The sequence below is a fragment of the Carassius auratus genome, chromosome 23 (assembly GCF_003368295.1).
Source record: "Carassius auratus strain Wakin chromosome 23, ASM336829v1, whole genome shotgun sequence".
In the NCBI taxonomy this organism is placed as follows: domain Eukaryota; kingdom Metazoa; phylum Chordata; class Actinopteri; order Cypriniformes; family Cyprinidae; genus Carassius; species Carassius auratus.
The window spans coordinates 17,121,112-17,265,290 of NC_039265.1; the positions used below are offsets into that span (position 1 = coordinate 17,121,112).

The window sequence follows — 144,179 nt, forward strand, 5'->3', positions numbered from 1 at the left end:
ACAAAACTAAGCAAACATAGTATGTAATCCGATATGTGTCTCTGGAGCACAAAACCAGTCAGAAGTAACCAATCTAGCCTATATAATAGCTAAAAATATGTTGCATGAGTCAAAATTTTTCTTTTATGCCAAAAATACGGTGGCCGAGAGAGCTCAACGTGCTGCAATTTAAGAAAACACATGAAAATTGAAAAAAAAAACATCTTCATCAATTTGACAACAGAAGTGTTGCAAATCATCACAAAACATGCATATAACCAAACGCGCTGCAAAATCTCACAACACGTGCATATAACGAAACGTGCTGCAAATCATCACAACACATGCATATAACGAAACGCGCTGCAATTCCATCACAACACATGCATATAACGAACCGTGCTGCAAATCATCAAAACACATGCATATAACGAAACGTGCTGCAAATCCTCACAGCACATGCTTATAACGAAACGCGCTGTAAATCATCACAACACATGCATATAACGAAACGCACTGCAAAATCTCACAACACATATATATAACAAAACGCGCTGCAAATCATCACAACACATGCATATAACAAAATGCGCTGCAAATCATCACAACACATGCATATAACGAAATGCGCTGCAAATCCTTCACAACACATGCATATAACGAAATGCGCTGCAAATCCTTCACAACACATGCATATAACGAAATGCGCTGCAAATCCTTCACAACACATGCATATAACGAAACGTGCTGCAAATCCTCACAACACAAGCAAATAATGAAACGCGCTGCAAATCATCACAACACATGCATTTAAAGAAACGCGCTGCAAATCCTCACAACACATGCATATAACGAAACGTGCTGCAAATCCTTCACAACACATGCATATAACGAAACGTGCTGCAAATCCTTCACAACAAATGCATGTAATGAAACGCGCTGCAAATCCTTCACAACACATGCAAATTAAGAAACACTGCAAATCCTGCTGCAAATAGCACTGACCACAATGGAAATGTTTCAAGAGCCCATTTCACACTGCCATTCCAGCAAATACACAGGTAAAGAGTTCCGGCAATTGTTCCCGGGTCGCTAGATTTTGCACTTTCACACTGCCAGTGATTACCCGGATATGTGCTTGCTTTCACACACAAGCTGTAAAGGTCTCATAATGACACATGACATCAGGGCGTGACGTGTAATGTACGAGTCAAAAACGTTAGGCACATTATACTTTCACTGAAGCAAGCGAACAGTCTCGGCGTCAGCGCGGAAAGTGAGGAACTAATTGATCTCTGCTTCATTACAGTTTGCACATATTTTTTCGTCGCGAACCTTGATCTTCCTTCAAAACAGCCGGTAAAAGAGTTGCGCGATAACGCGCGTCATCACTTCGACACGGCATTAGATCTGGCTTTTGTGCACACAGTGCTCGTCCCGGGTTGCTTTCACACAGAAGGCGACCCGGCAATGTTCCTGGCTGGGATTTGCTTATCGTGCAGTGGCTACTGGTCAGTGGAGTTGTTGATGAACTGAAAGGTGAATTTTTTTATAAACACCCTGAATGCATGATTCCTTTATCTTTTGGATATTATTAGCCTAAATAAGCTGAATAATTACATGATTAAATGTAAAACGTTACTTAAGATGGCTAACTTTAATATCCTCAGCTAAATATAATTTCAAGGTTAATGAAAATAAATTTGCAATGCTTCATTAATTGTTTCATAATGTGCATGTGCTGTGAGGATTTGCAGCGCGTTTCCTTATATGCATATGTTGTGATGATTTGCAGAGCGTTTCGTTATATACATGTGTTGTGATGATTTGCAACACTTGTGTTGTCAAACTAATGCAGATGTTTTCTTCAATTGCTGGTGTTTTTTCAGTTTGCATGTGTTTTCTTAAGTTGCAGCGTGTTGAGCGCTCTCGGCCACCGTACAAAAATAATTAAGATATTAAGTAAAGATCATGTTCCATGAAGATATATTGTAAATTTCCTACCATAAATATATAAATTTTCTTAATTTTTTATTAGTAATATGCATTGCTATTGCAATTTTCTCAGTATTTAGGATTTATTTTTATTCAGCTTTCAGATTTTAAAATAGTTGTATATCAGCCAAATATTGTCCTCTTCTAACAAAGAGTCCAGGATCACATTACATTTATGACAATTATCACTCATTAGCTGAACTGCTTATTTATGCATATTTGAAACCAATTCCATATTCAGATACTAATAACTAAATGGCTAATAAAAAAGTTTACAGACATTTTCTTTAACCCTAACACACAGCACAATACAACAAATAATTTAAAATATTAAAATTTTTCATTTGTAAAAAATCTATACAGAAAGTTTGTTCATATTAACATTAAATTGTGCACAATTTTTATGGAAATGTCTTAGAGTTTACAAAACAATTGACATGAATTCTTTAAAAAAAGGTTCCGAAATTGCTGTGTTGCCATTAAAATAATTATTTTGGTTTCCACAAAGAACCTTTCAGTGAGCAATTCTTAAAAGAACCTTTTTTTTTTTTGGAACAGTTCTAAATATCCCTTTTCCTCTATAAAGAAAGTATTGTGAAGAGGAAAGTGTCCATGGATGTTAAAGGTTCTTCATGGAGCCATCAGTGCCAATAAAGACTACTCTAAGTGGGCATGATTTCAGATGGAAAAATTCTGTATAAAAGCAGAATAACAGGAAATAAGGAGAGTGAAGCAGGTGAAAGTGAAATGTAGTGTGGAAAACTGAAAGACAAAGTCAGAAAGTGACAGACGGGGTACACAGGTAGTGTGGGAGAACGAGAGGAGCGAGAGAGGAAGAGAGAGAGATAGCAGTCTGATCTATCTTCATTATCCTCCACTCTGCAGTCTCCCAACACAGAGATCATAAATCTCAACCTCCAACACACTTCACTGACAATGAAACACAAACACTGCTAACCTCTGACCTCCCTCCTGCTACTGACACATACTCGCTCAGACACACATGGAGAATGACAGCACATACTGTAATGTTGTTTGAAACTTGGTAAACTAGATGCTCTGATGAAAATGTAAGATACTAAGTATTTTGAAATGATTTGATAGGGAGACTCCTAAAGCACTGAATCTAAAAATAAAATAAAAATAGACCCAAATTTCCTCATATACTGATCACATTCTAAATTAGTAGTTACCTTCTTTTGACAGACAGTTAATATGTTAACAGAATGATGGATAAAGCTGTGTAGGGTAGGTTTGTGTGGCAATGCAAACCACTTCCTGTTGACTTGTGCATTGAGACCCAATGCCAGCCCTGCTAAAGTGTCCTACTGCTACACTTCAGCTGAGCTCAGTTTGTAAACGCTTTTATCTTAGCAATGAAAAATCTGAATGCTGAAAATGTTTTAAAACGTTATTTGACAGGAAGTTTATAGCGCAGTACAAACTAAAAGGAACCTTAGTACACGAAGTTGTTTCATGCCCAACTCAAAACATCAGAATATGATAATTTATAAATGCATTCCACATTTTTTGTGTAGCTAATAATTCAGTTTAAAATAAAAACAAGTGTTCCATTTGATTTATTTGCATGAATTACCGTCAGACCCACGGCTGAACCTGACATGCCACTTCCTTGATCTTGAGATGGCACTGTCAAAAAGAAGCCAGTTAAGGTGTGTCTTCACAGTGAGGTTTCTGGGGGTTTATTTTAACCAAAACCAGTACAGAATGGCAGCTTTAGAAAGAGCCCAGGCAAACGCCCAGAACCACATACAAGACATACAAACACAAACTGTACACTGTACTCATATAAAACACATATAGAGTGGCATATAGCCAGAAACACCCTCGGCACCATGAAATTTGGAGCTCCCCATATTTACAGTCTCCCATCATCAAAAAGATGCTATATTCTTGTGGACTTTTGTAGCAAATAAATTATTAATACTGATGACAACCCTGACATGATTCATCAGTGGATGTTATTGGTTTGTTTTATGCTTTTCCACTTGTCGGTCCAGCATTATTTGACATGTTTTCCGTTTTCATATTTATCACACGAATAGCATGATTGAGGATTTCCATGCTTTCAAGCTGTTTGAAGCATGTTATTGCATTCTTTTTTCCAACCCCCCTCAATTGGAATAACATGCAGCAATGAATCGTTCACAGTCAGACCAGGATATCGGTTAAGTAAGACGAATGTTGATTTCATGTCATCTTGAAAACAAACTGTATCCAGCATTTTAGCTACGAGCTTCTCGCTGGCATTCCTTCATCATGTGCTACTCAGTGCATGTCACTTGTGAATACACAGAGTTCATGGAGTGAGAAAAAAAGAAAGAAAAGAGAGGCAGAGAATTAAAAACAGAAATTTAAGCTTGCCTCTGTTTCTTCCCTCTAGGCACTTTGCGGCTTGTGTAAAATGTGCTGTATATTTGAAGGGTGGAGTCACGTGACCCAGACAGGGTTCATGAATCAGAGCGCATAATTATTTCTAAGAGAGACGAAAAGAAGAGAAAGAGGGAGGGAAAGAGAGTGAGAGAGGCAGAGAAAAGGAAGAAGAGAGAAAGAAACGACCGTGTAGTGTGAAAAGGGACTCGGAGGCGCGCTTCTTGTCTTCACCTCGCGGATTTCAGTCACAGTGGGTGAGTCTAACTTCCACAGAACTGATTAAACGATGTTTTTATTAGTTTAGGTACTCTCGTGTGTCTGTCACTTACGATACTTACAACAAGGGGGAACCTGTGGTGATTTAAAACGAAACTTGGGTTAGAGACACCAGAAGCGCGAGAGAGCGATGAAAGAATCGCAACTTTTTGTTCGTTCGTTTTGCTCGAGCGACTCCGTGCTCTTGTATTCGTCTAATTGTAGCGCGTGCGCTGTGCGTGTGTGTGTGTGTGTGTCTGTGTGTGTGCTTTCATTTATTTATTTTCGTGCGGCGTTGATGCTTGGCGTGCGAGTGTTTTCTGGAACCGCGGTGCGTTTACGTTTACGCATACCTTACCTTTACCTGGTGAGTTGACCCTTGACATATGTAAACCATCTCTTTGACAGGTATCGTTTTCCTTTTAGCCTTAAGTGTTAATGTTGCAGCCCTGTGGCTTACGAATTTTAAGTAGGCTATGTGTGTAAATATGAGATAAGCTTACGCGAAACAAAGTATTTTGTACAGCTTGTGGTTAAGGGAAAGGTATTTTGAAAAGCATCTCATGCAGTGTTGTTTTATTAATAAAACTCAAATGTGGTAGCAATCACAATACAGTTTTTTTTTTAAGTTAAAAAGAATGGGTTCTCCATACAATGACAATGAATGGTGTTAACCCTCAAAATGGATGCAAAATCCCAGTATACAATCCACACAACTCATACACTATATTCAAAGTCTTTTGGAGCCAAAGGTTTGTGGTAATGCAAGGGGCCAAATAAAATTTGCATTTTTATCCACTCATAATTTTGACATCTGCCCTAGCTCCGCATAAGAGAATTGGTCATCCATAAACAAGTTAGATCTTTTTAATAATATGATTGCTCCAATTTACCAAAACTGAGCTGAATGGTTTATTCAGGTTCTTGGGTTGACTCAGTAGTACAGACGCTGGAACGTTGTCAGTTAATTTGGGTTTGTTTGACACATAAACCCATCGGATGGCTTCTGAAGACTTGGGATGTAGCATATGAGATGTGTGGACTGTACTAAAGTATCACTTTGAGGTAACATCTACATACTGGCTTTGTAAGTGCTGCATTTCTTCTGTTGTAAGAAGTGACAAAATGCATAAAAATGCACACATCCGTGGCTTTTTGTTGGCTCACTTTTTCCCTTATATTACCTGATAGATGAACTTCAGTACTGCGAAGCTCCGTTGCATTGACTGTAGCACCTGTTCTTTGTTGGTTTGGATCAGTCTTTGCTTTTCAACATGTTGTGTGTGAAATTTTCACGAGCTGAAAAGTTTTTTTTATTTTTTTTTGTAAGTTTATGCCAGCAGTGTTTAATAGTGTCAGAGCCAGTCATGATTTATGATGTCTTCTTTTAACATGTGATAGAATGTTCACATCCAAACACACACATCTGGGGCAGAGGAGCTGTCTGAGTGCGTTACAACATTAAAAACAACAGACTTACTCAGCACATGCACGAACAAATGTATACAAGGCTCTTTTTTAAATGAGAAAGGAATGGGCCAGCCCTTTTCTGTCTTCAGCTGTTTATGTCTCACAGATCAGCAACATGAGTTTACATGAACTCAGACAAAAGAAGCAGAGACAAGGAAAAACAAACTATTGTCAAACCAGATATTCACGTTCCACCAAAACTAAAACTCCCACTCTGACTCCGGCGGGACTGTGGAGTCTGATCTCAGCTGTACAGTAACTGTAATGGAATACAGGAGTGTCTTAATGTGTTTGTGTGTTTGGGTAAACTGCTGTCATTATATTCTTGAGTGTATTTTCCTTTTTGAGTGACAGGGAGATGTGTCTTTTCTTAAGCACAGTATTAGATTTACAGCATCACTTCCTGAATATTTGATAGCTTATTCTTATGATTGTTTTTATAATACTGTAGGTACACTGCACTGTACACTACAGTACTTTCACACTTCTCTTTTGTGTATAACAATAATAATAAAAATAAAAGGTAGCTTTTTTGTAGTTTTTTATCTTACTATTTGAATTTTTTTCACAATTCTGAAACTGAGAATTCAGAGAAACAAGTCATATTTGTGAGGTGTATACTTAGAATTTATATATAAAAACTCGTAACTCTGACTTTCTCACAATTCCGAGGTTACATGTTGCTTTAAAAAACCAAAAAGTAAATTGCGACTTTTTATATCACAATTCTGACTTTTTTCCTCTCAATTGTAAGTTTATATCTCAAAATCCAGATTTTTCTTCTCATAATAAAATGTTGGTAACACTTTAGATTAGGGAACACATTCACAATTAACAAAGAGTTTTCCCACAATAAACTCCTAATTACCTTCTTATTAATAGTTAGTAAGGTAGTTGTAAAATTTTGGTATAGGGTAGGATTAAGGGATCTATATTTTCACGCAGAATAAAGCATTAATATGTACTTTATAAGTAGTAATAAACAGCCAATATGCCAGTAGCATGCCTGTTAATGAGCAACTAGCTAATAGTAAATAATGTTCCCTAACCTAAAGTGTTATCAAAAAGTTTATAGCTCACAGTTTTGACTTTTTGTCACAATTCTAATGAAAAGAGAAAAAAGTCGCGATTATGTTTTATTGTTGTTCTGTAGCTTAAATCAAGCATCCATTGTTCCATTGTTCCAACTTTTTTTTTTTTTCAGTCAGTGTAAAACTCCCTTTTTTTTTGCATGCATGTTAAGTAAGTTTGACTGGTTGCTTGGACTATGTGTGTTTTTGCATATAGGAGATGTTTTCATGAAGACATGCATGCTTAGACCATCCCACTGTCTGTCTATCTGTCTAGATCCCATTTTTTACTTCAGTCTTCAGCTCATCTGTCTGCTTTTTGGCTTGTAATCATAAATCCAGGAGTTTATCCATGACTCTCTCAGGAATTTTGGGGGGCAATAGAATGTAAGTGGCAGGGAGGGGCTGAACAGGTGGTTTATGGGGGATCAGAGAAGGTGGGGGGGGGGGGAACTTTGTTCTGTACTCTGTAATTATGAAGGAAACCATCAGATCACTGCTTCCCCTGTATATTTTTGCAGGTGTGCAGGGACGTATCCCTTTGACTGCGTGTGTATATAAGACTTTATGTGTCAGCCTGTGTGTCTGTGAAAGCCAGAGTGTGTCCGACATCTGCTTATAAAAGTTCCTGTGTGTGTCAGGGCTTTTATTAATGTGTCTGTGTTAGTGTGTGTGTTTATACCCATGAGTGCGAATGCTCCCCATGCCAGTGCTACTGTAATGAGCACCATCTATTACCTTCTATTGCTCTGATTAAATAAACTGTGTTCATCTGAAATGGCTAGTTTAGCTCAGCGGCCATGTCATTTGTTTTTATAAATCTGATTTCTTGTCTGATTACGCTATGTAATAAACCACAACTACAATCTAGGAACGATCATGTTAATGCTCTGATCCTTAACCAATTATTTAACCTCATTTCCCACAAAGAAATACTGCAAGCCACAGAGGAATACTGCAATAAATAAGCTCACTGGTCGTGTTTGTTTTCTCTCTGTTCAGACATTTTATGGGTCTATAAACAATGTCTCTTTTTTTTGTTGTTTATCTGTTTTTGCAACGTGCCTGTGCTCACCTTGTTCATATCACATTGCGGAACAGGACTGTCTTTCGTCCACTCCTTTTATCCCATCACTCTTTCCATTGTTCCCTCTCCTTCTTCTATGTGTCATAAACCCATCCAAACCTAGGAAGTTTGGTTATTTGTTTATTTATAAAAAAGAGAGGACTCTTCAGAGAACTCTAATTTAGTTTTGTAAAAAAAATATTTATGTTAACTTGATGTTTTTATTTAATAATATTAACATTTTGAATTATATATATAATAGGACTGCAACAAACGATTATTTTGATAATCGATTAATCTAACAATTATTATAATGCTTAATCGACAAATCATCGATTATTTTTGCTGATTAATCAGTACACATTTATTGATTATTCAGCTTTTGCAATTATTTAAAATATTGAGTTATCCATATTCTTACAAAATAAAGGTTAAGTGATAACATGTTTAATTATTTTGATAAACTAATATTCGCAATATAATCTCTCTTAAAATACCTCATAGGGTTATGATAATCAAAACAGTTAGATCAAGCTTTGATCTCTGCAAACCAAACTATATCTTTAATTAAATGTTTTAATTATTTAAATAAATGTTTTCCCCACTAATGAAAAAGATTTTATCATTAGCTAGCTCTACACTGGATAGCTGCTTTATAACAGAAAATCAAGTTGTAATTCTAACAAAGTGACACTGACTCTGCTTTTTCATGTTTAATACTGTAAAACTGCTTGATTCAAGGCCATCTATTGCATAAAGTGCTATATAAATAAATGTGACATGACTTGGATTTTACTGGAGGACTGAACTACAGAGCTCGTGCAAACATACACATCTCTGTAATCAGATGCATTTTAAACTGCTGCCTTCTCTGGTGTCAGTTTTTGATGTGTTTATTTTGTTATTGAGAGGAAAGTACGCAGTATATTTTTACATACTCATCCAAAGGCCTCTCAGCAGCCTCAGCTTTGGCTGCCTTCACTCTGAAGCGCTGCCGCTGCATCTTCTTCTCTTGAATTGCATCAAGAGAACTGATTTACAGTCTCGTGCTAGATTGCCATACTGGTCAAACCGCATTATTTATAAGGCTCTTACATTAGGTCATATGACATAAACAACTACTCGACAACAAAAATATATTGTCAATAATATCAACTAATCGTTTTAGCCCTAATATATAATTGTTCATTATTTAAAAAAAAGAACAACAATCATAATAATAATTAAAATGTATATATACATGTATTTGGAATCTGTCTATCTATCTCTATCTCCAACTCTAAACAATATATATATATATATATATATATATATATATATATATATATATATATATATATATATATAGCTTATGAAAGTCAAAAATCCAGTATCTCAAAGTATATATATATATATATATATATATATAGCTTATGAAAGTCAAAAATCCAGTATCTCAAAGTATTAGAATATTTATATTTGAGTGAAAAAAAATTTATGTCGTTAAATGACCATCCCTACAATACAAATTCCAGGTATCTCATGTTCTTTGAAACCACAATAATGGGGAAGACTGCTGACTTTGCAGTGGTCTAGAAGACAATCATTGACACCCTCCATAAAGAGGGTAAGTCACAGAAGGTCATTACTGAAAGGGCTGGCTGTTCACAGAGTGCTGTATCAAAGGATATTAAATGCAAAGTTGACTTGAAGGAAGAATTTTGGTAGGAAACGGTGCACAAGATACAGGGATGACCATAAATTTGAGAATGCTGTCAAACAAAGTCAATTCAAACACTTGGTAGAGCTTCACAAAGACTGGACTAAAGCTGGAGTCAGTGAATCAAGAGTCATCACGCTCAGACGTCTTCAGGAAAAGAGCTATCAAACCACTTCTTAAACAGAAGCTTTTACCTGAGCTAAGGAGAAAAATCATTTCCCTGTTGCTCAGTGGTCCAAAGTCCTCTTTTCAGATAAAAGTCAATGGAGTCTAGAGGAAGACTGGAGAGGGACAGAATCCAAGCTGCTTGAAGTCCAGTGTGAAGTTTCCGAAGTCAGTGATGATTTTGGGGTGTTGTGACGTTTGCTGATGATAGTCCTGGTGTTTTAACAAGTCCCAAGTCAATGCAACCATCTAACAGGAGATTTATGAGCACTTGATGCTTCCATCTGCTGACAACCTTTATGGAGATGCTGATTTCCTTTTCCAGCAGGACTTAGCACCTGCCCACAGTGCCAAAACCACTTCCAAGCCAACATGCCTGACCTGAACCCCACATTGAATTTATGGGATATTTTCAAGAGAAAGATGAGAAAGAGTCAATCCAACAAAACAGATAAGCTAAAGGGCACTATTAAAGGGATAGTTCATCCAGAAATTAAAATGTGATGTTTATCTGCTTAACCCCTGAGCATCCAAGATGTAGGTGACTTTGTTTCTATCAGTCTTATACTTGATGTGAATGGGAATCACGGCAAAAACATACAATAATAATAATAAAAAAAAATTACAAATTAAACTTTTCAAATAATGTTTTTTTTTTTTTTATTGTATGTTTAAGCCTTGATTCCCATTGACCTCCATTATAAGACTGACTGACTGCAATGGTTTGTTTTAGAAACCTTGGTTTGTGTTCTACTGAAGAAACAAAGTCACCTAAATCTTGGATGCCCTGGGGGTAAGCAGATAAACATCATAGTTTACTTTTTGCGAGAACTATCCCTTTAAAGAAACCTGTGCTTCAATGGTTCCTCAGCAGTGCCACAGACTGATCGCTTCCATGCCACAGCGCACTGATGCTGGAGTTTGTGGTTACCAAGTATTAAGTGCATATATGAACACACTTTAAAGAACTTGAGCTTTTCTGTCTTACCAATCCTTTTTTATTTATTTATTTATTTTATTCTACTATTTTGAGCTACAGGATTTTTGACTTTCTTGTGCTGTAAGCTTTAATCATCAAAATGAATAAAAAAAAAAAAATGTTTTAATTGTTTTACCTTATATGTAATGTATCTGGAAAATATGATATTTTCACTTTTTGATATAAGTAAAAAAAAATTAACTTTATATATATATATATATATATATATATATATATGTGTGTGTGTGTGTGTGTGTGTGTGTGTGTGTGTGTGTGTGGGTGTAGAGATATATAGATGAATATATAGATAGATACATAGATGTACTATTTTATTTTCACTTACAGTATTAATTATTTTAGTTTAGTAGTGGAAAATGTTAATGACAGTGTTAAATGAAATCAAGTGTAATATGAGGTAAGAACACACATGGTTTATTGTGAATGACGGGGTGTTTGGGCCTTACAGCTGGGTCTGTGAGAGTATATAATACACTCTTTTAAATTATTACTTGAGGGACAAGTTATACCCAAGTGCTGTGAGAGATATTATGGCATTGTCAGTGTTGTACAGTGATTGGGTGTGAAAAATGTTTGTTGGGTGCCAGGAAAGTGTTCAGTGTCAGACTGGTTTTAATTGATGGGATATGTGTCTCTGAAGCAGAAGATCCTCTATCACTCTTAATGTTTTGCTACCATTTGCCCTGCAGAAGGCAGAGGAATTGGAACGTGTCAGTTTTATGTCCCACAATAAAAAGGTTTATGAAGGGCTTTCTCGGAAATGACTGCCTGATGACAATGATACGCTTTGTTTAATTTTGCAGTGGACCAATTCTCCGAGGCTATATTTTATTATTGTTTATTAATGCCGTAACCACTGTCCCCTGCTGTGATGCCGGGATAGGGGATTTAGTAGGAGAAAATACAAAACAACAAATTAATCATTAAAAAGTTATCTTTCTGCATTAATGTGTGTTTGTATGTGCGTGTTAATGATGTCTGGCCTTTGAACCTTCAGCACTTAGTTCTGACCCTCCTTATGACCATGTGACCTCCACAGCGCCTGGAGGTTCCTCAGCTGCAGACTTTCCACACAATGCGTCTCGTCTCCAAACATCTTTCTTCAATCGATTCCACACAGATTTCATTCAAGGTTACAGCACACAGTGCTGTGTCTTATTGCAATGTCTCCTGTGCATAACAAGCAGACATCCAGTTTTATCCATCAAAGTTTGCTGTAAACATCCCTCAGACACATATGCTTATGTTTTATGCAGGATGTGACAATTATTTTTCAGCAGAAAATATGCAAACTACAAGCAGATCTCTTCTTTTTATGTTCAGATGTGGTTAGTGTTTTCTGGTTTATGTTTTCCATGTTCAAAATATAGTGTGCCTGGGAAATGTGAGGCGTTTTGTGAAGCATTTAAAACTTTTATTGTGCATCCAATTTAGAAATCTGGGCATCAATAAACAGACACTTTTACAAATTAAAGGTTCTTTATTGGCAATTATGAAACACTTTTAATATCCCTGAAAACTTTAAAAATGCACAAAATATTCTTTAGATTATGAAAATGTTTTTTTGTATTATGAAAAAAATAAAAAAAAGAAGTAATTTAAGAAATGATGGCTGAATGGTTTTCTAAAGCCCCTTAAACACTGCACGTCGGACCTGCAATATTTCCGGAACATTGCCGGGTCGCCTTCTGTGTGAAAGCAACCACGTCCCGGAATTGATTACCGAATTGAACTCGGGTCGAGGACCTAGTAACATTGGGGGATTCGATCCGGGACGAGCGCTGTGTGAACAAAAGCCAGATCTAATTCCGTGTCGAAGTGATGACGCGCGTTATCGCGAGACTCTTTTACCGGCTGTTTTGAAGGAAGATCAAAATGTGCAAACTGTAATGAAGCAGAGATCAGTTAGTTCCTCACTTTCCGCGCTGACGCCGAAACCGTTTGCTTGCTTCAGTGAAAGTATAACGTGCCTAGCGTTGTCGACTCGTACATTACACGTCACGCCCTGATGTCATGTGTCGTTACGGGATCTTCAAGGGTTGTGTGTGAAAGCTCGCACATATACCGGGTCATCACTGGCAGTGTGAAAGTGCCAAATCTAGCGACCAGGGACCAATTGCAGGAACACTTTACCCCTGTATTTGCCGGAATGGCAGTGTGAAAGGGGAAAATGTATGTTGGCAGTGTGTGTACACAACCACCTTATAATGATAAAGATACACCAAGTGTTTTTTTTTTTAATCTCATTAAATCATTTTCCCCTTCTCAAATCGAGCTGATCTCAGATGCCTGTCTGTGTGACGTCACACAAACAGGCCCCTCCCATAATAATTTGATTGACAGTGGTGTTTCAGCACAATCTGGACTGGTGTCTGACTTAAGTCCCGCCCTGAGTGAACTGTCATCAGTCTGCCATTGCTTTACCACCAGAGCAGATGTAGACAAGAATGTCTCCAAAGCAACTGAGGTGTTTTGTTCTTGGATCCTTTGTTGGATCATGTTTGTGCGAATCATTTGTGATCAATCACCTCCAGAAGAAATTGCCTTTCCTAATAATGTGCCAATTAGTGAGTTGAATGCGGCTAAAGTAAACAGTCTCTCAGAGAGCGGCATGGAAGACAGGGGCGGGGTCAGCAGAGCTCATTTGCATCTAAAGAAACATGCAATAAAAAGGCTTGCTGTAGACAGAGCTGTTTTTGACAGGGTAAAAACGGTGTTGTTTTACGCTACCATTGAGAAATTTTAACCAAACTTTGTTACAGACTTTCATTAAGATCCTGAAGAATCATATTAACTTGTGGAAGTTGACCCCTGTAAAAACTGTTCAATGAAAGTTTCTTAGGGGAACCATTATCATGGCATTTCTGAGAAATTCCCCTTTTGGAACTTTAATTTTGAGCTACGTATTGGTTGGGTTTCATTACACTTGGTCAGATTAGATGAAGTGGTTTTCTCTCCTTTTCCTTTGTGTTTTTACTAACTTTTTAGGAATGGTTTATATTTGCTCTTTAAGTGAGCTTGATACCTCTTGCAGAAGTTTCCAGAGCCCTGGTCTGCAAGACCTTTGATCTGAATCCATACATGCTCATGTGGCTTCCGCTATATGGTGCCTCTGCCTGTCTGGGGGTATTTAAGAGAATACAGTTAGATGTGTCAATCCGTCTTAGCACTGATCGACAGCGGGAAGGCTAATGTGGAAAGTTAAAGGAGGTTTTAAAGTAGAGCGCCATGAGCTTAGGAACGAAGGAGTGGAAATATTCAGAGTGTAGACAGGAAATGAACCCAAACCGCTGTACCATCCCAAATCCGTCACAGCTTTGGAGGAAGAATGGATTGCGGTTTTAGCCAGGCAGAGGGAGGAAAAAAATAACTCACCATCGGCTCCAGTGGTTAATGCCTCCTATGACGCCTTGGGTTTTTATAATACTGCGTACCAGTTAGGAATGATTTTAGTGATGGCTCAAAAGCTACACAACAGGTCAGACTTTTGGAATAATAATAATAAATGCTGAATTGGTGTTCAAGAAATATTTCTTATGAATACCAATGCTGAAAACAGGTGTGCTGCTTAATATTATTGTGGAACAGCAAATAAACATATAAGAATGATTTCTGAGGGATCATGTGACACTAAAGACTGGAGTAATGATGCTGAAAATACAGTTTTGCATAACAGGAATAAATTACATTTGAACATAAATGCAAAATAGTATTTCACAACGTTACTGTTTTTTTTGTTGCGTTTTTGATAACATAAAGGCAGCTTTGGTGAGCAAACCAAACTTCTTAAATATATATATATATATATATATATATATATTATTCCAAACTTCTGACCATTAGTGTAGGTCTCAAATTGCCATTTTCCAAGCAAGAACGCGATACCTTCACAAGCAGAGACACTTGATCCGCGAGAGGCAATTCTCTCGTTGAAATGGATACCTTTTCTTCCTCTAAACACAACCTGCTTACCCTTTTCACAGTGGCAGACTGCAGTACTTCAGAGGAGAGTAGACGTCAGCAGCCCGGCTGGGCCCAGCCCCGAGGAGCCATGAATCACATAGAGCTGATTCTGTCAGAGATACACAGCGCATCACCCAACCATGCCAGGAGCATTTTCTCTCTCTCTCCGTCTCGCTCAATCTTTCTTTCTTTCTCTGTGGCTAATAGGCCTCAGCATGCTCTGCTAATGATGTGTTTGTTCTGTGAGGAGCAATGTAGAAACGGTGGTGAAATCAGGCTTTTGGAAAGTCCCAGCCTGTTCTTGTAATCCCTGTAAACTTTGGGTCTGAGGTGGGTGCCCGCCGTTGCCCCCCTCTCGGCCCAGAGCGGGCTAGAGGAGTTTAAATGAGCATGTGTGTAAGGGTCAGCCAGAGAATAGCAGTAATGAGAGAACATGTGTGTATGTACTTATACATGTGTGTGTATTTGCGCCCCGGGGGCCCGTGCCAGAGAGAGCGAGGGCGAGGGCCCTAGAATGAGCTCACTTTCTGCACAGCCCGCCTGCCATAAAAGCAGAACATACTCTGTAAAACTCTTTGCCGATGTGACTCATGAAAATACGTAGGCGCCAAGTGTTTTATTAATTCATTATTGTGTTTGGGAAAATTCTAGGAACACACAGATCCCTTTTCAATCAGTTCCCCTCTTTTGAAATGGCTGCATGAGATTTGGATTTTCCCCGGCTCCCTTTTTTTCCTCCTCCTTTTCCACTATTTTTCTGCTTTCTTTTTCTCTCCCTGTAAAAGCTTTTTTGGGCGTGATTTTGATGTTTTTCTCTGTTTTCTCTCTGTCTCCCGCAGTTCGCCTTGTTTCTGTTGTTCTGCTTTTTATTTTATTCCCAACGTTCTCCTTATTTTGTTTCTTGATGTTCTTACTACTAGTAAGAGTCAAAAGTTCAGAAGACTTAGAGTTAATGCAAGCCCTAAAATATCATAGTGAGAGCCAGAGTGAAATTGTATTTTCAGCAGACCATTTGTTTAGACCATTTTTATTGTATACTGGATATAGTAGTCATTTTTGTGCTGTATTTAGTCCAGTTTCTAATTTTTAATCCTGTGATCAGTAATTTATCAAATTTATTAATGCAGAATAAAAGTAAATAAAATATTTAAACAGCCAAAAAAATAATTAAACATATTAAAATAAAAATATATAAAAATAAGAATACAATAAATTAATTAATTTATTGAATCAATACAATAAGAATACAATAAGTAAATTTAAAAAACAAGTAAATATTCAAATGTATATTCATTAATTAAAAAAATAATATTATCTTAATTTGAGAAAATAATACAGTTCTTGTCTTATCTTGAAATAAATAAATAAAAATAATAAATAAATGTATTTGAATAAATAATTACATTAAAATTACATTTAAAAAGAAATACATTTAAATAATTAAATACATAAAAAGTGAATGTATTAAATACATATAAATAAATAATTACATTAATTAATCCGAGAATTAATCTAAGAAAATATACAATATTTTAAAGTTTTATCTTATCTAATTTAATCTTATCTTAATTGACTCTTTTAGCATACTGTATAATGATATCTGACATATTTCATGCCTTGCATATGACAGTAGAAACTAAGCATTTCATTTGAAATAGAAGTCTGGTAACATTCCCAGTGGATATATAAAAAATATTTCCCAACCTTGACTGATATTTGTGGAAAACATAATTATGCTATCATTTTAGTTCACAGTAACGCTTTCAGTTCAGCAAATAGCACATTTGGCCTGTGAGCGAGCAGCTCCACTCCACTTCAATTGCGAAGAATTTATCCTATGCTGCCTCGGTCTCCAGAGTAAACACGTTGACTTCGGCAATGTGTGGTTTTGAATGGTGATCTCTAAATGATATCTGTTACATATGGAACAGTTCTGAGGGGTCACGGGCAGAGCTGCAGCTGGAGTGGGAGGGGGTTTAGGGAAGGGGGGTAATGTGGGCAGGCATGGGTTCGAGGGCACACAGTCGCAGATGAAAACCAGACCTGGAGAAAAAGAGAGAGCGAAGGAGGAGGGGGAGAGATGGCAAGGCCCTGTTGTGGCTGGCTATGGGCGTGTGCCTATCTGCAGAGCTCCTTCCTTAGACGTGGCCACCCTAGCTTGGATGCACATGTGGAAGAGTTTACTGTAATGGAACTCTAAATTAGTGGTGGTTTGAAGCTGCCTGCAGCAGTAGGCTGTAATTAACTGGCTCTGCTGAAAGAAACAGAACCAGAGAGGCTGGAGGCAGTGTGTGTGTGTGTGTGTGTGTGTGTGTGTGTGTGTGTCGGGCAGATGTGTATACTGGAGCCACGAAAGAAAATGGCACACTGAGGGAGAAAATATTTGTTTTAGCGTGTATTAATGAATGTTTTTGCAATACATTCTTACAAAAGATTATGTCCTACTTTGTTTCTTTGTGTACTATTATTTACCAGGGTTTTTTTATTTTTTTATTTTTTTTGTATTTCAACTTGTTTTCCTTTTTGTTGTATGAAGGTCTTAGAAACTTTAAAAACATGCTTGCATCATTTATTTTTTTGCTTTTCTAATACATTTTATGTAAATAATCCATCATAACAGTAGGAGTATAAATAATTGAATTATGTTTGTGTGAAAATGATTTATATTAACTAAAAAATGACTTTACCTCAGTTGTACATCATTTGCACAATTTGTGAAAAATTATATAAAAAATAAATAGTGCACTTGGTCACAGTGTCATTAATTGTTTAAAAAAACTCTATAAATAAAACTAGTGTATGAAAGTAAAGAGCTTGAGATGAAATGAAGAAAAAACTCAAATCTGTCAATAAATATTACAGAAGCCAAATTGTCAAATTATAAAAGTGTGAAAATATTATTCAATAGTGTGTATTTATTGGATGAATAAAATAGTAACATAAAATTTTGCCTTAGTAAGACAACAAACAGAGTCAGCTTTTTTTTTTTTTTTTTTTTCAATATGTTAAAAATATCACTTCCTTCACAGAATGCTGTTAAACAAAATCTGTAACTTGATATGTAAAGTGATATCATGAAAAAATGTATAAGAACACTTTTGCTTAGTCCCGTGATGTCTGCATATCCACTGTTGGACATTGTTAGTAGACAAATTCAACTAATAATAGTTTAAGAGTGTAAAAGCGCCCAAGAAAAACCCTTGAGGTATGTGTGTGTTACACTTGGAAAGATGTTTCTTAGGGCTTCATTGTGTGAATTACAGTAGAGCTGTGTGCATCTGTTATGGAAAGGGAGCTCAGTATTTCTCTCAAAGACTATGTGTTCAGGTGCAAGTGTTTTTTATGCGACAGTGAGAAAGAGACTGTATGAATGTGTGTTTTGGAAAGCCCAGGCTTCTTTCCTGGCCAGAGTGCCCCCCAGTGCCCGGACTCCGTCACTGAATCTGTCTCCTTTTTCTTTCTTTCTTTCTTTCTTTCTGTCTTTCTCTCAGCTCAGTGTATGTTTACGACGAATTCATGAGCACGGTTTTTCCCTTGCTTTTAGCCCTGATTCACAAACCACAGCATTTCCAAAAAGCGCTGAATTCTTTGGCACAGCTCGTTTTTCAAAAACCACATTTAAACAACAAGCCGCCAGCACCACCCACTCATAAAAATCACTCATGGGAAAAGGAACAAAAAATGGACAGGGACAACCCAGCATTCACTAGTGCGGTGATGAAGATAGGTTTTGTCTTCTTGAAAAGTGTGCGTAAGAGAAACACAGAGCGAGATGCCAAAAAATCGTGCAAATATCTAAACATCCTTAAAAAAACATAAATGTTTTTGTGAAGCAAAACTGCTTAATAAATCAGAATTTAGTGATGTTTCTGGTTTCATTTTTTAAATGGAAGCGAAGCGATTTGGACAAACAAGCTGTCACTCCTTCTCTTCTAGTTCCTCATCTTCTCCACTGGAGCCCATGTTGGGGCCTCGGGTCTGTGAGAGGCCGTCTGTAGTCGTGCAGGGCTGAGAGACTGGCAGCACAAACAGAGGAGCTCTTTCTTGGGGAGTTTGGGTGATTTAAATCATATGGAATAGCCTGGAAACACCACAGACGTCTGGACACCTTTCAAAACGGAGCAGACAAGAGCGCTCTCTTTCTCCCTCCCTCTGTTTCTCTTCTCCTGCCTCAACCGAACTTTTTCCTAACCGCTGTATTATTTTCCTCCCTCCCCTTCGTTTCTTTTTTTGCTCTCTTTCGTTTTTACATATCACCCCATCGTTTTCCCTCAGACTCCACCCTCCTTCTCAAACACACAAGCGCTCTTATGCACCGGCTGCTGGGTTGCTGTTAAACTGATGTGAGAAACTCGCAGATTGCTGTTTGTGAGACGTTAGGGGTTCTTAAAAGATTAGTTCATCCGGAGATTAGCATTCTGTTATCATTTATTCATGCTCATGCCGTTCCACACCTTCCTTTTTATTTCGAACAATGTGCCAGTCACATTTTCTGTGCAGTTTGAATGAATGGGACTGGAGCAAAAGTTTTATTTCGTGCAGTATATTTCAGATCTTTTGAAGCCGTATGATAGCTTTGTGTGAGGAACAGACCGATAATTTATTCTTTAAAAGCCTTGACATCTGCTTCATGTCCTTGATGAATTAACGAGGTAACTAAGTGAACAAATCATTCTATTCAATGAATCGGTTGACCTGATTCACAAAACCAGTCTGAATGATTCATTCTTGAATTGGTCTGGTCCATATAACCCAGTGAGTCAGTGATCCAGTCGCAAGTTTTTTTCATATTTACTTGAGTGGAAGATTATGAGTGAATAACGATGAATGAAAGTAATTTGTCTTTGGAATGGCTTGAGAGTGAGTAAATGTGCGGTTTGCACAGGAGTTTGGACTCACTGAACTGTTTTACTACTGTTTCGAATTCTTTGTACAAATGCTTAACTCATCGTATGTGTTTCCTCCTGAAGGTACGTCCTGTCGTATGAGTGAAAGCCGAGCCGTGACACCGATCTGAGAAGTTTGCCAACATTGTCACACAGGCCGTTGAAGCGCACGACAGGCCCAACCAGCCTTTGGCAGTCAACCGTCACCATGGCAACCAATAGGGAACGGCAGGTGGGTCACATGACCGGCTTTCCACCTGCTGTCTACCCCTTCGCCTTCAATTCCATGCGGAGCCACTCCCCCTTCGATCTGCTGACCAATAGTAGCCTGTTTGGACGGTTTGGGGCGGACCTTCCCAAAGAGATGGCAGCGTTGTGTGAGTATTGAACCTGCTCCGTATTCGTTTATTAACAGAATTAGTATTCGATTCTTACAAAAGATTGTGTTTTGGGGTGTTTCTTCAGCCACTTTTTTTGTGTGTCTTTATTTTTTATTTTTTTTGTATAGTGTTTTTTTTTTTATAGTATAGTGTATCTTTTTTTTATATAATATATGTAAAATAAAATGCAATTTGCATTGAAAAGCTTTTATAATAGTGTGCTAAATTACCTGTAATTAGATTTATGGTTAATATTTCATCCAGTTCAATCAGACTATAATTGTGGTATATGTGTAGTATACACTGTTGGATGCCGCACATTTTGGTAAAAGTAGTAGGCCATACATGCAGTGCATAAAGTATACATAGTATGAGGATAATTATATTAAAGAATCTAGCTTGTTTTGCTGTTAATTTGTTGGAGGAGAAAGAAAACTCTGATTTGTTTACTGTAATGTTCTTGAGTCTTTCAAGTGTTTGCTAGCCCTCTAGTCTTGTTCCCTGGAAAAAGGGCATTTCTTACAGGTGTTTGACATCAGAGAGAGGGAAAAAGTAAAAAAAAAAAGCGTTTTCGCTTTAGTGTCACAGGGGGCGCTGTTTTACATCTGACAGCAGAAGGAAAGTGTATGTGAGACGGGATAGAGAAACAACAGATGGCTGAAAGAGAGCAAAAGAGCCATTTAAAAGACATTCTATTCTGCAGAAATACTTTTTGCCGGTTTAATATATCAAGGTTTTACATTTTATAGCATTCCAGAAAAATAGTGGGTCTCTCGAACCAGCTGTCACAGCTGTTTTTTTTTTTTTTTATAGCTGAGGTGTATAGTACATTCACTGGCTCTTTAGATTCAGAATGTGTTGCAAGAATGCGAGCCGTCTGTGGATTTTTCTTATTCAGACACTAGCTTAGGGGAAAACACAAGCTACGGACATCTCAAATCTCATCTCGAGTCCTGAGGGGAGAATCTGTGATGGGTTTGGATGGCAACAACAAAGCAGAAGACTATGCGTTCCCCCTCCTCAAAACACACACGCACAGATATACACTACTCGCCGTCTCCTGCTGTGCCGCTTTTACTCTTCTACAAGTCTGAACAACACCCCAGCCTTTTAGATGTCAATCAGTACCCACCCCCCTACATCTGCCCACCTAATCCAATAGGTATTTACTGAGAGAGGCAGAAAGAGAGAGTGAGGGAGGGGTGATGGAAGCACCTGGGGATGACGTCCTGGTGCGGTGGAATCCAAGAACACACCCTGCTGAGAAAACACACTGATGGATACACAATAAACAAGTCTCCTCTGTCTCCTGGTCCTGAAAATCAGAAACATATTTCACCTCGCATATGTAGTCGCCCTGAATATGAAATTGCCTTTGCGGAAAACGTGTTGTAAAAGTAACATGAATGTTTGAAAATCTGGGAAATGATCGGAGGAGCTTGACGAGGCAGATGTTGATTAGCATTGTCAGCTGTGGCTCTAACTTTAACATCATTTTGAAGTCAGCGTGAAATTAGAATTCATCTTGTTTACATTTTTTGTTTCGTAAAAAACGTTTTTAGTCAAAATGATAAAACATGCTTTTCCTCTGAAACTCTTTTCCGTTCCGAACAATCTGGCTCTATTACGATTTACAATACTGTTCCAAGGTTTGGGGTCAGAAAGATATTTTGAAAACTGTATTCAACACGGATGTATAGAATTAATCAAAAGTGACATTAAAGACATTTTTAGGAAACATTTATATTTTAAACAAATGCTTTTCTTTTTTTAACTTTCTATTTATCAGATTATCCTGAAAAATATGTAGCACGGTTTTCACAAAAATATTAAGCAGCAACTTTTTCAGTATAGATGATAATCAGAAATGTTTCTTGAGTAGCAAATCAGCGTATCAGAAAGATTTCTGAAGGAACACGTTACACTGAAGGCTAGAGTAATTATGCTTAAATATAAATGACATTTTAACATATATTAAAATAGAAAACAGTTATTTTAAATGGTAAAAATATATCACAATATTACAGTTTTTTTTCTGGTGCACTCAGTTACCACCCTTAAAAAAAAGAATTCGTCCTGTTTCACATTGAAATGGGTAAAATGAATTCCAAATGGTAATTCATGTTGACTTTTAAAAGTCAAATGTAGTTCATTTTTTAAACTGGAAACAATTTCTGCCTCACTCTGGCTGTTTGCATATCCAAAAGCACTTCGGCCCCTAAGCAATGCCAGGAATTGGGTGAGAGTCGAGACCACAGAGGCCCTAATTTGCTTTTGGGGACGCTGTTTGAAATTCTTTTTAGACAGGCATGTCACAAGTTGTTTTACTGAGCCATTCTCATCCCTGGCTCTGAGACGAGGGGAAACAAAGGCAGACGAGCAACCGGCCCGGTGCTGTTTTTGCTTTTTTGCGAGAGTTGGTTTAACAGGCCTCTTCATTGTTGTCAAAGATGTCTGTCGGCTGCGACAATTCCCAGCTCATAAAGGCACAAAATACCAAAGGCCCTGTCTTTAAGTGTGTCTGTGTTGTTAGTCCTGCATTCTACCTTTGACTGGTGTGTGAGAAGACAGTCACGTTTTGGCCTACTTCACATAGGTGTGTTCAAGCAGATATAGGCTGACAGGTTCAATCACCTTCCAGAGACCTGCAACTGGCACAGAGCTCTTCAAAATATTGATTTCACACACTGACAGCTGACACCATCACTATTTTTAAAAAAAGCCTCTTTTCACAATTTTGATAAAATCCTGTTGCAGTGTTTGCAGTAACACTGTGATAAAGTGAGTGATGTATGTACATTTAGATTTATGCATTTGACAGATGCTTTTATACAAAGTTAACTCATGGCCTCAGCATTGTTATTGTCATGTTCTACTGTAAGAGCTACAGTAATATAGACAAAATCAGAGAACTTTCCTGGGATCGGTCTCGTATTCTTAAACATATTCTTAAAGCAGACATGTTTATTTATACCAGCAGTACTCAGCTGCTCTAACAGAGCTGTGGCCCGCAGGGAAAACAACGCTAAAGGCAAATAATAAAAGTGGCACACTCATAATGTTTTTTTTTTTTTTTTGTGACAGCATTATTATTTGTATTTCATTGTATTGCACTGCATCCGTTTGATATTAGTATAATTGAAATATTATTAAATTTTTATTAATATTTTGAATATTTCTTTAATTTATTTTGCATTTGTAATCTTTCCCATTTTAGTAATTTTGTTGTGCATTTTGTATTTTTTTTATATCATGTATATAATTGTTTAATTGTTCTTTTAGTTTTAGTTGACTATAATATTCTTGCATTGCTTTGCAGAATATATATATATATATATATATATATATATATATATATATATATATATATATATTTTTTTTTTTTTTTTTTTCCTTTTCAGTCTTTGTCATGTTAATAATTATGTGTCTTGCTGGGCCTGTTCAGGGTCAGGGTCAGGTATCCGGTTGGTGTCAGGTGAAACCAGTCTAATTACAAAGGGCTTCCTTAAGATTGATTAGTTGGCTAGTCATTCAGAAACACACCGACTTGTTGCTTTAAATAAAAAAATGGTGTTTGTTTCATCCCTACACCACTAAGCTTTCCTGGTCCAGCATGGAAATTCATGTTATCTCTCGCTGTTGTTTTTTAGCATGCTGTTTTTTTTTTTTTGCATGCTTTTTTTTTTTTAGCATGTAACACAGAGGTTCCTCTGTTCTATTCGAGGCTTTTGCGTGGTAAAACGTTCATCTGTGGAGCTCCGCTGTTGTTTTGACACTGAGTATGTAAAGCAGCTGTGCACGTGGGCCCACTGTGTGTGAGGCTCCGTGTGGGGGTCTTACGTGCAGAAGCCGTTATCAGTTGATCCCTGTCATTATCGGAGCTCTTCAAACAAACAGTTGGAAGCCCATTACCAGCACTTACTGTGTGATAGCATCTCAACTGAGCCCTCAAATGCTCCTGAAACCTTTTACCAATCAGGGGAGGAGGCCTCACTCCAAGCCGCCAAGAGGGAAGTTTTGAAAGGCTGCTTGGTCATTTCCTTTAACCAGACGGAGACCGTGTGGTGCTAATCTAATAGTCCTGCTAGGGCCGTGCACGGTCCAGCTGTCTCTCTCACGCTCTCACTGCACATATCAATGATATTAGTTCCCTTTTGGCTTGCAAGCTCGAGTTTTTATTGTTGTGACTGGGGCCAAGCTGTTGTGTGAAGGCATTTGTGTTGTCTAAAACAGAACAGCGTGCTTGTTCCAGCTTGTCATCGAGAGAAAGGCAAACATTTTGTTGTTCGCTGCCCCCACAGGAATGAATCAGTACAGTCACACACTTTCACACAGTAAATGGGTAAATATCTGCAGCCTACTTGCTGCAGTCTAAAAGTGCTTTTGTGCAGGGTTATATAATTGAGACCATCAGGTGACGTATTTGCGTAATGCAAACAGATTTAAAAGCTCTGGGAGATGTTAGATTTAAACATCATATGACGAAGACTGATTTTAGGGCTGCGCAATGAATCAAATAATTAATTGAGATTATGATTCTGACTGCAGTAATTAATTATGTGATGATTGCAGCATTCCATTAATTTTTTTTTTTTTTTTTTTTTGTGACCTGATTTTGCAGAGTTGGAGAATTTTAAACAGTTACAGACACATTGAGCAATTGAATGCAGAGACATTGAATTTAATATATGAGCCTTTCAAGTAATGGTTTTGATTAACCATTTTTTTAAATCTGATTAACAAATTAATGTTTTATGTTTTACCTTTTTTTGTTTTAGTGTCTAAGTGAGTTGCATCGGATTTTGTTCAACTCACTTGCAACGTACAGGAGTCAGCATTTGAAGTGGATCAAAAAAGTTCATCAAAGTTGTCCTAAGACAAGAACGCATTTTGAATTTTGATTAAAGGTTTTGATTCAATTAAAATGTGATGCCTACTGTAGATGGAATAACAACCAATACACACTGCAATAAAACAAATTGTGGATACAGTGTAAATTAGAGGTTTATTTTACAGTAGCTTTGTTTATTATCACACTGCTGGCTTTTTGTGTTTTGATTTTTGCTAAGAGGATTTTGATTTAGTATAAAACAGCAAAAGATAAAAAAAGAGTACTTATTTTTAAAAGATAATTAATATATTAATTAATTTGTAAATATTTTTTAAATAAGTTGCTTTCAACTAATTATATTGTATGTGTAATTGTCAGTAAATGAATATGTTGATAAATTAATAAATGATTATAATCCCTAGTGTAACAGAAATATATTTAAAATAATTTATTTCATACTAAGTATAGTTTAATCTATATTTACTGATATTTTGCTCGAGAATTACTGATACTGATTACTTTAAACTTTATTTGAAGTAATACAACTTTTTAAATTAAGCCTAAAATGTGTTTTAACATCATTATTGATGAGGATAGTTTGATCTTTGAATAATATCCGTCTTTAAAAGCAAGATTTAAAGTATACTTATAGTTTCACTTTAGCTGGACTTTTGTTGTACTTTAGCACCACTTCCACACAATTAAAGTGCATTAAGTACAAAATTAGTTGTTCCAATTTAGAAGACTTTAATGATACCAGTTTAGTATACTAAAAGTACAATTGCAGGGTGTTTTTATTAAATACATATGCAAAAAATAAAATATTATTTTTCGCTAGAGATGTCATGGGAATTATCTAAAAATTATGGTGTGTACAAAGTGATCAAACATAGAATAAAGGATCACTGAAAGGGAAATATGTTTTTAAAAGAGGAAAATAACAGGTCTGTGTCATTAAGAGGCCGAGGCACAAGTACTATATTATTTCAGATTATTTATTTACAGAAACATTTTCCCGTCAAAGTGTTGGCTTTCCTTCACAGCTGGCATGAGTTTGTGCACAAGATGGATCAAATTGAAATAAGAGCAATGCATGTGTCTGAACACTTCTCCATTTCCTCAGAGATTCCACCATCTTTCATCTCCACCTCTGCTTTCCTGCCAGGTTCCTCTCCGTTCTGTCACTCATCACCAGCAGCACTTACTTTCTGAGACCTTCTGGTGGATGAATCAGTTATCTACGGATCTTAATATTCTTATTGTGCAATCTGTTGTTTGATGGTTTGAATCTAAAGCCAGGAAGCAGTTTGGCTGAAAGCAGATGAACTTGGCCAGTGATCAACATCAAATGCTATTCGAGAACACATTATGCTTTCTTAATATGGCATACTTCCTGATTGAAACAAAATATTCAAAGTGGAAAAAATGTAGGCCAGGACTTGATTTTATCCAGTGGGAACTGATTGGATCATGAACAGTGGGCGTTTTGTACCAGAATGGAGCCAGAAGTGAATACAAGTTTGGAGTTAATTTTGTACAGTTTCTCCCCTTCTTAAACACAAATGACACACTCACGTTTGAGAAAGGTCAAGGGTCAACCACAAGAGCATCACAATGTAACCCAGTTGTTCAAATCTAGGCTTTGTTTTTTTTGTTATAATTAACTGTACTAAAAAAAATATTATTTATGAGTATTTTTGTCTTGTTTTCCAATGTAAAAATAATTAAAATATGTAATAAAATATAAAAAGACTTGTTTTCACAGATTTTATCTTGAACATAAGTGTATTTTGACTTACTGATCTGGCACTTGTGTTAATACACGTTTTTAACCTTTTTTATATCTTAAAACCTGCCAGTTCAGTAAGACAAAATTTACCTTTAAATTAAAGATTTATTTTCTAAAAACAAGTCTTAATATTTTATACAGTGTTAAAAAAACTAAATTAATTTAAGAAGGATTTTTTTATTACATTAAAAGTAACTTGCCTTGTTTTAAAAATTAAGTGAAAAAGCACTGGTGAACAAACAATTATCATTCTAATATGCTGATTTATTATCAGTTTTGAAATTGTTGTGCTGTTTAGTATTTTTTGAAACTTTTGATTCTTTAAAGGAAAAAAAGTTCAAAAGAACAGCATTTATTCAAAATAGAAATCTTTTTATTCAAAATAGTCTTTACTATCAATTTTTTCCTTTTATCACATCCTTGCTGAATAAAAGTATTAATTTCTTTCAAATAAAAAAGAAAGAAAGAATTTACTGACCCCAAATTCTTGAATAGTAGTGTATATTGTAATACAAAATTGCTATTTTGAATAAACACTGTTCTTTCTACTTTTTACTTATCGAAGAATCCTGAAAAAAAGTATCAGATTTAGAGAACCTAAAAATATTTAACTGTTCCCAACACTGATTTTAAATCAGCCTATCAGAATGATTTCAGTCACTGAACTGAATGATGCTGAAAATTCAGTTTTGCTTTATAGGAATAAATTATATTTTAAAGTATAATCAAATAGAAAACTGTAATTTTAAATTGCAATAATATTGCACAAAAACATTGTTTGCTGTATTTTTAAACATACGGATACAGCCTCTATGAGCATGAGAAACTTCTTTAAAAAACAAAAAATCTTACTGATCCCAAATGTTTGAACAGCAGTGTATATATGACGATTAACACTGATGCATTGTTCGCAATTAGACCGGAACGTGCATTGAGGAAGTAAATAGAGTCAGTTTTCATTTCATGTTTACAGAGCGCTCCAGTGCTTTGCTGGCCATCATTGATAGAGGATTGTTCTGCTTTTAATTCTCTAGTATGCAACGCTGGGCTCTTTGTGTATGAGGGAATTCATAAAGTCTTTGTTAATATTTTGGCCACAAGCGACTGCCACACTTGTCTGTTTTTCAGAGAGTTGGCCTAACTGCAGTCGGAGTGGGAGACGGAGTCACGAATTGCCAGGTCATTAAGAGCTCAGTTTGGGAATTTTGCAAATTGTTCACAAATGGAATCTCAGCTCGACTGACTCTATCCCTAAAATCCGGTGGATTACTTCCCTCCCCTCTGTTACCTTCTGTACTCCTCCACTCCTATGTGGATTTCCTTCCCTGATCCCACTGTTTTCAGGCAGACAGACTATAACGGAGGTGAGAGACAGTGTGTCAGGATGAGGTAGAGCGTGTGAGCGAGCACTGAAAGGTAAAGAGTGCACTGGTGTGTTAGCATGATGACAGATGAAGATAAAGAGCGTTGAGAGGGGGCGGAGCTTCACTGTTTGCAACAGGCAAGAATGGGCACGTGCAGTAAGAGAATTCTGCCATGGCGACTGGGAATGGGAGGGGCTTCCTAGTGGATGTCAAAATGGGTGTGGCCTCAAAGTTAAGGGGAGGAGTGGGTAACTTTTTGCCAGTCAAGTTCATAACTACAAAACATGTAGTTTCCAGTTTTGAATACCTCATGTCAAAAGTCATGAGAATACTAAAGAAGCATGAATACTGGCATGCCGAGAGAGAGAATGAAACGGCGGGGGGTGAGAGAGAGAACAGGCACAGAGATAGAGCAAAGGCTTGTCTGAGAGATGGCCAAGTATGATAAGTCGGTGAAAAGTTTTACTGTTTCTTTTTTATGCGGTGCAGAACACGAGGAGGCCGAGTGAGGACTGGAACAGCCCGTCTTCTAGCTCTGTTTTCCCCTCTGGTCTAGTCATCAAGTGACACTTCCAGACTCTCGGGGAGATGTATTGTGTGTACGAGTAAGATGTCAGGATAAGATTACATGTCTCCTCAGAGCCAAACATGTGTACGATGTTGCTCGAGGTGGACGCCATGATGAATGTCCGAGCGATGGCGCTGGGATGGGAGTTTTGGAACTGATGCAGTGTTGTGGTGAAGATTCTTTAAACCACAAGTGGCTTATGATTTTAAAAGTATAGTTACATTTCAAATCAAAGCATCATGTTTTGAAGCCATTCATTTACAGGAAATGTGAATAAACTAGCTTATTAGAAATCACGTTTGAAAACTGTGATTAATCCTTGTGAATATTACCTTATCTATGTATATATGTTTATGTACATGTCCAATAATTTTAGTCGTTTGTGTATATTATTTACAATTTGTACAATTATTTTAATTGTAGTATTTAAAAAAAAAATAGAAATTATATTTGATTTAATAGTTATTTTAATAGTTTTGAAAGTATTATTCATTTGTATGTAATGTATTTATTTTTAAAAACTTTTTAGATTTTGTATATATTTTTATTTTATTTATGTATTTATCTAATTATTTTACTAAACACACATTTTATTTGATTTAACAGTTATTTGAATAGTTTTGGAACTTGTGTTTTATTTAATTTATGTGTTTATTATTAATTATCATTAATTATTATAAAAAAAATTAAACAAAATGATAGACAAAATGTATTTATTTAATATATATATTTTTTATATTTTGATGTATTTGTTTTATTTTATTTATGTTTTTTTAATTATTTTACAAAATAACAAATTGTATTTGATTAAATTTTTATTTTAATCAAATTGATTCTATTATTTATTTTCATTTAATAAATATATTTATTTTTAACAACAAATTTAGTTTGGAACTTTTGTTTTATTTATTTATTTTTAACAAAATCTAAAACTATTATTTATTTATTTATTTATATGTTATTTATTATATGTTTTTTACAAATATTTTTCAAAATTACAAATTTTATTTAGAAAATTTTGGAAGTAGTATTTATTTTCATTAATTTATTAATTGTAAACAAAATTATTTCGTGTGTTTTTTTTATTATTATTATAATTATTGTTCCTGTTGATTATTTATGAATTTTAAAGCTATTATCCCATTACTGACAATGTAGTTATGTTAGTACCTCGGCTAATTTTACCTACCGTAATTGTTTCTCTGAACTGTCGGGAATTCTGGAATGTGTCATTGGGTTTAAACATGCATACTTTTGGGTAGGATGTGCTGTTGAGTTCGAACATTGTGGATTGTTTAGTGTGTGCTGAAGGTGTGTTTCATGACTCAAAATGTGTGTTTGAATAGTATGTATATGTGTGTCAACATCTGAGTGTTCCCTCAGGGAGCTACAAGGACTAGTTGTGGTAATCTGAGGCATGTGCACACAGACGGAGCTGAAATGAAGTGGTGTTCTGTGTCTCTGTCATCACCGGCAATCTGTCTGGACATATCCACGCACACAGAAACACATGACTCTCTGTTGCTTACACTCCGCACAGACTTCCTGAGCTGTATAACATGGTGCACAGATCTAAAAACTAGCAGAATATGCAATGCATGCTCAATCAATCCTTCCTATAAACATTTCAGGCCCCAGGGGAAATGTTCTTGTTCAGCGGTTGCTCTTTCATAGCTCAGGAGACATAATGGAGTTTCATTTAAAAGGCAGTTCAGCCAAAAATGAATATTCTGTCATCATTTACTTATTCCAAACCTATTTGAGTTCTTCTGTGAAACACACACACAAAATTTAATTGGTTGAAAAGGCATTTAACATTCAGTAATATGACTATTTAGACTGCACCGACACTAATAAAACATGAACTGAACTCAGTAGGCCTATTCTGTAGAGCTGCTTAGTTGAACTGAACTGAAATAAAATTAAGTGGTGAAATAATTTTCACTCAGAAATTGCTAGTAAATTCCACCAATAATTAGAAAGACATGGCAAAAAAAAACAACAACAAAAAAAAACCGTGAATCAAATGTGACATTTTAAAGACTAAGATAAAGAGAAGATAAAATTGTATTAATCTTTATTTTACTGTGTGAGTTTGTTTCATAACTAATGAACACTGCATCATTCACACTGCTAATAAACAATACTGAATCAAACGAGAACTAAATTGAGTTTAAAAATTACGTTACTGTCTTTTTAGAGTTTATTTAAAGCTGAAATTGTATTTGTTTCATAATTTAAGAAATCTGCAACATTAATACTGTAATTTTCTTGTATATTACTGGGAAGCTGCTTTGAAACAGTCTGTATTTTATTAAGCGCTATATAAATACATCTAACTTGATTTGAAAGTCATTAGCATCCAAAACACATAAGACCACATTTACTTCCATTGTTTGGAAAAAAATATTTTTTTTTAATACATTTTCTTTTATTTCCGTCATTTTTCACATAATAAATGTTTGGAATGACATCAGGGGGAGTAAATGTTGACAGATGAGCTATCCCTGTTCCAGATGTCCTACTTTAGAAATACAACGTTTTGAAAAAACTGTTTCTCAGAATAAAAATCTTAGAAGATGATGGCTTAGAAAAAAATGGTCTTCATTAGCATCCATTTACTCTCATCGCTGTCTAGGAGAAGCAGTTGAGATATTAAAGAGATCTTCTTTGTGATTTTTCTCATTCCTTTGAGACCACACACAGGCAAACCAGTCCTGGCTAATATCTCTAATGCACCGTGTCTGCTATCTGCATGCGGCAGATAAACCTGATTCTGAGGCTCGGCTCGGTGACTGGACGCCTGACATCATCAGCTCATCTGGTGCGGCTCGTCTGGCCTGGAAAGCAGAGACGACAGACAGCCAGCTAAGTGAGATGGATTTCCAGCAGTTCTGAGTCTGTTTGTCATCTGAGTTTTGTCACATGACAGGAAGTAGGGAATAGTGAGAGAGCAAATTCAACGAACGAGAGAGAGAGAGAGAGAGAACTATGGAAGACAAAGCGAAAACAAAACTGTCTTTAAAGATTTTCCTCTGGGTTGTTTAAAAACTATTGCAGGGTTAGACGAGTATAAGTTTGAAAACAGAAGAAAAAGGAGGGAGTGAAGCAGAGGTGGTGGAGAGTGATGGAGAAAAGCTTGAGCTCCAGAGAGAGAGAAGGAGCGCAGGATAAGTTGGGGGAAAGTTAGTGGCCCAGTGGGGATTTCTTCTGGAGTTCAACCTCCTTGGCTGGGGAAGGGAGAGAGGGAGGGAGGGGAGGAACTTGGGTCAGCACTATGAAGTTGGATTAAATGTCCAAGTCACCTTTTTTTCCACCCTCAGACTACACGAAACAGTTTCTAACAAAAGATTTTCAGTGGGAGAGAAGAAATTGCAGAGTTAGAGCAGTGTCTGACAAAATGAATGACAAAATGTAGGCACTGAAGGAAAAAACAGTCAATTAATCACACGGGAGCCAACCATATTAACAGTGCCACAATATCACATTTCAACAGTATGAGTGTAGCTGGGGAAAAGTTGAGAATGGAGATTACAGAGAGTGAAAGAAAAGTCTTTTGGTCATCAGGATATACATATACATAAACCTATCTGTTTTTGATAAATTCTTTATGCATTAAATTCCTTTTGAAAATAAAGACTCATCACCAGTATTTTTTTATTTTTGTTGAAATACAAAAGATGTAAACATCCTTAAAACAAGATTAGTTCACTTGAGAAGCAACACTATCAATATTAATATTTATTTTTAGAAATGACACCTTAAGTTATTTTTAATATTTATTTAATATTCAATATTCAAAACATTTTTTTTAATAAAAAATATTTAGTTTTATTTAGAAAAAAATTACCACTTTTATTCAGCAAGGACACATTGCATTGATCAAAGGTAACAGTAAAAAGACATTTATAGTGTGACAAAAGTTCTTTTGAACTTTCTTTACATCAAAGAATCCAGAAAAAATGCATCGCAATTTCCACAAAAATAATAAGCAGCACAAATGTTTTCAACATTGATAATAATAAAAAAACATTGTTTCTTGGGCGCAAAATCAGAATATTAGAATGATTTCTGAATAATCCTGTAACTTTTAAGAAAGAAGTAATGGCTGCTGGTAATTCAACTTTGCCATCACAGGAATAAATTACATAAAAAAAAAAAAATAAGGTAATGTTAATGATGTAAAAAAAAAAAGTATTTAGATATTTTACTCTAAGTTTTGCTCCTTCTTAAAAGGACTCCGGTTTTATTAGAATTCATAGCTTCCTCCTTCCACCATTGTATACTTTTTGATCAGTTTCTTTGTTTGTTCTTTTGTCACCCTCAGACTTTATGACACAACAATTACATGAAAAACCTCAGTGTTACAATTGATGTACTTTACTGTCTGCTCAAACAAAAGGGCCATTAAAGTGTCCTACTCTCTCTCTCTCTCTCTCTCTCTCTCTCTCTCTCTCTCTCTCTCTCCCCCACTCATATTCTCCTCTGTCTCTCCCCTGCTCTCTCTCTCACTCTTTCTTCCTGTCTCTGTCTATGAGGGTCGCCTAAAGAAAATAAATGAGAACCATAACAAAGTCAAGAGCCACAAGATCAATAAACAGCCTAATGAATACCATTCTCAGCGCATGCCCCGACGTGCTCGGAAAAGGACTCTTTGTTTCTTTGTAAGTGTGAAAAAGCAAAGGGGGTTTGGGAAAATGAAGGGCAGAATGCCGCAGAGTGGGAGATTGTGAGTGTATTTGGAAGGAAGGGCAGTATGTGTTTATGGAGAGCCCGAGCAGCAGTGCAGATTGACAGGAAATGGTGTCTTTTCTTAGGCGGCCGGGCCGTACCATTACCAGTGGGGCGATAGGGGTCGGGAGGGGGGTGAAGATGGACGTAGGCACCTCTGTTGCTTCTGGCCTTGTGTTCAGCTGTTTGCTTGACTTGAACCCTGGTGGCTCCATCCACTCTCCAGCTGTTCACTTATTGAAAGCCATTGGCACCGAAAATGGCAGAGCTATTTATTTCATTGTGTTTAAAAAAAAAAAATTGTGTGAGTTGGGGGTAGGGGGGGGGGTGTCATGATTGTCTGTGTGTGGCGGAGGTATATGTGGCTTATTAGGGGTAACTAAGGTTATGAGGGTTACTGGCAAGATCTTGTTGAATCGACTGGTTGTCTCTGAGCTACTTGTTACTTGGTCTAGTACTTGTAAAAACCAAACACAGTGGTCATGGTTTTGTAAACCTGAAAAAATACTGAGAATGTTCATTTCCGGGCCTGGAAAAGTTTTGGAAATGGTTAAAACCATAAAAGGGAAAATACATGTTTCTTGTTGTGCTCTGCTCTGAGGTTTTGTCTCAGCTGGATATTGTCACAAATCACCATAAAACATTAGTTTCTCTTATTAGCGAACAAATGGCATCAGTATGTATAATCGCTTACTTTTATTGATGCCGAATCTTGGTATTTGACACACAAATGGAAATCTATTGCAGCAATCTCTATGAGATGATTTTGATCAGCCTGAAAGGTCATGCAAAAAAGGTCATTAATCAAAATTGTTTTGGAGCCCTCAATAGTCCACGTAGATGCCATATGCAATTTTACATGAATGAAAACAAGGCTGTGATGAACAGAAGTACATTTATTCTTATATATTATATATTTGATTAATTCTATTAGTTTTAAATTCTACATTTATTTATTTATTTTCTTATTTGTTTGTTTATTCATTAATTAATTAATTTCTATTTATCAAGAGGCTGTAAGGAATAGAAATACACTTTATTTGATAGACTTTACTGTGACACATCTAAATGTATTTTTAATTCCAAAAAAAATAAAAAATAAAAAATAAATATATATATATATATATATATATATATATATATATATATATATATATATATATATTTATTTATTTATTTAACTGTATTTTGAGGCCGACACAGAAATCAGTTAGGGTTGTTTGGCAAAAAATTCATACAGTCGTCTGTTTATCTCTAAATGTGCTGCTAAACCAGTATACCATTGTCAGGGTAGACGTCATATTTCATTATTCACAAATGATAATGAGGCTGTCAGAGATAGATGTACAGTCCATTCAAGGTCCTAGGTGAAATCCAGGCACGCTGAGAAGAACTCTGTAGAGAGCTCATTAGAATTACTCATTAGAATTACCAATTAGAATCATAATAAATATTTGATTAATTTGTTAATGCTGTCAAGTCCATAGACTCCCTCTGGGCCTGGTCATGTCTAATTTCCACAACCATGTTTCCCAGTTTTTTTTTTACTCTCTTAATATATATTAAATAGTACACATTTTTGTACTTGGTCAGCTAAGCATGCGTTTTCAGCGTACACATTAATCTTACATTTAACCGTCTGTATGCTTCTACCCCTCACAGCCTAATTTTCACGCACGTCAAATGAAATATGCCATCCACTAACTGTAGCCCATGGGAAAGGACTCAGATTCATCATGTCTTGGTTGCAAGTGTGAAGACAAGCCTGACATTCCTTCCCAAGTTCATCTTCCTGTTGGTCTCCTGCTTGGCGTCCTCTAGCGCATGGATTCTCCCCACGCAACTGAATAAAGTTCCTCTTTTAAAAGCTTCTATGAGGGCCAGAGGGGGCTTTGAATATTCGCCACATACTTAATGAGCTAGAGACATCAGCGGCCATCAGTCATTTACTCTGTTTTTGTGGAGACAAAGGCGAGAATTTTGCCCTGGCATCTGCTGCTTGCACAATGCTCTCCCTCTTTCTCTTTTTCACTCGCTCGCTCTGGACTTTAATGTGGTTATGATTAGAGATGGGGCTGAGGGACGGGTTCCGGGGGTGGGTGGTGGTGGGGGGGGGGTGTCTCATATGTACTGCAAGGGAAAAAGGGGGAGGTGCGCAAAGCAAGAGAGCGTGTTTGTGTGCGGTGCGTGCTGAAATATGAATCACAAAAGAGACAAAAAGAGGCCAGAGAGAATCAAATAAAAGTTTGTCCTCTAACCAGATTAGAGCTGGCAATACAAACACACACTGTGGCCCCTCCCTGTGGCCCTCTCTCTCTCTCTCTCTCTCTCTCTCTCTCTTGCTTAACCCTCGCTCTCTCACCCCCACCCCCCTCTCTCCACCCCCCTCTATGTGCGCAGGACTGAGGCAGTTGGTTCGCTCCAGTGTGTCTGAGAGCCCCGAGTGCTATGTGGGGCTGTTATTTAGGTCTGTTACAACACGCTAGGAGCAGCTCACCCCGAGCAACCAGTACCGCAGATCAGCCAGAGAGGGAAAGAGAAACAAGCAGCGTGACAGAGAGAGAGAGAGGAAACGCTTACAAGAGCAAAACCAGCAGGATCAGGCAGCACGTATATATCCTGACTAGAGGAATTCCAGCAGGGGATTTAGCGCTGTTGTAGCTGCTGGTGTTGTTATTGTTTTTTTTTTTGGTGACGCGAGGCGGGTGGGCAACGGGGACTCAGCATGTTCGACTGTATGGAGGCTCTGGGCATGGGTCCCCGCCAACTCTACGATGTCACCAACCGGGGTGCATGCATGCTTCGGAAGGCGAGCCCCTTCTATGCAGGACTGGACCCTTTTGCTTGGACGGGGACGGCCAGCGTACGCTGTAAGTGCCTTTTCTTATTCTTTTAAAGGGGCCTCACATTGACCACAGGACGATCGGTGCCAAACAAACTACTCCAGCTGCATTCGTCAAGCTGCGTCTGTGTGTTTTATAGACTGTTCGAGTCGATCTGTTTCCTAAATTGTCACGAGCAGAGTCTGGTTTCACCGATGGTGTGGGTAACCTGATTTTTGACCTTGTTGGTTGATGAAAAGTTAAACAGAAAGGAAGTAATGCGAGAGGGAGAGATGAAAGAGAGAGTGTTTGAGAAAGAGAGGGAGAGAGAGAGAAGTGGGTGGGGGGGAACCTGACACTTTGCTATAATTTCAGTCATGCAGATTGCATTTGTCTTCTTCACTTCACAATTGCGCCTGACAGCTCTGGTATCCCAGCATGCCTGACCATGGCTCGGCCCACACAACAGCATCAAACAAGCGTAAAAGTGAAAAAACGAGAGGGACATTACTCAAGTATGTGTCACTGATGAAACTGGAATTGGAAAACGGATTGTGTGATTAGACTCTGACAGGAAGCCAAATTGCAAATGGCATTAAATAAATAGTAAGGAACTGGCGTAAATACACTAAGTGGAAAGTTCACTAAGAGCTAGAAGAATTGGACCGCTCTTCGATTTTCTCCCTTTTTCATTTTCTGTATCTGTTTCAACCGTTTTATTTTTCCTCCCTCTGTTCCAGACCTTAAACAGCCTTTGGCTTTAAAAACAATCATGCTTTATCATAAACAAAACTCAGGTTCATTTTCTTAAGGGATCAGTCTGAACTTGATGAGAGAACTGAGAAAAAAACTCTAATGTCCAGTTCAGTAAACATCCCTGTTACCCTTTTCCCAAAATGCACGGCGCTCTTGCTGATTTCCATTTGTATTTGTTGAAGCTTCTGCTTTTTGTTCCTCCTTTTCGGCCTCTGAGGGCGACTCATCTGTCTTCATTAATCGTGAAAGACACCAACGTTTCAGTGGCTGTCAGCCACACTGGGTTCTCTTTAATGAAGACAGATGCCCTGTCTGAGCTCGACCCGGAGGGGAGGGGAGGGTGGGAGGTCCATAATGCCTCTTCTCCTTGGCCAGGGCCCTGATGATAACAAGATGAAATCTGTTTATTTAATCAGTCATGTCTCACCAACGCTACACAAGCACACGATCAGGGCCCATGTTGGAAAAAGAGTCCTATGACTGCACTGCCGCTGCTTCTCGAATTCTGTTTCTTCCTGGTTCCAGGAAATAGCAGAGATCGAGAGGCAATCGGACAGATCCCACTGCCCTCAGGGAAGAACAGGAGCGGTGTACTGTTACAAGCCACCATGCCCGGTAACCTCTGTAAACAAGACCGGCCTATCCAACCACAGGATACACACAGTTGTTGATCTTCATTGTCCTCTTAGACCAGTTTAATCAGTGTTTAGGCCAGTGTTTCATTAGGGGCAGGACAGCCGCAGTGCATTGTGGGTAAACTTCTCTAAGAGTTCAATTTGTCTCACTGTCTCTTAAAGTTTCAGCTTTTTGTGTCTTTATTTGATTAGAGAGCAGCAGAGAGGGGGTAGGGACACATAGCAGGCCAAGCCTCGAACCTGCGTCAGCAACATTAACACCATGACTTAACGTATCTGGGAGATTTTGGCAATTTTTATTTAGGAATCTGTCGTGAGGAAGTTTCCTTCTCTTAAAAATAGTTTTTCTACATCTGGTACTTTTTGTTGAATTCTAGACCATAAGTGCCTTTCCTTGGCTTTAGTCAAAGTGATGTCTGTTTCTGCCTGGTGTCATCATAAACTCTAAATATTCTGGATTGTGCTGGTCATGTGACTCTACACCGATGTTAAAAAGTTTAGGGCCAAATATATAAATATATACATGGATGCATTAAACTGAACAAAAGTTTCCTTTAAAAAAAATTTTTACATTTCAAAAATTTGTATAATAAATGTTTTTCTTATGAACTTTATATTCAGCAAGAATCCTGAAAAAAAGTAATCACAGCTTCCATACAAATATTAAGCAGCATAACTGATTTGAAAAATTATTTTTTTTTTGAGCACCAAATGATTTCTAAAGGCTGATGTGACACTTAAGACTGGAGTAATGGCTGTTGGGCTGTTCCGCTTTCCATCACAGGAATAAATTGCATTAAAAAAAATATATAAAATATATATACATAGTTGTTTTACATTGCAATAACATTTCACAATATTACTTTGTTGAATGTTTGAACGCCTTGTGTGTTTTTGACGTGCTAAATCTACATTTTTGGATTACACTTAGATGTTTTGCTTTTATTTTCCTCACCTGATTAAAATGCACCAGTTTTTTGGTTTGTAACAGCTTGCCCTACACCATTCATAAAAGCCCCTGCTGCCTGTTAGAGGTGGAGAGCTAGAGAATCCCATCTCACTGTTAGTGTGGCCAGTCTTTCCTGCTTTTATGTGCAGCAGTTCAAGACCTTTGCAGTTTTTTTAAATTCAATGTCAGAGGTTATGGAGAGGCTTTGCACGGGCCAATGTCAGCTCTCGTGACAATGTGAGCTGCTCTTGTTCCATCCCTGAAAGGGAAGAGAGCTGAAAGAGCTTTTTATTGAGCAATCCTTGAAGCACCAGGGCCCTATTGAGCCATATGTCTAAAAAAAGGAAGCATGCAGGTGATTTAGTAATCAGTTCATAAGAAAGATATCTTCACGTTTGTCTGGTGTTCTTAATTTCCCTTTTTATTTCCTAAGATGTTGCTAATGATGTGTAACACTAAAATTTCATAGCTTTGTAAGACTGTGAGAAAGTTTTGTGTACATTTTTAATCATTAAATGATGTGTTTTTGCTTCATTAAAATAAGGACTAGAATCCGGGATCGTCTTCCTGACCTGATCATTCGGGCTCATACACACACGCCATTGTTTTCTGCTAAGTGTGCTGTCCACATCAGAGTCTGATAAGCTCTCTGAAACAGAGCTCTCCGTGAAAGACAGGGAAATGAGGGCTTCCTGTGTCCGCTGTCACACACAGGCCGATCTCATTTTTTGTTTTAATGGAAGTCCTCAATAATTTCGTTATAATTACAAAAAGATTCAATTAAAAGATTAGAGTGCCCGACAAGGCAGGGGAATAAAAAACGATACTTGATTGATTCGATGCTTTAGAGAGTGTGTGTTTGTGTCTCTCAGCATGTGTGTATGTTGTAGGAAAAAGGGAAAAGTGGTTGGCCATGAGAGATTCACACTGATTGCCTCCCAGTCCAACAATAGAGATATACTCTGTTTAAGTTAAAGAAGCTGTGAATATTTTTACTTCTTAAAACTTGTGCTCTTCAATCTTGCACTTCATTTCAAGCACATTCTAGCCCAGTGTGGGTTGTCAGCCTTATAAATTAAGGATGCACTGATAGTAAAATTTCTAACTGATAAGCCTATAATTATTTTCATGTTATAGCCGATAAATGGCTGATATTTAAATATCATTATATTTTGCCCAAATAGATTAAATATGTTACACTAAAATCAGTCGTTTTGGATGCTGCAAGTTCAATTTAGGCATCAAAACATCATAATGTATAGTATAAAATTAATATTTTTTCTAAAGCATTATTAGTGCTTTTAAAGATGAACTAATTAAGGATTAGATGATGGCAAAGTTTATCTAAATTTAAAAAGGAGAATCCACAGTTACATATCCAATGCATCCCTAAAAGGTAAGCTTATTAAATGTCGAATTTCATAAGAAATGTGTCTTTGCTGTATTTATATGTTTGTAGCTTGTGCGTATGCATCTGTGAAGTATGCATAAGGTGTCTCAATGCATTTTGCTGATTTAAAGGTGGTGCAGTAGCTGTTTATGGATGGCCGTTGAACTCGAAGAGAGGGAGACAAAGGCAAACCCAAAAGAGGAGGCCTGACGTGGCTGCGGAGATTCCCCAGTCTGCCGCTGAAATCCATTTGCTGCCATTTGGGCAGTTTATAATATCCTGGCAGGGTCAAGGAACCCTAAATAAGAAAGATCCACCTCTCATGGAACAGCAAAATTTACTGTTTTGCATTGCTTGAAGGAGGGGCGAATTTTAGACTGACTGTGAAATGATCAGACGGTGCAGTTGATAGAACCAAAACATGCACATGGTTCTGTTTGGTTTAGACTATTAGGCGAGTTCTTTGCACCTTGTTGTAGATTTCAGAACCGTCCCAATGGGCAAGCTGAAAGACTCATTGGACAGTCCACATTTGTCTCACATCTATTCAGGAAGCATTGCTAATTAGCTAATCTTTCCACTTCAGTTTCATGGGTCTCTGAAAGACACAAACAAGGCCAGGCATCATGGGATTGAAAACTCTGGGTGAGGCTCAATGGCTGTCATAGTTTGGCCATCACCTCCCTTTTGTCCGATGACTTAGTGGATGTTTACTGAGAGCTCCAGTGCCTGGTTGGCAGTTTCTCTCTGGGGGCGAGGCGTTGGCAGGATCTTTGTCAGTCTGAAACCATGTGTGAGCTCAGTGTGAGGGGAGAAGTTCTGTTACCAGCGTGTTGTTGACTGACGGCTTGGCTCCGTCGTTACTAGCGCTCACTGTTATGTGAAAATGTGAGGCGAAATATAGCTCAAACCCCCACTATGTTTGTCTGCAGCTGGGCAGCAGGAACTCCCCGTCAGTCGATCGCTGGTTTTATCTAAAATGAGAATCAGGTTGAGGGGTTGCAGCACTGTTGATGAGACGATGCATCTAAGAAGACATTGATTCTGGTATCGTGTTGTAATGCTAGCGCTGAGATCTAATGCATATTTCAGTGTTTAACGTAACCTCCATGCTTTTTGGTTGTTTAGAAATCTGCATATTATTGCTGTGAAACCTACAAGGATGAAACAATACTTTCAGACTGATTATATCAGTGGTTTTATGTCACCTTATGTCACGAGCTGATAATCTTGCAGCTCTTGTCACGAAAAACATCCTGTTGTACGAAGGGGAGGGATGGTCAGCAAGTCATCCACCAACCAACTAGTTGATGTAGTTTTTCTTATTTTCTCTCTGGTATTTTTAGTGGTATTGATTTAAAGGGGAATTAATATTTCTCTGAGATTTTCAAGTGCTGAGTGTGAGCTGTGCTGGGTGTGAGATGTGGTTTAGCATGGTCAGTGCGGTAAAACTCCCAGAAAGAAGTTGCGCCTATATATTTGTCCCCTTTAAAGCACTGTCATTATTGCCATGAAAGCACCACTTGAATAACAAATACACTGCCTTTGAGCATAAATGTTAAAAATATTTCTATATGGCATAAATTGACTTTTCTCTCTGATATTTTAAGACAACACGTCAATATCTAAACCATAAAAATGGTGTGTTAAAATGCATAGTTGTCTCCATGTATATATATATATATATATATATGTGTGTATTTTTCAATTTGTACAATTATTATAGAGAGAAACGCATTTTCTTTATTTTTCAAATAATAGTATAAGAAAAAGTATATGAAAAAGTACATATATTTTACATTTTGTGTGTGTAGATGGAGGTGAGAGGGCATCCTAAATCAGGCATAAAAGATGAATGGATACAAGAGCCCAAGCATGCTTGTTAGGGAAGACCATCTGTACTTTACCCCCACACATCCATCTTTTTAAACGATCATCTGCTGTCTAAAGACTCATCACAGGGTTCAGAATGAACAGGAACAACACCGTCTGTCTGGTGGATGGAGTCTATGGCGCGGCTGATCTACGCTCCATTTAGAAAAGCTGTGTTGGCTCTAAATAAAAAGAGTATTGTGGTTTAGTCAATACGATGGGGTTGGATTTGTCTCTCAAGGTGACTTCCTAAAGGGCTGAGCTCTGTCTATTGCTCTCTGGGTGTTACGAGAGTACATCAAACCGCACGCAGTATTGTTTTGAAACTTTGCAAATGCCAGTTTCCACGAAATATGCCCATCCACACCCTTGGGGAGTTGCTGAAGGCGTGATGCCACACTAAAGTGAAAAATTCCACTCGCGTAAGCACATCTTATTGTAATTTCCCCTATAGTCAAAGCAGAAGTTTCTCACAGACTCGCCCTTGTGCCATTAGAAAGAACAGAACTGTGCCAGGCTGTTGAACTGATAATGAAAGAACGAGTATTTATACACAAGAGACCCACAGCTACTATAAACATCAACCACGAATCACACAAACAGCAGGAAGCCACAACTCTGTTGGGTCCTCGCCTTATGCAAAGCAAAATTTTGTTTGAGCTCATGCAGTTTCTAAATAACAACAATTAGATGAGATCGAAGCAGGTCAAACAGACCTGTACTTTATTTTTACAGAATTAAGGTGTCCGCTTTCAAAATTCGGCTGCTTCTTCTTTTGTGGTTTCTATTGTTTGGGGAAGGAAGCAATTAGGTCCCGAGTCCCGCCCCAGTCCCAAGCCAAAAGAGACACTTCAGGCTGTAAGTTGCCTGTCTTAAAGCAGGTGAGCGCAGACAGATGGTGAGAGGAGGTCTGCAAGGACCAGAAGATCAGAGATAATGGGAAGATGAGGCTGTCTCGCTGCCTGTTGGCTTGATCAATGGTTGTGTCCATGGAGGACGCATCCAGCCATTGGAGTGAAGAGGAATTAGAGGAGACACTCTCACTCAGGGGTTGACAGCACAGATGAAGCCTGGTGGGGGTGCTGGAGATTCAGTGGAGTTGCAAATTTGGATGTCTGTACCAGAAATCTGTCTTCTCTGAAACAGGCCTTCATTCCCGGTCTTTGTGCTCTGATTACCCCTCACTGTCTAGTTTGGATAGAATCCTGCTAGAGGAATAGGACACAAGTCCCTTAAATGGTTTACTAAATGGGCCTTGTTTTGCACTACACAAAAGCTTTCTGTCAATAAACTCTTGAATTGTTCTTTTGCAGAACTGTTTCTTGTAGAAAGGTGCCAGCAGGTTCTAGTTTCTGTGAAGAACCGCTGAATAGATGACTTTCTAAAGAGCTAGGGAATTGAAAAGGTCTTTGTGGAGGTTTCCTCTATGGCTTTGGGCTATAAAAACCATTTTGTTTCTAATTGAAAACTTTATTTTTAATTAAATAGTCTTTCAGTGGACACTTTTATCTAGAGCAGCTTACATATTGCAAATTACATTTGTTATAGAGACAAGCCCCTGGAGCAACCCAAGGGTAAATGCCTTGCTCAAGGGCATGATGGATCCAATGAAGATCAATGGAGTTAAACCAGCAACCTTCTGGTTACCAGAGGAGAAAAAAAGACGCCTTTGGTAATAGAGAGAACAGTATCTATGTAAGCTGTAGTTGAGAGGGTGTCTGATTGCCTGTAATCCAGGAAGGACTCAAGTGTCCATTGATGTGTTAGTGCCACTCATTCAGGGGTCATTCAGGCCAAATGCTGGCTCACCTTTATCCAAAAATGCCTCTGGTCAATGAGATGTTGCAGATTGAGGGTAATTTAACTTTAAATGGATAGTTGATCCAAAAATCATTTACTGATGTGGCCATATTAGCAGAACTGCAACATATTTTTGCAAGCAAAAAAGGGTCTATTGTCTACTGTCAGTAGCATAGAGAGGTAGGAAGCATTTCCTATACAGAAGTCACTTTCAAACCAAGAAACTTCCTGTTGGTCAGTGTGGGAAAATCACATGACCAACTGGAAAATAAGCAAAACTTGCATTTTGCAACACCCAATTATGCAGATATATGTTGGAATGTCTCCATTTCTCAGAGCAACAGACATTTTTCAAATTATTCTTACGTTGTTCCAGTCATGCAGGTTTGGACTGACTTGATGGTGAGTAAATGATGACAGATGCTACATTTTTGGGTGAACTAACCTTTTCAGACAGATCCAGCCATTAAGTCTGCTCATACCTGTTGCCCTTTTGTTCACCTTGCATGATGGGGCTGACCTACGGAAGACCTATTGCTGGCCGCCTCCATGACTGAGAACGATAACTGTATGTGTTCATGTATGTGTTCATACCTGTGTGCTGGTTATGACATGAGGGTGTAAATTCCTTCAGTCTTGTCCAGTCTGGGCTGTATGTAAGTCTTTCTCTCTTTTTCTGTCTTTAGCTCTGAGCCATCTTTTGGATGGCAGCCCAGTTTTATCACAGGGCTTCCTTTCACAAAGGGCCTTACTGCAAAAAGAAGGACTCCTCCTTTTTACAGGCCTGGGATGGAGCGCATGAGAGGGAGGGATAAAAAGTAGAAAAATGGGAGGAGAGGAGGGGGAGATCAGGTAATGAGCTCTCGGACAGCTGTTGACATCAACTGCTACTGCTCAGCACCTTTAATGAAGGCACACACACCTCTTAGTCCAGTAACTTAACCATCCTTTTGCACTGCATCTGTGGTGCAGAGACATTGTTATTAAACTGGCCTCTTGAAGTAATTTTAGAAGGTAGGTCAACTCCTGAATTAAAGTTTTTAATTAGGGGTGCACTTGAAATCAGTTGTTGTCTGATATTAGAGATTTATAACTATTAGATATTACATTTATAAATATCTGATAATAATGGATCTTTATTTTATTAATGTAATTTTTTTTTTTTTACAACAAATCATTATCCACTTTTATTTATTTATTTTGTTGCTTAGTGCGTTAAATGTTTTGTGTGTGTGTGTGTGCTGAAAAATAGTATTTTTACCATTTACATTGCTTTTTTAAAGTAAATTTACCATGTAAATATTAATATGTGACCCTGGACCACAAAACCATTCATAAGGGTCATTTTTTTAAAATGAATACTTATACATCATCTAAATGCTGAAGCTTTCCATTGATTCATGGTTTGTTAGGATAGGACAATATTTTGCAGAGATTCTGGAATCTGAGGTTGCAAAAAAATCTACATATTTAAAAATCTACATGAAGTTCTTAATAATGCATATTACAAATCAAAAATAAAGTTTTGATATGAAGAGTTTGGTTTCAAAATGCTATAAATACATTTAGATTAATTTGAGTAAAAATTTGTTTTCTTTACCAAGAAAGTGGCTAAGTGAAAACCATTATTTTCTGTTTCAAACTTGCACATAGTATCTTTAGGTTATAATAACATAAAGTCCATGTTTTGATTTTCAAAGATTTATTATAAAATGTTTTCTTTTTCCCCAAAATGCAAAAACAACAAAAAAACTAAACAAAACAGTACTGTTCGTTTATTTTTTTATTTTTTTTAATGCAATAAATCCATTGAATCAATATGAAAGTTGTTTTTCATATTGAAACTGATGAAAATACAAATTTTAAATTGATCCACATGATCCATTATAATCTTATATACAGACACTGGACTAAAAATACATTCATCAGTCATCACTCCCAAAATGAATTCAACGAGTCATCTTGTTAAGGCTATAAATTAAATAAAGCAATAAAATTTAATTTAGGTCAATAATATCTTATTAGACCACAGAAATTCTAAAATGGCATTTGCCTTGCATTCAACTTCCAAAAGTGCATTCATCCTTGCTATGTTACATTCATTTAGTTGACTAGTGCTATGTGCTGTATTAACAAAAACATAAATGTCATTCATAAAAACACTAAAACTGACAAGCTACGCAATATCGCATTCGATTATTTATCTAATGAATGCGATATAGCATAGCTTCTCAGTGAACTACGGTTCTGTGTATTAAATGCATCTTAATTTACATCTGAATGCACATGCAGATTTACCGGTACTATTAATCACAGAACCAGCTTTACTGACAAGATGCGCATGGCAATCACGTGCAATTTATCCCTTAAGCCCTTGTTTGTTGATCATAAAGTAAAAAGTAGATGAGGAAAATTAGGATGCTGAGTGTATTCAAAGCGCCACCATTACTGTCCAGAGTGCATGGAATTGTGCACTGTGATTGTTTGAGCAGATATAATGCATTCTGCAAAGAGGGAGACTGTCTTTTTTCATGGTTTGGAAAAAAAGGGAGAAAACATTACCTAATAACTCTGCAAATAGTGCATTTTGCATAAAATTATAAATTGTCTTTTCAATACCCACCAGATACAATACTGATTTTGGCGGAAGCTCAAAAAAAAAAAAAGGCGTTTATATAGGCGTTCAATAAAATCAAATAATCAAAAATAAATAATTTTGATCCATACAATGTATTTTGGCATATTGCTACAAATACACCCCAGCGACTTAAGACATAGTATCTGGAAATTGTTCAAATCTTTGTTTGACTATTTTATTTTATTTTAGTTTCAGCTTGTTTACTTTTTTCAAAAAAAAATTAGATTGTAAATTTGCCTAGTACTTGACAAATTATTATCTGAAATTAGTTTGACTCTTTGTTTAAATGATTGTTTCTCTCAATACATCAACATTTCTACTCTAGCTGCATTATGTGAATTTACAAATGTCGAAAAACAGCTTTCAGTAAGATAAAGTCTGCAATCAGTGAGAATACATCCAGCGGAAAGAGACAGTGATGCAGTGGAGAGGAAGGAAATGGGGTTGTGTAGTATGAGGTGGTACGATGACAACAGCATGTGAGGAGGATCTGCCTGTGGGCAGGAAGCCGTGGGCAATGAGACACAGAGACAGAGAAAGAGCCACGGTCGGTTCCCCTCATCAGGAAGTTGGCAGCCAGAGGAGGGCTGTGTGTCCTTGTCCATCAGTCACTGCTCGGAGAGAGGGGGGCCATGCCAGTCAGTCTATCAATCACACCGCTCCAAAAAACCTGGCCAATCTGTGGCCCGTCTGCCACACTGGCTGCATGCACAACAAAGCAGTCAGTCCACCCCACTCGCCAGCATGGGCTGAAATACGAGGCAAAGGCGAAATCATGGAGATTTCAGTGGAGGGAAGCAAGATTATGTTCTGAGAAATGCAAAGCGAGCGACACGCAAATACACGCCCAACACGCTGAAATACTTAAGAGGAATTGAGACGCAGAGAACTATATTTGCAAAACAAATGGGAGTCTTTAGAGACACTCGTTGGACGAGCGCCCATGCAGAACTGAACACACATACGCTCACATGCCAAGACTAGATTTGGGAACAGAGCTCCACTGAAGATTCAATCACACCCAGTCACGTACACAAAATCTACTCTTCTATTGTGAAAGAATAGTTGTTCCGCAGCCAATGCGTCATATGCTGTTCAGCTAAAAGTAGTGTTGCAACACTTAAAACACATGAAGCTGACACTTGTTATTTTTTGTTCTTTTAGACTTGTGTACTCGTTAATTTTTCTACTGTCATTCTGAACCAAGATAAAAAAACTCAAGGTCACAGCTCACTTCCTGTTACCCATGTGGCCTGATTTGTTTGCACTACTTGTTTATTGTGTTACCAGAGTCATTTCTTCAGGAAATGGGTTTAAACTTGGACCACTTTTTCTTCAGCAACAGTGACATGTTTATAGTATGCATGCATGTTTATGTGCACGGCATTGTGGGCATTGACACTTACCCACTAGATCTCACCTAAATAGAGATGTTATGGATCATATTTAGATACTTTTTAATTGTATCAATTTAAGAGTTAAAAGTTTCTTAATAAATATGAAATACTTAAATTATATACTTTATATTATAATGCAGAATATTTTTTATATTAAATATTAATATTTATATAATAATGTTTTATTGTTTAATTTTTTTAATAGTTTTATGATTATATAAACAAACATGTTTGTTATAATTATGATTTATGTATTTAAAAATATTGAATATTTTATAATCATATTATTATTATATTATTTTATATTATAAAAAATATTACTTATATTTTTAGTAACATAAATAAATATTTTAATATATGTAAAATGTATATTTTTTATGTAATAATATGTTTTTTTATTTCTAAATATTAAATATATATTAATAATAATAAATGTATATGAATAATTTGAATAAATATTTTAAATAACATAAATACTGAAAATGTTTATTAAAATATTATGTTTTTGACACCCCTGTTGTGTTTATGTATGTATATTTTCCAAGAATTGGATCATTGTGTGTGTTTGAATATTTACTTATCTGTAAAAAAAATTGCATTTGTGTATTTACTTTACCCTGGTGTGTGCTGTATGTATCGGCTTGTAGATATGGACATTTTCCTACAACAGGGACACTTTGTCTGGGTTGACACTGGGATTAGCATAGGACGGTCCACCTGGAATACTTGTGTACAGAGGACACACAGAGACCAGTTCTGGGCAGAAACACAATACCAGGCAGGAAATGAACAGCGTCTGCTGATAACTGCAGTCGGCTTCTACCTGTCCCTCCGTCAGCAGCCATCCGCCCTCTGCTTTAGCATTGTGATGCAAATTAAGTCCCTGGCTGGAGAGCTGATAAGGAGGCCTCTCATTTCAGAGCGCTTTGTTTCCCAAACAGAGGAGAGCTTAGCAGAGGGGACTCAGAGAGGGCCTCTGGGCTGACATAAGAACCCATCCCATTGTGCACCCTGGGAGAAGTGTTGACTGATATTTGGGAAGAGGTGTTAGAGGGAGGGAAAGCGACCGGGGTTTTTACGGCAGGAACCGTCTCGGGTTGTTGAGAGATTCTGATGGATTTTTGTCCCTCTCCCCCCTCCCATTCTTTTTACTCTCAGCTACTCAGATGGTGTCAATCATTAGCTGTTTCTTCACGCCACATGCAGTTTGCGATCCTTTTCAGGTGCTTGTCATTACCAGCATATTGCCAGTATTGCTATATAAACAAATGAGTTCACGCTAGGTTCAGTTGAGAGCATTGATCCTGGTGTGCAACATTTAGTTCAAAGCATATACTTAGTATTCAAAACACGTATGTGTTGTGATAGCATACATGTTTGGGGTTTATACTAGAATTATAACTTTAATGTGACCTATTATGTTTGATAACCTTTTTTTCCGTTACTTCTTCAGTTATTTTGATGGTAATTTGCTAGTTAGTGTTCTCAATGCACCGATATATCGGCTAATAATAGGCAATGGCTGAGTAATTATTGACTCTGTCGGATATACAAAAACAGCCAATGATCAGGGCTGATTATATCCTGTTATTTACAAAGTTATTTACATCTCTTTCAAAAATGTGTAATTGTACATTTGAAAAGGTAAAAAAAAGAGAACCATCAAACTATTGTATCTATATCGGCACGTCATTCTAAATAATCGGATATTCGTTTCAGCACTGAAAATTTGTATCAGTTGATTTTTCTAAACGAAACTGGAACCTGTTCTCATAAGAATCCTTTATCGTACTTCAAAGTAAAAAAATAACTAACTTGACATAGCACTACAGTTGGGAAACAAATGTCATGCACGTTGCTAGTTCAAATGCAATTAGCTTTTTTATACATCATATACTCAGAAAGCTTTTGCATTTCTCACTCTCGCTTGAAGAATAAGCGATTTGTTTGTAACCATGGCCATGAACAGAAGGCCCTACTGTATGTGAGCTCGACCTTAAATGGGCCTATTTGCCTCTGCTCGTTCACCCCTCCACCCTCATCTTTTTCTTTCTGTTTTCTATCAAATTCCTCTTTTTATGCCCCCTTTTCTTCTTTTGAAGTCTCCAAACTCTTGTAAAAGGCCAAGCTGGTGGTTTTTGCTGAATCCTGTGGTGGGACAGCGAGGGAGGGGTTGTAGGTTAAGTTTAGGCTTTCCATTGAAGATGGTTGAAGAAGGTGGGGCAATAAAAGTTAGAAGTTTAGAGCCTCTCTGTTTTTTTTATTTTTATGATTGGGCCTTTTTTTTTACTAGCTCGGGCTACAGCTGGTGGTGTGAATGGCTGCCTGAGGTGTCTGAGTCTTAATAAAGACCCCACCAGCCGGGCTGGGGCCTCCAGTCCAGCCATGAGACCACCTTTATAGGCTTAGCTTACGAGCAGGGTCCTCTATTAAAACCTAGCAGGACTGCACTGAGGAATTTAGGGCCGGGAAACAAGTGGAAAAATAGGGTTTGTGTGTCAAAGAATGGCAAGGGTGAAGGCTGGGGGGTTGAATTTGTAATGACCAAGGGCAAAAGTTGACTTTGGCATGTGCAAATGTGAAATAAAGAGTTTAATCTGGTGTGATATATCAAAGTAATAACTAAGGGTGTAAGGATACACTCATGTCAATAGTTAAATTGTTTTTTTTTTTTGTATATGTTATTGTTTGTAAGACACATGATCACAGTTTTAAAGTAACTTTGCAAGCCCCCCAGGCTGTGACATAGATGAGCTACCTGTCTTATCGGCTCCGCTTATCTGTCTGCTAGTGTTAAACTGTTTGTGTTTTCTTTTCTTTCCAGTGTCAATCACCGCAGCCTAATCCCTTAAAATCCTGGACCCCTAAGGACAGGGTGGGCTGGGGGGCAGAGCTATAGGAGATGAATTCAACAGACATGTTAACTAGACTTGACTTTTACCTAGTTGGCAGATGCTTTGCATACAATAACAGATTTAAAAAGTGGCGATGGGTGGCATCTTGTGTTTTCTGCTCGGGGGCATCATGAAAAAGCTTTAGCGAGTAATCATGATGGTTTTCAAAGCCCTTGTGTGTCTTTGAAATCAGATACGGTTTAAAAGGTTCACGGTAGGATCTTTTCTTCTCTCCATGTGGCGTTTAATATCTCCCTCTCATTAAATCCTCCTGTGTTGTGTAAATAGTGTGAAGTGATGTGATTAGACGAAGCGTCTGATGTTTTCTTTTCTCTTCTCTTCAGCGGTGGAGACCCAGAGCACCAGTTCGGAGGAGATGGTGCCTAGCTCCCCTTCTCCACCACCTCCACCCCGTGTTTACAAGCCCTGCTTCGTCTGCCAGGACAAGTCTTCCGGGTACCACTATGGTGTCAGTTCTTGTGAGGGCTGCAAGGTAAACAACTGAACTCCCATCACCTGTGGCCTGACGAATCTCATGTTCTTCATGAGTCTGTTACACAATTTGTCTTGACGTTTGGCAAAAATGCGAAAAATACTGAGAGAGACGTGGAGGTTTCGCTCTCGCATGTTAAAAGTACTCGAATACTAAAAAGTATTTTCGCTCCTGTCAACACCAAGAAGCTAAGACTGACTGAGGAACTTGTAGTGCAGGGAGCAAAAATGTTTATGAAAACATACAAAAGGTCACTTGAAAAGGATACAGTTGCGCAGTATCAGCTACACGAGACACAGAGTAATGTGGACAGTATGTTAAAGGGATAGCTTGCCCAAATATGACAATTCTGTTATCGTTTACTCACCCTCCACTTGTTCCAAACCTAGATAAGTTATTTTTTGCCATTGAAGGTTATTTTGAAGAATGCTGGTAACCAAACACTTGACTAAACCATTAATTTTGGGGTAAACTGTCCCTTTAAAGCAGTGAGAAGCAATGCAATACAGCATTTTTACTATGTTTAAGGGGTAAAATATGTGTTGTACCATATACCTCTGTGGTTAAATACAACTATGGTCAAGATTTAAGCAGCTCATTGCTTTCAAACATCATAAAACAATATAAAACTGTGGCATTATGATGAAAGGTACCAAAGTCCAATAAATTAATTGTCCTATATTGTGCGTGTTTGTGTAATATAAAAAAAAGAAATGCAAAAAATTATTCTTCAACTAAGGAGCAGTTAACATATAAGAACCATCTTGTCTATTTTTGACTTGACACAGCATCTTAAAAAATGTGACCTTCATGGCACAAAATGCTGAAAAAACGGTCTAGCACATGTTTACATACAAAAACAATTTCATGAACTCAATAACATGTCCTGTCTAAACCGGTCTAGTTAGTTTCATTAACACCAGTTCTAAGCCATTTGTCATAAGTAATATTACATTTGGCACAATAACAATATTTTCATTCATTTGGTTAATGTGTGGTGACAGGTATAAGGGCCATCACTTATCAGATTTTTAACTATACTTTTATATAAGAAAACAAAATGACATTAGCAAATCAGCAACTTTAAACAATATACTGACAGCTTGTGTAAGTGAAATGATAATGGCTGACCTACTCTTCAGCTTACCTACCCGCTCTCTCTTGGATGTCTGCTCCAGGGTTTCTTCCGTCGCAGTATTCAGAAGAACATGGTTTACACCTGCCACCGTGACAAGAACTGCCAGATCAACAAGGTCACACGCAACCGTTGCCAGTACTGCCGGCTGCAGAAGTGCTTCGAGGTTGGCATGTCCAAGGAAGGTGAGGGTTCAGGTCTCTGTCAGGCACGAGGGCTCCTTGGCCTTCATCCAAGACCCGCATACACAAACACAAATATAGAGACGGGACAGGAGACAGACGGGGACATGCTGATATAGGTTAGAAGCTGTGAAACAGACATACAAGCCAGAGACACACAGACAAATTTAGAGTGGTGAGACTTGAGCGCCGGGACAGAGAGGCAAAAACAAACTGTAGACAGCTGTAAACTGCCAGTTTGAGACACTTGAAGACACAAAAGACAAATAAAAGTTCAAACACAAACCAATAAAGCTGGTTAGCATGGAGGTTAAAGCTCTGTATGAATGTTCACAAATGGGTTTCGTGTCTGAAGTTTCACCCACATCAATCCATCAGTGCTAGGTGTGATTTCTTTGGTAGCCTTTCCTCTAGTCACTTTATGACTTGGCGCTAACAGATTTGTGTTGTAACAAAGACAATAGCCCGAGGTTGAGAGAGCGAGTCTGGGGCATGCGTTTGTTCATTCGCCAGGGTCACGGCGATGATGTCACGGGGAGAGTGGCACATTGGGCCTCTATGTGTCCGTTGGGACATGTATGTGTGCATTTATATGTATGGGATGTGTGTAAGGACCGGGATCACATTGTGCTTTTGCTATTACTGGATATCCTGAGAGGAAGGAAAGAATGGGAGGGGGGCTAGAGAAGGGGGGTGGGGGGGTAGGGTTGGCAGGGCTGTCTCCCTTGGGTCGGACGCACCAAAACACCCACGGAGCCTGATCTGAGGCCATGTTTTAGTGATTGCATTTGCAATTCAGTATACAGTAACATTGTGTCTTATCCAAGAAACATGCAATAATGCAACGTGATAAATGGGTTCATTTTGAGATTTTTCAAACAGTTGATAAGCGACAAGATTAACGTCACAAAACCTGTCAAGAACTTTTCCTGGCCATATTTCCCCTCAAAATCTATAGAAAGAAATTTCTATAGAAAATAAATATTATACAATTAAATTATTTTTGTAAATATACAATGTTTTTTATGAAAATTAAATATATATTCTTATTATTTATTTTCATGTTTATATTATTTAAATGTCATGGTGGTATTTATTATATATACAATTGTCATGGTATTAAAATAAATAAGAATGTGTGATATAAGAAGCAACATATAAAACACACACACACACACACACACACACACACACACACACACTATATATATATATATATATATATATATATATATTTATATGTGTGTGTGAGTGTGTGTCATTTGTTGTACCCAATTCATGATTTAAATACTTTATTTAAAATTTTATTAAAAAATAAGAATCAGTAATAAGAGGCATCATAGGAAAAAATAAAGAAAAAAATAAAAAATAAAATATATATATATCTCCGAGTAGCTAAAATCCTGTTCCACATTACTATATATTAAACACATTGTTTCATTGTACAAGGTTAGACATTCTGAGGAATTAAGCTCAAAATCATCATTAGTTTTTTTTTTTTGGCACATCAGTTTCACTAGGTTCTGCATTCAAGTACTAAGATTATAGTTTGTCAAATTATGAGTGAAGCTAACTCATTGTAGAATAATTAAGCTGCCTCTCTTTGTGAATCTCAGCTGTGCGCAACGATCGAAATAAGAAAAAGAAGGATGTGAAGGATGAGGTTGTTCCACCAGAGTGCTATGAGCTGAGTGGGGAACTAGAGGAGCTGGTCAACAAAGTGAGCAAAGCACATCAAGAGACCTTCCCTTCACTCTGCCAGCTGGGAAAATACACCACGGTGAGTTTTTTTCTGAAAATGAGCGGATCTGTCAGCAATGGAATGTGGAATTTATTTATTGCGGTGTAAACGGACCATGTCAGATGTAGTGTGATAAACATGTTCCATTATTGAGAACGATAAAAGATAAATATTGTCATTTATTTAAACTTCATGTTGTTCCAAATCTGTATGACTTTTTTCTCCTGTGAAATTCTTTCAGAAGAATTTCCTGGACAATCTTCGATATAATGAAAGGAAATGAGCACTTGGGCCATCAAGCTCCAAAATGACAAAAAAGAGCCATAAAACTGACATTAAAGTGGTCCATATAAAGTTGAAGAATTTGAAATTCAAATTTTTTGCATAATTTCTCTTGGTGTTCCATGGAATAAATAACAATATGGGTTTGGAATGACATGTGGATAAATACATGATTTATTTTGCACACATATTAATTTATTTTCTCCTTTTCTCTTCCTCAGAACTCAAGCTCAGACCACCGGGTTCAGCTGGACCTGGGTCTATGGGACAAATTTAGTGAGCTCTCCACCAAGTGCATCATTAAAATTGTCGAATTTGCCAAACGCCTTCCGGGCTTCACCACCCTCACCATCGCAGATCAGATCACCCTCCTTAAATCAGCCTGCTTGGACATTCTAGTATGCGTGCCTTCCTTTAACAATCTCACCTTGATGTAGACCATGCATCTACTTCATTACTTTCACATAATTCTTTGCCTCATAAATGTCTCTGTCTCTTGCAGATGCTGCGAATCTGCACGCGATACACACCTGAGCAGGACACAATGACTTTTTCAGATGGACTGACCCTCAACCGGACTCAGATGCATAATGCTGGTTTCGGTCCGCTCACTGACCTGGTGTTTGCCTTTGCTGGTCAGCTTCTGCCCCTTGAGATGGATGATACAGAGACTGGCCTCCTCAGTGCCATCTGCCTCATTTGTGGAGGTATTACACATGCAGTTTTGTTGCAACCTGCTGCCACCTAGATGAAGTAACAGGGGAAATACTTAAACTATTAACAGAGATTTAGCTAATATTCAGAATTGGTTTTAACCTCCAAACCACTAAAAATGAATGGAGGTACTACTATACTAACACTAACCTCTTTTTCTGTAGACCGAATGGATCTTGAGGAGCCTGAGCGTGTGGATCGTCTGCAGGAGCCACTCCTGGAAGCTCTGAAGATTTATGCACGCCGCCGCCGACCCAACAAACCTCACATGTTCCCTCGCATGTTGATGAAGATCACTGACCTACGTGGCATCAGCACCAAGGGTCAGTTTACTAGCCAGAAAAGACATGGAAATCACCTCAGCATTACTATTCTGGTTGATTTGCAAGATTTAAATCTTGATGAAAATCATATGTTTGTTTTTTTTTCAAATGCATTAGTGAACTTGAGGACTATTCAAACCAAGAGCAGCATTATTGCCAGTGTTTTTGTGCATCGATGGTATTCACACAGAGGGCAACGCAAATTTTCTGAGTCTCTGAAAAAAGTTTGCATACTTGAGCAAAAGCAAGATGCACTCCATCATTCACATGCTTCAATGCAAAATACAAGGCATTTGACGAAAGAGATTAATCGTCCTTTAATGCAAAATACACTGCCAATTGTAACAGATCTATGTGTGTGTGTGTGTGTGTGTATTTTTTTATTTATGTATTATTTGATCAAAAATATGGTAAACTGTAATGTTGTCAAATATTATTACAATTTAAATGTATTTTTTCTATTTGAAGCTGGATTGTTAGCAGCCATTATTACTTCAGTCTTCAGTGTCTCATGATCCTTTAGAAATAATTATAATATGCTGATATGGTACTTAAGAAATATTTCTTATTATTATCAATGTTGAAAACAGTTGTTTTGCTTAATATTTATGTGAAAACCATAATAAATATTTCAGATTTATGTGCTGAATAGAACATTCAAAAAACAACCTTTGCAAAAAAAAACCTGACCCCAAACTTTTGAACAGTAGTGTATATTTAAATATCGTACAATAAATGTGAACAATAAAAATCTATTTATCTATTTACTGTATAATTTTAAACATTGATGCCCAAAATTGGTGTGAAAATCAGTTTAAACAGACTTTCACTTTCTGCTTGGTACTAATTACCCTAATACATATTATGTATTATGTAAATGACACCGTCCTTAAATCAATTGTTTGTGTGCAACAGGAGCAGAAAGGGCCATAACTCTCAAGATGGAGATCCCAGGTCCCATGCCTCCTCTCATCCGGGAGATGCTGGAAAACCCAGAAGCCTTTGAGGATCAGGCTGAGTCCACAGAGAAGAAGCCTGAGCCCGAGCCCGAGCCTGAACAGCCCACTCCTCCGCCGGCCCTGCTCACTGTGAAGAAAGAGCAGGAGGACGAGGACGACAGCTGGGCCACGGAGAACGGCAGCGAGCCTTCACCAGAGGAGGAGGACGACGATGACGATGACGGAGAGGAGGAGAGGGGTACAGACAGCGATGGAGAGGCCTGGGGTGGCCAGGAACCCAATGCGGATGTGTCCAGAAAGAGCCATGGAGGAAGAGCTCAGTGAGGAAGCGTTCTTCTTCCAGCCTTACCTGTACAGACACTCCTAACTCAGGCCACTCGGTCAACGATGAGAGACATCAGTGAGTCGATCTGAGGAAACTCACGTAAAAAACCTCTTCTCAGGACCTCTCCCGCAGAACGAGAGGGAAGGTGAAAGACAAAACAGCTGGCTTTTCCTACAAAATAACATCGCTTTTATAAAACTTGTTTACTTTGAAAAGGAGAAGCCAAATGGACTTATACCATTAACAGCTGACTCTCAACGGGTTCAAAAAAAGTCTTTCAAAAGAAAATACAGGATGAGAACTGAAAATGCTAATCTTTTTCTGTTGTCGTTGACGCCTTCGAATATCATTTGGACTTTTCCAGCCTTGAGATAGTTTGTTCTCTTTACATTTTATGAATAAGCCCATACATATCTATATATACTTTTATATGTTTTGTTGTCCTGTATACTATTTTCTTAGTTATATTTTGTTTGGATAGCTTTCCTGGGCAGACTTACAGAAAGATAATCGGATTGCTATAACTGGCAGACTTCTGCTGAGTCTTTATCCAGCTGCTTGGTTGGGTTCTTGGGCACTTTGGCTCAGCGTTAGATGTCATTGATAATCAGTTCAGTGGCTGGGTATCTCCCGTCGAATGATCCGTGTTTTTAGGGGAATGCCATTACGTATCGGCTTTCATTGCGTCACATGATTCGCTGCCAATTGAATGGTGTGTCTGTGCCAAAGTTTGCAGCTTGTAGGGTTCAACTCCTGTCAGGGAGCCCAGCTCCAAACAGAAACACCCACATGTCCATTACCTTCAAGTCTCTGCATCATGCATATGATGTCATACTGGACCGGTTTCATTCAGAGTGCTCAGGCAGAAGTTATGCAGCACTCGAGTGGAATTAACTTTGACCTCATCGGCCCAGACGGTTCTTCAGGATAACTACACAAATTCATCCGGACGAATTTTCTGAATCTCATGTATCACGATGAAATACAGGAATGCAGACCCGTGCTGACACACGAACACACACACACACACACATTTTAAAAAGCATGTTACATCAGACTCAGGGCATCTCTGTAAGGACCAAACGCTTGCTGTCTGGCTGCAGCCTAGAAACGGGCAATATTTATGTGTTACCTTTCAGAAATCTCGCCGTGACACCATTAACTGAAGTAAATCTGCGTATCTTACACAGAACTTCATTGCAGAACTTTCATCTTCGTTATAGAAATAGAGTTCTTTTTCTAATGTTACCTAATCCATTTTATTGCCAAAAACACACAGTATGCAATTTGGTGGTCGTGTGCCACTGAACATTAAAAGGTATCAGTCTCAGTCAAGCAATACAACTATGACCAGAATTCAGCTGTGTGTGTGGATGTGCGCGTGTGTGTGTTTGTGTGTTGAATGTGAGGATGGCTGCACTCAATAAGCTGTAGTGTAGTACTTTGTCAAACGAATGTCATCACTGTGGTGCTGTCAGAGAGTGTGTGAGCTGTCATACTGACCTCTTCTCCTTCAGAGTTGCACCACAGCCACATGTATAGCAAGTGGAATGTTGAGATTACTTTAACTCTTCGTCATATTTTTCTTGTTCTCTAAACTTGGCTAATGTATTGTCAGTCCTTTGTTCGTGTTCAACAAATTCTGTTATATAAAAAGCCATATAAACAATAAGAGGCACAATAAACTTTTTTTTTGAGAATCTCTCTGTTATTCATTTATTTATTTACTATTTAGAATTTAGAATATGCTTGAAGAATTTTTTTAAGGAATCATCAAATTTAGGTATCATATTTTGTGCTTTATTAGCCTACATGTAATACAAGTTTTTTATTATTAGTATTATTATTATTTCAGTTGGCATAAATTGAAGACAATAAATTAAGTATAAATGTTTTACAATATAGGCTAGTTATGCATGTGTCCATCCAATCACTGAAACTCCTTTCAAAACTTGTTAAATGTGAGTTTAAAATGTGCATTTATGAATTTGTAAATAAACATTTAAATAAAGTTTTAAAAGGGCCTTACACACAGCTCGTTTTGGGCTAGTTTTGAGTAGAAATTGGGAATGTTTTGTTGTGAAAACCTGGCAAACCTACTTGGATTGGCTTCATTGTCGTTAATAATTAAATGAACTAGCTCCACCTTAATTTTCATTTGTATATTATACGCAAAATTAGCTTTAGTTAAGAAAAATTATTATTATTATTTATTTATTTATTTTTTTAGTTAAGCAAAATGTGTGATGAAATCAAGTCACAATGACGTAAATCTTCCACGCCGCTGCGTCCGCCCGCCAAATTTCAACATGGAAACAAGAAAAAGATTAGAAAGAGACAGCGAGGATTTTGCCGTGAATAATGACTCAAATTTCGGTTTGTACTTTTCACAATAATGTAAGATAGCTTTAGAAGACTTGAAATATAATGTATTAGTCGTATAGGCTATATTTATGATATTTTTATGATGTTGTATCCGTTTTTACGCTTAACAGGGCCTGGTCACACTCTGTTCTGTTGAGGAGAAACGAAAAGCAGTTAGGACTTTCTTCAAAAAAAAAATAATTTTGTTCCTTACAGAAAATCATACTCGTCTTGAACGACACGACGGTGAGTAAATAATAACACAATCTTAGCAGACAACATTTACAGTAAAACAACGGATGTGAAACATTTAAATCCGCGAAGAATTAATCCAGCAGAGGGCGATAGTGCACCACAGATTAGCGCTAATGACTCTGCTAGCTGGAGAAGTGTCATTTATCAAACACTAACCACACACAAACACTACTGAGACCAAAACTAATGGATCCTGCCAGTGTGCCCTCATTTGTCTGCATGTGTCATACAGTAATTATCTGAGGACAAAGAAACATCCCTGCATTACTCATACTGGAGCGTTAAAGGCTCAGACATGAGGCAGGGCGGATGGTTACTGTGAAAATTTGGCTTCATCTAGAAGAAAAAAAATTAATCATTTTGATAATTAAATATGTGATCATTAAAAAGTATTTAATATAGTATTAAATACTTCTCAATTGGTTAAATTAAACTGTCAATTTTTATAAAGTATCATTATTATTTTAAAAAATTTACAAGATAAAGAGATGTTTATTATTGCTATAAAATGTAAGGTTTCCCGGTAAATTAATATCAGAATTTATTTTGGTTAATATTTATAAGTGTTTTTTTCTGAATGATACAGATGGCCACACCCTTTCAAGCATGTTTTCATATTCACAATATACCCATAAAGGACAACTTCATATGGATTTATTTATGTCTTTCTGAATGCATGGACAGACACAGTACTTGATGGATTCAGACTTGGCCACTTTATTTGTAAAGAGCACACAGGGGCTCACAATATACAATTCTATTTATTCATAGCTCAAGGGTATTGTAGTAAACAGGGATATGGTACTCTTAATTAAAAGATTACTATAATTAAGTTTCATTAAAAAGATCAATAAACTAGGGCTAAGATTAAAAACAAGGCCCATACATTATACACTGGTTTACAAGGACCCCATATATTCGGTCCCAATGAGATGTTGCCATGGAAACACAGGGCAGATAGGCTGACTTGATGGATTTAAAGAGACAGGACATGTTTTTCTTTCCACTTTCTGTGGTGTTCAGAGCATAGTGCTGAGAGTAATGAGAGTTAAATGAAGGAGAAGAGAGTAATAATAAAAGGCAAGAGCAACGTGTCTAGGCTATGATTGTTCCAATTACAAAAACAACAAAAGAGGCTCATGTGGAGAGATATTCATTCATTTATTCTGATTGAAGCCATTTAAATGGCTATCAATAAAACCTACAAAAAATAAAAAGAACTGGATTCTTTTGAGTGGAGTGGTGCATGCCTTGGCAAAATATGATGTCATGGTGTGTTTGAAGATAAATTATGGTCAAATGTGGCCCCCTTTTGTCTTACGCCTGACCCTAGTGTTAAAAGATAATGTAGTCTACTTACTGATTTTCATATTTAACTACTGCAGTTTGAAATCTGTGAGTTTATTTCCTAGAATTATTGACTTTTGTTATTATTGACGGTTTATGCTTGTAAACAAATAATAACAGCTTTAGCATTTATTTATTTTTTGCAACTAACTGTATATTTTACAAATGTGTCTTTTCTAGTGGCTGATAAAAACTGAATCGATGTAGGCCCTACAATATCTATATCATACTGTTGTATCTTAATTGTGAGATGTAGTGTCCTGATAAGGGCAAAGTACTTGAAAATATAAGTATTCATTTTGTGAAATAAAGTCAAAATCACAGTTGTTACATGTGCTTTACATATTGTAACAGTGGAAATGACTTTTATTAAAAAATAAAAAATCAAAGCTGCATTGGTTTTCATAAGGCCGAGCTAGTGATGAAGAGGTGTCTGGGACAAATAATATTTAATTTGTCCTATTTTTGCACATTTAAAGGAATAGTACATCCAAAAATGAACATTTGCCCAAAAATGTACTCACTCTCAGGACATTCAAGATGGAGAGGAGTTTGTCTCTTCATCAGAAACAGTTTGGTGAAATTTAACATTACATCACTTGCTCACCAATAGATCCTTTGCATGAATGGGTGCCGTCGGTATGAGATCCCAAGAAGCTGATAACACATTAAAAATAATTGTTTTTAATGAAACAAATCCATAATGAATGTGTGTTTAACTTAAAATCGTTACTTCAGCTAAAATACAAGGCCTCTATCTATACATACCTCCAAGTCTATAGGTTTCCTTGACAATGACCATCAGCTCATCTGCATTTTTTGGTACCTTATTTCTCATTTTCCTCTTGACCGTATCCCATAGACTCTCGTGGGGTTCAGGTCTGGTGAGTTTGCTGTCCAGTCAAGCACACCAACACCATGGTGTTGTGAACAGCCAGCTTCTTTGGCAATGAATGTTTGTGGCTTACCCTCCTTGTGAAGGGTGTAAATAATTGTCTTCTGGACAACTGTCAGATCAGCAGTCTTCCCCATGATTGTGTAGCTAAGTGAACCAAACTGAGAGATCATTTTGAAGGCTCAGGAAACCTTTGTAGGTGTTTTGAGTTGATTAGCTGATTGGCATGTCACCATATTCTAATTTTTTGAGATAGTGAATTGGTTGGTTTTTGTTAAATATGAGTCAAAATCACCACAATTAAAAGTACCAAAGACTTACAATTCTTCAGTCTGTGTGCACTGAATTTAATACCCGAGTTTTACAATTTGAGATGAATTACCGAAATAAATTAACTTTTTCATGACATTTTAATTTGAGATGCACCTGTATTAGTTTTTTTTAAGTCCTTGAAATTATTGAAAGTAATTAAACTGTAATAAAAAAGCAAAGGAATACAATTCCAGTAATAAAACAAGCAAAAGATTAAAATAGAATAAAAAATATACAAAAAACAAAACAAACTGTGTTTTAATTTTTTTATGCACATCTAAAGTATTAATTTAACAGCCTACTAGAGAAATTGAAATGGCCTATCTAATGTAAAATAAAACTGCATAGTCTTTCAATATAAGAATTAAACTTCCTTTGTTTCTTATTAAAGCTACGAAAGTCCTTCAGTCAAGAGCAGTGAGTGATTTTGAATGTGTCTTTAGTTGTTTTATTAATATTAAAGGTGCAGTGTGTAAATTCTAGCAGCATCCAGCGGTGAGTTTGCGAATTGCAACCAACGCCTCAGTCCCCTGCTCAACCCTCCCTTTAGTTAAGCTACGGTGGCCGTCACAAGTAAAGATGTCGTTGGTAAAGACAGCAGAAAGCTATAAGATTTCCTTACAAAGGTAAATTACTATTTACTTAATTATTCAATAAATCGATGTTACTGCAAGTGTTAATGTACTTGTTATTCATTGTATGCGTGCTTTATTAGTATGAACAACAAAGTGACGAAACGTGCTCTGTAGAGTGGTTTGACTGTTTAGGGCTACTGTGGAAACATGATGACGGTGTATGTAGATAAAAATTGCTCCATCTAAGGTAATAAACACATAACGGTTCATTAAGTAAGGTCTTTATACACATCTGAAAACATAGTTATGTATGTTATATTGCATTTCTTTGAATAGATAGATAAATATTACACATTGCACCTTTAAGCATACAGTCGGCAGCAGAAATATAGCCCACGGTCACTTTAAGAGCTGCACTGATCCAATTTACTGTTCTCATTCTCAACTCTTTACATTCATTTATTACATAACTGACGAGGGTGTACGTGAACCATTTAGGCGCTAAAAGATGACTATACATGTCCGTGTTGTGTTCCGTCTCCGAGCGGATACACAGTTATCTTCCATAGGAAGCACAATTTCTTTCACGATTTTAAAACAGAAATAAATCTAATCAACTTAAATCAAGCACGTCCCATTTTGCAAAACTCTCGTTACATGATTTTACTGATTTGCACGTGAAATTGGCCTTTTATGGAGGAACGAAAGAGCACCGCTGGAAAGGGGCCGCAATAATAGTTTTATCTCGATTACTGTATTTTCATAATTTTTGGAGGGCAAAATCAAATTTGACTGAATTTCGATTAATTGCACAGCCCTAGCTAGTAGCTTCTTTAATGGGATTTTTTTTTCTTCTAACAAAAGTTGTCAACCCACTTACTAGAAATTAGGGGTGTCCATGGTTAACCGGTTAACCGATTAACCGTTAAAAATTGCGTAACCGAGTGAAACATTTTGCTCGGTTAAGTGACGTCAATGGTGTGCATTGAATTTAGTTGTAATACATTTTTGCACCACCAGAGACCGCCAGAGCGCTCTCAGACATTTGTAGTGTCCACAAGAAGAAGTCATTTTTCTAATATGAAGCGGGCAAAAAAAAGTACAGCGTTGGAGCACTTTAAAATTGAGAGTGACGGGGCAAAATGCAAGTATTGCAATACAGTGCTTAGATATACTTCAAGTACAACCTCGTTGTTGTAATCTCAACAGCCAACACCCGGGCATCATTAGGCCGGTCAGGACACACTGGATGCGTGGCGAAAGCATCTCAGCTGCGTGGCGTGTCTGTTTTTAATTCAGCTCCCATGTTAACAGGTTAGAGCTTGCCGACTGCCTGCGTGAGACGTGCGGCTCGTTTTGTACACAAATACATATTAATTCATGACATTTTGATATTTGAAAGTCTATAGGTTGACATAAATTCAGATATAAATGTAATTAAAATAAGTAAATAATTATCGATTTTCAAATATTGTACTTGTCAAACATAGTCATAGCCTTAGCGAGGTGGCCGCGGAGTCTGCTTGTTACCTTTTGCTTTATACATTTTAGGCTTATTCTCAAATTCAGATTGTGTTAATGGGCGGCATTATTAGGCAGTTTTAATAGGGCAATTTGACCGGAGAGATTAAATTTTGTCGGACATTTCTTTTTTTTTTCGGCCAATGTCCGGAAATTACTATGGTTATGGTTACTATGGCACACTATGGTTAACCGAGTATTAACCGCTAAGGGCCTCGGTTAACGGTTAATGAAAAACTTGAAAACGTGCAGCCCTACTAGAAATGTAATAACACACCTATCAAACTGCATGATTTGAGGTATTATTCATATCAGTGGCACAATAATATTAATAATAATGCTCTAAAGCTTAAGAAATGTTAGAAATTGCAGAATAAAAGTGAGGTGCAAAAACATTCAGACAAAAAGTGAACTCAAAAGAAGGTATTAGGATGTAAAAGAAAAGAATGACTCTAATATCTTGCCCAGCAAGTGGAGACCATACACGCTGCACTGGTTTAATGCTGTTCAATCAACTTGTAATAAAATGCAAAATGACCCGTAATATATTTTTCATTTCTAATGTTAGAGAAAATACACTGGCTGGAGATGTTTGGAGAAGGAGAGAGACATATAGGGGATATGATATTATATGCTACACATCATCTGCAGGAAACTGGGGCAGTGCCTTCCTAAAAGACATGAGAATGCGGAAAAGGAAAATGAGAGAGAGGTAGATAGGTAGGTAGCGAGGGAGGGAGGGAAGGAAGGAAGGAAGGAAGGAGAGCAGGTAAAATGTTGTAATGCCAGGGTGCAGTGCTGTGGCCCCAGGCTCTTCATATTTTTTACATTTCTAATTAAAAGAGATAAAGAGTGAAGGAGTCATCAATCCTACAGTGATTTCCCTGTTAAGGTTTTAGAGGCAGCAGTAAAGCAGGCAGCCCGGCTCCATTGATTTTATAATTAGCTCCCGTCATGCTTCTAGGGGAGTGAGTGAGGAAAGGAGAAAAAACCATGGGTGAGCTAGAGAGGGAGTGGTATAGGAAAAGCAACAGAGGAAAGAAAAAATGGGGTGAAGGTCAGCAAAAAGTTGTTAAAAAGCAAGAGAGGATAACAGGAGGCCAATGGTCCAATTCTACCTAAGTATCTTTACAGGTAAATCAAAGCCAGTGTAGTGTATCCATAATCTAATGTACCATTAGGACCTTGTGCTGTATCAGTGAAATTATATTCTTGTGACCAAAATGGATCTAAATATGGTTTTTTTTTTTTTTACTTGTAATTGTTAAAATAATGTTTAGTTATTTTGAACTTACAATGAACAACAACTGTTTGACATTAAAATGATTTATTAAACTAGTGTATATGTACTATTATGTACAATGCTACAACAAAACTACTGTCTTAAATTTAGGCATGGTAACACTATAATAAACATAAATTTGATATCCGTTTATGCATTTTTATAGTCAAAGATTTGTATGCATGTAAAAAGTTATATACAAAATATGCAGAAGATTAACTGTAATTATTATTTAAAGATTTAGTTAGTTTTAGATTTAGACAGTTTAAGATAATCTAAATATAAATGAGCATGGACAAGTAAATGTACAATAATGAATGATACAGATGAATAAAAATATAGTTTAAGTTAGACAATTCAAACATGAAATAAAGAGCTACTTAACCCAAAAATGTAATATCTGTCACCATTTACTTACCCTCAGGTTGTTCCAAACTTGTGAATGTGGGTAACCACAGTTGTTGGTCCCCATTGACTTACATTATATGTTTTTCCATACTATGGGACCAGCAACCGTTTGGAATAACTTGAGGGTAAGTAAATTACCATTTTTGCGTGAACTATGCTTTTAATAATAAACATTATGAATACCGTTATGTAATAAATGATGTAAAATTGTTAGTTCATGTTACCAATGCATTAACTACCGGAAACAAATTATCCTTATTTTAAGGTGTTATCCAATACTTAAGAAGAGCCAATAGACACATAACAAACATTACATTATTTTATTAATGAAACCCATCCCTCACCCTGAACAGAACCGCATAACCTACAAACAAATTAGATAAGTGAAAGAAGGAATAAATGCACAAAAAAGCAAATGATAAATCCAAATCTCTGATTGTATTGCCCTGAAATGACCTTTTTTTTAGACATGGCTAAATCTCAAGAAAATGGACAAACATTACTCATCTTCAAATATTCCCTGCAATAACCAGGTTTCTGGCTGTAGTGTAGTGGGTAACAGGAATCTTTTTTTGTTTTATCCAAACTGGGCGTTCAGGTGAAGTGTATATTTTAAAGAGGAGAATTGTTTTCAAACTCCGATATCCTGATGCTAAGATGCACTCTAGAATACAGCTTTAAAACTATCAAAGTAAAACCTGGTCAAGCATACAATACAAATACAGTAGACCGCAAAAGCCTGTTTCAGTGAGGTGTAATGGTTACATCACTTTTAAAGTCAATACAGGTTATGACATGTTGTATAAAAGGCAAACAACATATAGGAGCTATTTAAACATGACCCTACGGTAAACAGCAAGAACAAATCAACCGAACAAAATAAAAGTTCTGCATTTACAGTCAGCCCAACAGGAAAACGTTTCAGACATTTAAAAGGAAAAAAAGAACTTGTACATTTTAATGTATGATACCTTTTCATAATATTCCCCTTCATTATTTTACTTTTTTATATATGCATTAAAATATTCTCCCTGTGAATGTTATTAAAATGTAATCACGGTGTTCTGAAATTATGAATTTTTCCTCAGGTAATGAGCTTAAACGCGGCCAAATAATGTTCTCCACATGATCCACGTGACGCACCATTAAGCCATCACACATTAAATTGAATTAAAGATGAGATTCCTTGAATTTCGTGAGGCATAATTTAAATTCATGCCTTAAAATTAAAAGTCTTTCTCGCAGTACTGCAAAAACTTTGTAATGTATCGCCAGCCTCAAGAGGAACATTAAGTAGTTAAACTGTCTTAGTACATTTTGCATATAAATAATCATTTTTTTATCATTAACGTAAAACAGTGTTTCAATACAATGCATGAAACTACAATAAAGCACCAAATATAAATTTAGATGAATTAAATTTAAAGAATTCAATTAAAGTGTCTAATTAAACTTCATAATTCCCTCAGCCTCCATGCTAAAGAGGATTTCCTCTAAAGAAGATCTTGCACATATGAATGTTCCATGAGGATGAAAGTAAACATCCTGAAAGGAATCTAAAGTGCCACTCTTTGCTCTTCATTTAAACAGGACGATCAGTCGCTGGTGTATCCCATTACACATAATGAACCATTCAATGTGTAAACTTTCACACAATCGATCTTCAAAAGACCCACGAAATAAAGAGCATATGCAAACCTTACATTTTAAACCTGAAAGCATCTTGATGATATTATGCTTTCCATTATTGCTGATGCAGATGAATGATAATTGTTATATCAGTACAAGTCTTATGATAGAACACAAGAAAATCAAGATTGAAACACACACACAGAAACGCACTTTACCTCCTCCGCCCCAAATACAAGTTTTCTTTCAATCTTCTCATTACAGACACCTTCTGCTTGTCAGTTGATATGTGTAAAATAACACATCCGTGAAAGTTACCTTAACCGTGTGCGACATAAAGTGGTCTAAAAGCTTATGCATATTCTAAGTGCATATAAAGTGTAAAGCAAATTGCATATTTAAATACTCATGTCAATATGATATAAAGCGCAAATACTTCTAAATACAAAACTCATAAAATGTGTTGCACTGGTGCAAAGCAGTCCACTCTGCGCTGGCCTTCGGTTCCTGCAGTTTTGCCTCTCACCACAAGGGGCTCTCTGCCAGATCTCTGCATGACGACACACACAACAAGACAAGCGTAAGTTTGGGAAGAAATGGTGCGTTTATAGACAGCAGAGGGTGAAAGAGATGGATAGAGAGAGGGAAACTGATAGAGGTGGTGGAGGAGTAGAGTTAGGAAGAGAAAGAAAGAGGGTGAAGGAGAGAAGTGAGGGAGAAAGGGTTTTAATGATGCTGAAAATTGGCCGGTGAGCGCTGTCTACCCTCTCAGTAAATCATTGCTACAGCTTCCTGACAACTTATCTGTCCTCTTGTCCTCCCCTCACAGAACTCTCCCTATCCTTTCTCTCGCTCTCTTCTCCCTCACTAATTTTATGAGGTGGTATTCAAAACTTCCATCTCCTCACCATATTCAGACTGTCACCATAAATAAAGGCCTGCATTAGCCTGTGCGAGTGTGCAAGACAGAAAAAGTGACAGACTGTGACAGGGAGATATAAAGCGAGCCGTTCGTGAGAGAGAAGGGCCAAATGTTTTTTGCGACAGTGACATATTTACTTGTGTGGTTTGTGTAAGAGTATATGTGAAAATCTATCTGAGCCCGTGTCTGCAGGTCACAGATAACGACAGTGTGACTGATGGGGTTTATAGACAGTGAATGTGTGTTTGTGCGTGCTGTACCCGAGGGTAGTGTCTCTGTTGTCAGGCAGGAGAAGAGCAGTCTCCTCTCCAGAGCCGTGCCCTCTCGACAGAGCGGCCTCATACTCTTCCTCCTGTAAAGCAGATACGCAATCATATATGCATGAATAAAGGGCCTGTTCACTGCAAGTCTGAAGAACGAGCATAACCACATTTTTAAAGTACTTTGGTTTGAAATATCATCAGTGGCAAAAAACCTTGCAAACAATTCAGAGATCATGCCATCTTATTCAATGCATCTACGCGAATTTCAACAAACTGAGACTTTTTTTGTTTGTTTTTTGTTTTTTTCTCCATTCTGTCACCGATGGAGTTTTGGTTCCTTGTCTTTTTCGCTTTATCATTGACTTGATTGCAAATTAATGCACACACACTTTAAACTGAACTGAGCTTTGACACAATGTATTTTGTTTAAAGCGCTATATAAATAAAGGTTACTTGACTTGAAATAATATTCTGCAATCTGAATTTTTTTTTCTTTGAATAGGTTTAAAACGTATCAAAATGAACTAATGGCAAGAGTTTGTACACTTTTTAGAGAATCTTGGCTTGTGAAAAATTATTTAAATTTAGAATGCATTTATTTATGTTTCATATTTGGGGTCTCTGATACCCCAAACAGGAATTTTTAAGTAACATCTTTCATAAAGGATGTTGAAATTTTGTTAATAATCACTTAACAGAAGTAAAGTAATGATTTATTAACCTCAATTCTCAAACAGAACATAAACATTCAGATCCCCAAGAAAATAAAATTTTATTCAAATGTGATGTTAAGAGAGTTGATTATTGTTTAGATGATTGAAAAATTAATAAATAAATAAAATGATTTACACATTGTAGTGCCTTTCTCGTAATCAAAAACTTGATTCAGATTTACTCAAAAATCTGTAAATATTTATTTAATATAGATATATATAAAAATATATTTTTATAGATTCTTGTCATTTAATCACATTAGATTTGATGTGAAATGGTCTTGAAGGTGAGGGCACCTCATAGCATAAGATGTAACATACAATTAAACATCTGCTGTAGCTCAAAGAGTAGAGCATGACCCTAGCAACGGCAAGGTCATGGGTTCAATGCCCACTGAAAGCAAAACTTAATAAAATGGATACCTTCAATGCAATCGAAGTCTCTTTGGATTAATGTGTCTGCTAAATTCATAAATGTAAATAACCAACTTGTGTGCCAATATTCCCCTAAATATTTTCTATGCAGCCACTAATATCATTTATCACTTTTGGATGTGCTGTGATAACTTGATGACAACAAACCCTCACCGACTCAGAGCTGTGAGCATGTGTGTGAGCACTGGGCTGATGTGGAGATGAGAGGGGTGCAGGTTGGCTGATGACCACGGCGTCCATGCCCAAGGGGTGTCTGGGTGAAGGTGGTGGGGTGGCCGGCAGCAGCAAGTCCGCCTGGGGCTGCTCACACAGACTGTAGTGGTTCAGAGGCCCAGAAGAGTGTGCGTCCTGCAAAGCCTCTGGGTTCTCGTCCTCAGAATCAGACAGCAGTGGACTTTCTGCATGACCTGAAACCACAAATGGCAGGTGAAACTAAATCTATAATATCAGTTATAACAAAGTAAGGTTATATTTCGATGTTGTGTAAGTATGGCAGAGTTGTGTGCATGTGGGAGGTGGGGTTGGTGTGCTGTGTTGTATGGTGCTGAAGTCTCGTCATTGTGCAGGGCCGTATAACGCAGTGTTGTGCAGTGGTGTGTGGCATTTTATGATGTGGCTGTCTGCCGCCTGGAGTTCTGTGGTATTGTTGTGTGAGGGCAATAAAGAAAAGAGACAGACCCACAATAGTGTCGTTGTGTAGTGATGTTTGTACAGAATTAAAGAAAGCACAGTGACTCACTGCTTTGCAGCAGCGCCGTCTCACTCCATTTAGAATCGCTCAGCACCTCCAGCCTTCTCTCCAGCTGACGGCTGTACTCCATCACTTCCTGCACACACACACAGACACAGTTAACAAAGCTCACATTGTAAGATTAAATAATGTTACACTGTAATGTTTAAAATACCATACTGTGCCTCATCCTCTTAAGTAACGGGTGTCTTAAAAGGTCAAATTTCAGTAAATAGGAAATTTAAGGATTTGTAGTGTTGTGATTGGCCAATGCAATGTGAACACAATAAAGCATGAGCAATGTTGTGGGGTTACGGAATAATAAAATATTTTCAAGAAGACAACAATTTACATGCTATTTTTGTTTTAACTGTCATCGGGACAAATAAATGTGATTACCTCTAAAATCCCAGGTTTGTCCCAGACCATGCACTTCCGAGTGCACTCATCCTAACAAGTTTACACAAATTTGTATTTGCGAAGTTGTTTTAAGTTAGTTCATTGTTACATCCATTTGTAGTTTTCTTTTTTTTTCTGTATTCTCAGTATAGCTATAGAGAAAATGATAGAAATTACTTGGAAACTGGACACCTTATAGTTAATTAACGTGTATTTTTTGTACTTACCCTAAATCTTTTAAAAAAATGTTTTATGTTTAAAATCATAGTTTAAAGTAGCTTAAATATTCTAGGTAATTTTCAGTCAGTGATATAAAAAAAAAAGTGAGTGAAGTGACATTCAGCCAAGTATGGTGACCCATACTCAGAATTTGTGCTTTGCATTTAACCCATCCAAAGTACACACACACAGCAGTGAACACACACAGCAGTGAACACACACACAGGAGCAGTGGGCAGCTATTTTATGCTGCGGTGCCCAGGGAGCAGTTGGTGGTTCAGTGCCTTGTTCAAAGGCACCTCAGTCGTGGTATTGCCAGCCCAAGACTCGAACCCACAACCCTAGGGTTAGGAGTCAAACTCTCTAACCACTAGGCCACAACTTCCACTAGGACATGACTTATAGGGTCCCCATTAGGGATGTCAAATTTCGATTATTTCCATGATCGATCGTCGTTTAAATTAACGATCAATTAATCGATTAATCGTTAACCATAATACTGCAAAATGCGTCTATTGTAGGCACGCAGTCAGCGGTATGACAGGATGTGCAAAAGCCACACACACACACAAAACGCTTTCTCACTTGAATTAAAGAGGTTTTAGTCTGAATAAAATGCTAGTAGCAGGATTATAAAATGAATAGATGCGATTATGATCATTTGATAAAATGAAGAGAGCGCGCCATACTTTTGAGGTCATTTTACTTTGTTGACAGTTTCCAATCCCGCTCGGAGAACGCTGAACGCGCCTCTTTAAATGGTTTTGTGGTGCTCGTTGTATTTTAAAGCACAATTGCAATGTTTTCAACTGACATTATTGTATAAAATTATCCGAAATGTGGAGCGCGTGTGACTGCGCTGCACATTAAGTGAACTACATCGGCGCTGCTGCACCAAAACACAGTTGCTCACATTAATTTGATCCTGCTGGATTCTGTCCTAGAAAATGTCAGATTTTTAAAAATCCGGCATACAGCGCATTAGATCGTGACAGTGCATGCGTGCAGACGAGGATGAGCAAGCGCGGCTTTGGCTAGATTTATTTGGAGGTTATTGCTCATGTCTCATTCGGCACAAATCGAAATGTTTCCATATTCGCAATGTATTTGAATGTTAAACTATTATTTATAATGTAAACTAGGCTTGTACTTAAAACGCATTCGCATATAGACGGAAAAGATGATCCTCTTCATATGAGCAAAAACGTCCTTGGCATAACAGCAGAGTGGACCGGTATACTACGGTCTATTTAAACTGACCAGTGTAACCTTTTAATGTTTAGTTGACATTTTATTTTGATAATGAACAGACTGCGATGTAAGTTTGAATCGCTAGAATATACGTGTGCAGCAGGCTCCGGGGCGATCGAAACAGCTGAGACAGAAGAAAAATATATATATTTTCCGTAAAAGTGTTTACTTTCATTTGTGCACACTAACAATAAAAACAGAAGATTTGTGCTCTTGTAAAATAAAGCAAACAAACAGAATGCGTTGTCATCCTTTTTTTTTTTTTGTGAACTTATGGAGCGCCCACACTTCTGTTTTAAATCCGTTAATCTTAATTAGCCTATTTAAGTCGGATATATTTCGCATAGCCTATTTAAAAAAAAAAAAAAAAACATGAAAACAAATTGTTATTTTTATGTTGGGCCTATTACTTAGTAGGCTATAAATTTTCCTTAAAGCATCCCATTTTGTCCCAGGGCTTCGAACCTGTGCCCTAGTCAGGTCCATGCAGAAACTTGTGAACGATGCTCGGCGTCACCGTTTAGTGACAGCAGTGAATGCTCCAGGAATGTGTCGGTCACAGCGCCTATTAATCGCTGTTTTGAATCCAGCAATTATTTATTTAGAAATGATAAGATCTGATTATGACAAGTGTGGTATAAAAGCTTTGTTTATTAGAGGAATAATAGGTTAACTGGAAAATGTTAGATCGCGACCATGCTTTTGGACCCCATAGTCTTCATTTACGCGGCTTTGTTCTGGTTTGCCGGTTGGTCACGAATTTCCACAAATTCAGTATATTTAGGCATTGTTTCTTTTCCTAAATCTTCATAGTCTAACCCTCTAATTTCCCAGGTTTATTTTATTATCTTTCGCTTTTAATAACTGTTTTCGCATCTCTTACTGTGGTAAACATGGGAAGGGAAATTAAAGATTTCATGAATTAAGAATTCGTTCGATTTATTAATTTGTTCCCTTATTTCACTTAAATCATGGGTTATTTAGGGAACAAAATTAATGAAACATGGACAATTGCCACATTAATAATTCGTAGGAATGAATTAACAAGTTGTAGGAATGAATAGACTACCTGTCCTGTCACTGTGTCCCACAGCCCTGCAAAGCGCACGATATAAAACAGTTATCTGATGAAATGATTAGTAACTACATTTCTATTGCATTTAATGTTGAAGAACTTTTATGTTGTTTCTATTTTAATGTACTTTAAAGTTTAAATCACATTAAAAGCTTAATTTGTACATTGTGAATGAATGTTGATGCTTTTATATATCGTCACTGCACTCACAGCCGCTCGCACGTGTTGAGTGCGCATGAGCCGCACGCATCCCAACATTGAATCGGTTAACCGACCATCGATAGCCTTAATCGATTGCATCTCTTATCGACAATTAATCGATCATCGATTAATCGTTGACATCCCTAGTCCCCATACATCATCTTATTTTTCCTGGATGTGTCCTGGCCAGGATTTTGAAATTGTCTAAAATGTCCAGGTTTTGGCTTTGTTTTCATAATGATACTCTCAACAGTCCTACCTTCATACACGCCACGATTGGTCAAAGCCTCCATAGTCAATACTAATATTGATCTGAAAACCGATGCAACCAGTTCTTGACTCGAGAACGAGTCAGTCTTTTGTTCATTATCTGGCTCAGCTCTGTGTTCATCTTCAATTCTCTCTTCACAGAAGTTCAGTCAGTGTACTGTTTGAGTAAATGAATTACTCTGCGATATTGGTTTGTTTGAACTCAGAGGGAGTGTCAGCCACATTTAAAAAGTTAACAGCTTAAGTCATTTGTGGATTAATGCGTATTGGATACGCGAACCGTTTAAAACGATTCAGTTCGATTTGGTGAACTGGTTGAAAAAGATCCGGTTACATCGAATGATTCGTTCGCAGACCGGATATGACAAACTGCTTTGTTTTGAACTCTCTCACAACAGACACTGAAGAGAAGACAATGCTGAATAAAGTCGTAGTTTTTTCTATTTTTAGACCAAAATGTATTTTTGATGCTTCAAAAAATTCTAACTGATCCTCTGATGTCACATGGACTACTTTGATGATGTTTTTCTTACCTTTCTGGACGTGGACAATAAATGTATAATGGCCCTAGCCTTTTTGTGCATTTCATTATGCCTGCCTAGTGCCGCTTAGCTTAAGTGTCGGTTACGTACATTTAAAGTTTTTTTAACAGATGTTTGAAATGGATTGAATCATTATTTAAAACAATCTTGGAGATTTTTGAATTGCCTAAATCATAAATGCAGCTGGGTTGAAGCCTGCAGTGATGTTTTTCTTTTGTTGTGGCAGCCGTCCCCTCTGCATATATATTTTTTCAAGAATGCTGCACTCCTGTTGCTGTTTGTTAATCTGAAACTTCATGCCAATAAATAAGAAATATTGCTGACTTGAGCGTTTCCAGCGCTCCGTTATTTGACGTTGAAAAAGGAAACGTCTTTTTTTTTTGACATGGAAAATCGATTTTACAATCAATTCAATGAATACTTTTGTCTTAAAAATCGAAAATGATTTTTTCTCAAAAGTGACAGCCCTAATTTAGAATCCCAGCCGAAAAATAGGACATATGGTCAGAACCGCTTATCAGCCATCAACCAGTTTTATTCAAACGTTAACCTTACATCATGAATATCTAAAAATGTAAACCTGAAAAAAAAAAAAAATACTTTCACTTGGTACTCAGACAAGGATACCATAAAGGTGCCACAGAGGTGCCTGCATACGCATGACCAAACTCTTATGTTTATGTTCTGCAAACTCCATTCACAGCCCTTACATAGGTAACATACTAACCAGATGTTCCTCCACCTAGAAAGGATCATTTAAAGTTTATACCTCACATAAGTTTTCTTTACTTAAGATTTCATGCAATGATTAACAAAAATCACAGTGTCAGATTTGTTTAAATCCCTCGGTCCACTCGCCTGCTCGGTTTCAAATGGAAGTGTATTTCCTATGTGGAAAATTGCTTTAAACCAGTGCAATTAGACCGTTTGTATCTAATGTTTAGGACTGGTACAACAGCATGTTTCTCCTATGCCTTCAGGCTCATATGAATGAGATGGTTGTTGACCAAGAAAGTGAGCACACTCTGTAAACTTGTTGGATGACCTGTGAGAACTTTTGAAATGGCTTTAATAAGAACAAGACAACATTGAGCACTTAAGAGTTTTGTGAGAACTGCAGAGGTCTTGCCTGTATTTCTGTCTGCAGCTGCTCCTTCTCTTTCTGAGCCACTCTGAGACTGGCCTTCAGCTCTTGCAGCTCACGACGAGTCTCGCTTAGCTGAACCTAAACACAGTACATGAAAAAATACATAAAAATGTAAATGGTTGAGGTCATTCTAGGTCGCTAAACAGATGTAAGCAAATATGTGATATTGACCATGATGAGTCTTACAAAGTGTGCAGTTAGCACTATTAAACAGACACGACTAAAAACATATTGACAAAGAAAACCACTGCTCTTAATTTCTGTTTTTATTACTGTTTACATAATAACTTGAAGAACTTAAAACTATGTATTCTTGAGATTAATCAACTGTACATGCCATTGCTTGAAAGTAATTTGTTAATTATTTTAAAATTGAAGTTATTAAATAAAGTTTGTTTATTAGCATATTAGCTTTTGGAAGGAAAAACTGCAATCAATAATCACTAACTGGTTTATATATATATATATATATATATATATATATATATATATATATATATATATATATATATATATATAGTTGTTGTTGATTTTATTATTATAAACAGTTTATTCTTCTTTTTATCTTTCTATATATCTCTATTTTTAAAAGAGTTTTGGTATTTACCCGATTGCAGTCTTTCTCTCGTCCCAGCTCCACCACTGCTGTCTCTCTCTCCATCCTCACCTCTTGCAACATCTCCTCCTTCTGCTGGATCTCATCATTTAGGCGTAACAGACGCACTTTGTCCAGCTGTCAATGCACACAATTACTTAAAAGAACAATATTCTCAAAGCTGCCTTCGTGTTTTAAATTGTTGTTTTTGGTTTTTTACTACACGTACCTCAGCATTCTGCTGCAGGGTCTCTTTCTCCTGTGCCCAGTTGGCCCTTCCCTCTCTCAGAGCCAGACTGGCATCTGCCAGCTGAAGTGTGAGCTGTGCGGCCTGCAGACGAGCCTGATGGAGCTCAGCATGTGCGGTGTCCCTCTGAGCAACCATGTCTCTCAGCTCCCCCCTCAGAGTCTCCACACAGCGTTCACTCATGTTCAGATGCTCTTGAACACTCCGGAGTTCACTCAAAGACACTTCATTGGCTGCCTGCTCAACAACACAAACATGTCATGCTCAGAAGATGGTGACAGTCTACAGTCAGTTAGGGGGGCTGGCATACATGACTTCTAGCATCTATCTGCATCAATTTCTTTATTTTCTGGACTATATAGACATTGTTCAGGTTTGTCACATATGCATTTACAACAATTTATACAGTTGATATTTTATTAAAAAACATATTACACACTTATTATTAAACACTTTCAAAATAATGAATGAATTTTACCAAGCACAAATTTTCTGAATGGTAGTGCACACTATAATAAAATATTTATATGTGGATTGCAAAAAAAAATTCATCAAATCCAGAATACATGGCTATGACTGAATGGCCATCAAAGTTGCAATTACAACATCTAACAGCAGGGGTTGTCTGGACCATGCAAATCCCAGTCAAACCTTGACCCTCTTAAATAACATGCACTTCATGGATAAAAGGCGTCAAGTCTCTTTTCTGAGACACTACATCCTGTGTACACCCTGTAAGACATCCAAGGTGAAAGCTGGGGTGTGAAAACTGCTGGAGTGTTACCTCCTTCCTGTGAGCGCTGTTGAGTTTGTGTGTGAGGGTGTTGATGGTGTCTCGGAGCTGTAGGGCATGTGTGTCTCTCTGGGCCAGTGAGCTTCTCAGACTCTGGAACTCTGCTGACAGACTGTGCAGCTCGTTCTCTGTTTGTTCCATCTTTATCTAATATAATACACAAAGCAATGACACAGTTATGACTATGTTCTTGTATTAATGCTTCCATATAAGTGCATACACGTAGGTGTTAGGTAACAAACCTTCAGGTTCTTTTGTTCATCCTCATCTTCCTTCTTTTGAGCTGCTGCTTTTTTGGCCCGTTCCCTCATCCTACACAGATACAATGCCAGAGAATCAATGCAACCATGTGGCTCATAGAGACAATAAGACACTGTTTACTCTGCTAAACTGAGCTCTATAAGGGGTCCAATTACTCCAGCAACATTTGGATGCACTGTAGTCAAGAATTCGTATGGCCATATTATATGAAAGCTTATCATGTCCTTATGTGCCCCAGGGAACATAGTAGGACATGTACTGCAGCAAAACAAAGTTTCAGAATAGGTAGAGCTTTAAAAAAAAATGCTCAATTCAACACAGAAGTCATCAACATGCAGTGATAATTATGTAGTAAATGTGTGTAGCCTTTAGACCTCTTGTTGATGTAGTCATCAAATTAAGAGAAAAGTTTGAGGAAACTGGATGACAAGTGACAAATTTGATACATCGACCAAAACGCGTCTTAATACTAAGTGTAAACAGGGCCTAACAGACAGAAAGCTTCTCACCTTTCTAGGTCAGTCTCTCTCTCCAGGCCTCTCTGGGTCAGTACTTTGATGTCCTCCTCTAGCTCTCTGATTCGCTGCTCATTCGCTTCTTTTTGAGCCAGCAGGGCTCTCTTCTCCTCTGTCAGGGCCTCACCTAAATCCTCTACTTCCTAAAAGAGAGCAATGTGATGGTGAGATGTTTACACTAAAGCGTATTACTAAAAATCGTTTAGCATTTAGCTTTCTGTCAGTGTGTGTGAACATATACACCACAGTAAACACAGTAAAGGCAAAATATACACACAACTGTGACCCAGGGTTGACCACACAGGCTGATGGAATGAGTGTGTTTACACTACCTTCTGCTTCTCCTTCATATCCTCTACTTTCTCTCTATATTCTCTCACTTCCTCCTTCAGCTCGCTGATCTTCCTTTCCAGCTCCTTGCGGCTCTGCTCCCAGTAGCTTCTGTCTCTTTCTCTCCTGCCTTTCTCCCTCTCCACGTTCTGGTCTGCGGCTTCCAGAGCCTGGAGCAGATCAGCACGCTCCTTCAAACACTCCTGGAGACGACTCTGTTAAGGAAAATGACAGAGAAATATTAAGACATTAACAAAAAGTACATATGATGTAGAGACCCAGTTTTAAATTAGGTCAGTCAATCGATTAAAAGGTTTAATAAATTACCATATATGGTGATGAATCAAATTAATAACATAATTAATAACTGTTTTCATATATAGGGCCTAACGGATTATAAAGCGCATAGAATAGAAGATACTGCAATCAAACGTTTGACTGGGTTTGCATTATGCATTCACTAGATGGAGCTGTGCTAAAGGGAATGTCAACATTTTGACCGAGCGCCTTGATCAATATATAAGGCGCTCCGTTTTTTGAGAAAATTAAAGGCTTTTATGTGCGCCTTTTATAAGTGCGGAAAATACGGTATGATGAATTAGATGTCAATGATTAATCTATGATCAATTAATTGTTGAGATGTAATCAATTAAAGCTATCAATGGCCGATTAAGCAATTTAATTTTGGGGTTTATGTGGCTTATGCGAATATGTGCAAGCAGCGATGAGTAATGATGACGGGGCTGGATCTTTTGCGAAAACAATGCACAAATGCACTAATTACAAATTACACTTTTAATGAGATCTAAACTTTAAAAGTACATTAAAAAAGAAACAATGCAAAGTCCTTCAACATGAAAAGCAATAGAAAGAAGGTTTTCCAGGGGGTTATTGGCCTACCGTTAATAAAATGAAACCCACAAATACACAAATAATATTTAGACTGTTTCTGATTAAATAAAGTAGCAATTGATGCCATAAAATCATGAGTACATTTTGAAAACCATGTAGGAAATTGGTTATTATGTGCAAACAGTGAGAAACTCTATATTTGTGAAGTGTGCGCATGTAAAAAAACAAAAACAAAAAAAAAACAGTTATTAGTTATTAGTACACTTTATTGGTAAAGTATTTCCTTGTGTGTTTTGGCCAACGTGAATTACAGTAAACGCTTTTACCGCGCAGCGTGTGCATTTTTGATGTTTGCCACCCAGCAAAGAAATACAAAAAATACAAATAATAAAATCAAGATCCAGATCACGTGAACAGGATACTGTAATATCAGCGTCAGTTTAAGATTAATTTTACTCTCCTACATTTCTGTTTAATTACATATGTACCTTTTATTCAAATTAAACATGGATTTACTTCAAATAAAAGTAAAATAGTTAAACTAAAGTAACCACACATTAACCATGTTTTTGCTATACTGTACTAGCCATATAGCTTCACTATGGTATTTGTAGTAAAACTTTGGCTATAAATCCGAATGACTATATGTAATGCACACATGAGCACGTGATCTCTGCAACACCCAGAAGTAGAAAACAGACCCTCCCACCTCTGTAATAAACACAGTGATGTTAGTCCCATCCGAAATGGTACATAAAATCACAGACATCAGGTGATAAGAATCGAAACTCAAACGTAGTTTAGAAAACTAGTCCAGTCCGAATAGGGCTTAAAAACCCCTTTCATTCTGGTAAAGAAACTGCTATTTTGAGTGGCATTTGCACATCCTGTCATGTTGGAGACAGTAGATGCATTTTTCACTATTAAAGTTAATGATTAATTGATTGATTTTTAATTTAAACAACGAACGATCATGGGATTGATCGAAAATGACATCCCTAATATCAATATTTAGTCTTAAAACATTTTTGAGGCTGATCAAGTAATTCATTAAATACATGATCTTATATTGTAATTAATAATAAAGTTTGGTGTGATTTTATATAATATAATTATCTTAAATGTCTTTTTTTCTCATAAATGGTTAAAAAAGACATTACCTCTGTAGTCAATCAAATAAGAACAGTAATGGATATAAGACAGCAACACTGCTATATCAGTAAAAAAAAAACAGCATTATTGACTTGGTTGGAAAGCTCAACACAGACTATGTGGCGTCTAAAACTGTTCATGTGATTTTTAAACCACACAACAAACCCACACATTGTGGCAATGTTAAATGGAGACTGTCTGTCTGAGGTCTATAGCCTTCTGTGGATAAAAGTGTCTATACACTGGGACACTCTCTACTCTCTACTGCATTTTTACCCTTTCTTGCCCAAACAACAGTGTAACTTTTATTAGAGCCCTGCATTTCAGGCTAGGTACATAAATATACATAAATATAAAAATGTAATAATGGATAGTCATTGTTTGTATTAGAATTAGGCTACCTATTTGCAATTCAGCCTATTACTACTTATAATGAATGAAATTGGCTAATTAACTGAACAATTGTGCCAATACACACACACATATATTAACTGACTCGTCACACAGAGCTTTGGTGGATGCCTGCTTGTCCCGTAGATGATCTGCTTGTGCGCTTTAACCAGTGTTAATTTCGTTGACGAAGACTATGACGAAAAATATTCGTCAACTAACCTTTTTCACGGACGAAAACTAAATAAAAACTAAATAAAAAGTCAGATATGATGACGAAATCGTGACGAAATATAACTGACACTTTAGTCAACGAATAAAAATGAGACGAAAATATATGGGAGGGACGAATGGAGAAGAGATCCAATCAGTGCGAATCTTTGAGGGTAGGTTGATCTATGCAGAAGCAGCCGAGCCATTTTAAAAAGCCGCGGCAAATGCAAGCGCAACAGCTAAACAAAGCAGCAGTTACACAGAAAAGAGAACAAAGATGAGTTTGCAGAAATTCGCACAGTTTCGAGGACGTTTTCATAACAGTTAAGTTGTTTACACAGGGAACTACACTGCAACCTTTTGAAATGCCATTGCGACCCAAATTTTTATGGGGTCGTAAATGTATCACTGATTATTTTTGTACCTACTTATGTGTAATGCTATGTTTTAATATGAGCATTTATTAAAACAGAAATGTGTATTTTAAGAATACGTTTTATAACGTTCTCCAAGCATTCAACACATCAAGTTGGTTTCAGCCCCGCGATGCGGGAAAGTTGAACTGAGCAGAGCAGCTGGTTACTCGCGTAACACTGAACCGAGCTCTCTTTCAGGACGTTTGCGTCCTCCTGCACCCTGAACGAACAAATACAAATCGCATTTTAAATAAACATAAGAAAAAGAGCGAAAAGTGAAAGAGCTCAATTCAGCAGCGTGGTGTTCTGGTGTTCAGGGGGCAAGCAGAGACGCGTCTCAAAGTCTTCTTGCTTTTGTACCGACAACAAATACATACTAAATATGTCGAAATACCCGTCTTGGAAAGTGTGTTCGAAAAAGTCTGTAGTTATGTCTTCAGTGAGAGTAAAGCGTTGGAAAGAAATCGGATGCGTATCTTTATAATGGATGCATTTGTCTCTTAAAGTGACCGCGCCTAATTTAGTAGCTCTGCTGTCAGTGTCTTTACTGTATGAAAATGAAAGTAAATCACTCACTGCTCTTGATTGAATTACTTTGTAGTTTTAACAAGAATTTATCCAAAGTCAATCCGAAAATCAGATAGAATAGATTATATTGTTTTATTTGTGACTAAAAACAAAACAAAACAAAACAAAAATTAGGGACCTGAGCATGTTTTGCTTAAGTGTTTCTTTCTTTAATTTCTAATGCAACCTTTTCACACCACAGACTGAACCAAATTAAGCATTGCATCAGACATTATCAAGATGAATTTGTTGTTCTGACACAGTTTAACCCTGAGTTATTGCGATATTTTATTACCAATTTCTAAACTACAGCAAATAAACTGTGATATTGTAAGAAACGTTGAAGGTGTCTGAATACATTTTGGTTGATTGTGTATTTTATTTTACAGTGAAGACTATGCAGTGCTATTTTAAATGAACAAAAACAAACTTAAAAAAATTTAAACTTTGTGTAAATAGCACAAATAAAGAAATAGAATGAACATACAATACAAATATAATATAGGTGGTTGTCTATTTCAATAATCCTGTACTTCCATCTTGAAAGAATGTCATATGCATTGCATATCATTCAGGACGAATGCATATCTTTTTCAGAGAGCATGTATATTTTTCATTGAGAGCAGGCCTTATGTTTATTTTATAAATACCATTCCATAACAGACTGATGGAAACATTTAGTCAAGTCAACTAAGTTGACTTTGTTCTACTAAAAAAAAACTAGACTAAGACTAAAAGACTTAAGACTAGACTAAGACTAAAACTCTTATGATATTTAGTCGACTAAAACTAGACTAAGACTAAAACATTTCAGATGACTAAAATGTGACTAAAACTAAATGGTGTGTTATTCAAAAGACTAAGACTAAGACTAAATCCGAATTTGCTGTCAAAATTAACACTGGCTTTAACTTTGCACATGAGCAGATCGGTTTCTTTGCTTGAGAAGCCTTCAGCTTTTCCACCAACAAATTCAGCCATGTAAATAGCGATCCGCCATGGCGCGAGCGCATCTCACTCTTAAAGGGAATGGGAGATGACAATCTGATTGGTTTATTGAACGTTACGACGGCCATTACTCATTAAGAGAATAGGGACAACCCATTCCAAAAATGCACCCTGGCACACGGACCGTTTTTCCGTTGTTAAAATAGCAAACTGAATTTGGACACGCCCTGAGTGCACCTGCGCCGTGCACTTTACACTTTGCATTTAGATCATTAAAATAGGGCCCAATATGTTTGTCAGAAGTACTGAGGATCGGAAAATCATTCCCCATCATTCTCAGTCATCTCTCATTACACAGTGTCTACACCGGACGCGAAATATGTCATGTGGTGCCGAGCCGCATCAGTAAAAGTCTGTCTAATTTTGTGTCAGCACGTCATTAACTGAACATGGCAGCAGTTTACAGTCAAGGATTTGATGTCATGCCATGCTGGATCCAGTGTAGACAGCATCACGAATTATACCGAGTTCTATTGACTGATCTATATATAATGAAATCTCTATTATACATCAGTGGTTCTATATCATTTTGTCACACCGCATCACTCGCATCCAGTGTTGAGACAGTGTTAGGAATTGTTTGTTGTTTTCCCTTATAAGGATTCATGCTTCGGGCACACCTCCCTCAATCCCCCCGCCGATGTCATCATCCATTGCGATGTTTCACTGTTGACATCGTCCCATGCCAAATTTGAAGACATCGCCCAACCCTAAAACTTTTCAAACTTGCTATATATATATATATATATACACACACACACACACACACACACACACACACACATATATATATATATATATATACATGTGCTGGTCATATAATTAGAATATCATCAAAAGGTTTATTTCACTAAATCCATTCAAAAAGTGAAACTTGTATATTATATAAGATGAATAAATATTTTATTAATGAAATAAATCAACTTCTTGATGATATTGTGATCATATGAACAGTACCTGTGTATGTATGTATGTGTGTGTGTGTATATATATATATATATATATATATATATATATATATATATATATATATATATATATATATATATATATATATATATATATATATAATATAGTTTAGTAAATTAAAATTGTAGAACATTTTATTAGGGATGCACCGGGCAGACCTGCCATAAATCGGAACTGGACGGTTTTTTCGGAAGTGCGCCCGCGTGCACAGACTACATTGCAATCATTCACTATCATATCATTTGTGTGGAAGTGTTTCGAAGTCAGCCGATCAGAACTGGAAGTGCAGAGCTACATCTCTGAGGCACAGACACCAGGAAGTAGGGCTGCACGATATTGGGAAAAAAATACATTGCAATATTTTATTTATCTGCGATATATATTGCGATATGAAATCTAATCAAATTTTTTCTTACAAACAAAAATGGGGTGAGCACACTTACATTCTCATTTTAAATGATTTAAGCATTGACACCATCGTGTCAATTGATTAATATGCGTGAATATGCGCAAGGGAGAGAGAGCAAGACAGCGCTCATGTTGTTTGAAGACGGCGAGCGTGCGGCTGGGGCTCACTCACTCGCTCTCGTGCTCTCTCTCTCGCGCACACTCTCTCTTGCACTCTCTTTCTCGCTCGCTCTCTCGCGCACGCGCGCGCTCTCTCTCTCTGCCCTGTTAAACTGACAGGACTTAACATTTTTTAATTGCTGTGCAATTAATCCGTGAATCACATTCGTCAAGGGCCAGGGAGCAGCTGGCCCGTACAGTTATTGATTAACGGATCAACTACGACAGCTTACATCGCACATCCTGCAATGTGACTATCGTGGATTCGTACATCGCGATATCGATGCTTAAACAACACATCGTGCATCCCTAGCAGGAAGCGAACAGCCATTAGTGTACTGGCACACAAATAAGATCCCCTTTCTTGTACGAAGACAAGAAAGAGACAATTAAGGGATGTTCAGCTCAACTTCTCGTGTGTTGGATGAGACACGAAACGGACTAAACTGTGATAAAACTGAAATGTTTTTATTTTATATAAACTAAAACTTGCATACATGTTTGAAAAGCCAGAAGTAAACATCAGTTCTGTATAGGATGATTATTTTCATTTTACCTTTTTGATTTGATTTGATTTGATTTAAAAAATCACCTGCACAATGAAAAAAAAGTGTTTCATTCATCCAATTAAAATTTTTTAGGATAATGATTCACATCTATATTTTTTTACTTGAGACAATAGTTATTTATTTTTCATTGGCTCAAGTACAAAAATATAGATGTGAATCATTACCCTTTTTTTTTTCTTTTTTAATTGGACGAATGAAACACTTTGCATCTTTGTTTTATTTGCACCAACATTATTTGATTTTAACATTTTGGAATAATTTATTTATATAGCATAGCCTACTTTTTTATTCTCACTGGTAAAGCTTTTTATTTTATTAAAAACCAAATTTAAAAACTAAAAGAAATACTGAAAGCTGATTAAGAAACATATTATTGAATGTGTGTGTTGATTGTGTTGTTTGGACTATAGAACTATGCAGTTGTTGCCTTTAATTTCACATGGTTACAGTTAATCGTAATCTTAATCAAGGCCAGTTCTATGTAGTTTCAACCCTATTTAAAAACAAAAGCTAAATGCTGGAAAGCAAAAGCTAGATACTGCCGTTAATTTCAGATGGTTACGGTTATTGTGGCCTATTAAATACCAAATAAACATCTTGTTTATGCATATTTTCCTTCCTTCTTGTTTGTTGCTAAAAAAAAAACGGAAATCGGTATCAGAATCGGCCAGTTTGCTTGTAAACAATCGGTATCAGAATCGGCCATGAAAAATCATGATCGTGCATCCCTACATTTTATTTGTTATATGATTTGTCCAGCACTATTATTTCCAAGCTGTTTTTGGCTGAAGGTAATGCTGCCACCCTATGCAACTAGATCCAGAATTGTGTTATTGTGTCTCATTTGTGTGAAATTATGGACCGAGTTAGATTCTACACTTAACATATTCTTTAAGAGCCTCTGACCTGCAGTAGCTGGGCTCTTGGGATGACCAGCAACATGTCCTCGCCCACTTCCTCCCCCTGACCCTCCTCCTCCAGAGTCACCATCTCCTCAAGGGGCTTTGGTGCTGAGAAGATAAAGGCAGTGCTGCGAGAACAGACCTCTCCCCTTCCATCCACATATACAAACTGGTACTGCTGGGCACTAGGCCCTGGTAGGTAAGAAGCTGAAAAGGGGAGAGAAGAGGCAAGCTATGAAAATCCAACAAAACTATAAACAAAACAAATGTCATGTGTTGGCTGTGGTTTTGAATATGGGCAAAGCATATTTGAATACTTCCTGTCTGGTTATTCATAGTGAGTGAAGTTTAGAGATTTTATGACCACATGAAGCCTGGGGCACTGCTGATGACCTCATGTGGTTTCTCCGTGAGGTCATAAATGCACTCTGTCTAAATCACCATACTCACCACAAATTACAATGCTGCCATTCTGTACTGTGCAGATCTCAGCCTAGATGACACTTTCACAGACACGCTCGCAAAAATTAGCGCTACCATTCAAAAGGTTTGGTGTCAGTGAGATTTGTAATTTTTAATTTGAAAGACATTAATAATTGAATGTATTAAATTTTTGAAAAGTCGCCATAAAGACATTTATAATGTTATGATTTTAATTTCAAATAAATGGCTGTTATTTTTTTTTACTTTCTATTTATCAAATAATAATTAAATTTTTTTATCATTACATACAACATTGTTTGTACTAAAATATTAATGAGCACAATTGATGATGATCAGAAATGTTTCTTGAGCAGCAAGTCAGTGTATTAGAATGAGTTTGAAGCATCATGTGACACTTAAGACTGGAATAATGATGCTGAAAATACAACTTTGTCATTGCAGGAATAAATTACATTTAAAAAATGTATTCAAACAAAAATTACTGTAAGTTGGATTAATATATCACAGTATTACTGCATTTTTCATCGAGTAAATGCAGGTTTGGTGACTATGAGAGACTTCTATTAAAAACAAACAAAAAGTTACTGACCCTAAACTTTTGAACGGTAATGAATGTTACTTTAAAAGAAGGATATAGAATCCACACTGTAAACTAATTACTAACCATGTGTTTTTTTTTAAATCAGCTAGTCACAGAGTTGTCTCAAAGATGTTGCCTCTGGCTTTAGGGAAGCCTTGAATATTGAAAAAATGTTATATGTTCACACACAACAATTTAATGGCTGTTGTTGGTTGACAGAACTGCACGCTATAGCATAACAAGATAAAACCTTTTCAGATAAGTTGTATCTCTAAAATCATTCTTTTTAAAGCATTGTCAACTCTACACAAAAATTTGTAGAGAAGCAAGACAATCTAGGGGAATTTGGGAGCATCCTGCCCATCCCTATAACTAACTACAGGCAAATTCCTGTGGCATTTTATCTACTTCACAAGCCATTCGAGGAGGAACATTTGCTAATGTATTAAATGCATCTCAGTGTTTTACACCAGCAGTTGGGTGAATCAATGCAAAAAAAAAAGTAATTGGCTCCTTAAATTTCCCTAAAACAATTTATTCTTTATTCATACTGTATTGAGACTACTATCAGGTGACTTTCAAGAGGACTTAAACACTCAAATCAATGCTTTAGAGACCTTGAAAATTAACACAGCAGTTGACAGAGGTCCCCTCTTTGTAGCTGGATGGAGCTACTGCCCAAACAAACGTATGGTAGTCCTTGACTGATGACCAGCCAACCTGAGGGTAAAAGAAAACAGAACAACTTCAATTAAGTAAAATAGCTACATCAATGCTAAAGAACATGGAGATGGCTCTATCTCTTACCTTAAATAGTCCAATCCAGTCATTACTGGCCCATGTGTGCTGTGGGTTGAGGGTGTAGTGGCAGTCCACTCTGCTCTGAGGAAAGTAGCAACTTCCAACATTGCGAAACTCCACCTCCCATGTCTTCTCCATGGCAACAGAATAGTGATGCACCTGGGTAAATATGAAAATGATAAATGGTATGCCATCTAAAACTACTAAAGAAAAAAAAATCTCATTCTTTAATTATTATATGTGTAGTTTTAGGGTGTTTTGATTTCTTATTTGAGAAATTGTGAAATATTGGTATTTCCAAAAGAATTGTAGTTGCCATCGAACTGGACCAAAGTTGAAATAATTGTTTAAAATGAAAAGAAAAACAAAATTAAATCGAACACAAAATAATTCTGATGTTAAGAAAAAAATTAAGTCATGCCATTTATACCACTGTAGAAGTAGGCTATATAACTGAGGTCAAAAGCAATAAAATATTTTTTTAAATAAATAAATAGATTAGTTTAGATTTGAATTAGATTAGAATGCTTTATTATCATTGTACACAAGATACAACGAAATTGCAGAGCTTCTGCGCAAGGTGCGTGGCACACAATAGATACAACTTGAATATGCGATATCCAAATATATTTTTTTTTTTTTTTTTTTACATCTATGGATATGTAAAGAACAATTCATTACTTCATCCATGGAACCTCTACATTCCTCAAAAGTTCCTTTGCAGTGGAAAAATATTTTTTTGATTAAAATATTATATATATTTTATTATATAATAAAATATTATATAAATATATATAACACAGAAAAAAAACATGGTTCTTTAAGGACTGGTAACTTGGTCAACCTTTTGGAACCTTTATTTCTAAGATTGTAGGTATGTAGTTGTCTATCTTTATATGTATGTCCCATTTATCTATATCCACATTCACAAATATAGAATAAACAGTAATTGTAAACAGGCTTTAATTATTCCACACAAAGTTGTATGGACATTATTATCAAGACTTATTGAGCACAAGTAGGGGAGAGGTGAATGTGTTGCGCAAGTGAAGTGGAACTGTTTATGTCAAACTAGATGCCAAGTTCCTTCAGATGACTGATGTTGAGACTTTCTTAGTCGGACACACATCAGCTCTTAGAGAGCATTTGTGACAGGCTGTCGTGTGCCAAAAATGCTGTGACTGACTTTGTGAAATGTATGGATTACAAGCAATGACAGGAGGGGTTCATCATTAGCACCACATAATAAACTATACACTCCATATTTAGACTCCATGAACAGGCCAAGGATATTTCCTGACCTCATCTGTCTGATGTCAAAAACTTGCAGCTTCGATGCTTTTATTTGACAAGATTAAGGATAATTTGTTTTCTCATGATATGACTTCTCTAAAATAAAATAGTTGGTGAATCTAAAACTGAAAAACAACAGATGCACACAAATATAATGTACTTAAATATTACTTGACATAACACCAGATTGTTGTGGCATCCTACAAAATAATGCTTACAATAGTTCACAATATTAATATTCAATATCAAATTGCTATAATAGTTTACTCATTTGTCTGTTTTATTGACTTAGGAAATAAAACTAAGACTTTTGCATTGCCAATAATTGTGTATGGCGATTGCAAGCGAGGCCCAAAGTTAGAAACAATCTCAAGTTACTCGGTACAGCGTGGCAACAAACAATGCATAAGCAGATCTGACACTTTGTATACAGCAATAAAAAAATGACAAGACAATATTATAACATTGTAATAGTCAACACGCATTCCTTGGGACTGCCTCAAATGAGATGGGATGTAGTAAACATGGCATGCTTTTATCTTTACAGTAGCTGCGTGGTACTGAACATGCTGCATTTTTTTCTCTCCCCCTTTTTTTCCTTTGTGGAAAAAACCGCAACCGTCGTATAACAAAACTCACCCGATTTAGCTTAGATAATCAGAACAATGTCTTCTTGGGAAACGATGTTCGGTGATAAAGGAGAACACATGTATGAGACTGATGTCAAGTGCAATTTTACACTGACACATTCGCCGAGATGAGCTGTGCTACGGACCTCTCACAACAATAACAAAAACAGAAGCATGAGTGCTCTGGAGGTCTCGGTGCATTATGGGAAATGAAGTTCCATTACTGGTTGTGAATCATGGCTCAGATACTGAAAAAAACTAAAATCCCCATCTGTAATGACGGTGCTTTGAATGTCGACGTGGAAAAAGTCAGACGTCGTTGTAACGGTAAAGCTATTGGAGCTTTGATTGGTTGTCATTTCTCATCGGATTCATCGGCTTGGTTTCTATTGGCTAAATAAATGTGTCAATCAACTACTGACCAGTGTTATAGATGTATGTCAGGAAAGCATGGAGAAAAGCAACGCAGTTGCGAAATGAACTAGTGCCGCGAGGTCTGACTCATTTCCGCGAATCGGTTCTTTCGAACATTCTAAAACAACAATGCAATGATGTATTGTATTGAATGTGTGTTTATACAAATGTCATGCATGGAGTAAACATTTGCAGAATTTTCTATTTGTATTTCTATGTTTTACTGATTGATTGATTGATTTCTAATTAGCCCCTTAAACCTGAAGTAGCCTTGAAATGGGTCAACTCAAATTCTCAGCTCACTAGTGTGTTTGTCAAGAACCTGACATGTCTCCAGATTCGCTCGATCCGATTCATTTCGTGTATATTCGTTCGGTATGTTGTAAACAGTTTCACAAATATATATATATATATATATATATATATATATATATATATATATATATATATATATATATATATATATATATAAAAAGATCCTGTTCAAATGAAGAATTCGAAAGTTTCAGGTTTGCAAGATATATTGTATATAATATAGTAATATTCGCATATATAATATAAAGCGCCTGAGTCAAACATATGATTTACATATATGGACTGATGTCTGCAATAACCTAATGTCTTTAAAAGACTTGTTTTCAGTGTTCTGCTCTGAGTCTCAGTAGGCAGGCCCACGTTCAGCTTGAGTGAACAGCACTCTTCATTTCTTGCTTACTCACCAAAACTTGAAACTAGAATGCTTGCCTGTGAAGCTGAAAAGCAGATGCTAAAAGCCTATCGTGTTTCACTCATTCCTACAAATATTTCTCTCACACTTAGATTCACTTAACATAGGCTGTTCTAACTGTCAGCTCAATCCGTGTAAACACAATGTGGAATAAAAGCATTTAGAATACATTAAATAAACAGTTCATGGAAAGATATATTTGAGCTGATGAGACATTTCTTTTTCCAGAACATTGGTTGTCTGATGTTCTCGTTATGAACACCAGATGGCAGTATACTTTTAGGAAACGCACTGTTAAGAGGGAAGAGTTGTGGTGAGCAGATGGTCATCTATAAATCCATTATTATTTCATAAAATATAATCTTCATTTTTATTAGAATGACAATATGATTAGTCTTAATCCAACAAATTAATATATTTCTTTATTTACACTATAACAATTTAAAGTAAATGCCCATCATTTTTTAAATAGCATTGTCACACATCACTATCTTTCAGATGTGTATCAGTGTCTTCTTTACAATTTAGGAGTAAAATTCCACTTTATTTTTTTGCATAAAGCTGGAGTAATAGCTTGGATTGACCAGGCATGTTATCACTCATATTTGTGGCGTGCTTAAATGGATGAATGATTATATTGGATAAGAATTTTCTTGAGGAATTTGGCACATACTACATTCAGGTCTCATAGTGCTATTAGGAGGTCAGAAGTCAAAGTGATATATACATTCTAAATGAAGTGCCAATTTAACACTCACATGCCTTTGATGTGAAGGATTTGGGGCTTAAGTGAACCTTTCACTGTTTTAAGATTTTACAGTGCTGTTCATTGCACTGCCTGCCTGCACATTTGAGTTCTCTAAATCAGCCTCAAAATTATTAAATGGATTTAACCACCTTATTTTTGTGTTTTAAGGCATCAGAACCAATTCGCACTGCTAGGAAGGCAGCCGTGGGCACTGCAAACAAGATGGCCACCCTGAGCCTGTAATTGCATGCAGGCAGTAAATGAGGCAGCCCAATAAAGGTGCTGAGATTGTTTTAACAGAGTGAGCTTGGCTGAAATGCTTCGAAGGCTGCGTGAGAGACAGGCAGGAAGGGGGGAAGGGTAGAGGCGTGTGATTGATGGCACACAGACAGTTTGTTACCGACCTTGCTTGATGACGAGTCTCCCTCAGGCCCATGACACTCCTAACCTCGCTCCTCCTCCCAGGCGCTCCATGTCAAGTGTGTTTGAGGAGATCAATGAGAAGATCTGGTGCAGGCCAGACTTACGTTGGCCAGTCATTTTATCATCTCATTACTAAACTGGTCAGGGATTCCACTTGCTTGTTTTATAGATACTGCAAAGCATATAGGATGACAACTATTGAATTTTCCTGGTAATTCGAATTGTTTTCAATGAATCAGACCTTTGTAATCTGCATTAACATGGATCTACCATGTTTTGTCTTCTAACTCTCAGCTGGCAAGCCAACAAAAATGTCTGCTGTGCTCAGAACACTGAACAGATTTTAAATGCGTTATAATAATAATTACTGATGTAGAAAGTTATACAGTTGCATGTTTTTGTTTTTTTGCATGTTTTTTTTACTTAATAATTTTTTTTAAATAAGAGAAAATGAAGAAGAAAAAAAAAGTTTAATTTTAGCTTCTTAATGGAATACTCTACCTTAAAATGAAAATTTTGTCATACATCACTTACCCCCATGTTGTTCCAAACCCGTAAAAGATTTGTTCAACAAACACTAAATAAGATAATTTGGATGAAAACCGTGAGGCTTGTGACTGTCCCATAGACATGCCAAGTAAAATACACAGTCAAGGCCCAGAAAAGTATGACATCGCCAGAATAGTCCTGCCATCTGTAGTTCAACCGTAATGTTATGAAGCGAAGAGAATACATTTTGTAAACGAAGAAAACAAAAATATCGACTTTATTCAACAATTCATCTCTTCTGTGACAGCTGCGCACAGTAATATACCGGTGTATATAAATATGTTATTTGTTAAATACACTACTAAATTTGATGCATTTGATGTTTAATAGAAACTTGCATAATTATTAACTATGATTAGCTATTAGTAATTATTAGCAACTGTTTTCCACATTAATATTTCCTTGAGTAGAAAATCAGTATATTAGAATGATTTCTGAAGGATCATGTGACACTGAAGACTGGAGGAATGAGGCTAAAAATTCAGCTTTGCATCACAGGAATAAATTGCATCTTAAAATATATTAGAAAACAGTTAAAAAATAGACTTATTTTTTTTTAATTGCATGAATAGTACACAATGTTAGTTTTTTTGTTCTGTATTTTCTTTTCAATAAATATACCCATAGTGAGGCTTTTCAAAAATATTAAAAAATCTTACTGACCCTAAACTTTTCAACAGAAGTCCGTCAGTTTTTTGCTCAAAACAATTAGTTTAAGATCCAATAACAATTTGAGGACCCCAATCTAATGTTTATTTTCAAATGCTCTCCTGTAAAAACAATAAATAAATAAAATCAAAATTAAAACATATCATTAAAATATATCCGTGCATGACAAAATATAGATGATTAACTATATTACTGTGTTTCATTGTGTGGCAGATTACAGCATCTTGACTGAGTGTGCAGTGACTGCGGTTGGCATGCAGTAGCATGCATTTTCTTGAACAATGGGTTTTCTGGGGTGCGTCATTATTGCTTATTTTATGGTGGTATCTTTAGCAAAAAATGGGAGGGTGAGAATAAACGTCAATAACAAACACCCACCACACCCTGAACAAGTAGTCCTTCCTGATGGAAAGAGAGAAACAAAGAAAATGCTGAAGGCAGGGAGAAGACGTGAAGTAACATTTTAAAGCTATCAAATACCCCAGAAGGGTAGAAGACAAAGAGTGAAGGAAGTACGTAAGTGACAGAGATAAAGGAACAGAGAGAGGGAGCTGGTGTGCCAAAGAGAAAGGGAGAAACATGAAGGGGGGCAGCGGTATTTAGTATGCATGGCCAAGCTGCCCCATCTGCTTAGCACAGCAGTCCCCATCGTATAACTGTCTGTAGGCCGTGGGCCGCATAAAGAATGTCTCCAATTTGATGTAATTCCGCAAAATTAATGACAGCTTTACCCCGGATGGGCCGTGAGGGAATGATTAGAGTTTGATCATCCATCTGATCAGTGCCCATGCCTGGCCCAAGCAGTGCGTTGACGCATACTGGGTACACCCTCGCTAGGGACCCGCGTGCACAGAGCCGCTGACAAACATGCACGAAAGCGATGCCAAACTGGCAGGCTTGAGCCTCTCATTCGGCTCCTTTAAATGAGGTTTGCAAACATACCTCCACGCAAACACACCGTTATGGCAGGGGGAATATCTCTCGTGTGCAGTGTCTGGGCTGACCTCAGTTTTAATGCTGCTCCAGGCAGACCTGCGCTGTATTTCAAAGCAAAGGGGTCCAAGCAGCATCTAATTTACTGAAATCTGAGGTCGCATTGTGGTATTTTACAAGAGAGCTTTACTGTGGCCATGATTGGAATTGGGTATGAGTTTAAGAGAGATGGGGGCGGATTGGGAATTGCAGAAGGGATTGATCCAGGCAATGGATAGAGGGAGTTAAATCCTGGATGTGTGATTTTCCTCCTTCCCTTCGTTGCTGTTCCTGCCCATCCCCCACTCTCTCTCTCTCTTTCTGTCTTCCAGGGATCCTACTTTTACAAGCGAGCCGGGGCATTCCTTTTACTAGGGGGCCTGGTGCATCTCTCTGTGCTGGGGACATTAAAAGCGAAAGCCGGTGTGTTATCAGTGCAGAGTGCAGGGCTTTAGATCAAAGTCTGTCGTCTGGCTCGCACTGCTCTTCTGGGTTTGTGCTGTTGTGTGGTGCACTCACTGGGTAATTTAAGTTAACCCACAGATAAACAAGTGATTGACTACAGAGATCTGTAAAGGACTAGCTGCCATGATGGTTGGAGAGATGGCAGAGATAGACTGCAACAAACAACCAGTGCTTGAACACCTTTGTGAGACACTCGTTGAACAAGCTAAATGGCTCTAATACTGACGGCATGAAGAGCGTAAGCACTTTGCTTTGAAATTGTAATGGTGGCTTTAGTTCTTGGCATTTAATTGCTGTGTGGAAAAGATTTACACACAGTAGGGAACATGGCGAAATTAATTTCCCATCTGACAAAGATTCTGGGTTTTAACCAAGCTGGGAAAGCGTGACTGCCAGGTACCTGCATTAAAGGCAGCGTGCCAATGCTCTTTTAAGGGATGGCTCCGGTGCAGATTTCTGGGCATGTTGGCACATTTCCTAACAGCGTTTTGATTTTGTCTGAAGAGCTGTCCAGAAAAAATAATCACATGTGAAAGAACGAACATCGACTAAAAGAGCATAAGAAAATATCTTGCCAAGTGGTTGGATGGAATCGATGCACATAAGCTGATTAGAAAAATACACAGTATTCTGTTTTCTTTTAATGATTTCATGATGTTTCTCTCTCATTTGTTGTCTTTTTTTCTTCTATTTTATGTCATTACATTGGACTTGGTTTGTGTTCTTAATACATTCGCATTCATCGATTGCGATTTTTCCCTTGTATCATGTTACTCATGCACTATTTCTCTCCCTTTCTCTTTCTTTCTATCTCTCTCTTTCTCCACCTCTCTTTTTTATATTTTTGGCTGAGCTGGAGACCTTTCTCTGTGCTGTGACCTTTAGGTTTTAAATGAAGCCCCTCTGCGGCTTGTCTCTCTTCATAGACCGCCAGTTATGAGCCTTGGGAGGACCGCAAAAAAATAACGATTCAGATGAAATGGCCCCTTTAAAAAGCTCTTCCAAATTCCTTTTACATTTTTCCTCCCTATCCTACTGCCTTCCCTCTTTTTTTCTGGCCACATTAATATTCATATTAATGAGGAACATCCTAAAGAGGAACCTTTGGAAAGTTTTGCAAACTTAAATACACACAAGCTAGCAAACACACATACATGCAACATGCAGGCATGGTACAGTGAGGCGTACTCATACAGTGAATGCTCATTACTGATGGATTTCAAATGCCACAAATGCCAAATGATTTAGAGAAATTGGGAATGCATGACTTATAATTATATGTTTGCCAAGGAAGTTACCATTTTCGCCCATTTAATTACCCTTTATAGTTGCCCTCTAAGGGGTAATCGCTGAGGTTTTACTTTAATGCATACATTGGCAAAATGGAAAATGAATTTATTCCTTTCATCCAAGATGTGGGCTGTGTTTGGAATAAAATTTAATGGGAAGCAGTTTGAGCCTTGAAGTTCTTTATACTACTAACTTTTCATCATATCTTAAGACAGATATGAAACACAGAGACATTTATTATAATACATGTATATTTTCCCTATATTAATTTATATCATATTTTATAACATGAAATATTTGTATAATGATTTAGCCATTTATTTATTTATATGTGAACGCTTGTTAAATGAGTAACAGACCTTTTGGCACTCATATCCTGCCCTTATTCCCCCATACTACTTTAACGTGACTTTTTGGTTAATTTGATGAATACAAAATAAAAGCCTTTTAGTGTTTTAGCAGCTGACGAGAGAGTAGAGACTGGAAATCATTCATTTCCAATGGAGAGTCACGAGGGGGCTGTGTAGAGGTCCGATGTGCTGCAGATATGGGGTTTTCACATCCGGCTTCTTAAACAAATTGAAAGTTTACCACAGCTTCCACAAGGGGGTTGCAGACAGGCAAAAGGCAGTGTAAACAATGACGTGTTAATGCTTTTAGGTTTCTGATGTTGATAAGCTGTGTTTGTTGTATGGTGCAGAAGACCCTGCCATGCAATATAATAAATCCATTGCAGACATAACAAAGCCACTGCATTAGCCCATTTCGTATGATATGACTTGTATAAGAGTTTATCAAAATAAAAATGTTTGTTAACCAGTGGGCCTAAATAGCCAATATATAAACTTCTTATCCAAGACATAGGGTGTGTTTGGAATAACATACATTATTTGGGAAGTGGTTTGAGCCTACTGCTTGAAGTTCTGTGTACTACTTATTTCTTGCTTTTATTAGTATATTTTCCCTGTGTTATTGAATAAAAAATATTAGAAAAAAAAAAAAAAAAAAAAATATATATATATATATATATATATATATATATATATATATATATATATATATATATATATATATATATATATATATATAATTAAATAATAACTAATAATAATAGTTTCTATTTTTCACTTTCACTTTTTCCTGGTTTAAATGACATTTGTATTTAGCTTAACCAAAAGGTCTTGATGTGGTATGGAGGAAGAACAACTTTTTGATTCGGTCTGTAAAGCTGTCTAGAAAAATAATTGCATGTGAAAGAACGAACATTGACAATAAGAGCATAAGAAAATGTCTTGCATGTGGTTAGGTGGAAGTGATTCACACAAGCTCGTTAGAAAAATACACAGTGTTCTGTTTGCTTTAATGATTTCATCATGTTTCTCCCTCATTTGTTGTCTTTTTCTGCTGTTTTTATTTAATTACATTTGGCTTAATCTCTGTTCTCTCCTTAAACTTGTTTCTTAATAGATTTACATTCATCAGTAAAACCCATTTTTATGACTCATAAGATTTGATCACAATTTTTAGTAACTTTTTTAATATTGTGTTTATTAACAAATAGGCAGCATATAACTTGTATGCTGTTTCGTCTAGTTAATTGAAATGATGATATTATTTCATTCAGTTAAAAATGTTTTAATGCCTTACTAAACCAGATTTAGATGGCAGCAAAGATCATCTAATTAAAAAAAAATGGTATAAATGAGCATGGACAATATAAAATAAATAACGCATTTTGACTGATGAATTAAATATCAGCTTGTACCTGATATAATGTGCATCTTTAGAAAAGTGGAAGTTTAGAAGCATTTCAGTCAGGCAAATATCACTGCTAGCAGAACAATGCCTTATTAATAATGGCTGCTGTACAAGCAGCAATCAATGTGAGTATGAACAGCACTCCCGTTTGTCACTGAAAGACCAACAAGAACCTGTCCAGTTATCCAGGAAAATGAGAGCAATTACATCTGAGAACAAGCATGGAGGCCTAACACATTTGTGAATGCCTTGGGCGAGCTCTAGAATTCAGTTTTACACCAGACATTGGTCAGCGGGGATCCTGATGGGAGCCAGGCAATCAGCAGGGCCCGATTACAGAGACTAGATGTGCAGAGTGAACACACACAGAGCTGCATATGCAATGATTTGTAAGGCTAAATTAAGACAAACAGGCTTTTCACACACATGCACACCTGCATAGTGTTATCCTGTTCACACTGATGCTCCAAAAATGACTTTAAACACATTTAAATGCACATCAAGGACTGAAAATATCTAATTACTGAACTGTAGTTCCATGCACTGTTAACCATTCAGGGCTGTGTTTTTTAAAAGCATTGTGAGCTAAGTTGATCGTAGAAACCTCACATGCTTACAATCCTTTTGGGAAACGCAGTTCAGGTCAGCAACGAAGCAGTGACTATCATGTACAGCATGTTGGTGTTGAGAGTTTCGCTCTGGAAGACATTAACACTCCAATTTACTGCATTAGGAAGACCGTTGGGTTTGAGCACTTTAGAAGCGCACATTTTCCGTTTTCAGATTCCTTCTCGTAAAATTGCCACCATGTCTCTAGACACCCAGAACGGAAAACGAGTGATGGAAAATTTCAGGGAGTTTCAGCCTAGGTGGAGAGAGATGAAAACCCGAAAGGTGTTGATTCTGCAATTACTCAAGAGTTATTAAAAAAAAGAACAACCCTGCAGGGTTTCGAAAGCATTTACTAAAATAACACTGAAAGCATTAGCATCAGAATGTACTCCTAAACCTGTTTTGGCCTAATAATGAAGCCACTGGAAAATTTCTTGATTCAAACTTTATTTATTTAAAATCCATAATGTATCATATTCATTTAAATGTCTTGTCTAAGATTCAGATAGGAATTAAAATGCTAAATAAATACAGATATATAATAACATTTTCTAGATATTTCTAACCTCATATCTACCCTAATGGCATCAGAAGGCACTGGATGTCTGTGTTGAAGAGTCGTGTGGAAAATGAGTGTGACTGGACCTCAGTCCACTGTAAATCCTCAGCGTATGATTTGTGGTTATGATGAGGTAAGGAAACATCATTCTACACTGAGGTCCACTCAAACAGTCACTGTAAAGAAGAAAAAATTGAGGAGTTGAGTAGAGAGGAGAGAGAAGCAGCAAAAAAAAAAAAAAGAAGAAATTGTAATGTTAACATTCTTGTAATGTTCCTACAGCTCATGCAGTAGCAATGCCAAGGTTTTGGGTTTAATTATCAGGGAATGCAATCAGAGTCATTTTAGATAAAATGCATAAATCTAAAACGAGTAGGAAAGTATGTATAGAAGGAGAAATTATTGTGAGTAAAAGAATGGAAACCGAATGTGAGAAATGAGAGGAGTTAAAATTAACTGCCAGTTAATCTAACAATGCTTCTGCAGTGCCATTCAGACAATACAAACAAATATATGTGAACATCTGCATGCATAAAGTTCCCTGGGAATTTAGAAGGGGGAAAAAAGCCTCAACTTGTGTACGTGCATGATTTGTAGCCGAAAAGGAAATTCTCCAGCGGCGTTCCATAAGGCACTGCCAACACATAAACAATAGCTCACCAATTCAGGAAGAAATGTTGGTTCCAGTGACACATAAAAAAAGCAGTTTGCCATGGAGACATAAACACTGAGCACATAAAAATTTAGCCACATAAACTCTGCACTTAATGTCTGTCGTGTTTACGATTAAATCAGACATTTCATCAAATTCATTGTCACAATTTAAAGAGTGGCCAAATGAATGCCACATTTGGATAATCTGTGGTTTTTGATGATGTTCTACTGGTGAAGAATACTTAAATACACAATTAAAAACAAACACCAGTCGTTAAGCCTTACAATAAAAAAAAAAAAGTTTTCAGACCATAATAGGCCGATAAAGGACAAATTCGTGGTTAAGTTTCGAGAACCTATGAACCTATCAAAATATTAATAGTTTTCATCAAAACAATGCTGTTATGTATGTAATAACATAAGATTCACTGATAAAGGATCGAGGGTCATACTCGAGTCAGTGTTACATATTCAGAAGGCAGTATTTCGGCAAGTTTGAGCCCCCTAAATATCACTATAAAACTATGTTGATTGAACTGCAAATCTCCCTGAGAGGTCCAATAAATGTAAAAGTGATTTATTTCAGCAAAATCAAAGTCAGTTCGACCAGGCAGCCAATTCATTTCAGTGATATTTGGGCGAATAAGCCATGGAATTCATGCATAGTGAAAGACCCTCCCTTTGAAGGCATTCCTTCGATCTGAAAACACCCCACCATTGTCAGAGCGCTGCAGCCTGGCCACCTCACAGAATGTTCTAGTTCAGGTTCAGTGGAGCTCAGAGCCTAAGGGAACCAAGAAGACAACGATTCACGCACCTCACCCTGCAATGCAGTGCCACTGCTTGTCACCAACAAATATATTTTAGCCCAGTGCTTTCTCTCAGATGCATATATATGTAAATATACAGAGACACTCACCCTCCCTTTCCTTATCACAGAAATAAGCATTTTTACAGAGTTTTAGCTATAAAAAGGCAGGAGCAGATAGCCCATAAATCTGGTCATGAAAATGTTAAGTTGTCAGAGGTGCCATCAGCTATCAATCGTGTGGTGGGAGGCTGGTGGAGGGGAAATCGGTGATAAAAAACAGCATTTTAGGGAAATTATGTCTAGTCTTCCATTTGCAAAGTGCTGCAGTCGTATCCCACCAGAATCTTAATCACGGGCTTTGATGCGGGTGGGTAGGAGAGGAGAGAGAGAGAGTGTGTGTGATGCAGGAGATCCAGAGAGGGTGGGCTGGTGCCTGAGGTGGAGCTGGAGATGGGGGAAAGAAATTATACAACTAGCATAAATCTCCTCTACAGTCTCTCAGTCTTTCAGCCCCCTACACACACACACACACACACACACACACACACACACACACACACACACACACACACACACACAGTCTCTCATCATCATCTCTCTATCTCCCACTTCATCGTATCTCCCTCTTCCTCTCTCACCTCATTTGCACTCTTTATCCCTTTTTCTTCACCGTATCTTCCTACGTCTAATCCCTTTGTCATCTCCATCTATCTGATATTTTTCAGCTCCACTGTGATTCATTTCCTTTCTTGTTTCATTGATTTGCTGTTTTGTTGCCTCTTTCGCTCTATTCCTGACTGGATTGGTGGATACAGATTGACAAGTCTTTTCTGTAGGACTGAAGTAAGAATATTTCCTCTTAGGAACAATTTATTATGCTTCCTGTCACAAGGTGGCATTTGTGATGGGGCCTAGGATTACTTGTTCATTTATTGCCACTGTATTTTAAAGGCATAGATAGATTCATAGATGCAGAGTAAAAAGCACATGGCCATGCCTGTGTTTTCTGTTCCTCATTGTTTTCCTCATTGCAAGTCTGTAAGGCTGAGTGTTGCTCATTGACTTGATGAATGCCTAAATTGTCAGATCTGCGGCGCCATTTTTTAATTTAAGGTAATTTTGTTAATTAATTTGAAATGGCTCCAGAGTGCTTACAAGATGAGTGATGCCCCCTCAGAAAAGACACAGTAATTACAGACAGAGAGAGAGAGAGAGAGAGAAAGAGAGACATTCACATTTTGCACCATTTGGGCCTTAAAAACTTAAAGCCAAATCAACTTGCTTGGTTTGGCATGAAAAGAGAACTAAAATCTCTATCAGTCAATAACCGATTTCTAACATTAATACAAGGCATAATTTGTGTCTTTGTTTTAATTTCTATCTTTATCACTGGTTGGATGCTTCAGGATCTCAGCAAATGCAGAGCATCGTCAATGTATTTTGTTTGTCTTGTTTATCATGACGAGTACTGGGTATTCATATATCTAGCTCATTTAATATTCTGCATTTTACATACTGTGTAGCAGGGAAGGAGACTTATTCATACATAAGGCCTGTTTCTGAGGCTTCTCAGTCATGATGAAAGAACTGCTTGATGTCTCAGGTGTTGTGCTGCCACCTATAGTCTCACCAAAAGACTGCAGGCTGAAATCAGTGGCCTGGATATTCCGAATTAAGAAAATCAGTTTTACTTATTAAATGTGAATACATTCTCACTTAAAGTAGAGAAACGTAAATGTTTTATGAGATGAGTTTATTAATCTACTGCTTGTATTAGGCAAAAATACAGTGTAATAAAATTAATGTTATGTGGACTATAATACAGGGTTTCCTTTAAATACTATAAGGCTCCTTACTAAGAATGATAAATAGTATAATATTTCAGTATAGATAAACATTTTTATATTTGTGACCCTGGACCACAAAACGAAAATGAATCATATGAAAGCTGAATATATAAACTTTCCATTGACGTATGGTTTATTGGTTTATTAGGATAGGACAATATTTGGCTGAGATGCAACTATTTGAAAATCTGAAATCTGAGGGTGCAAAAATACTATCTAAATACTGAGAAAATCACCTTTAAAGTAGTCCAAATGAAGTTCTTAGCAATGCATATTACTAAACAAAAATTATATATATATATATATATATATATATATATATATATATATATATATATATATATATATATATATATATATATATTCAAAATACATTCATGATCTACAAAAAAAATTCTTCAGATACATTCTGTGCCATTATGGATTTATAAAACCTTTAAACACATTTATTCCATCTATAATCTGTCTCATATTATATTAGCTTTATTAGCACACTGTAACAAATTGTAACACAGAAATTGTCTGAATTGCTAAAAAGTCATCACATTAAAATGAAAAAACAAATGCAAGAAAAATTCTGACATGCAGGAACATGAAATGCTGAAACCTGAAAGGCTGAACATTTTTGTGTGCAAACTAATAAGATTTAATTATAAGGATCGAGTGAAATATTGCCAAAAGATTGTCAAACATCTTGACGCTTATATGTCAGCGTTGCTGCTGTAGAGCAATGGGACACCTGCTAACACATGTGGATGACTCCTTTCTTCTCTACTAGCATGATGTTGAGTCAATTCAGATGTGTTTGACTAAGAATACTTACGAAATGTGTACTGCTGGGGAGCCTTCAGGAACAAGGAGGTTGAGCCACTGCTTTGGATGTTTGGGGGAAGGGCAGCATGCTGCAGTACTTTAGTATGCCGCCAGAGGGCAATGAAATATTCACAAAACACAAACACGAACGTTCTGACGAATGCAGTGCCAATGCAGCTCTTTCAGTGTGTAGGCTATAGCTACAGGAATGTATTTTGAGAAGTATATTTTACAGCTGTTAATTTGTATTTATTATTATTAGCATTATTAGTAGTAGTTATAGTAGAAGTAGTTGCGATAAAAGCAGTAGTAGAAGTGGTGGCGGTGGTAAAAACCGTGGTGGTAGTAGTAATAATGATAATAAAATATTTATTTCTTTTGTTTATGAGTCTTAAAGTTTTTAGATTCCTAGCTGGACACTAACATTTGTGAATGAAATGGGCCATGTTACAAATGATACGTTTTTGTCTATCAGCTCTTAGAGACTTTAAATACATATATTCATGGTTCATGTCCACTTATAGGCCTTTAACAAGGTATCACTCCTAACATTTATCATTTAAGAGTTTGTGTTAAATAAAAAGTTGTTGGGGCCATCTTACTGTAACCATCCCAAACCGCAGCCAAATTACAAACTGTCAAAGCATTTGAGATGTCTTGACTTTCCAAAATAAGCCCGTAAGCTGCAGCTCAATGACTCTCAAATGTCATGCTATAATTTTTCCAGCCATAAAAATGCGAATGGATTTGTATTTCTTTTTAATGTTCGGGCAGTTTATCACTGATAATTATTAGAGGCAATAATGTAACTGTACATAGGAACTGTTAAGTTAACTCATCACGATGTCCTTTAAAATGCAAATGTCTGTTAAACATGAAGAGAGATTCATTGTGGCTTTATTTTCATTCTCAACCACGTTGTAAAACGAAGGGTAAGGAGAGCGAATGGCTCACTTTAGCTAGTGAAAGACTAGTTATGCAGTATGAAGAAATGAAGAATGTTTACCTCTTAAAATATGATTTACACACACCATTTATACACACTAAAATTTCTGACCAACATTTCAAGAGAATGACATGCTGTGAATTATATGAGAGATTTTACTTTACTCTGAAGTAATCTCTCTATATCTGTGTGTGTGTGTGTGTGTGTGTGTGTGTTTGGTGTCTGTGATCACGGGTACATGGTTTTAACTTGTTTTGTGGGTCTGTGTCACTTCTGGTTCCCCAGGCATCCATACAAGCTTGGTCATAAAATTTCTTTTTTTTTCCGGGGCAACTGTGTTAAAAGGAACACCTGTAATTCGATTCAGTGTTCTAGGCCGAGATGCCAATGGCATCTTTACAACTCTTGCAATGAGGACACACACCTAAATAGACACTTTGTGTATTAGAATGAAGCACCGCACAGATACACATTCCCCAGCCGGAGAGAGGCCATGATGTCTTGAAGTGTGCATGTGAATGGGCACCATTTTGGATCCATGTGTGTGCGTGTGTGTGTTTGCACAGTCCCACCATGGAGGGGGATGGGAGAGCGCGTGAGGACCCTGAGGATTCCTGCTAATGTTTAAGTCATTCACTAGCCCCTGGGCTGGCAGACACATTCGGTGCAAAAAGCATTCGAGCACTCATGATGATTTACCATTTATTTGGACATCTGCACAGAGCTTTCGCACCTCCAGCAATGTCTTGCTTTCCTCATATTTGCGCACAAGCTCAAAACCTGACCTGTGCTCGTCGTTGCATACCCACCCCACCCTGTCTTTCGGCTGATTCACCAGCAAAGTATCTGCGCACACAGTCATCTCACCTGCCCGGTCATAGCACTCTAAATCATGTCCTCTTCAGATCATACCAACTCATGCGGCGAGTGCTCTCTGGCCTCGCTAAAATCTGCTGCCCTGCTGACACCCAGCACATCTTTACCAGCTGGGCTCATCAATCCTACTGACAGCTGCCTGGTACTGTGTGCAGACCTGGATGGCATCCAGAAAAGGAAACCAGTTTCTCTCTCCACCTCTCTCGCTGCCTGCACAGAAAATACCCACCCATGACTCCATTCTGGTAAATATGGAGGCATATTTGACATTTGCCCCCAGAAGCAGCAGCAAAGTAATTTGTTGCACTTTTCTGTCACGCTAGGCCACAGCTGCCGAGAGTCTAAGAGTGGGAGATGGGATGGCCGTCAATGACAGGTCTGAGTGCTGTGGGTGGGACTGCCTGTGTGGCATGTGTGTTGAAAGGATGGCCAAAGGCCTTCTGTCTTTTCAAAAAATATGGTGTTATTAGCCCCTGTCTGTCCATAAGAGACACGCACACACACTCACACACAAACACAGCAGGCAAGCCATAATTAGCAGAGGAGCAGAGAGACAGGATAATTGGTGGACGCTATATGTTCACAGCTCTGGTTCAAGTGGGGCTTGCCACAGAGTGTTTTACACCTCAAGAGGACAAATAGCTTGAGGAAGCAAAGTACGGATGGATTTATTGGTCACCTCTGAGTCTTTTGTTTTGAAATGCCGACAATAAATCAGAATGTCAGCTTTAAAGAATGGAATGACTTTCACAATGTTTGACACTTTTGAAGAGTCGATTTGAAGACATTGAAGTTTTCTTTTTTTATCTGCTGTTGCTATTTTTGAACGGCAAGTGTTCAAAAGAGCAAAAAAGGGATGAAACGGACTCGCACTGGCACCCTAAGCCTAGAACGGCACTTCTGATGTGTTCTTGGAAAGGCGTCAGTAGCAAAAGCAGTTTTGAGATCGTTCGCTCTGCACAACACGCACTAGAACATTCTGACCACAGTCAAAAAAAGTCAATGGTACACAAACACATGACCACTAAATTCCTTCCAGTCTTTTCGGTTTAACAATATACATAGTGTTTTTCAGCAGTGAAAATATGCATGTCGTTTTCAACTGAGGAAGAAAGGTAGCACGGGGGGAGGTGAAGGTAGCTCAGAGGGAGGAGAAAAAGAGAGAGGGGAAAGAGAAGCTGTGGGGGATGCTGCGTTTGGACATGACATTGTAAAACCTGAAGGCCTTTTATGACTTTTAGTGCCAAGGAGAATATACACAACAAGAAGATCTCAGCTCACGTCGCAAACCTGTCTTTCTGCCTCTCTTTATCAGTCTATCTCCCTGTCGATCTTTCTTTTTGTCTGAAGATACGAAAACTTGAGAATGGTGGGTGATGTAATTAGTTTCATGTGGGTTTCAGGCTCTGTTGGCATACAAATGTAGCAGCATGTTGTTTGAGACATGTTTACAGCCAAACATTATGTCTTCCTATAAAAGTGTTTTGTGATAAAAGAACACTGGTAACTGTGGGACAATGATTAACATCACACGGATTGGAGAGGAAGTATGAAGTGAAACTGGATCTGATCCAGTTTTGAGTCATGTGGGATTTTGATTGCCATCATATTTTATAACTAATCTATCTGTGGAAAAAACAAACAAAAAAGAAAACATCAGATTGCTGCGCTGATAGTAATGAACATCTCAACTAGCATGCTTTCACTAGAATGTTGCTGTGAAAACCTGAAAGAACATTCCTGAGTAATGGATTATTAAGTGGGGCATATAAATTATATCAGTAGACACATTATATAATCTCCAAGTTCTTAAGGAAAAGCTCAGATTTGGCTGGAATGAAGAGAGCATTTATGATGCAGTGAATGGGGAGTGCACGTTTGCTTCCTGCTTTACTGGTCCTTTCCTCTGGCTTCGAACTGGCTCGATCCAAAGGGCAAGACCTTGGTTTTGGCCCTCGCTGCTGTCTGTTTACCATCCTCCTCATAAACTGCCCCGCCACGCCATCCAGTCACCCCTCAGGTACTCATTCAGCCTGCAGCGAGTCTCAGCCAGTCAGCACAGTAAACACCCAGATGTCATTACCTGAGAACAGCAAGCCATCAGGAAAAACCATTAAGACAAGTGGACTGTACCGCATGGACGACAGACGACTATGTGTGGTGGACAAACTGAACTGGATTATGTAATGCTTTTGAGTGGTTAAATTTGTCCCAAATATTCTTTATATATTTAAAATACCTCTTTAAAGACAAAACACTGTTTATGGCAAATTGGTCTGTTGCAAGCAATAAAAAAAAATACAAAATCATTACAACACAGCATTGCTTTAAATAAATGTTACATATTGTGATTATATTATGCATATTATGAATATTATGCATAATATTGTAATGTATAAAATTGGGCCTGTAATATTAGGCCATACTTTTAGAATTTGTATAGCATAAAAATATGGAATGTATAAATCATATTTGATTACTGATGTAAGCAGGCATTACCTTTTGCTTAAAATAAAGTCTGTGTTTTATTCACAATTGTGGACGATTAGTTTCCCTCTGCGTGAGTAAACATGAAGGCTTCATTTTATGAGCCAGATCGAATTCTGTCTTACATTTCAGAAAACTCACAGACTCTATATTTCTCCATAGATGTTTTAAAAAATAAAAGTTCTAAGGCTTTAACCAAACAAAATTTTTAAGATCATACGCTAAACTAAAACATTTGCTTCTGAAAGGTAATTTGTCGGAAATTCGTAATTCCGAAATGACGTGAAAACCGAGTTACTTATAACTACTTAATGTAGTTTTTATTTACATGCACACAAAAAAATAATAATATATATATATATATATATATATATATATATACACGAGACATATAATGTTTCACCTGCTCTGACTATTAAATTATAACACACATGCGCACGAGACATAAACGCAGAGAATAAAACGTCAGGACGCCATTACACAATTACAAACTCTTGATTGAGTTTATGATTCACTGATAGACGTGCTGAAGACGAGTGAAGTGTTGGTTTGGTGTGATAATGTTGCTTAAGCCCAAAAGTAATACACCGATTATTTATGTATAAGCACACTATTATTTTTGGACACTCTAATAATTATGAAAATAATATTCGATGCCATGAAATCGGGTTAATACCGTGACTATTCAGAAACGTTCATTTCAGCGGCCTGGAATTATATGAACTCCATTGATTTGGGAATTGATGTCTAACTGATGTGGAATTAGCAGCTTTCCAAGACGTTCAACAAAGCATGGATGACTCTGCAACTCTTCTTAAATGGTAAGCAAAATATTCATGTCTTTGGCCGCCGTACCAAAAATGTGATTTAATGCTTTCTCAGAATGTGATACGGAGCCCTGCACATGGCATCCAGAAAAAAAAATACTAGGCTAAATTGTGTGCACGTTTTACAATTTCGTTCCTTCGATTTATAAATTGATGTCCAGGGAACGAATTTGTCATTTGTGCACACGATTTAGCAAATCGACGGAGCGAACTGGCAAAACAAAGGTATTAAATGATAATCGTGTGCACGTTTTAGTGCATCGAGGGGAACCAATGAGTAAATCGTGTGAATGATTTCTTAATTTTTTTCTTGCATGGCATATGCAGGGCTGTGTAGATCCTGGAGTTATGTCCTCATTTCTTTCATTAGGAATGATAATTGCATAAATAATTTCCAAAATGAATTGTGACTGGATTTTCACTGTATACAGTTCAGTTCCTTTTAAGTCTCTAGTGTAAGTTATTGCATTTATTGCATTTCAAAGGGCTGCTAAAAAGCAATGAACACTTTATCATACTACAACTTGGACCTGAAACTCAATTTTACATTTACATTTAAATGTAATCAGTTTTAAATGAGAATTTATTTTTTGTTTTTTTTTGACTATAGTCTTTTGTTGTGAGCAATACATTAAAACTGATGTGTCTTGACATAAGTATATAAAGGAACAAAGACTTTTCTGACACTGTTAGCCATTGTGGTTCACTCTGTCGACATTATACGAAACTTGCTGAACTTAAGAGGAGGCTAATCTTTAATGAGACAATTTGATAAATTAAAAAAATATGCAATAAGAAGGCAGGCAATTGTAAGAATTACATTTTTATTCTTTGGTTTAATCTTTTTGTAATTTTGTTATGCTTCAATGTCTTTTACAAAATTATAATCGGGTCTGTTCCAATAACTAGCTATTTGTATGTTATTTTTAATATTTGACTACTGAATTAACTTCACCATTAAATGTCTCAAATTCATTATTTGTTTGTTTAATTATCAGCCCTTTGATATGTCAATATGTAGTACTATAAAGTATAGAGTGTCATGAACCCATATGGTGTAAGTATATACCATCCCAAATGTAGAAGGTGTTGTGTGTGACCGACTGCATTGATCCATGATAGAATCATTTTCATGTATATTCATATTCAGTCATTTTAGGTCTGTTCTCTTTCTTTGCTTTGTATATGAGTGGAAAGGCAATAAATGCAAGCCATTGCATGTGGCTTTGTAACAGACGCTATCCAAATCCAAATGTTTTAGTCTATAAGTGGGAGTCAAGGCTTAGCCAAGAGACACAGATAGTGGCAAACGCTCCCTGGTTATTTAATTAGAGGCGGCTCTAATGTTTTCCATGTTTCTTTGGAGTGACTGGTGTACTGTAGGGAGGGGGAGCAGTGACATCAGTGACTTTAACTGGAACCAGATGGAGACTAATTAATAAAAGGCCAATGCTGTAATGGAAACTGAATCAGTGCTCACATATAGGTGTCAAAAAAAGATAGAGGAACAATACTTATTCATAACTGAGAAGAGAGAGATCACACCAGGTTGCCTCTCATGGACGTGGTTCAAGGAAGACATTTTTCATCCATTGGGTCATGACTGGAGAGCAGGAGCTTAGCTGGAGTACTTCAGCAGGGTGGATGGGGTTTGAGGCCTGGCTGTCACTACTAAAGGCACAAACCAAACTAAATTTTCCAAAAGCTTGCTGTGTAGTGTTTTGCATGACAACGAAGCCTTTTGTCATTAGCATTTCTTTTTTACTGTTGAATGGAATAACAGTTGATGCTTGGTATAGACGTGACCGGAGACTATAAAGAAAAGAGTCAGACATGGTTGCATGTTGTGATTCATGTAAAAACTAGAGGTTTCTGGGAAGAACAATGATAAGTGTAGACTGATTAACACTAAAGACTGATGTTGTGGGGAACGCTGTGGTCAGATGCGATTTAGTATAGACATATTAAATGTTTAGCTTGCCTAATAGCTATGCATTAGCGCAAAATCTGATAAATGTCTTTAAAGGGTTAGTTCATCCAAAAATGAAAATACTGTCATTAATTGCACACCCTCATGTCGTTCCAAACCCATAAGACCTTTGTTCATTTTTGGAGCACAAATTAAAATATTTTTGATGAAATCTGAGAGCTCTCTGACCCTGCATAGACAACTGAAATGTTCGCAGACCAAGAAAAGTAGTAAGGACATTGATAAAACAGTCCATTTAGCATCAGTGGACTAACCTTCAATTTTGCAAAGCTACGAGAAAACTTTCTGTGCACAAAGAAAACTAAAATAACATAATTTATTCAATAATTCTCCTCCCCACATTAAAGTTTTTGTCCCAAAATTTTGTAGAGTACCATGACGCTTGTGCACGTTTTCCCCATAACATAATCAACATCACCATTGTTTATGTTCAGCAAAAAGCATGCACATGCTCTCATCACTGTCCAGGCCAATCAGAAGCTGTGGATGACAGGGAGGTCTACAGACTCCTGAAGACGCGGAATGCTGCCTTCAGAGCTTGGGCCTGAGAACAGCCAGGGCCAACCTGTCCCGCGGCATCAGAGAGGCTAAGAGACAGCACTCCAGGAGGATAGCCCATCAATTCAGCGACAGCAGAGACACTAGGAACCTGTGGCAGGGGATACAGACCATTATAGACTACAAGTCCCCACCACGGACCTGTGACAGCAACATCTCTCTGCTGAACGAGCTGAACACCTTCTTCGCTCGCTTTGAGCCACAAAACAGCACCACTGCACAGAAGACTCCACGTCCTCCTGGCGATCAGGTGATGACACTAACCGCAGACAGCGTGAGGAGATCCTTCAGCAGGATCAATGCACGCAAAGCTCCGGGCCCTGACAAGATCCCTGGGCGTGTACTGAGAGACTGTGCAGCAGAACTCACTGATGTCTTTACAGACATTTTCAACATCTCACTGAGTCAGGCTGTTGTTCCTACATGTTTTAAAAATACCACCATCATTCCAGTTCCAAAGAAGCCATCTCCATCCTGCTTCAATGACTGCTGTCCTGTTGCACTTACTCCCTTGCACTTACTCCCATGAAGTGCTTTGAACGGCTAGTCATGCACCACATCAAGTCTGCCCCCCATCCCCTCCCTCCCTGGACCCCTTCCAGTTTGCATATCGATCCAACCGGTCGACCGATGATGCCATCGCCACTGCTGTCCACTCAGCACTCACACATCTGGACAAAAAGGACTCAAATGTCAGAATGCTGTTCATAGTCTTCAGTTCAGCATTCAACTCAGTCATCCCTCAACAGCTCATTTACAAACTGGTCCAGCTGGGGCTTAACACTTCGCTGTACAACTGGCTGTTGGACTTTCTGACTGGAAGACCTCAGGCATTACGGGTCGGCAGCAACACCTCCAGCACCATCACACTGAACACCGGGGCCCCCGAAGGATGTGTGCTGAGCCCCCTCCTCTTCACTCTGCTGACCCATGACTGCACACAGTCACACAACTCCAACCTCTTCATTAAGTTTGCGGATGACACAACTGTGGTGGGTCTCATCAGCAACAAAGATGAGACAAACTACAGGAGCGAGGTGAGCCGCCTGGCCGGATGGTGCAGTGACAACAATCTCGCTCTGAACTTGGAGAAGACGAAGAAGATTGTTGTTGACTTCAGGAGAGCGCACACTCAGCACGTTCCTCTGACCATCAACGGTGCGACTGTGGAGAGAGTGTGCAGCACCAAGTTCCTGGGTGTGCACATCACATAGGACCTCTCCTGGACTGAAAACACAGAAGCACTGGCCAAGAAATCACAACAGCGTCTCTACTTCCTCCGCAAACTGAGATGAGCCAGAGCCCCACCCCCCATCATGTACACCTTCTACAGAGACACCATCGAGAGCATCCTGTCGAGCTGCACCACTGTGTGGTATGGTGCCTGCCACGTGTCCTGCCTAAAGACTCTGCGTACGCATAGTGAGAGCAGCTGAGAAGATCATTGGTGTCTCTCTCCCCTCCCTCCAGCACATTTACGGAACCCGTCTCGCAAAGCCCTCTGCATCACAGGTGATCCCACCCACCCTTCACACAGCTTCTTCAGCTTGCTGCCATCAGGGAGGAGACTCCGGAGTCTCCAGGCCAGGACCAGCAGACTGAAGGACAGCTTCATCCACCAGGCTGTCAGCAAGCTGAACTCCCCCCTTCTGACCCAGGCACCATTGAACTATGAACCCCCCCATCCCCCCTGCCCCACCAGATCCCACATCCTCGGGTCCTTCCACCCCCAACCCCCACACTATTATACGATGACATGCAGCAGTCACTCACTACCACACTCAGCATGGATCTGACGTATTTCCACTACCTCATCAGTCAGTTAAATAAAATAACTGCGCTTGAAGCCCTTTGTCACTTTAATCAGACTAAATACCATTTTGTTTTGTTTTTTGCACTAAAAATCTTTTATCTGCACTGTTGTTCACGTCATTGATTTGCACTCTATCTGCCATGTGCCTTGCGCTGCTTTATTTAACTTTATTTTTTAATTTTTTTATGTCTTTTTTACATTCCCTTATTGTATAGTTGTATCTACATTTTATATTTGATCTAGAGTTTTAGGCTTTACTGTTAATGTTATCTGTATGCACCGGGGGTCTGAGAGTAACGCAATTTCGATTCTCTGTATGTACTGTACATGTGGAAGAATTGACAATAAAGCAGACTTGACTTTTTATTAAACTTTTCAAGGACTGATGCAGTGCAACACATTAAATAAATATGTGCTCATTTGCATACATTTCCATAACAGAAATCTGAACATTGGATGAAGACGTTTTTCATTTAAACAAAATTTTTGTTTATTTTGATAAGTTTTGATGCCATGAAATCTGGTCAAATTTGGCAGTTCAGATAAGAATTGAAATCTACAAATGCAAATAGTCAAAAAATGTCAAGTGCATGGAAGAGAATAAATGTCTCGCCTTTAGAACATTTTTTTTTCCTACTCCATCTCAAATGTTTAATAAAATTATACTTGGTTCTAATACATTATGTAACACTTACAGTTCTTACTATTGTTTTTATCTTTAGTATATTGACTCCTAGATCATAACTAGACCACCATTTTCTATTATTATGCAAATTAACTATATTCTATGGTTAGTATGATTTACAGGCTTTGGTATAATGGAATACTTGTAAACTTCACCATTGCATGAAGTCTCCCCTCTAACTCTAATTCCAAGGACACGTCATAGGAAAAGAATGATAGAAATCAACAAAATGTCCATATATGAGAGAGGTTTCAGAGAGATCCTGTATCTTTGTCACCACATTATAAGTGTATGATTACTTTGTGTTTCTTTGTGATACATGCTGTATCTGCATGCAGTGATGTCAAAAAACCTGAGTAAAAAAATCCTGTTTGTAGAACTGTTTGGTAAACACCCTTTTTGTTTAAAGGCACATTTATTGTGTTCCTTGGTCATTTATCTTACTTTTTATAGGTATAAAATATCTATAAAAATATAAATCCTATAAAGTAGCTAGTAAGGTGCATAAATACAATGCCATTAAAATGATCGTTCCACAATCTAGTTACTATCGGAAAAGGGGTATGTGCCACCAGAATACCATTGCCTTTTTATCCCACATGCATGACCCAGATGTCAGCAATGCAATAAACACAGACTATTTCATTTTAAGATCACATTTCTTACACCAAATAAGTAATTGCTTGTCATTTTGCTAGAAATAAAGAACACAACAGGTCTTATTAATGAACACCATCTTCCCATATAAGTTCTCTATTGTATGTAGTAAAGTCTAATTTTTTGACAGTTCAACTCCAGGATCACCTAAAGGAGTACTGGTTAACATTATTTTGTAAGTTAGGAACACAAAATGATGAAGCCTTGTACAGCCACATGCTGAGATACTGAGCTATGTTTCTGCAGTATTTGAATTGATGTGTAATTCTTTCATTCATTTTCTTTAATATAGATATATTCAGCTACCCCCCCCCCCCCAGCAGTGATCTTCATCTTTTGCTGCAAGGCATGTTGATTTTTTTCCTTGTAAATGTATTTGAATTTTTGGTATTTTTAATAATAATGCAAATGTGTGGCTAATATTAACAAGATTACACGATTTGCTATATTTATTGCTGATTTATTGCATATTTTCTTGATTGCCGAAGTGTGTAATTTTTTTTGGCATTAAAGTATATTCTCTTATGCCAGCTCAAATCCAGAATCAACAGTAAGTAATTCATTCCTAGGTTATATTCTGCACAAAAAAGCACAAACATTTTGGTGTGATAGCCCTATCAAAACATTGTTTTTTGTTGTTGTTTGTTTTTAGCATCCAACCTGTCTGACACAGCAACATTCATTTATCCAATGATAATAGTTTCCCTGATCAGCATAACTGGAGTGAGCTAGTTTTATGCAAACCACTATTAGTTTTTGTAGACTCGGTGTATATTAACAAAGGTCAAGGTTTGGCCGGTTAGCATAGTGCGTGGTTATTGTATGAATGTTTTTGTAGGGCTCTTAAAATGTGAAACTGAATTGAAACTGAACTGAAAATGTGAAATGACTTATATTTTTCCTTGTCTGCTGCCCTTCACATCTCAGCTCAGGATAGTTGCTAGTAAAGGGTTCGAGACCAAGTGCTGTGTTCATCCAATCTGTGTTGTGATATCATTATCTTGCAACACTAGATTTAGTCACATTGTATCATAGCTCAGGAACTTCTGTATTCTGATGGCAGATTTTAAGTTGCATGCTTTTGCCACTGAAATGAATAGGAATTCTAGCAGATTTCCTAGGTTTTAGACCTCCATGCATATTATACAACCAGTTTATAACTCTTGGTCCACTGGCTATGATAGTGCTAGTACTTTTATTCTGTAATGTTACAAAGCATTTAAAAAATAACTTTTATCAATATGAAATGACTTGCTGAATTCCATGTAAAAAATATCCAAGTAAAATAAAATACACTTGTATTTTTTTAACTATTTAACTGCTTATAAAATGCTCTTTCTCACAAAATATGCTATTAGTTAGTGTTTTTGCTTTTATTTTGCCCAAATTGATGAAAAAGAGTTTAGGGTAGCCAAACCATTACCGTACACTAGCGCAAGCTTTTTACTTTTTTATGATAAATGTTTGGGATGTACTACAGTTGTAATGCAGTGTTCAAATTGAGAATCCCAGACACCCCAATTCAGAAAGCTAATTCTTGACCATCATTTAAATTGTCAGAGGGTTGTTCATGGCGAGTCTTCCTGTTGTTCTTCATACATTGGGACATTCAGTTATTGTGTCAGACTCAACGGTGAGCTTGAACACCCAGCAATAGCAACCTATAATCACTGTAAGAGATCTGTGTTGTGGATTTTCATCCAACTCTATGCTAAACCCCACCAGCTGATTTTCAGATTTTACTGCTGACCACAATGAACCTTCACCGAGCCCTGCAGCTCAATCTCTTATGAAGTGTCCTATTATTCACTTTCATCTCAGTATTTAGTGGTGAAGCACACTGAGCAGGGAAAAATGTTTGGAAAATGTTTAGTTCTCAGATTTCCTCTGAAAGTCGTCCAGTATGTCACAGACTTGAAGCAAATAAGGAACAGGGACTGTACCAAAACATTATGCATGAAATAATCTACAAGCATTTATATATAATGAAGGCTGTATTGAGTTAGTTTATTTTGCCATGAAACATGAACACTAAAAAAAAAAAAAAAAAAAAAACTTTGATTGTCTCCATCCTCTAGTTGTCTACTATACTTTGCAGACCGTCACATGCTTGTACACCAGCACCCAAGCTCTTGCTATGACAGTGAGTAACGTACATATTGTCCAGTGTTCAGAGACTGTACATTATTGCAGTCGACAGTCGTGTTAAGTCCTTTCAAGCATTTAATATCTCACTCATGCACATTATTTTACAGTAACAGGATGCCTTAATTATATAATTAAGGACAGGATTAATTAAGGCCCCTGAACGCCCGTTGCTTTGATTTAGGCGAATTTAAAATCACAATTCTTCGCTTCTGCAGGGCTCTTCATAAAATCCCACGCAGGATGAACTGTTGCAAAATGCGGTTTTTCAATGCCCCATAACCACTCTGGCTATGTTAATAAAAAAGCTTTAATTTCAAATTACATTTGGTTTGTATTTACATTGCATTTATAGATGGCTTGACTGAGAAAAACAACTTTTATCCAAACACAAGAATAGGTCTTTAAACATACCAATTAAATCAATAAAACCAATCGGAGTACTGAAGGCACACATTTAACATAATTAAAATGTTTATTTGGAACTCAGGGTAGAATGGCTTTATCTGATGACCGGTCCACGCCTTTGTGTAGCTCCAAACTGAGTAATGTCACGATAGGTTTATCCATCCATGTGATTAGGTTCCATTATTAAAAGTATTTGAAATTGGTTCTCATTTACGAATGCTAACTTTCGTTTTTTGGACGTATTTAAGAAATATTTTTGAGCGTGGCGTTCTTGTATGCAAGTTGATAAAAACTTTTATCCAGAAGAAAAAAATCGGGTACAGAATCGTATAGAGAGGAACTATGAATTAACATGGTATTTTTGTTCAACAAGATAATGGGATCAAAAAAAAACTTTTTATAATTAATTTTATTTCCAATACACTTGTTCTTCTGAGCAGTTAGTCGAACTGATCCAAGATATCTCACGTTCGTGGCTCCCCAGATTATCACTAAAGTATAATAAAGTTTTGAACTGTAACTGCCATATTATTCTGGTCACTTTATGCTGAAATATAATCTAATGTTAGGAAACAAAAGAAAATAAGGACACTTTTTATTGATATATGTTTTTACAAGTCTATAATATTTCAAAATATTGGTTGTAAATGAGAAAATGGGGAACACTTAAACTGAGTTTTGAATGATAAAATGTTGTTAAACAGAAGAGGTGATGAGTATCACTTACGGTTTTAAATTCACTGTGTAAGGTTTGTGAAGCTACAATTTTAAGTAGCATAGGCCAAAAATAACACATCCAGTGTTGCGCGTATAATCAAACTTAGAAACTTAGAACACAGTCCAAAGTTGATGTTTGGATCAAGACGGACGGTGACGAAATTTGTCAAATGTACCTCTGAACGTGACCATTGATAGGCTATAATATACTGTATATATGCCTGTCATGGAAGTTGCTTTTGTGATGTCCTCGTGATTTCTCTATTCAATTATCACCCTTTTAATTTTTTTTTAAAAAGCATATTGTTTGAATTGCGAACACGTATTTTAATGTTTTTTTATATGAAAATAAATTCCGTTTTGTTAAACTATTTAAATTTAATAATTAAAAAATTGCAAATATAAGCGTGTTTTAAAATTTAAAGTTGTGCATTCATACTGTGATTTATTTTGTAAGAGGTGAATGGGTCTCCTTGCGCGTTCTCCTTGGCTGTCTGCTGTGAAAGACTTTGAACTTGAACTTTACTTCTTGTCCCTGTCCAGCCGAATATGAATTAAGTACTTCTCGATTTTATATCCGAATCTATTAATTTCGTATCTCAACGTATTTGATGGCATCTGTATTCTTTTTTTAAACGCACTTTTAAAAAATGCATAATTTATTTTTGACGTGCGTATAGGACACTAGAGTACAAGTACGGATTTATTCTTCTGTCTTATAGTTTAAAATTTGGTATATTGCAGTGGTCTGATGCGATGTTAACTTTTTCACAATATACACCAACTTGGATAGGTGTCCAAAGAGCTACATTTTAGTGCTCACTGACTTAGTACTTATACTTTCGTGTCAGTATATTGATTGTGACCCACCTTTCCTTTTTCCTCAACTGTAAATCTGGAATTATGTGGATACTAATATGGTGGGACACGTAAAAAACGGCACAAATAGCTTTATGCACAAGTATTTTTAGACTTCCTGTTCTAAATGATGACGTTTATATTTTGGATTTTGAGAAAATGGTCGATGTACAGCTTCGAACTTCATGATAGCATGTATTGTTAATCGATGTCAAATGCAGAGATATGTATAATTGTAAAGCTTTCCAGAGAGGTTAAAGCTACTTTTTTTTTCTTTTGATTTCAGAAACGATTTGTCAATTATTTGTTCCTAAGATACATATCTTAAATTCTAATTACGAATTATTAAGTGCATATCCGTTACAGCGGTTAATATTAACAAAAACAAACCGTTCTGTTTCGTTCCAAAAAAATGTAACAAAATAAAGAATAGATCATCTTTACAGAATTCAGATCTGAACATGTTCTTAGGTGCTTTAAGTCTGATTAGGTTGGATTTGTGATGTAGTGTGCAACTTTATATAAAGTTTTGTGAACACCCAGCGTTTCTGGATATAAAATGTTTTTTATAGCCTACAACAGTTTCTTATTCTAAAAATTAGAACGGTTGAAAATAATGGAAAGAACATAACATTGAGTCTAGTTTAAACGTGCGTGTCAAGATACCAGAGAGTAGTTAAAATGATACCATGGAAGATTAGATTTAATATATTCCTATAGCAAAAATATTTTTGTCCATTTGTGATAAATTGATGGTAAGCCTAGGCTGTAAGACCACCGCTCTTAATTATGTGTGCACATACTTTGGGCACGCCGATATGTGTCGTTGTGATTCTGGGATGTTTAAAAATAGCTAATTACTGCAGGCTGATCATCGTGTTTTTCCAGAAATTTCCAGCAGACTGTCAGAATATGCCGTCACATTTGCAGATTTGTTGTTCTCATCCACGCTTTTTTGTACATTATTTAGTACTTACATTCCACCTTAGCTCTTTGCACGTCCGTTTTTGTTTCCATACACACACGTACACACACAGTTAGGACCCCAAGTTTGCATGCCCTATGCAGAATAATAATTATAATAAATATAGATAATATTTTACTTAAAATTGCGCTTATTAAGATATTTTTACACAATAGATATTTACTCCACATATAACTACAGTAATATCGGAATTAACACGCATCCTCTGGGTTCCTATAGTTGTAGTATCCTCGATGATCAATGACTGTTTGCATTTCACTGTTCTTAAGCTAAATCCTCTAAGACCTGCACATTAATTTGGTTTTCCTGCATTTTGCTCATTTTTTCTGCTATTTAATATCATTGTTTGCACGTTTTGTTGAGAACCAAAATTATAATTTAGCAAATAGGATGATCGGTGTATGTCTTATGTAACTTCTAATAGGCCATTACTTATTTGTTTAAATATAGGAGAGAAAGGTTGTATGAGAGTGTACTGTGTCGACATGATAACGTAATTAGATCTTACACTGGGTTTCTTATTTTCGTGTAGTTATTTTATACGATTATGAAGAGGTTATAATTTGATAGTTTTGTAGATAAGAAATGAATATCCGATTATATTTTTTTTTTCCTGTGACGCCTTGTGTAAAAAAAGTGCTGTGCTGTTAATAGTAGCAAGTTATTGTGGATGTGCAAGTTCTAGTTTTGCTGTTTGTAGCTGTTGCGAAGGAAAAAAATACATTGTTAAAAGAACTCGCTGCTGTAGTAATTAATTGTTGCATGTTGTTGAAAAGACGATGGTGTCATCCCTTGTGTTTAAGCCGCAAAAGTAGTCTCGTTTTGGTCCTTTGTTAAAAATAAACTCAAGATGTGTTGCTTTTTAGAAGCCTATACAAAGAGATAATGACATAACAAAGGGACATGTTTTTTTTTTGTTTTTTTTGCTTCTCATTCCAGATCAGTAGATTAGGTGTGATATGTAGCATATGATATGTGGTATATATGTGGCTGTTTTCTACAGTATAATAGTACAATAGAAGTGACTTGAAGTAAATTGCTATCTGATGGCTGCTGTAATGTTTTTCTTCTGCTTTTTTCTTTCTCAAATATGAAAATAATCTGAAATAATCCCAAATTGCTAGGTTTGAAACAATTTCACGTAAAACAAGAGCTCAAAGCATTACTTATAACAATACAATGAGATCGGTTCAAAATATTCCAGCTCACCAAGATCATGGTTCATTTTCAAATCCCACTGCTGGTACATGCATTCTGAGATCTCAACGGTAGGCTATATTCTGTTACATATGGAGGAAATAAGAAAACCTTGACTACTTGTTTGACTATCTGAAAAGATGTCAGAAACCGAGAAAGCTACACTTAGAGCCTGTCGCAATTAACATGTCTGCAGAGGAACTGGCCGCCTCCTTTAACTTGAACTTGGACTTCCGACGAGACGTGGGGGAGACATTTTGTCTGTATAAACGACGTGACAACCGGACCTTTGGTTGTCATTGTGAAGCAGTCTTCTGAGTCTAAAGGCCTTAACGTAGAAAAGTAAACGAATGTTGCAGAAAATCAAAGACGAATTGTCATATTGCATGAGATTTGTCAGGTGTTTTTTTTTATTTTAATGTTGTCTACTACTACTTTAAACAAGTCATAATAAATGGATCGTCATGGGTCCACAGTGTCCATTATAATTTTTTCGTGGTTTGTTTCTGGTTTTGTAAGATTGCTTTCTGGCTTCAGTGTAACCAGTGCTTGTTAGAATTGCAAAGCAGGTGATATACAATTAACAGATAAATCTAAACCAGTACTACTGGGGTTTCTGTGTTAAAAAGGTTAAAAATGAACATCCCGGTCCGTGTATCATTATTAGGAACGCAATGATACTTCCCATTTCTTGCTGTATACTCGGCCTGACCGCAGATTTGAATGATCGTATTGCTCACATTCTTCATATCAGCCACAGATTTATACCGCACTGCACCGAGACAGAACTGACGCAGGCCTAGCCATATTCTGCTGACATCTATGCGAGATTTATAAGGATTTTTTTTCTTCTAAGGGACGGTATAGGTTTTTGGAAGGAGAAGGAAGGTCGTGACGAAACAAGAGTTTGATATGTTTAGTTAGTTCAGCTACTGTTCTTTTCTTGGCTTAAATTTTATTTGAACCATGTTATTATAGGGGTATAGTATAGCACTGTGCCACTGTAGCGACATTTTTTAATTTTAGGAGAATCAGTTCCTGAACTAGGCCTGCAACAGCTCCGCAAGATTGTGCATGCAGAGGCAAATGTGTAGCTTTAAACGCCTGGAGCACTTTACTTTTACTTTTTTTATGATTAAGGCAAAGATCAGCTTGCGTTTGTTTTTTGAAGAACTTCCTCTCATTCAAAATGCAGTATACTATTATGTAAAACTGCTTGGATGTTTTTTTTTTTCATCAGTTTCGTAATAGCGATATAAGTAGGCTACTTTTAACGCACATCTTAGCAAGTAGACACGTCTTAACAAATAATTAAGCAATTTCGGTATAACCATTAATCTTTAAAGAAGATGGATATGTATGATATACCCATCAAAAAGTATTTTTTTAATGTTTTTGACTGACTGACTAAACTATTGAATGTGAATATTCAAAAGGTCTTCTGTATTGGAAAGCAGAATAGAAGCCATCTTTTAATATTGCCCAGGCTAGCGAGTTTTAACCGGTGTTACAATCAATTTTTCCCCACTCCATGACAACGCAAGACGCTCAGCCACAACAACCCAGCTCCCAAATCTCTAAATGACAGATTTCATTGACTTTAACTCGGACGAGCAAAGCTGTCTAACTCTTGTTTTATTCTATTAATAAATGAATGGGCTCAAATGAGATCAGCTCAAATCTGTGCTTTATAAGAGCCTAAAATCTATTTTTATTTTTAAAGACAATTAAGCAAAAAAATATATATGTATGTGTGTATATATATATATATATATATATATATATATATATATATGTATATGTGTGTGTGTGTGTGTGTGTGTGTGTGTGTGTGTGTGTGTGTGTATATATATACACACACACACACACATTTTGACGTTTGTGTACTGTAAATGTGTTTGCATGCGGCAGGGTTTAAGTTATTTGCTGGGGAATAAATTCCGTGTGCACATGCATAAATAAATGTATAAGTTTAAATTGCGATTTGGACCCAGAGGGATAGAGAGATGTGTAGACAGCGACAGGTTATCTGTCCTTACTCGTATACCTGTATTAATATTTGCTCGTTGGTTGTTATGGTTGTTGTGAAAAATAACATAAAATTGAAGTATTTAAATATTTTGCTTTTTTTACCATTATATGTTGTTTGACATTAGAAGAATTTGTCACGTGACCGACAATTTGCATGTTTATTTTTTGTAAAGTTATGTGTTTTTAGATATTTTCGTTTGATGACGTCGACGATGTTTGAACTATATTGGTCCTTTTTATCTATATTTGAGAAATCTCGATTTGTAACAGCCAAGACAATGCTTTTCTTACACTTTTTATCCTCTTTAAGCATTTGTAATATATTTATGTGATATTTTGATATGTATTTTCAAAACATCTCTCCTTGTCAGCATGTTTAACTGGGGCTAAAAAGTCATTTTCCAGAAAAAGTTCAGATTTCTAGTTTTGGGACTGTGATTAATAAGTTGATACTTCAGTGAGCATTCCTGTGATTCTTTGCAACGGAAAAGTTAAAACATCAAAGCCAGAGACTATGCCTATAGAAATCACTGCTTAAATGGACTGAAACACACAGAGATGTGCATTTCTAGTTTCACAAAGTTGTAAGGAAACGTATGAACCAGGCTTGTTTGCTAGATCTCTTATGTAGGCTATATTCAGCGAATTTATTTCTTTTTATTTCTTTTTTTGTCTTCGTACTATTAAAAGAAATATACGTTTGCAATATTTGGAAATAAATCTTTTGACGTGAAATAATGTGCTCTGTGATTTAAACAAAGAAATGCAATGAAGAAAAGTCCTTTCACGCAAAACCAATCACAGGCGTACGTTCACATAGAGACAGACTGACTCAGACACAGATACACTCACAAGATCCTCTTACAGTTTGACACTGTGCTCACAATAGTGTTTAGAGTCCCATTTTAGAGCTCTTGCTGTTTTTCAAACATTGCTCTCTGATTTGAAATGCTAATACGGAACCGTAATGTAGTTTCACAACGCAAAATGTGGAACATTTAAATGTATTTTAGTTAAGAGGAGTGTAAGTTGAACTGTTGCATGGAACTGCATTTCGTAACACAGGCTAGTGAAGTATAAAGCCTTAGATTAGGCGTACTCAGTATTACTATTTTACAGTGTTCGAGATGAGATGCGATTAATTTAATTGAAACTATACAAGTGTAAAACAACAGTAGCTTTAAAATGCATATTTCAGACTAATAAGAGACATAGCAGGTATTGTCAACAGAGCTTTTTAAATTAACGCCGTTTGAATAACATAGCATATTCAAAATTGCTTTTTTCAAACAGATTCTTGCATGTCTTAAAAAATATTTTTTGTTTTTATTAAAACTTGTAGCTACATGAAGCACTTACATGAGCACTACCTTGCTGCTTGTGGAGTGCGATCTTGAATATGAAATAAATAAAACGTCATTTAAATAATAGAAATGGATTTGCATTGACTAAGAGATTTAGGCTACTTTTTTATATCGCTTGGGATTTTTGGGGATTTTGTTTTCTAAAAATAAGATGTTTTGTACCTGTTATAACTGCTATTTAACAGTGATCGTTCCCGATTTAATTGTTAAAAATCAACTTTTGAAGTTGTTTGCAATGTAATGACAAATTAAAGTGAGCTTTTGAAAATGATCATCCAGGGTAAATTTACTAGTTTACTGCATAAGCTATTGCAAGTTCTGCCTTACATTAAATACGGTAATGAGGTAACATTCGACCAAAACTCTTTGGCCTACGGCTTACTTTAAAATCTTATTTTAAGATCAATATTTTGCTGGTTTGAGGAAGAAAATGTAAAGAAATATTGTACAGCATCAGTACTAAAACATAATTTTTTCTTGTTTTGTGACGAACCTATAGTTCTAGTAGTACCGTAGCTCATTTAATTAATGTCTACAAATCTTTATAATATAAGTCAGACTAGTAAGCTAGAAGCTCCATAATTAACATGTCATACAGAGGAGCACTTCACAGTAATACGAGAGGAAGAAAGCAAATTTACCGGAAGGGGATTTCTGCATTGTTGGTAGTATTTGTCTTCCTACTCGTAACAGTTTAACAGTTGCCGGTGCACTTTTAAAAAGTAGAAATTACTTTGGGGACCACTTGGATTGTTTGTCGGTTTCTTTTCCGTTTTCCTAAGTTGAATCTCAAAGTCTTTCAAACTACAGCGAGTTTGCATGCATACGAGTGTGAAGTTCATTCTTGTCTGTCTAGACTCTGATTACGACCCTGTTTGTCTGCGTTTTTTACCTTGACCTTGGACTTCCATGCAGCTGTCATTTGTAAGATTTGTCCATTCTTCAGTCTGTGGAGACAACGATGGCTGTATCTTTGCAAACAGGAGTAATCAGTGAACTCATCAACATTATATCTAACGCAAAAAAAATGTTAAAAACTGTTCAGATTATCTGTAATAAACAAAGACGTCTCTGTCTGTCTAGTCGCTACACAATTGAAACTAATAACAGAGGAATGTTTTAACAGGGTATGAGACGCTCTTATTCATTCCTCATGAGACGTTGCATTGTAAATGTGCAACATCAGACCGGAAGAAAATCGGATCCTGTGTCGGTGCGTTTTTTCTTGCCATGGCACTAGCTGGATCTGATTAAATATTGTTGTATTCTACATTCTAGAATTCAAAAAAGAATAAAAATGCAGAATAACATAATAAACAACTATGATACCTGGAAAAACTACAAATATTTTTGGATATGTATTGTGTTATCCTGACATTATACATTTTGGACAAGTCAGTGGGAGGAAAAGATGTTAATGAAAAATGTAAAAATGTATCCATATATTTTACATTTCAATTATTTTTTTCAGCTGTATATTTTGATGATTTTCATTGCTTTGTTTGATCTCAATCTAAGCTACGTTCACATCAGCACGCGGTCCTAAATGCTGGAGGGTACATGGAAAATAATAATTAAAACAATTGTATAACTGAATATGAGGCAAATTATTTTATATCAGTAAGACAGAAACAAATATATATCGATGGAAAAAGCAATTCACAGAAGAGTCATAACACGCCATTCGTTTTATAATAAAAACGGTACATGATATAATATTACAGAGCACACTAATGCTTTTGTGCCATGTATAGAGAGTTTTTATTCTGTTTTCTGGTGTGTTTGTGTTTTTGCATTTTTATTTGCATATTACTATAGGAATATATATTATTTAGTTATTTTGTTGTTGATTTGGGTTTTATTTTATGTTTCTAAATTTAAATTAGAGCAGAGTAATTCAGTCGTATATTAAATAGCCAAACGAAAGTTTTTTTCCCTCAAATGCAAATGGAAGTTAGTCCTTTCCTTTAGGTTATTGATGAAGAAAAGCTACGTTTATTGCAAGAAAATAAGTAAAGAATTACTGAATTCATACGATTCCGATCATGTATTATTTTCTTATGCTACTCATATTCTGTGTAACTCTTTAATAATTTATGCACGTTTCCTGATATATATATGTATGTGTGTGTGTATGCTGTCACATATATGCAACGTTCGATATTGTAGACAATGAAGGCTAAATAAAAAAATAAAGTGCATACTGCCAAGTGTCCAGACATTTGTCGGCCGAAATGTTGAGGTTGTTTTCTTTCCCCTTATAAACTTGTAGCCTTCCCCTTTAAGAACAGCTATCTCCAACTCTCTTAGCCAATGCCCGGGCACTGTAAACCTTAGAAGCCAGGCGTGAAACGTGAGCCAGTAGTTGTTTAAAGGGATTATTCTTCCCACCCACAACCCAGTCTCATTGGGATAGTTAGCATATCACGTGCCTGCGCTTTAATGAACTGGACACATGGACGTAGTCGTGCGCATGCGCGTGTGTAAAATGTAGTTGGAAATGAGGTATCAGTCTTAGAGTAGGCGACTTTTAAAAAGCATCGGCAGCCCGTGATATGACGACTTCGCTGGTCCTGCATCCACGCTGGGCGGACACCTTGATGTACGTGTATGAAAAAAGCCCGAATGAAAATAATCAGAATAAAAGCCAAATTATGGAAGGATTGAGCGGGAATTGCCCTGCGACTCATTGCAGGGAACTGATCTCACACCCCGCGTTGGGGCGGCATTCCGGCACCATAGCGACTCACCAGGGATCCATGTACTCGGATATATCTTCCCCTGAAACTGGGCGACAGTGCCCCGCTCCACAGACGTCATCTAGCGCCTCTCTGAGTTACGGCTACCCCTTTGGAAACCCTTACTACGGTTGCAGATTATCTCACTCGCACAACGTGAACTTGCAGCAGAAACCATGTTCATACCATCCCGCAGACAAATATGCCGAGACGAGCAGCGCCTTGCCCACGGAGGAGCTCTCCAGCAGGGCAAAAGAGTTTGCTTTCTACCCGAGTTTTGCCAGCTCGTACCAGGCGGTTCCGGGATATCTAGATATGTCGGTGGTCCCCAGTATTAGTGCGCATCCTGAGCCACGTCACGATGCATTGATCCCCATGGAGGGCTATCAACACTGGGCTCTGTCGAATGGCTGGGATGGACAGGTGTACTGTTCAAAGGAACAGACACAGTCTTCTCATCTTTGGAAATCTCCGTTTCCAGGTATGTGTTGGAGTAGTTGTGAAAGTATGAAAAGTGCATGTGTATTACATGAATAATACGACTTCCTGTTATGATAGGACATACTTTCCCCAATTGTAATCTTAACTTGCAGATCATTCGCCTTTATGTGTAGATTTGTATTCTTCACGAATGGTAATCAATTCATAAGAGCTTTCATCTCATAACTCTACATAATGGATTATGATTGCGCTTCCAGAAGGGCTGCAGGAACCTGTCAAATGTGTTGGTTTTGTTCTATTCATTTTTGACACGTGACAGTTAGTAAATATTCAATTGGTTTACCACAACAATAATTTGATCGAATCCTAAACTTTACAAGTTTCAGAAAGACAGAGTTTAGTTCGCCTAGACTATACGTTTTATTTACAACCTCTTACATAAAATACAGTGTTTGAGTGGCGTATCTGGTTACAGAGGTTAGTCATATATTAACTCAAATAATATTGAGTCACAGGATTCTAAAGCTAGGAAAGTCACGCAATTTGGAAATGGGGTATGGCAATAGTGTCTACCTTTGCTCCTCCCGTACAGAAGGTCTTATTTAAACCACGCATATAAATCTTTGTCAGCAGTAATCGGGAGTGGTGTCCCACAATCTGTTATGGACATTTTGCAAATGCCATGGAGCAGCATTATTTGTTTCCTAAGACCAGCTGATGAACTGTAGTCAAGTTATTGATTTTAGCTGTGAGCAAAAATATTGCATATGATGCAAATACCAACTCAGCCATTCGGTATTGTTACTCAGCTGTGGCAAATCAAAATGACCAGTGCTATGTTGGTAGTTCACTGTAATTTCAGCTTTAAATTAAATATACTGGCGCGTTATAGTGAATACTTGTCACCACCATCACGCCCCTGACCCGTTTAGCAACCCTCCCCTCCCCCCTAGAAGAGGTCACATACACAGGTAGCCACGAATACCCACTAATAAAAATATAACTATATATATATATATATATATATATATATATATATATATATATATATATATATATAATTTTTTCCAAGTCTGTTTGGGGCCGTTAGACAAAAACTAGTGGCTGACAGAAGGGCTGTGGACATACCTCTGTCTAAAACATTATTGTACCAGTTTACAGACAAGATAAAATTCTAGAATACGTCTGTATGTATACTTTGGTGCCAGAGGAACCTAATATCCTGTACCTTATTTTACCTTTACTATGATTTTAGTTAGTGATTTTGGAAAAGACTGTGCTGGGCGATAGTGCACTTTTAAAATAATTAAGGTGCACGTGAATTTACAGGACAGTATACTGCGTTATAACTGAAAAACACTTGTCATTGCTAACCGCAATCCTGGCATTTTAGCAAGACTTTATATTGAGGATGATTTGGTCTTCTCAAAAACCCCATCCATCTAAACTTTACTCAAGAATGATTTATTGTTGTCTGTGTATCAGTGCTGGTTAAAAACCTATTCTACTGGCTACTCCAATGCTAGGGGGGGACAATAACATTAGCATCGTGAAATGGACCGAAAAAATGGCCCCTATCCACCTATATATACCCATATAGGTAATTTTTATAATTTTAATATTACTATATTATTTTCCATTCAATAAATAAAGTAGCCAACAAAAGGAACACAACTACCCATTTGTTCATTTATGACCGTCTTGCCTAGAGATATTAAAATCATTTGACGCAACAATTAAAAAGACTACTTTATTTAATAGATAACTGCTTTTTATATTTTTCTGAAGTGTCGATTGAAACAAACTTTCTTCATCTTTTATAAGTGTCTCACTGGACAAACAAGTAATAATAACGTTTCCCTTTTTTTTTTTTATAGATGTTGTTCCGTTGCAGCCAGAAGTCAGCAGTTATCGTCGAGGGCGCAAAAAGCGTGTTCCCTACACCAAGATACAACTAAAGGAACTGGAAAAAGAGTATGCAGCAAGCAAGTTCATCACCAAAGACAAGAGACGACGCATCTCTGCGACAACCAACCTCTCAGAACGCCAAGTTACTATTTGGTTCCAGAACCGCAGAGTAAAGGAGAAAAAGTTTGTCAGTAAATCAAAGACTAATAATCACATGCATACTTGATATACCTTTCGTACTTTTGTCGCCAGCCAATATCCCTCCGTCCAGAAAGTCTTATTTACCTCTTTTCAGAAATCATGAATGAAGAACATCTTGGCAGCCTCATGCCTAAACTGTCTTCTTTCACTTTATTTAATTTAAAGCATGCACACACATCATAACCGCTTACTCTTTGGCTTTTTGGGCATATGATACAAAACTGTGAAAATACAGAAAAAAAAGAGAAAACATTTAAACTTCGTCCTTTTTCTATGAATGTACATATATAAATAATAAATATTTAAAATTACACAAGTATCAAAGAGACACATGGTTTACGTGCATCTGAAATTTAAAGGAGACCCGACCCTTCTGCATCTCTTCCCGAGTGCGTCAACGCCAACTAGCCAGCAGAAAACACTCGAGGGGCTCAACATGTACGAGAAGAAAGAGTAAAAAATCTGTGGGACACTTTGGATGAATCAAGACTTGTATAACCTCTCGAAAGGCTGTAGCAAATGCTGAACTGGATCACAAATAGAACCGACATTTGTTTATCGTGGACATTACAAAGATTTTGCTAGAATGAGCCTGTGAGACTTCAAAAGCTAAATGGTTCACTGTGGGATACATTGCTTTTTAATGCCGAGGGTAAACCAGGCTGCTAATGTTAACTGTACAGTTTAATGCTTCTATTATTTAATTTAGATTTCGCGTATGACAGTTCTGTAAAAAAGGAATGTTAGATCATTTGTATGTGTACTTATTAGCAGTGAAGGATATGACTCTGCCATGCAACTGGAATGATTGTAAGCATTTAAAAATCATTTAGTATTAAACATTAATGCACAACCTTTTTTGTTTTTATATATAGAAATATATATCGTAAAGCATTGGAGCTGTTCACACGACTTGTCTGTAACTCTTTTCGTGCAGTATGTGAACTGTATTGTGGTGTTCAATTCCTAAAGTACTGAATTGAGACATTTCATAAATAAAAATGACAAAGGAATTTGTTGGGTACATGCTGCTTGTAGTGAATCAATGCATTTCAGTTATCAATGACAGCGGTAGCCCATTTATGGCCGCTTCATAGAGAGATGCATATGTGTCCACCCATCTTTATCTGTTTGATAAAACTTTCAAGTGAGCTCTTACAATAGATTCAATATTTTTGTGTTGTTTGGGTAAGGGTTTTTCAATAGGCGAAATGTCTGCACATATTGCAAAGACTAACTTTATCAATGGAAGTGCTCGGGGTTTCTTGAAATATATAGATATTGAAAAATATACACAACCTTCATATTAGTGACAAAACAAGATGATATTGACAACTGCAAATAATAAAGTATTTTCAGTTAACTTACAACATTTAAATGGTGTATTTATATACTTTAAATGCTGGCAATCTAATATTTTGCGCCGAGTAGCCTATAATTTTAACCAGAATGTTCTAGCAACGGGCTTCCAGTAGGCTACGCCTTACATATTTTAATAATTCAAGCAGTGCACTTGCATGTGATCTAGTAACGTAGTTTATTTCATTATAGTATTAATAATGTAATTACTGGTTGTCCTTCATTTAGATTTAAAATCTGCTCCATTCGTAGGTAATTTTACCATAATTTAAGTAATGTTTTTAAACAAAGTCGAAAGAAGGCGAATTTTCGATGAAATTTCTCTATATGAATATGCCATATGCCGCAAAATTCAGATTTAATATGATCTTCACCGTCTCCCACATGATCACAAGGATTATCCTTTTTCTTGTATCATGAAGGTATGATCGGAAGCATTATATCCACTTAATGCTTAAAGATGTCCTTTTTCTTATCTACTTTTTCACTTTTTATTATTAATCAAATAAACTGCCTGAAGCACTTTTAATGGTGTAATTAAAAAAATACGTTTTCCTTTGAGACACCTTTTAATTTTAAAGGCAGTTTGTAGGCTACATTCAACGAATAAATGAAATGCTGTCAACTGTTATCTAATTTGCTAAAAACGGTGTTGTACAGTTCCGAGCCTTAAGAGAGTATTAATCAGACGTGATTTAACACAAAATATATTTGTTTCTAAAAAGATTTTTAGTACAGTTAAACACACACATATATATAACCCTAGACCACAAAACCATAGGTCGCTGGGGTATATTTGTAGCAATAGCCAAAAATACATTGTATGGGTCATAATAATTGATTTTTCTTTTATGCCAAAAATCATTTGAAATTTAAGTATCCGTTAAGACATTTTTGTAAATATATAGAAACTTTATTTATTTATTTTTTGCACCCTCAGATTACAGATTTTCCAATATATTTGTCTTGGCCAAATATTGTCCTATCACAACAAACCATCCATCAATGGAAATCTTATTTATTCAAATTTCAGATTATGTCTCAATCTCATTTTCGAAAAATTTACCCTTTAGTCTGGTATTGTGGTCCAAGTTCACATCTATATTTCCCCAATCGAGACCAGACTATAATCGCTAATTTGCCTAAATGTACTAAATGCATTAATGTAAAGGAAACGCTGAAAGAAATGCAAATATTATGTGGATATAAGAAAGTCTGTAATTTGGTGTATACTAACGAAATTTGAATTTCCTCAGTAACACGTAAGAGGCACAACCCGGGTTACTGCTAAAACTTTTTGCCATCAGTCAGCTATCAGTGTTGTGCAGAAGTTGGCTACTTTGAGGAATGAGAGATTTCATGTTGACTGCATGATAGTTAGGCTTCTGTTTTTACCGTCACGTGATCTTGCGTTACCCTTGACCATGACTATGCAGTCGCTTTGACCTTGACATCACAGAGTCTTGTGAATAATAAACAGAGGGGCTGGACACCACTGCCCGTGGTTTGTTTTCAGGCAAACAAGGTGTTATTTCCCTGTCTAGACGGCAAGAGTTAATGACATACCATAAATACATAAAAAAGGAAAATGCTCTGATTATCCGATATCCTTGTCATTGTGAAAATGTACATTGTGTACACCCGTATTTTACTTAATCGTACACTCCGCTTTTTCTTTTCCGCGAACCCTTGCCCGTATAATTTCTAAACCACCAATGGTTGTATTTTCTCATCATGAGGTGTAGGTTATATTGACCAAGAAGGCAGGTAGTGCATTCACGTCTGCAAAAGACTGTTCACAGAGATGACATCTCGTTTTATTTCCATAGGCGCATTGAGAAAAGTTGGGTACTTCCTCCCAAATATCAAGAGATGCGTCCATCGTCATGTCAAAAGGTATGGTTTTATACTTGTTGTTTTTTGTTTTGTTTTTGTAGTGAATATGCACAATGCCTTGGTGTTTTAGATTATTTATGAATATATAAATGTGTGCATTTATTTAATGATCTCATATTGATGCACTTGCTCGGTCAAACTAACATTTTCTATGTCTGGTTAGGCGCAAGGCCTATTCAAAATATCCATAGATCTATTATGAGCAATGCGAGGGAAAGAGAAAACGGAACATCCTCGCAATGTTTTTTTTCCACCACATTCATAAATACAACACCCTTTAGGATTTTCCCAATGCCCTTGTTTTCGTCCATTTATTGCATAATGTAAAAATATCATAATTTTATACTCTCTGTAAACAAACAAACAAAAGTAAATAAAAGTAAATAAATTGTTGGATTTTTAAAGTCAGACTACAAATTTCTCATTATTAGCTGTGAATGGTTTAGTTTAAACCTGTGTTGATAACTGTTTTGTGTCGCATCATTTTACTAATATTAATATTATAGAAATAGTTTTATTGTTTTGACTATAGCTATTAATATTAGTTTCCGATTTTGCATTGGACAAATTGTAGTATTGTAATATAGAAGTAGAATACGTAAATTTGCTAATTTTTGTCGTGTATTACTGATTATCACTGCATTAGTTTATTAAATTGTATATCCACAGTATATATGTGTGTGGGGGGGTGTTGCAATAATAAGCCCCTAAACATATTCTCTTAGATCACTTAAATGTATTTAAATACTTGCGTATACATTAAGATAAAAAAGTATACGCATTTTTAAAGCTAGTTAATTTCTGGTGGCGCGTTTCTTTAAGTTATTCAAGCTGGGATATTCGAACAATAAATATAGAAATAAACGATTGGAACTGTAGGGTTTCGATCAATGTGCTGCTTAAATAATATGTTTAATGCATAAGGCCTGTTCAGCCAAACACACGAGCTCACGTTAGCTTTTTTATTCACCGTTTCTAAACAGACCAGCTGGAATGCGAGGAGAGAGCTCTGTGTGTTGAGGAGAAAGGGGGTCTGATAACCTCTGGTGGCGTATGGTGGAAATATCAGGAAGTGAGCAGTGTAGATTTAGCACGAAGACACATGCTTTGCACCGATCTTTATGTAAACAGTTTGTGTCTGGCTCACGTCCTCTTATAGGATACGTGTGTTTAATCTAAGATAAAGGTAACTAATAAACTACTAATATGTAGCTTAATATATAGGCTTATATAAGAAGAATTTGCTAGTGTTCATGGAAAGACATGGTAAGAATAGCGGACACACATTGAATTGAATAGTTAGGATAGATTGTTCATTGAAATATATAAATGTAGCCTACTGATTGAATACCCAACTGTATATAATATATATTTATCATTTTATAGAATGCTATATAATATATGGTATAAATATTATAAATGCATCTTTAAAATGTGACCCAGGTTTGTCGTTTCTCAAATGTTTTTATTTTGTCTCTCTTTAACTTCAAATATCCCCAGCTCGAAGCATAAAACTGCATAGTTACTGAAAAATTAACAAACTATTACATATAGCTAGAAAAATAGGCAAAAACTTTTTTGTTGTTGCAATTTTCAAACGCCGTATGCTAAGTGTTTCTCAAACATTAATTTAACCATTTACCTTGTTTTCTTCTTTACACTCAATTTCAACTATCGACTTAATTTAAGTAGATTTAAATATAGTAAAAATTTAAGCAAACGTAATTGTATTAAACTCATAATTATTCAACAATACCAACACAAGCACTTATTTGTGTGTTCATACACAATTTTTTCTGGAAGCTTCGTAGCAGTAGTGTGTTTATTTCTCTAGCTATAAGCCTACGTTTCTATTTAAAATTACGATTTAATTAAATTATAATTTAAATGTACTATTACTGTAGTACTATTATTAGTTTTAATGTCTGTTGCGATATCCAACTATCATCAGATTTTCCTTGTCTTTAAAATGAGTTCAAGTATTGCACACCTGGGATTTTGCATTTAATTCACATTTAATGCACGTTTTTTTCCCCTTTAAGAAATCGGCCTTGGTGGACGTTCACAGCAAGGCTTTCAGTGAGCCAACCTGTCTTCCAAAATCAAAGACAATAAAAAGGCCTTTGTTTACGCTATGGCCCTGTCTGGACGGAAAAGCGATTCCAAGACAGCAATCTCAGAGCGGCGCAGACAGTGCACTAGACACTGACCTTGAACTAACAACTATTTTAGCCATTTTCCAGAAATGTTGGAGATTTTAACTTTGTCCATCCCAGCGGTAAGAAAATGTATTCTTTTTACTGTGACTTTTAAGCGATATCATTTTAGAAATAGGTTGTTTGAGTGGAATGTTTCTGTGGCTGAATTTAGTTGTTGAAATGTCATTCATTCCAAGGGAGAACCAGTAACTCTCTCAACAACTTGTTTTACTCTCTGTTGTGCTCTTGTAGGAAATAATAAAATATTCTCACTACAACTAATCAGAAATAGCATCTGTGTATTAATAATTGACTAGTGTATTAATTAGCATGAGTGTTTTCTCCAGGTGTCTCTAGATTTTTTTGGTCTTTAGCTTCATATTTGGTGATTACATTTAACACTCAAATGTCCTGATATTTCAGTAAAACATCTGAATGAATTTAAAATATATATAGACGGAGTGTTGCGTAGCATGTTTATTGGTTACATGAATCTGGTTCTGGTATGGAGTACTCTAGCCGTAAAACATGCACATGTGTGACTACAATTTTGATGTAATAATACTTTGACAATTTAGAGGACAGGATTTGTAGTATTTTAGTTGTTTTGAGTATCTTTTATAGGTGTTACGTCAATATTTGAACACCGGATTTCCTTAGGCAGTATCTTTGTATTTATAGATACCCATCGCCATTAATTAAGCTGTTTGTGGTTATTTTTGCTTTTGTCAGTTTCTTTCAAAGCCGAAGAAACAAAAATAAATAAGTTGGCCACGATCATAATTACGATCACGCCTACATAGATACACTGAAACAAGTTTTAGATTGGCAGCAAACGTAAAGTTACTGCTGCTCAACGACTCCTGCAATAAAAAAGGGAAATTTTAATTATTAAAGTGAACGAAGAATGCACACATAATTTGCTCAGTTATAAATATATGTGAGCATGAACGTGCTCAAATGGCTACACAAAATGTGTAAATAAACCAGTTGTTAAAAAAGTTATGAAGGAATAGACATATATATATATATATATATATATATATATATATATATATATATATATATATATATATATATATATAATGACAACTATATCCACATCTGTAAACCTTTAACTTCAGATTTTTGATATATAAAAAAAATTGATATAATTCAAAACAATCCTTTGTGACACTAAATACACAAAGATTAAAAATAAGCATTAAAAATAATTTATTTATAATTAATACTACGGGGAATATACTATTTAAAAAACTTAAGGTCCAAAAGATTAGACAAACACTGAACAGGCATAATATACATTTTGCGTTATACGAACACACTCAAATGTGAGATAAAGGTTTTAGTGCGTACTGTTATTATTGTCCTTTTGTCATAATAATGTTAATTTCATCGCTTCATTATGTTATTAATATACACGTGACAATGGCAGTCCGTTGCAGTTGATATGAGGAAAAATTGCGTGTGCTTTATATATTTACACTCAAAAATCAATTAATGTGATCTAGTGTGGTGTATTTGGAGCGGCAAAATCATTTTATAATGCCCTATGCCAGCTTGTAAAATTCAAATAAAAGAATTGCGAGATGTGTAACAATCCGCCATGAGTTTGACTGCGAGTATTTATAGGATGTATCTGTTAAAGTTGTTCATGTGAGGTGTACTAGACCATATTATCTAAACTATAGGCTACGGTCTTAAAAAATTCTTATAGAATATCATCTTCTTTTACGCAGCCAATGGTTTCAACCTGCTGACCCCACTACAGTAAATATGAGTGGAGTTCAGCACTGAGCATCAGTATTTCTTTAAAACAAGCCTGTAAAAGATGAACATCACATCTTTATATGACACTGAATTCAACCGTAATTTGTTTGAAAACAATGTCGAAAGAACACTCACCTTCAACGAGAAAAAGAAAAAAATGTTGGGAGGAATGAATTTTCATTTTATTTATTTATTTATTTGGCCAGGTAATAAAGATTAAACGAGGCTGGTGACAATTCTCTATATTTCTAAACAGGAAAGTAAAAAACGATCAGTTTAAAACCTTTGAGCTATGGGAAAAGAAAAACAAGATTTTACATTTTTAATAAGATATTTTATAGTATTTTTAAAAAGCATATAAAACCCGTAATACAGAAGTTAGTGTTTTGTTTTGTCTGAAATGGACCGAGTGGGTGGTACCTTCTAGTGTTTGAGTAAGCTCCGGCACGTGACTGGGAGATGACCAATCAGGTGCACCTTCAGGTTTAACTACGTTAAATGTCAGATTGCAATAAACTAGAAGCTGTTGGTCTGGCCCGCGGAAATGGGCGAGCATAATCTTCTTAATCCTGGGTTTGTGGGACCTTTGGTAAACATCCACACTGGAGACAGGTTTTACTTCCCGAATTTTAGAGCCTCAGGGGGACAGCTGGCGGGGCTACCGTCTCTCTCGTACCCTAGAAGGGACAATGTTTGCTCTCTCCCGTGGAATCCATCGGAGTCGTGCAATGGATATCCTCAGTCTTACTTTAGCAGTCCCGTATCCATTAACCCCTCTTTTAATCGATCCTGTGAAATAACCCGACTGGAGGAAAGCAAGTGTTATTATGGCAATTCCAGCAGCACCAGAGAGCCGTGTTCAGACAGCAACAACCTCAAACGAGAGGAGCGAGCAAGAGATACATCAGTGTCGTCTGATCACGGGATGCACAATGGGATGAGCAACAGTGGCACCTTCTCAAAGTATGATTATGGCACCGAGCATCTGACCCAAGACCCGCCATCCTGTCAGTCCTTGGAGTCCGACTCCAGTACTTCAGTGCTAAACGAAGGAGGAAAGGCTTCAGCAGGCGACCCACAAAGCCTGGTATCGCAAGGAAACCACGCAAGCAATATCGCCAGTGGAGGAGGTTTGTCCCACGCATTTAATCACAGCTGAAAGACAACAGAAGCACATAGTACAATTACTCATATTTTGCTTCAGCACATTTTTTTTGCATGACCGTTTATTTTGGCATTCACTTGCAACTCTTAGGATTTTCCTGCATAGTTCTTGCGTGGTTGTTCAAGGCCACTAGGGGTTGCCCTAAAATGCTCCACGTTCACCAGTTTAAGCGCTCAGTCATTTATACAACCAGTAAACACAACATCATAAAATGCAACAATCCCGTTGCCAATGTTTGACGCTGTTTACTAGTTATTGTTGCTAAATATACGTTTTGCCAAAGCCCTTGCGTTATTACAGCCCTCGCAAGGAGAACAGATTTGTAAAATGGCAGTTGCTCTGACAGAAAAAAATGATGTTTTTTAATGACTCGTAAACTGAATTAATATCGTTGTCGTGCAGCAAGAAGTCATTTAATATGCCTTGAAACCGCTAAATAGGTAGGGTTCTTGCAAACGGGGACAATTATCGCGTTAATGTACATTTAACTAGAACAGTAAAACCTTCTAAGGCATATTCTTCTATGTAAACCGATAAATTAATCATATCGACAGTTTCCTTTACACTTCAGATTGTCATTGAAACACGTCTAATTGTCATGTTACCAGCCTCACAAAGTGAACCAAAAATTTGTATTTAAGGTGGCATCGAGAAGTTGAGAGACTTTGATGTGCAGGACTAGGAGAAGGTTTTTTTTTTTTTTTTTTTTTTTTGCATCTCTCTCATGACCAGTGCTTTGCCTCCTCTAGGTGCCCCGTGGTACCCGATGCACACTCGGACCCGAAAGAAGCGAAAGCCCTATTCCAAACTGCAGCTGGCCGAGCTTGAGGGAGAGTTCATGATGAACGAGTTCATCACCCGGCAGCGACGTAGGGAGCTGTCTGACAGGCTCAATCTCAGCGACCAACAGGTTAAGATTTGGTTCCAAAATCGGCGGATGAAGAAAAAGAGACTGTTGCTAAGGGAGCAGGCTTTGTCCTTCTTTTAAGAAGGCACAAAATATACATTGCTTAATGGTAGTCCTACAGCAGTATTACGTTAATGGTAATCTACCATTGGCCCATTTTACTCTGAAAGTCTTGCCCCACGACGCATTCAGGAATCACGAATAAGAATTCAAACATAATAGGGGTACGCGACCAAATGATGGCTCCAGATGTCTGCATATACTATGTGGTCTGGTGTTTATTTAAGAGGGTTCGTGTCCAGCAGTTTTGGGCATGTACAAGCTGAGATTTTTTTAGTTTTGAAAGTAACAAGCTGTCTAAGCCATCACTCACTTTATTAAGTAATGAACTACTAGTTAGAAACTCAGACAAATATAAGCTGTGAGAGAGCATTTCGGACAAGCAAAATGTTTTCTTATCAGTCTGAAATGATCGCTTAATATTTATTGTCCGAGTGTTAAAACCAATTTTTTGCCATGATCAGTGTTCTAAGCTAGAAAAAAAATACAATAAAACAGACTGAAACGCCAAACTTGGTCATAGTGATAATCCTTGGCTGTTCGTAACTCCCATCTATGTTTATATTCTGCAAGTTGTCGCTAAGAAAGTGCCGTTCAAACACAGTATTCGTCAATAAGAAGCGTGGGCTGCGTTAAGCCATCAACGTCTTATCTCAGTTCCGCAGTCATCGCCACGTGTTCTATGGCACGTTCACGGTCACGGGCACAAAGTTAGTGACCCAACTCATATCTTGGGCCCTTGAGAACCAAACTACCATTACAGAACAGCTTTTATGAATAGACTTTGATCTAGCCTGTGAAATGTCATTCTGACAAATGTTAGGATATTACTTGTGCAACTTGGTATTGGCCAAAGTGTAAATTGGTAGGCCTGCAGCTAAGCCGCACAAACTGCAAATAAAATATTCACCCATGATATAGTGAAAAACTTTATAAATGTCTCTGTCATATTTGCATTTTTAACAGCATAAATTTCCCATTAACGATTGCTTGTCTCTTGATCTGCGTTATTTGGAAATATTCGCTTAGGTCTACTTAATTAATTCACAACAGTGCTCCTGGGAGAGAAATGCATGGTCAAGTAATATTAAGAAGACGCGCAATTATAAATTAAAACAAAGATTAGGTCATTTTGTGTGTAATGGAAGTAGCAATCATACTGAAGAGACCAGATTTAAATCCCATATTAACGAGCTTGTTTTACTAATTAGCGGGACCCATTGTGTTATTTGAAACATTATTTACCCAGATCATGAATTATATAACAGTGAATATATTTGCTGCATGATTATGACTGTAGTTAGAAGGTTAAAAAAAAGCAAACGTTTTCCGACTTTTTTTTTGTCAACAAGGCGCATGTCTTATTTTAAAACACCTTATCAAAAACTAAAGAACGTTGAAAAGATACAGACAAGAAGGTGGTCAAAAGTTGGTTTCATTAAATACAGCTTATTCGTTTGTACTTTATTATTATTAGTAGTAGTAGTATTATTACTAATATTAATAATAATATTATAGCGAATTTGGCATAAGTCGGTGCTACGTTATTTTTTGATATTGGTATGAGTTCGATGAGTGGCATTTTCTTTACATCCTGTTTTAATGAATCTATAAAAAATACAAAACCAATTATATGAATGGCATCATCAGCAACTATATCGTCTCGTTTCCCCCCTTTGGATTGTTTTGTGAAATTGTCTATGATGTATAATTTTTCTGTGTTGTTCTGTGTAATTTTGTGAATGCACCAGTGACGCATTCCTTTGTACCTTGCGATTAAAAATGTCTTGTAAATAATGTTACAAGTTCCTGAATGTATCCATATATGTGTAACCCACGGTTTCTGATTATTAAAGTCTTTAAACTTACTTTTATTTACGTTTTTCTTGATGTCTGTGTTGTGCAGTCCATATGAGTGTTAGTATTTGAGTCTGTTAAGATTGTTAACATATTTTTACATTAAATAGCAGAAAAACTCGTGCACTCAAACTACCGTTTTTAGAAAAATCTAATGTAATTACGAATTTTATGTACATTATCGCGCTTGGCAATATCCTTATAATGAACATATTGGTTCTGACATATTTCAGTATTATATCACTAAATAAAAAATTCTGTTGAAACACTCGATAGAAAACTGAAATGTAATCTGAATGTTTGCCAGCATGGTCAAATGTAGTGTAACAGTATTGATATGCTTTATGTTGTAAATGGTAAAGACATCCACCTAGTGGATAAATGGAACAGACGCCGAAACAGGGGCCCATGCATGAGGACTAACTGCAAGGACATGTAATCATTTTCTTGCCCTGTTTTGCAACTGTGGATAGTTAAATGCTTTTCGTAAAGTGCTTCAGCAATTTCCTAGTTCATTGCAAAAATATCTAGTGTGTGAACATTAGCATTTGATTACTCATTGATAACTATTTGGTTACTGAAAACTTCTAACAAAAAATGCAGTGGAATTTAGTGAGTTTTAGGACCAACTTGTAATCTAATGTTGATCAGGAGTTAAACATTGTTAAACCAAACGTAATATGTAACATATTCTGATTTTTTATTTTATATAGTTTAAAAAAAAAAATAGATATTTCCTATTTAAATCAATAGGGAATCACTGAATATTTAGTCGAATGGAAATAAAGTGGATCTTATGGTAAAGATGGTTCCAAAGCCAAAGCTTAGTGTCAAGTCTATTGGCTTCCTTACAAGCAAATGCGCTGGAATCGTAACAATGCCATTTTATGTGTTTGCGGCGCTTTTGACTTTGAGACTGGCCAAATCTGTTTATGACGAGTCGTCTCCCCGGCTCAGAGGTCATTGAGCACCTCAATGCCCTTCATACAAAACTTGTGTAGTCATGTGGTTCACTAAGTGGTTCACAATCTGAATCTGCTGCAGCCTGGATTTAAACTGGGTTTGTCTGGCCAGAGAAGAAAGACAAACTGTTTCGACACACTATTTTCCCATTTAATACTGTAAAGCTGCTTTGACACAATTTGCATCGTAAAAAGCGTTAGCTATATAAATAATGGTGAGTTGACTAAGTGCTCTAGATCTCCCCTGCTCCTATCACAGACGTGTGGTCTGGAGAACGACCTTCTGGCTTCCCTTGTACTACACGCATGTTTGTGAATGTGTGTATGTCTGTGAAAGGGGGTTTACGTGTAACTAAGTAATTGAGACAGAAATATTTATTGAAAATGAATAGTTTTATAAACACTATATAAACGTGTATATGCTCGCCTTAACCTGCTAGAAACTTCAATATTTAGCTTATGCAACGGTTTGGGTACTTCTGTATTTAAACAGTACGAGCATTGACTTGGCCTAACTAAATACGAATAGACGAATAATTACAATTATTGTAACTGCACTGGAAAATGGCTTTCTTTCAGGCTTATTTCATTTGATTAAAAGGTTATATTAAAAACGAACCGTTATTCGCACATTTATTTGTTATATTGTGCAAAAAATTTTAATGCTAATGTTAAAAATCCATATAGTAAATTAATTGCTAATTGTATTGTAATTTGTAATTTATTTTGCTTAAAATATTAATATTTATTATAAGATTTCTTATTCTGTTGGAACAATACCATTGTTGCACTTTTTCTTATTTTTCCCTCTATGTGGCATTTACCTATTTCACTTATTAACTTAAAAACAAGATGTTTGGAATAAAAAAAAAATCTGTTTATTTTCTGTTTTTATTTGCTCACTTTATTAAATTTAATTATGTATCGTCGTTTAATTGCCACTCACGGGTATGTCAACTTTCATCAGTTAGCCTATCTAATCTTTCATATACAAATAAAAATCATTATTTACAGTTTTTTTGGATAGGAGCCGATATATATTTCTTTTGAATTATAAAACATTTTAAGCATTTAGCTTTTTAAGCTAAAGTCTTTAAATACATCTTACCAAAGCCATGAGACATTTTTCTATAAAACTACGGCTCGTCGTCAAAAAATCCACAACTCTAAAGCATAGCCTATATTTATTGCATGCCTGCTTTTTAATCCGCGATTACGAAATAAAAACTGTATGATGTTTACATTTCTATACTAAATGTATGCCTGCTTCAACCAGCATGAGAGCTTATTTTCTTGTAGTGTGGTTAAGTAGTTGGGAAAAAACTAATTGTAATGCGTTGATCTGCAATACAACCTGAGCGCAAAAAAAACTAAAAAAAAGCCTGTTGTCCTACGAAAGAAAAAAATTGTTGAAAAAATGTTACTTAACTTAGTATTTCATAACTAAGTATTGAGTTTGGAAGAAAATATTCTCATTTGCAAACAATTGGTTTGACTTATTTATACAAAGTTTGGGGCCTTCTTTCCCATCCCACCCCTTGAGTTAGCCCTGTTTTAGTGGGCGGGAGCAACTTACAAATTGAAGGTCAAGTTAGTGTGTCCCATATATAGCCAAGTATTTATGTAGATGGTGTAGACAACATTCAAGCATTACTACGAAGTTAAAGAACCCCAGATATTACACTGAATCATAAAATATATTTTGTAATAATTTCGTTGAGAGTGCATAAACATTTCAACTCCTTTTATAAATGCAACAGTTCATTTAACAAATATATATCACACATATAAGAAATCATCCGATTCGTAGTCTTTTGCCATAAATAGCCATTTACTTGCGATGTAGATGCGTAATAAGGAAAGTATTCTAAGTACGTTTAATTATTTGGTAAACGGGGCGAATATAATCATTTACAATGTTTATTGTGTCAACCCTTTGAATGAATGCTAAACCTGGATCCATCTTTAAAGTGATTATACAATTTATATCCAGATATTCGTGTAACTATACACCAGTATGCGGAGTAAAGTCCTGGAAATATTTACTAGTGATTTTTGCTAATGTAGTTTGGTAGCCTCTAACACTTTAAAAAAGCCATATGGCTACATGCCAAAAATGAAGATAGACACCACTAGCGTGAATGCTCTGCTTTCAGACACACCCTGAGCATGTTATTTAAAATTGCAATGTTGCTTACAAATAAAATTGTGCAGCAGCCACTGTCATATTAGAGACTTTGTTGTGAGTAGCCTACATACCTTTATCTTGTCACCATTTCCCATCGGGTGGAAATCTGTTTTCCGCAATAAATATAATTCATTTTACGGTCGGCGAAACCGTTTGATTATTAAAATATATATTAAGCAAACATCTTGGTAGTTTATGTAAGGAGTGTGACTGGAGTGACTTTTTTTTTAACGAATGCGTTAACTAAATATTTTCAACTCTTTTTTTTTTCTTGACAAAAAGTAAAATAAGTATATATATATATATATATATATATGTGTGTGTGTGTGTGTGTGTGTGTGTGTGTGTGTGTGTGTTTGACAAAAATACCTAAATGTTAAAGCCATTTTTGCACAAGGTAAATATGAATTTGCCGGATTATACTGAAATTCCAGCTTGCTGAAGCGCCTCAGCTACACTTAAATGAGCCGTAGCCACGGATACAGCCATATGTTTATTTGACATAGGCCTGGCTAATGCTGATTTTGGAGTTGATTATTACATTTTTATGACATTACATTTTTTCATTACATTACAATTTTTACATCAGGTTTTGCATTTCAGTGCATTTGACCAAATAATGTACTTTGGATGTAACTAACAATGAAAATTATTATAAGTAGCTACATAAATGCACATTGGTGCGTATTTGAACAGGGTTTTTTACTACATGCATCATGCACCCACCCATTTTCTGTGCAATTTCTGTGCCATTTTTTATGGTTACAATGAGCGTTTGGTGAGTTGTTATTCTGAAATTGAAAAAAATTGGTTATTTTTGAAAGTCTCTTTTGGTGTATAATTTACGTGATATCTGCAAGACGATGGATACATCACTTCTTCTGTTTTTATTGTTATTATTCGAACAAAACGCAGAA

The 144,179-nt window shown here is 36.8% G+C and overlaps 4 protein-coding genes across 7 annotated transcripts; 3 read left to right on the top strand and 1 right to left on the bottom strand.

Annotated features, from left to right (window-relative positions):
* The first annotated feature begins 4,467 nt into the window (after positions 1 to 4,467).
* Positions 4,468 to 58,609, top strand: LOC113041568 (retinoic acid receptor gamma-A). 3 transcript variants are annotated; one of them, XM_026200170.1, is made up of 9 exons: positions 4,468 to 4,622; positions 20,024 to 20,316; positions 51,100 to 51,248; positions 52,427 to 52,568; positions 54,182 to 54,345; positions 54,810 to 54,986; positions 55,091 to 55,295; positions 55,467 to 55,625; positions 56,541 to 58,609. In XM_026200170.1, the coding sequence occupies exons 2-9, from the start codon at positions 20,148 to 20,150 to the stop codon at positions 56,906 to 56,908; spliced, it is 1,533 nt and encodes a 510-aa protein (XP_026055955.1). In that variant the 5' UTR covers positions 4,468 to 4,622; positions 20,024 to 20,147; the 3' UTR covers positions 56,909 to 58,609. The 3 variants fall into 3 exon arrangements, with proteins under 3 accessions (XP_026055955.1, XP_026055956.1, XP_026055958.1); XM_026200171.1 differs by lacking the exon at positions 4,468 to 4,622 and adding an exon at positions 4,867 to 4,990; XM_026200173.1 differs by lacking the exons at positions 4,468 to 4,622; positions 20,024 to 20,316 and adding an exon at positions 36,000 to 36,472.
* A 7,564-nt stretch (positions 58,610 to 66,173) lies between these two features.
* On the bottom strand, positions 66,174 to 90,016 carry LOC113041567 (calcium-binding and coiled-coil domain-containing protein 1-like). The gene is made up of 15 exons (XM_026200169.1): positions 89,768 to 90,016; positions 87,842 to 87,994; positions 87,652 to 87,754; positions 86,015 to 86,217; positions 78,408 to 78,620; positions 78,070 to 78,218; positions 77,542 to 77,611; positions 77,291 to 77,446; positions 76,489 to 76,743; positions 76,272 to 76,397; positions 75,647 to 75,742; positions 70,570 to 70,657; positions 69,984 to 70,237; positions 68,680 to 68,771; positions 66,174 to 68,047 (listed from the first exon to the last, which is right to left on the bottom strand). Exons 2-15 carry the CDS (start codon positions 87,971 to 87,973, stop codon positions 68,020 to 68,022), a joined length of 1,965 nt encoding a protein of 654 aa, XP_026055954.1. The 5' UTR covers positions 87,974 to 87,994; positions 89,768 to 90,016; the 3' UTR covers positions 66,174 to 68,019.
* A 35,887-nt stretch (positions 90,017 to 125,903) lies between these two features.
* On the top strand, positions 125,904 to 134,635 carry LOC113041572 (homeobox protein Hox-C13a). 2 transcript variants are annotated; one of them, XM_026200180.1, is made up of 4 exons: positions 125,904 to 126,831; positions 128,669 to 128,886; positions 132,089 to 132,155; positions 134,198 to 134,635. In XM_026200180.1, exons 1-3 carry the CDS (start codon positions 126,168 to 126,170, stop codon positions 132,095 to 132,097), a joined length of 891 nt encoding a protein of 296 aa, XP_026055965.1. In that variant the 5' UTR covers positions 125,904 to 126,167; the 3' UTR covers positions 132,098 to 132,155; positions 134,198 to 134,635. The 2 variants fall into 2 exon arrangements, with proteins under 2 accessions (XP_026055965.1, XP_026055964.1); XM_026200179.1 differs by lacking the exons at positions 132,089 to 132,155; positions 134,198 to 134,635 and having other exon boundaries at positions 125,906 to 126,831; positions 128,669 to 129,910.
* Positions 134,636 to 135,633: 998 nt separating this feature from the next.
* LOC113041574 (homeobox protein Hox-C12a) lies at positions 135,634 to 140,117 on the top strand. Its single transcript, XM_026200181.1, has 2 exons — positions 135,634 to 137,253; positions 138,038 to 140,117. Exons 1-2 carry the CDS (start codon positions 136,668 to 136,670, stop codon positions 138,274 to 138,276), a joined length of 825 nt encoding a protein of 274 aa, XP_026055966.1. The 5' UTR covers positions 135,634 to 136,667; the 3' UTR covers positions 138,277 to 140,117.
* The last annotated feature ends 4,062 nt before the right edge of the window (positions 140,118 to 144,179 follow it).

Coding starts and splice junctions, on each gene's coding strand:
- LOC113041568 (XM_026200170.1), top strand. CDS start 20,148: ATGGCAACCAATAGGGAACGGCAGGTGGGTCACATGACCGGCTTTCCA. Junction 20,317..51,099: donor CAAAGAGATGGCAGCGTTGT/GTGAGTATTGAA, acceptor TCTTCTCTTCAG/CGGTGGAGACCCAGAGCACC. Junction 54,987..55,090: donor CAGCCTGCTTGGACATTCTA/GTATGCGTGCCT, acceptor TGTCTCTTGCAG/ATGCTGCGAATCTGCACGCG.
- LOC113041567 (XM_026200169.1), bottom strand. CDS start 87,973: ATGGAGAAGACATGGGAGGTGGAGTTTCGCAATGTTGGAAGTTGCTAC. Junction 76,744..77,290: donor ACAGCGCTCACAGGAAGGAG/GTAACACTCCAG, acceptor GTTGTTGAGCAG/GCAGCCAATGAAGTGTCTTT. Junction 70,238..70,569: donor GACGGCGCTGCTGCAAAGCA/GTGAGTCACTGT, acceptor TTGTGGTTTCAG/GTCATGCAGAAAGTCCACTG.
- LOC113041572 (XM_026200179.1), top strand. CDS start 126,168: ATGACGACTTCGCTGGTCCTGCATCCACGCTGGGCGGACACCTTGATG. Junction 126,832..128,668: donor TTGGAAATCTCCGTTTCCAG/GTATGTGTTGGA, acceptor TTTTTTTTATAG/ATGTTGTTCCGTTGCAGCCA.
- LOC113041574 (XM_026200181.1), top strand. CDS start 136,668: ATGGGCGAGCATAATCTTCTTAATCCTGGGTTTGTGGGACCTTTGGTA. Junction 137,254..138,037: donor CAATATCGCCAGTGGAGGAG/GTTTGTCCCACG, acceptor TGCCTCCTCTAG/GTGCCCCGTGGTACCCGATG.